At 48.1% G+C, this 121,896-nt stretch overlaps 3 protein-coding genes, 2 long non-coding RNA genes and 3 other non-coding genes across 10 annotated transcripts; all 8 read right to left on the bottom strand.

Moving 5' to 3' along the window:
* Positions 1 to 2,638: 2,638 nt before the first annotated feature.
* LOC107077659 (uncharacterized) lies at positions 2,639 to 20,517 on the bottom strand. The gene is made up of 3 exons (XR_001478669.2): positions 20,369 to 20,517; positions 7,452 to 7,514; positions 2,639 to 5,060 (listed from the first exon to the last, which is right to left on the bottom strand). It is a non-coding gene; the product is annotated as an uncharacterized lncRNA (long non-coding RNA).
* Positions 20,518 to 29,579: 9,062 nt separating this feature from the next.
* fbxo38 (F-box protein 38) lies at positions 29,580 to 53,740 on the bottom strand. 3 transcript variants are annotated; one of them, XM_069196186.1, is made up of 24 exons: positions 52,537 to 53,627; positions 51,945 to 52,067; positions 50,890 to 51,003; positions 49,446 to 49,698; positions 48,641 to 48,774; positions 48,007 to 48,170; positions 47,345 to 47,510; positions 46,587 to 46,724; positions 46,059 to 46,196; positions 45,839 to 45,932; positions 44,664 to 44,794; positions 44,387 to 44,557; positions 43,800 to 43,942; positions 42,950 to 43,154; positions 42,061 to 42,192; positions 39,063 to 39,233; positions 37,333 to 37,947; positions 37,122 to 37,222; positions 36,578 to 36,680; positions 35,773 to 35,939; positions 35,133 to 35,278; positions 33,894 to 33,997; positions 33,202 to 33,315; positions 29,580 to 32,742 (listed from the first exon to the last, which is right to left on the bottom strand). In XM_069196186.1, the coding sequence occupies exons 4-24, from the start codon at positions 49,574 to 49,576 to the stop codon at positions 32,564 to 32,566; spliced, it is 3,447 nt and encodes a 1,148-aa protein (XP_069052287.1). In that variant the 5' UTR covers positions 49,577 to 49,698; positions 50,890 to 51,003; positions 51,945 to 52,067; positions 52,537 to 53,627; the 3' UTR covers positions 29,580 to 32,563. The 3 variants fall into 3 exon arrangements, with proteins under 3 accessions (XP_069052287.1, XP_069052285.1, XP_069052286.1); XM_069196184.1 differs by lacking the exons at positions 50,890 to 51,003; positions 52,537 to 53,627 and adding an exon at positions 53,638 to 53,740; XM_069196185.1 differs by lacking the exon at positions 52,537 to 53,627 and having other exon boundaries at positions 51,945 to 52,529.
* A 1,705-nt stretch (positions 53,741 to 55,445) lies between these two features.
* On the bottom strand, positions 55,446 to 93,092 carry fgfrl1b (fibroblast growth factor receptor like 1b). Its single transcript, XM_069196180.1, has 7 exons — positions 92,958 to 93,092; positions 92,415 to 92,510; positions 72,851 to 73,123; positions 59,999 to 60,091; positions 59,409 to 59,687; positions 56,970 to 57,323; positions 55,446 to 56,662 (listed from the first exon to the last, which is right to left on the bottom strand). The coding sequence occupies exons 2-7, from the start codon at positions 92,491 to 92,493 to the stop codon at positions 56,310 to 56,312; spliced, it is 1,431 nt and encodes a 476-aa protein (XP_069052281.1). The 5' UTR covers positions 92,494 to 92,510; positions 92,958 to 93,092; the 3' UTR covers positions 55,446 to 56,309.
* A 1,855-nt stretch (positions 93,093 to 94,947) lies between these two features.
* Positions 94,948 to 99,870, bottom strand: LOC107077699 (uncharacterized). The gene is made up of 5 exons (XR_001478698.2): positions 99,792 to 99,870; positions 98,085 to 98,227; positions 97,251 to 97,309; positions 96,116 to 96,199; positions 94,948 to 95,135 (listed from the first exon to the last, which is right to left on the bottom strand). It is a non-coding gene; the product is annotated as an uncharacterized lncRNA (long non-coding RNA).
* LOC138241915 (small nucleolar RNA SNORA74) lies at positions 97,802 to 98,005 on the bottom strand. The gene has a single exon (XR_011191205.1). It is a non-coding gene; the product is annotated as a small nucleolar RNA SNORA74 (small nucleolar RNA).
* A 499-nt stretch (positions 99,871 to 100,369) lies between the features above and the next one.
* hspa9 (heat shock protein 9) lies at positions 100,370 to 112,994 on the bottom strand. Its single transcript, XM_006631934.3, has 17 exons — positions 112,641 to 112,994; positions 111,526 to 111,584; positions 111,318 to 111,405; positions 110,195 to 110,376; positions 109,861 to 109,985; positions 109,168 to 109,241; positions 108,866 to 108,972; positions 108,337 to 108,499; positions 107,616 to 107,708; positions 106,414 to 106,623; positions 105,274 to 105,501; positions 104,689 to 104,793; positions 104,320 to 104,437; positions 103,864 to 103,958; positions 103,153 to 103,245; positions 102,580 to 102,720; positions 100,370 to 101,954 (listed from the first exon to the last, which is right to left on the bottom strand). Exons 1-17 carry the CDS (start codon positions 112,728 to 112,730, stop codon positions 101,859 to 101,861), a joined length of 2,067 nt encoding a protein of 688 aa, XP_006631997.3. The 5' UTR covers positions 112,731 to 112,994; the 3' UTR covers positions 100,370 to 101,858.
* Positions 104,189 to 104,260, bottom strand: LOC138241919 (small nucleolar RNA SNORD63). Its single transcript, XR_011191209.1, has one exon. It is a non-coding gene; the product is annotated as a small nucleolar RNA SNORD63 (small nucleolar RNA).
* LOC138241914 (small nucleolar RNA SNORA74) lies at positions 107,045 to 107,248 on the bottom strand. Its single transcript, XR_011191204.1, has one exon. It is a non-coding gene; the product is annotated as a small nucleolar RNA SNORA74 (small nucleolar RNA).
* Positions 112,995 to 121,896: the final 8,902 nt, after the last annotated feature.

Below are 121,896 nucleotides of genomic sequence, written 5' to 3'. Positions count from 1 at the left end.
CTATGAGTGTTCCGAAACCTGAACGTCAAACCTGTTGTCCGTCATAAAAAGAAAAACGATCAAAGGTGGAGTGGAAAGATTTATAATCGCTTCTTTAAATATTGTATTAATGCAGACAAAAACAAACAAACAGAATGTTTGCTTTTGTACTGAAGACCGCCCAAGCAAAACAAAACGCCTTCTCCTGCACGCTTAACCACACACTCGCTGTACAGGCCTGTGGAGCGGTGCTCTTTCAGAGCCTCAAGGGACGCACGTGGCTCCTCTGCCCAGCTGGGCTGTGGCATTTCAAAACGGATCTGTTGCGCGTCCATTACTAGAGCACTGCTTATACCTGGTAAAGGTCATGGCAGCCTGGAACTGATCCTGTGCACACAGACTACAAAAAGGGACTAATACACAGTTTTGTTATATGGTAGAACCACACCAATATAAGCTGTACTGCAGAGTGTAACTAAGTGTTACAGAGGAACGGGCCAGATTGTCTCACAGTGATACGTACTGTATATACAGAATCAGCACTTAGTTATTCGAAACTGAAGCACTATGTGTGCCAAAGCCCACACATCCAAACGCATAACTCTCCGTGTGTCAGTCACACGCAAAACACTGACCAATGTCTGCTCATTCAAATACATCTTAGATACGTTTTTTTTTTACATTTTCACGAAGAACGGGGCTGTCACCCAGTCTCGTTAAACAGAAGAGTAACTCCAGTGTACAGTGTACCAAAAGCCTAAGGTCTTATCGCTGGGAGTCTTATTGATGACGCCTTTGAGGTGCTTTTTGCTGTCCAGTCCGCTGCTTCATAGCTCGTCTGCCCCTCTATCTCATCACGGCCGGCGCCTTCACCGGTGGTGAGCAGCGACCCCTAGTGCCGGGTGTGCGAAATACCTTTGCCACCGTGTCCTCTTCGTTAAAGGCATAGGAAACCCTCGTGTTGTTGTATGCCATGTTTACAGAGCAGGGCATGGAAGCGTGGTCACATGTATTAATGATGCATGCGCGAAGCGGCTCATAAGAAATTAATTGGCTCATAAATTGGAGACACGTGCTCACGTTCCGTTTATTTGAGGACAACGTCACTGCATCGCCCAGATGGGGGCTGCGCATTGGTGGTGGTGGTGTAGAGTTCCCATTGCAACATATTAGTATTTAATTATTACTAGTGCTGCTGAATTGGAGAAAAAAAACACGAAACGTCTGTATATGTAATAACATCGAGGCCCAGCAAGAGACATAGCAAAACGGCGATACAAACGATAATCCCAATAAAATATCTTTATTTCTAAAGAGTAATGCAGTATATCAAACTGAGACCCGGAAATGATTTGATAATACAGGACCTTTAAAGGAACATTTAACATGAAATCATTACAGGGATTTTTCAAAAAGGTTCTCCATGACTGGAGGACTCCAACCTGACCACAAGATGGCGCTTCCGAACCGAACATTTTGCTGCGGTCCGTGTTCATCAAATTAAGACTCCAATGTGTGCCTAAACATGTCCAGTATTCACACGTATTAAAATACATTGTAATGCTTATGCATCACATTGAGATGACAAAATCAAGGCTTTTTATTTTCAGAAGTACACTATGGTGTTTTGTCCTATTTGCACAGATTTTTACACACATGAAAGTAGTGTGCGATTTGCTTCCCAGCATGCAGGTGACAGCAGTTTTACCTTTCATGGTTCACAGACAGGTTACTGATTTAAAATAAAAAAAGCACAACTCTGCACAACAAGTCAACACACACATAAAGCCTCACTTAAGGAACGCGGCCAGTGCAGTTGCTTACCATGCAGCGGTTTCGGACAGATGAAATAACGAGAAAGGGCAATGTGTACACGAGCTGCAAGGCCGAGCCTGCCGCGCAGGCGCATGGTCCGAGACCCTGGCCACGCCCTGGGCGAGACAGACCGCAGGCCAGTCCACGCGTGTTTGGGGCGCAGGGGGGTAGCGTCACTGCTGCTCTTCCGCAGCCTCTTCTCCATAAGCAAAACAGGTTATTTTTCGCGGAAACCTTTTGCTAGAGAAACGGAAGCCTATGAGGACAACACAAACCACCTGCTGGGTCAATAAAACTGCCTATACCGAGAAGCAGATGATGGAGTGCGACTCTGAAACAGACTCGTAGATTAACTTTTAGTTTGGAGCACTTTTAAATTAACTGCACAGTCGCACAAGCATCTACATTTGTTTTGATTTATTTGGTTGGCACACTGTATTATGAGCTATCCGATTAAAATCCATCTGAAACTGATGTATGTTCCAGACTCCCACAGCTCAAAGCCTGTCCCAGATGATGCTTTGGTAGCTCTTTAACAGTCTAGCCTGTTTCCCATCCTCATTACTATGTTTTTGATCATGAATGGTTTGTGAACATCTCCTGGCAGACGACGCCTGTATGTTCAAGCACGTCTTGCTCAGATCTGAACCGATCTGGTTAATGGAGGTTTACAGAGCTAGATGGCACCAGTATCCCTCTTACAATATCTCCAGATATTCCAGCAGAGTCCCTGAAAGTAACACCTCACTCACGTTCAGAGACAGATGGAGACAGCGGCTACAGTCCAGACTCCCCTTTCCAATCTGTCACGCTGCCTTGTGCACAGAGGACCACCGAGACAGTGTGCTGTTTGCTCAGGCTTTATTGAACATCTGTACAAGGAAACGTTTTCAACTGTTTCAAACCAGAGCGCCAGATGGTAAATAAAAGAGTTACAGAGGGCTATTCTGCAAATGTCCTAACTCTGGAGATTCCCAGCTCCAGTCCTCACGGTCCAGTGGGTTTTCTGTGTTCTAATAAAATTGAACAGCTTTTCACCCAGGAGCAAGTGTTCAATGGACCCAAATATAGGTTACCTGGACCAGTACAGCTGCTGACAATGTAAAGACATGTAGAAAAGCTACTAGATTGTGGAGCTGAGGACACATGTCCTGTGCCTTCCTCCTCCTAGGGGTTTCCCTAGCACTGTATCCATGACAGTAGGAATGAGCAGACTTATAATGGCAAAACACAGGAAACAAATCTAAGTCTGTCACCACCAGTCACACATAAAGCCAGTGTTTGCTCACCCCTAAAACACAGATGCACATACGGCAAATAATAATTCATCTTTTGTCCACCTCTTGTGAAATGACGCTGAAATGGGCCAGCCCTTTCTGGCTACGGTAGAGTGAGCGTGATTTTGAGTTTTTAACTGTGGCTTTCCGAGACATGACAAAGACAACAGTTTCACACGATGACAATCCAAAAGCGAAAGAGGAAGGGAAGAGTTGCTCCATAGTGAGCGTGCGGATGGTTCTGGGCTCTACACTGTGTTGCTCCTGAGGGCTGGCAGTAGTCCTCTGTTCACCGTTGTTCTGTCAGGTGTGTGCAGAGCCTGAGCTGGACATTTTACCCATGGTTCCTAGAGGCAGGGGGTCACTGTCGTCATGGTGCCGTGCTGCCAAGCCCCGCCCCCAAGAACAGTATTTCCAGGAATCCCCCTCTGAATGCCCAAGGGATTCCTGGGAAAACTGGACCCCGAGGACAGGGAGACGGCCCGCTGCCGAGGGCGAGAGGGATAGATCAGGGAACAGGGCGCTGAACCGTGGAAGATTACGCAGCGGAGAGGAAGAGAGAGGGAAGGAGAGAGAACTGCTGTGGTGATACCAGCGAAGCACTGGGCAGAAGCAGGGAGAGGAGCTGGGAACGTGGGAATGCCGGGCTGCTGTGCTCTGACGCCCTTGAAGTTGTGCTCCTATCTGGGCGAGAGCGAAGCTTCCCCACCTCCATGAGCGGACAACGGCGAGAGTGTCCCTCCTCCCGAGCTACAGTGCTTCATCTCAGACTCCCAACTGACCAGAGATGCAGCACTGCACCGTGGGCCTGGGGACGGGATTTGAACTGGTCCTGGAGAGCCTGGGAAACTGGGCGTAGGAAATATTGCCGATGGAAACTCCATTTCCCCCTTGAGCAAGGTCCTCACTTGGTTGCTTGCTGATGTCCCCTTGTCCCTGCCAGCCTGTGACACCAGATACAGGCAGCCAGCCACAGCCGTTTCCTTCTCAGAGCTCATCGTGTGGCCGAGACGTCATTATTACGTTTATTTGATTAGTATTCTTTCCACCTCTTACGTGTCTGCCTTCAATGACTACTATGCCTGTTGCTATTTCTGTACTGCTCTTAAAGTTCCACTTCCAGAGTACTTCCTGCCCCTGGGCATCTCAGTTCGGTGGTTTATCAGCCTTTCGTAGGTCTGTACTTGTGCCCCAGCGGTGGATAACGGAGAGTTCCACCAGCCTGGATATTCCTGTGTGTGATTCATTAACTAGCTCACTGGATCAGGCAGGAAAATTAGGTTTCCCTTCCTGCTTGTAATAATAATATAATAATAATTATTATTAGTTCCTGGGGTGTAAGTGCAACTAGACTTCTTTGACTGTGGTCAAAAGTTTCACCCAGGTGTGATCACAGAATATTTAAAGTGTGCCAAAGCAGACAACATCATGAACATTTGCAACTTGAGATACTTACCTGCTCGATAGCCATATCAGCTGGCAGTGCCTCTGCACCACAGCGTACATTACTGCTGCTGATGTTTTTTTGGAAGTGGACAAACAATCACTCACCTGTTCGTGTATAGTCCAGAAAAATGAACTCAACCTGAAAACATCCGTTTCTGTTCAATTGCAACCTGAAAAACATCCCACCACCGAAGGGGAGTGGAACGTGTTAGAACGGCACAAAACGGCAGAACACATCAACTGTCTTTCCCAGTGTGGCTCCAGGAGGTATTCCCTTTTGCAGTCGGAGCACCGAAAGGACCTCTCAGTATCTTACCATACCATCACACACACACACCCCTTTCGGGACAGAAATTGCATCTCAAAGAAGCTGTCGGATATCAGTGATAAGTGATAACAAGCTCCACTGGATAGTTTCTCTCCTCCGCTCATCGTTTCTTGACGGACGCCCAGGTGTCGGCTTCAACAAGATGGCTGGGCAGCTCGTTCCAGACGCCCGTGACCCGCTCTGCTCCGGACATCGCCTGGACAGGCCAGAGAGATCTGCAGAAACGGAAGGCAACATGGGTGAACTTGCCACGTGCTGCCTGCAGCTCGATCCCCCGGCAAGCAGCAGCAGCCATCGCATCACGCAGCGCACCGCCTCTGAAATGAGTCAGATACAACAACGGGACTGGTGGGCCAACTGCTCTGGATGCTGCAGTCACCGAGGACAGCCTCAGAAAGAAGGAGGTTAAGGCAGGACAGATCGTTCTTGCTCCACCCTCCCCACATGCTGGAGTGCAGCCAAGTGGACACATCCTGGAGGCCTATCTGAAACCCAGCCATGGGAGCCGGGCTCATCGTGTTTCAAATTACAGCGCGCCTGGCCTTTCGCTCTGACCGCAGAGCAAGAGATGCGTGGGCGGCGTCGCCACAGAAGAAATCAATAATGACCGATGTCAACTGAACAGTTTTTCGAAACCTCCTGTCAATCTGGTCTTTACCCTCTGCCTTGCTTGTGAATCTGAATCCCTTTGGACAATAAAATCTGGATAACCTAGCAGGACACGCCCCGCTGTCTTCATATGGGGCTGTGCAGCAGCAAAAGGGGTAAAAGACACACGAGCTTGCATCGTCCTACTCGACCGGCACATGTAGACCGACCTGGGGAGTCCCATTCCTCTTGTTTAAATTCACAGCCAGCATGATCCATCCATTCATGCCTTCTTCTCCATGGATAGGTATAGAAATTTAATGTTTCTTTATTAGCCCTATACAATTTCTTACATTAGGAATTCATCTTTTCGCATACCCCAGCTTTTCTCCATGGAGACACAGACACAGACAGGGAGAGAAGCTGGGGGTCAGAGCGCAGGGTCTGCCATTGTATGGCGCCCCTGGAGCAGTTAGGGTTAAGGGCCTTGCTCAGGGGCCACACGCAGTAGGATTCCTCTGCCAGCCGTGGGATTTGAACCGGCAACCTTCCAGTCACAGGGGCAGATCCTGAGCCACAGAGCCACCGCCCCGCCCAATGCCACTGCTCTGAAAGAAAGTACTGTAGCTGCCGAGGACCATTCAAAAATAAGGAATGCAATTCCAGGTGAATTTAAAAACTTCAATGTAATTTGTGCTAAGATTCCCCATGCAGGCAATGGTGCTGTGGTGTCAACACAGCATGGACACACACTGTCACAGCGTGAGATGAGCCGAGGGAGAAGTCTGTGAAGACAGCTGCTTGGTGATGGCGTGCAGCTGTGATAGACAGGGGACAGTGTGGGCAGGCCTCACCAAGAGCTGCTTTCTAAGAATGGGACGCGTTGGCTGGAGGGGATAACAGTTTGTGCTGGCGAGTGTGAACAGTAATTAACTCTGCAGTACCTCCGGGCATCTTGTATTATGCTCTCAGAATCAATTTCAGGGCTCGATCTTTATGCTGGGACTGGTGCAGACACAGTATCTCATTTGACTCCCAAAAACTAGTAGCTTATTATGAATTGCAGTACTGTACTCAGACAAAACAAGACACAAAGCGGGGCTACTCCGCTGGGTTGCCCTAGTCTGCTCCAGTGCAGTGCTCTGATGGACCCAGCTTTACTGCGGTATTGATCCTGCAAATTACTCATCAAAACATTATGGAGCTGGTTGTAGCAAAACTGTGTAACGGAGTAGATTGGAAGTTGTGTGTCTGGGCAACCCTGTGTTTTTTTTTAAAAAAGGAGGCATAAGAAATCAGCTTAAAGTGTCCCTCAACAACACTGTGATTTAACCTGCTTTCCAACACAGAACACTGTGATTTAACCTGCTTTCCAACACAGAACACGTATGGTCCAAGGTCTCAAACAAACAGCATTCCAAACTAAACTTATCATCTCCTCTACACAGCTGTATAAACTAGGAACTTTTTTAAGTTTTAAAGTTGACGACTTTTCTTTTTATTTGCACACGGTTTCAGTTAGTTGATTTCTTTGCATCTGTGTGTGTGTATACGAGTTGTTGATAAGAGTTGATAACTCTGCAGAGCTCTGGGATGCTGTAAGACGAAGAGCACTATGAGAAAAAAAATCTGATTGGACTAAACAGCAGGATGCAAATAATCAAAACTCGTCATGTGCTCAAGAGTGACTTTTGCCTCCTGTAAAAATCTCAGCAGTTAACCCAAATCTACTTGGCATTGCTTTTATTAAAGCGGTGGAGAGTGTCGGTGTAGGGGACTCTCCAGTGGCTGAAGTTCAATGTGGAAACGCCTGTCCTTCTGCACGAACAACAGGCAGCGCAGGGTGTGTCACTGTGTGGAGCCCCAGAAGTCCAGCTTCTCAGGACCACGGCGAGGATTCACGGTACTGCCTGGCGGAAGTCAGCTGGCGAGGTTTAGCTTGTCTCATTGGCAGGACAGTGCGTTAATCATTTCTAAATATAACTAAGCAGAAGAAATCTGGGGGACTCATCTCTCACCTGGCTGGGGGCCTATATGTGGGTCTGCTCCAGCACAACTCTCTTCCAGATGTTTACATGGTACTGTGAAAAGGAGATAAAAAGAGAACAAGATCCTGTTTACATGAATTCTAACAGATGTCAGACAGCCCTGCGGCCAAGAAGTGTTGGTGAACCTTTCGATCCCGGGCCTGCTTTTACCAAACAAAGCGTGTGACGAGACCCTCTTTGAAAACAAAGAAACCAGAAACACACAGACAGCTTTCATCTTTATCGAGGAATGTATATTTGTTGTTGTCTGGTTCTGTTGCTTTTGAAATTGAAAGCTTCTTACAATAGTGCCTGATGGAAGCTCTTTATAAAAGAGTACTAGAAGATCAGATTGTGGATCTGTGCTGAACTGCTACCCTTGAGACATCAGGACAGAGCTCTCTAGGTCATTCCTGATCCAGGCACTATCTCCCTCTGGTGGCACACTTCTGCATTGCACACGAGAGAGACACCTTCAGCTCCTTGCCAAGCAAGTTCTATTGGATCCAGTTACCATAGCAATATTTGCAAAGCGTACATCATGCTCAGCTGCTCTTTGACTAATCTAGTCTGCTGAGGTGAAAGGTAAAAAAATACCTCTTGTATGACAACATACTCTTGAAAGAAGACCTTGACATCTGAAATAATGTTTTTTTTCTTGTAGGACTTAACATGTATGCGCCCATTAGGTAAACATGGTTTTGTACAGGAGCAACAGGTGTAGCTTGCCATACAATGATGAGATAGTAGCATTAGCACCTCCTAGCTTGAACTCTTCAGATCTCAGACGCTAAAGAGAGATAAGAGATGGGCTTGGACTGCACAGGGATAGCTGACCTCCAGGGAAAACCTAGATGCTGCTGTGTTGCTGGCTTTTCCCTCTGGACATGCATTTCCAAACCACGGCTGCAGAACAGTGACAGAGGACAACCCGCTGTAGGTCCTTCAGCTGAGCTAAACGGAGGTCTTCACTCCGCTCGGTCATTAAAGATGCCAAGGCACCGTTTGTACGGATGTTAACCCTGATGTTCTGTGTAAACTCCAGTGTGGGCCTGTACAATCCAGCAGTGTCTTGCTTTTCTACAGGCTCTGCTGTGCAGTGGGGCTGCTGCGTGACTCCTACAGGGGAGCTGCACTGCACTGCTGGATGAAACAGCTCCCCTCCTGTGTGTGGAGATCCTGGGATGAATCTGCAAGCAATTAAAATGGAGATCTGGTCCTGCTCATTTTACAAAGCTTCTCAATTCTCTTCTGAATGTATTTTCTCTTTACTTGTTTGTTTTTTAGGCATATGGAGCACAAGGAGCTCATCGCGTGTCCCCGGCTGTCATGGGAAGCAAAAGGGAAACGAAAATGAGAAAAAATGAAAACACGAAAATTCCTCAGCTCTTTTGAGCCTGCTCCAAGTGCAGGCTTTAGGTTGTCTCAAATCGCTCTCCAGGAATCTGCCTCTGGCCTTATAAGGAATCTATTTTATTTTTGGGATAATGGAAAATGTAAGCAGCGCTCTCGATAAACGCCAGCGCTCGCAGCTCCAAACAGGCCACGATCGCAGGAGCAGATACTTTGTCACTGTTCCTTCGCCTCCCCCTCTCCTCCCCTCCTCCCTCCACACTTTCCCTTTTCTAGTCACATTCTGCTGGGGATTGACATAAAAGGAAAGGAGAGAGGATGCTGCCGACGTGGGCAAGACCACCTCCCAAGACAGATCCAGTAGCAGGGACCTGAAACACTGCTGACGCTTGGGTGTTTAAGTTCCACTGTGACAACGAAAGGCCCATGGAGCCAATTGCAAGTGGACCAGGAAAGCAATTTGGCTTTCCAAAGCGAGAAAGCGCACAAGAATCAGACACATCCATTTTAGGTTTTATAAGCTGCAGGCGTGTAGACATTCTTCTGATGGTGCAGAAAATCTGAACCTTTAAGGGGGATTCTGACTTAGAGGGGTTCAGTTATAATCAACACCACTGGCTCCTCAGACAAGCACAGACTCCTGATGTCTGATCCTGAGCCTCTCGTTCTGAGCAGGATCACCACTGCAACACTGCAACCACACATCACCAGCAGGGTGAAACGAGCCTGCCTCCCACTGGTCTAAACCCAGCTGCTGCTCCCCACGAGCATGTGAGCAGTCCAGCGCACAACGACGGGATGAGCCGACATCGAGAGCTCAAAATGGGCCTGAGACTGGCGAGCGCAAGCAGAGCACAGTCCTGCTCGAGGAGGGATCATCTGTTGCACAGGAGTGTGCTGAAGGCCGACCCAGCGCTGTGCTGAGCAGTCAGATGACCACAGAGAGCAGATACAGTATGCAAAAGGAAAAGGTAAACATTGAGCAACTTCTTTAACTTAAGAGAAATAAAATGAAAGGCTTAGAACTCTAAGGTTCAAACCTTATTGCAAAAACACCAGCACAACAGTGTCCCTGTTCTTGGATGTCCAAGGAGTGGGTCTGCAAGAGTTCTTGGACTCTCTGAAACACCAGCACCTGAAGTGTGGGGAGATTGAGCCTGTAAACAGCTCGTAATCAGCCCATTAACACCCAATCTGGACTGAAAACCGGGATTGGTCACCCCTGCTCTTGAACATATAGTGTATGAAGCTTGAACTCCAAGCAAGGTTTCACCACATTGAAAAACTGAGGCTGACTGAGACGCCGTTCCAGAGAGAGGACATCCAGAAGCTGGTGCTGTCGTGAAGTGAAATCAAGACTCAAAAGACTTTAAAATAAAAACACCCCTTCGTTATAATCGAAACATTTCTAAATATGGAGCACACTTGGCACTGAAGCAAAGAGCTTGGAAAAGTGCTCTGTGAGTTAAGCATTCACAGTTCAGCAGGTGAACTGTGACTCAGACAAAACCTTTCCGATTCTATCAGACAGACAACATTTGGTGATCTCTTGCAAAACTGGTGAGATAGCCCAGCTTCAGACCTCTCACTTAAAATCTACCAAATGCTTTTTGGTATAATTTGTACTAGCAATGTACTGTAATGCACCTACCATGTCTTAAACAAGATGATAAATCAATGGTCATAGGTCAGATGGTTGCAAATGTGGTTTTTCCTGTGAACAGTCAGTAGAAACACACGCAGTTTCATACGCACACCAGGCAATGAGAAAAACATGTAGCGTCACAGCTGTGGGCATTGTAAGGGCTGGTGCTCATTACCGTCAGAATGTGTTGTACCTGATTAATGGAGTCCAAGTCGGCTCACTTCTGACCCTACGATGGTTCTCTCTCCATTTTTACCAAGTGCAAATTAGTCCTGCTCAACACCGCTTCCTCTATACGCAACGGGCATTTTCACACCTTCGCCTATCCTGTTGGGTTATTAAAAGTCAGTTAAAAAAAACAGTACTTGCAGCTCCTTTTCACCTCCTTCTCTCATGCCTTCACAGATGAAACAGGGGCAGGGGAGAGTCTCTGAGTCCAGATGACTCCTTAGGCAGGAGAGCAAAATTGTCCGGCAACATCAGGAATCCCCGCCAGCTGCTCCTGCTAGCGAAACACACTGCCGCACTTCTACGAGCCTGCCTTGCTGGCCGGTTCCCAGCACTAATCATTTCTTCTCATGCGAGATACTTGGGCTTCTCAACTGAAAGCTGGCACACCGGAAGATTACAGCCACTCTTCCTCGGGGTGCCTTGTCGTTATTCCTGTTTTGCTACTGCTCTGCTCTGCCTGCCTCATTACAGAGCTGTTTGTTTTCAGAGGATTCCCGTGTAAAAAAAAAAAAAAACAAGTAAAAGATCCAGGACTGGCCTTCCCTAACCTCTCAAATCGGATATGTCTGGCTAAAAGTTTGTGCTCAATACACTGTTTCGGACGCAGCGATTAATTGGTACTATTAGCGAAGCTGATGAAACGCTAGGAATCTGCGTTTAGGAGAAATAGCACCAGATTTAGATTGAGGGCCAGATCTCTTTTACCACCATACACCAGTAAAAAAAAAAAAAAAAAAGCTAGATTAAGACTGAACTGTTTCCCAGGTTCAAGCAGCGCTGAATGTATACACGCGTTTTCTTAGGAAGTCACAGGGATACTTCAGCGGTCTCTAAACCTTAAAGTAAATCTCCGGGAAGCATAAATGTCACTAAATAAACAGCCTCCCAAACCCACTTAACTACTACAGGACAGCTAGCAAGAAAAAAAGTTATATTACAACATAACTAATCCACCTTGTTCTGGGGCAATTTGAATTTTAGACATTTTTACAGTATTTTTAATCATAATTGCTTTCAATAAGACAACTGCTTAAACCTCTATTTTCAGAAACCCAGTGGTAGGAGTCACCTATAAGGCATGTATTTATGACTAACTAGCACATAAAACCCGCTGTAAAAGACTTTGTTAGGCTCTTAATTATGTTCTTCTTTCCAAGTGCATCACAATTAAATGACTAATGGCACACTAAGCTCTTAGTCTCGCATGAGCTGCCTGTTTTATTCTCACTCGAGAGAGTGATCTTTCTTTGTTAGGACCTAATTAGTTGTTTTTTAGGTATTTCACGTTCGGGCTGCTCAGAAAAATGCCAGACATTTCGAATAGGTAATGCCTAAAACACAATATAACGTTGCCACCAGAACGGTCAATCGAGGGATATAGGTAGACCTATGTTCTTGCACCAGTTTTAGGCGGGACGTTTTGTTATAATGGGGGACCGCTATCACAGAAAGCACAAAAAATGACATATTTTATTTTAAAACCGGTGCTCTATGCACGGTTAAAATAAAGAATTCCCTACACAACAAGTCTGGAGGTCTGCCTCTTGGGATAGTTTAGCGAACGTAACGGAAAGGGCTGCTGTGCTGCTTCAGGGAGAAAAAGACAGAAGCTCTCAGGAGTAGACAGAAGTAGAAGGTGCGCCTGGGCGCGCAGGTTTGTGAACTTCAGACAGAGGGAACAGGCTCAGTGTTTACGCCACGACGGGGCCCTCTCCTGATAAACACAGACAGAAAGCCGCTGTGCTGCCAGACACGGCCTTTTAAGGCTCCCTTCCCTCATCTCGCTAAATCATTTGGACAGGAAACGTGGCGGGGAGGAGGAGAAGGACAGACTTTCTACCCCCCCCACCTCCCCTCTCTCTCTCTTTTTCCTTCCGACTTAATTTGGAGATGCATCTAATCTGGAGGATGAAATGTGTCCTCTGCCTTCCTTACTGAACTCTTCAACTTCGCTCCAGAAACGCAGACAGCGTGAGGGGCCCGCAAAAAAAAATAAAGGGGTGTTATGTGGTGGGGGGGGTGACCGAGCATTGATCGCCACAGGTGAGGGTTTCCGTCTTTCCTTCAGAGGAAAAGAGAAAGAAAAAAAGCTGTGACCTACAGGAATGAGACCCTGGAGTGGAGTCCATTTCCTGTGGATTCCAGAACTGACGCGCCTCTAATATGTTTTGCAGATCAACTCGTCATGACCGCGTCCTGCCAGTCCGTAAGATTTATTAGATCTGGGAGTATCTGTGTCAGTGTTGCTGCAAATCAGGGCGATATATTCCTAATCGGCAAACTTTAAAACCTATCAGAATCTTTATTTAATTTGAAAGAAGAGAACTGTTTTAGAGCCCTTTCCCTGGCTTCTCAAACAATATCAATACACTTGCAACTATCGATATTAAATTGCAATTGATTATTGAATTGCAATTATTGTAAATCTAACCCAAAGAAGTGAGAAAGCCACAATACTTCAGATAATCTACAATTTCGTACAATTGCGTGCACATATGCCATAACCATAATACTTGTAATACTCATTAAACAATACTTACCAGTGCTGCTGAAGGCTGTTGAACCCTTAATACATATTTTATGGCTGGAAATACAGAAATTCTCTCAGACATTCCCAGGAATTTTCACATGTCTATGCGTTTGACTCAATTCCCACAATAACTCACCAAATATGTGAAGGGGGACGTCTGAGACAATGACAAACGAGCCAGCACCTCCCTTGACAGATCAGAACCAAGCCCAGACACAGAAAACCGAGAGATTTCAGCCCAGGAATGGTGTAATAATGTATGAGTTTGCAGAGCAATTGGCAAACTAATGCAGTACATTATTGCGGCACAGGAATCCACAGACAGAATATATTTTAAACAAAAATTAAAATAACAGAAACCAGAATCGGTTCTGTAAATGCAGAAGTACCTAAAACAAATACAGTTCCCTAAGCCTAAGAGGTATTTAGAAAATGGCACCTGGGCATTTAAAGGATGTGACAGAGGCAATAGTACCGACTACACTTTTAGGACACTAAAGATATTGTTTATGTGAAACTGGACTATAAAAGAATCATTTTAAAAGGAAAGAAATGTTTCCCCAGCTACGTCTCTTCACGCCATTAGGAAAAGAACAGTCTTGGTTTCACGTTTTAGCTCCTGTTTTAGTAGCCGATTTCCAAGATGAAGCCAGGAAGCTCACCCTGTCCCCCCGGACCAGCCAGTCAGCCGGGCGTGACAGCAGAAGAGACGTGGGCAAAGACCGGGCAGGCATGTGAACGCAGAGATTGAGAGGTTTAATCACGACAGCAGGCTGCTTCTAAAGCGCCTTCTTTAGCATCTCGTGCACTGACCTGCGCTATCTCAACACCACTGCCTCCCATTGTGAGAGACCTTGTCAACGCCTCCAGTTTTACTACTTTTCTCAGCTGCTCAACTTGGTTTTTTTTTATGTTGTGCATGTGAAAACATTTCTTCATTCCCTTGACAGTATGTTGGGTCTCATGTTACAGTTGTCTAATCTCTGTGCAATTTTATTAAAGACCTTATAAATGTCTTAAACCCCAGTGTGGAACAGCAGCCCGAGTTTCAAAGGGATTGGAGTTCCCTACTGTAAACACAGGATTCTGGATGCATGGGAATGCATTCTGGACATATTTTCCCAAGATCTGGGGGATAATTCAGAGAAATATTATTTCTATGATGTCAAAGCCAAAGGAGAAATGCCTAAAAATTTAGACTGGTGGTGGGGGTGGGTGGAGACACTGCCCACTGAAATTTTATTTTGCATCCCTGAGCAAAACACACTGAAGAAAGAAAGTTCTCTCATTTCATCTGCCTTCTGTTCCTGAGGCAGAAGGTGACGAGGCAGCTGTCTTTGTCATAGTTGGATTATATTTGGACATTATAGAAAGCAGCCCTAACTTTCTTCTGTAACAAAAGAAAAATAAAAATAGTGGCCATGTTATAAAGGGATGCTATTTTTGTAATCAACCATTACACACACACAAATAAATATAAAGCAGCAATATAACATACAACTCAATAAAGTGGGATCAAGCATTGGCTAAAAACTATGAGAGATAGGATTTGACCCTAGCTTTCCCGGGATGGAGCAAAGAACTACTTTCATTCTTAAAGACTCTAAACCTTTCGTGCAGCCTGCAAAATTCATTCAAGCATGAAGAGAATTGCCACATCAAAGCCCTTTTCAAGACTTTGCTCTAGCCTCCACTGTCTGCTCTTTCTTCGAGCCGGTGGGGGGATGAGGCTATGCGAGCTATCTGGCCTGCTGCTTTCAGTGGGGACTTGAACCCGCAGTACTCCACAGAGAACTGGACAAGGTTAGCAGAGCAACTCGGCCTCTGCAGGAGAACGAGGACCAGCGACCTGTCAGCTCTAATTTAATTGGGAGTCTACTGGGGCAGAAGGCAGGAGAGGAAAACTGTAGGTGTGTTGAAAAATCTGCCTACAGTTTGTCTGACCTCAGATTGGCACTAAGTTACCTTCATGAGAAGTCCACACCCTTCTGGTCCAACTAAATTTCACCAAACATAATGACGCCCAGGAATTAGACGCGATTGAGTGCATTCATCAAGCACTTAGGTGGAGTGAGTTTTGCTTCAACCCAGTTGGCCGAGGAGGAGGAAGATGAGGGGGATGAGGAAGCCGGGACCCCTCTGCAGAGCGAGGAGTGACTGAGGGCCAGCTGCAGGTGGAGGGGTGTGCGAGATGAAATGTGATAGACCTGTATATTTATAGGGCGCGTGATCTACAGTATATAGCTTTCTAGAAATGACGCCTGGAAGGATTATAATATAAAACAGCTGGGGCTGTCGTCATCCGTCCCCAACGGCAGTTGAGAGCTTCCATTGGACAGAAGAGAGGAAAAACAAACACCGAACAGTGACGCTGAAAGGAGAAGAAAAGAAACATTTTGGCTGTGGAGCCTTCATAGGGTGTGTTTGGAATGCTCCACAGACAAAATGTGTTTCTTTTGTTTTTTCGGCATGGAATAAACCTTTACTCGTTCTTTCGCAGCCTACTCATGCTGACGCAGCTCCCTGCTTGAACCAAACACCAATGTTGAGACTGCCTGGACACCACAGTGAACGTCAGAAACGCTACTTGAATCCCTTTCTAGACTGAGCGCTGGACAGCGCTGCGTGTGCGATCTCCCGCAGCCCCGCGTCCCAGGAGCGAAGCCGAGATGAATAAAAATGTGCAGGGACAGGCCCCGGCCGGCCGGCCTCTTGCGAGAGCACCCTTCCGAATTCCGCCCATGCGGTCCTGGCGAAGGTCCGCCCGCCCGCCCGGCGGTTCTGGACCGAGAGCGAGAGCAGGGAGAAGGAGGAGGAGGGGTGGGCTTGTGGGACCGTGCTCTTTGCTCATGTGAGAATGACTGTGGAAACGGGAGTCCCCTGAGCCCGCAGGGAGAGGAGGAGAGAGCGAGGCAAGAAGGGGCAGCGAGGGGTCGTGTGAATCTACTCGGATTTGATGACTTCCAGACTGCCGACTCCTTCAAAAATAAATAAACCGCTTCCTTTTTCCTCCCGCGCTGTCTGTCTGTCTATCTGCCCATCTGCATGAATTGATAGATGATGTGTTTTTGGCGGTGTCCCTAAAGTATTTTTTTTAATCCTAAATTTAGAAAAAAAAAAGTAAGATGCCAGTGTGTGGAATTTATCAGGTTGCGTTAGATAGGATGTATTCACATGACATGGAATATTTTGGATTTTTTAAATGTGCTGTAATAATAAGGCAACTCTACACAATATGCAAAGTAAATACTTTTGGGGAAAAAATAAAGCCACTTTAACAAAATAGTTTACCTCTTTAATATAACAGCTACTGGATGATGTTGAATGGAGGCAAGCACAGAGTATTACAGTGCATGCAGGCAGCAAAAAATATGAGTTAAGATCAAAGGTGGGAAGGACCATCCCACTGTCTTAATCCAGGCAATGTGAGTAAGAAATAAAAAGACAAACAGAATCTAAGTATATACTGTAAAAAGTGAATAATTTAAACCAGCAGATATGTTGCTGGTATAAAATTGTATAATGCCCCAGTAAGCCCTTCAGTCGAATTTTGGTCACCAGAGTCAAGATGATACTCCTGTGGTGCCCAGGAATCAGTTTACAGAAAAGCAAACAGCTACATTCTGGTGCTCAAGAGAACGTCTAGACTGTCAAACTGACAGATCTGAATCTTTTTTTAATCTGTACTACAAAGGAACACAGTCAGTTCAGTGGATGACTTCAGAAGAATCAATACAAAACAGAGGACACCAAAAATAGGTATGGGGTAGTGAATTTAAAACTGAAAAGAATCACTAAGCTACCCAGCCCTGTTGTTGAAGATGTGTCCCCGAAATAGCTGGGTAAGATTCTGGATCAATTAAGTACTTCAGCCAGTCGAGCTAGATGAACCTAATGACCTCTTCTCATTTGAAACTTTTATTTACAACAGATAGCATATTGTTTTTTTTGAGTGACTCCTTAATATTATCTATTAACCATCTGTGCATTAAAAAGCATGAAAAACAGACATTGTTAGCCACTGCACATATAAAACCTTTGGCAAACCGTATGATACACCCATACTTATTTTTAGTCTGATATGTCTGTATATCCCTTTCATATAAAAGGAAAACAGACAGCATATAGACGTAGCATCAACACTATCAACAACATTGCTACAGGAACCAGGAAGAACTTACACCCAGTTTCCCAGTTTAACCATTATGCCTCTGCTCCTTTCTTTGTCTTTGCTAAAACAATCTTATTGCTCAACCTTCAGTACACAATACTCCCTCTGGGCCTGGGATTAATAATACCCCCAGTAAAAATTCACTGGCAGCTTTCCTGTTCATTTTAGCAGGCAGATATCCGAAAGCTGTTAGGGGACCATTAGGTCTGACAGTGCATGTCGCTGCTGCTCAAACTCAGAAACACAAATGCTTGTCCTCCTGGCTGTTGAAAGCATGTTTCCCCTCTCCTCTATCTCCAGTCTGGCCCCTGCGAAGGAGAAGGCCTTGACACACTAATGGTCTGCTGGCCTGTTTGTTTCTTGTAAGACAAGTATTTGCGTGTCAGATGTTCGACATGCTAATGGCCACAGAATAAAAACAGTCGATTGAGGAAAGATTGGTCTTGGCCAGGGCTACATTCTTCAGGCAATGATTAATTCTGTCTCCAAAAGAAATAATTCAAAACAAACACAATAACAACGTTTCACATTACATTAACATTAGTTAAGTGGATTGCAATACACTACGTGCAGCCTGGTATTTATTTATGTAATTTCTACACAAGCAATGCTGCGAGAGTATTTTTATGTTACCTCTGTAACATTATCATTACCAAATAACTGCAACCATTACTAATACATATTGATGCAGAATCGTTTCATATTACTTTTCTTCTCACTAAAGGAATGTGAGTATTGCTTATACATGGATTGTACAAGGAACATCTGTCAGTGAACATCAATACACTTTAGATATGTTTCTTGATTCTACATTAAGGCCTTAAAACCAGGGTAGGACTGATTTATTGATGTACTTCATGTACTTGTAGTTTTGAAAAGGCATACCAGCAATAAATCAGTTTAGTTGCCAATAGAAGCCATATAAAAAATGTTTTCCTAAATCACACCAGGTTCTCAGTCTGAGCAGCTCAATCGGTTGTACTCTGAAATGTTGAAGCCGTATCGTGTTACAGCTTTAAAGCCATTTCTGCAGTACAATTTACTATCGTGGAGGAACCAGACAATTACAACAGGATGCTGCCCTACAGGCAACACAAAAACTGACTCCACTGGCTCCACTCTTACACACGGAATCAGAATTTGTTAGCTCTCCACTTTAAAATGTAAGCTTTGCCCCAGAAAATAAAAATGCAAACTTCCGACTTAAAAAAAAATCTGCTTTCCACACTGTATATTTTTTCACACTTGAAGCGAGCATATCTAACAGCTTGAGCCACAGTGGCCTTTTCACGTTGAGGGACAGTATAGGTTACGGGCAGCAGTTTGTGGAGGACTGCGGTGCAGGGACAGAAGGGCAAAAGGCAGACATTTGAAATGATTTGCCCTGCCTTGTTCCCTTCTGGAAGCATGACACCGAGACAGGGGGGGTTTCAAGACTCCCTCAGCAAATGCGAACAGCTGGCAACATCTGCCGTCTCCTCTTCCACCGATTCCTGGTGAAGAAACCTTCTCCGAAACGAGACAAAGAGGAGTCTCAGTGAGGGAGGGGGGCATATCCTTTTACACGTGTGATCGAACTAGGGTTTATCTTAACCTTTCTGTACCAATCCCCATTCACCCCCCCCCCACACACAAACTCACAAAGTCTTTTCTGGCTCACAGGATTACACACTCTGACCGAGAATGAGGATTTCTTCTTCTCAGTTCTTTTATCCCTGTTTTTTTTTACTAAAAGTTTTGGCAGAGTTGAAGTTTCTTCCAATTAAAAAAACAAAACAACAGGCAAAAACAATTTTAATTACTTTTTCCTACGAATTGTTCCTTGAGTCATTATAACTGGGTGTGAGGGAGCTTGGAACGTGACAGGTAACACAGCAGAAAGCACATTTTTAGACAAGTAACTTAATCACTGCTGCCATCTCCTCCCACAACAACAATAGCAGTGATGTACTTGCTCTCTGCGGGTAAACTGTCTGTCTAATGGACTGGGCAAGCCAACCCACAGCGTGCACAGGAAGAATGATGGTTTGGTAGTTATGGTTTGGCTAGGATCATGAGCACTCGTACGCGCTTTGATACAGATTAGTGGACCTTGTGCCACCAAACACCAAGAGGAAAAACAGTTCCAAAAGGTTAAAGAAACCCTTCTCTGCTGCTGTTTCTAGCTGATCACAGAGATCTCCTGACGCCAACTGTGCCAGCCAACTGCGCTGGACTGGCAGGCAGGGAGAGCCCTAGTGCAAGGGAGTGCCCTCCCTCTTGCAGAAGGGTCTTGAGACAGCCAGATGATTACAGCACAGCCAAGGGGGCAAGTTCCTGATCACCGACAAGCTTCAGACTCTGGAACCTCCTTCCTCCACCCCCCGTGTGTAACTGCGCCACGACACTGAGGAGGAAAGATGGAGCTAGTTTCTTCATTGCTTTCCGGTTAGGCTTTTGCTGGTTTTGATTGAAAAGTTATACCCCTGTCTTCTCCAGTAAGTTAGTTTTTGCATAACTGCAACAATGAGCTCAGGAGGCCCCAGAAAAAGCTATAAATGATCAGGAAGGTTCTGAGATGCACAGAATTGTCTCGACTGCACCTCTCGCTGGGACTGGGGAGAGGAGGATCAGTGAAAACAAGCTGGTGGCTTTCTTTTGACCGCTGTCCGAACAGACTACTTGATAAACCAGGACCACCTACAACACAACAACACAGAATCACAGACCTCCTGCCCATTTATAAAGACACTTCTGGCTGCAGCTGACCAGGCAACAGGCAGGAAGCATGATATCTAGACCCTGTCCAACTGGAAGCCATTCCACTAGCGAAAGGCACCCTTGAAATTCGTATCCATACAAACCTCTAGGATGCGCGTCTCTTATTTCACCTGCTTTCCAGAGAGAACCAGGAATCGGCATAGTCCCTAGGCTGCGTGAAGCCTGCTGTATGTGTCGGTGCCGTAGAAGCAGGCAGGTTTAAAAGAAGCTGGACGTACCTCTCAGTCCTGCGCTCCGTCTCCTCTCCACGGGGAGCTGACCTGCCGCAGGTGTGTGGCCTCGGCCCGGGGGGCACGAGTCGCCGCAAGGGGCTCCCGCTGGCCGTGTGGGGGCGACGGGAGGGGGGGGTGGGGGGAGAGACCCCCCGTTGTTCCCACGTCCTCCAAACCCCAAATTCTGAAGGGGGCTGCCGGCGCGAGGCTTCCTTTTCTAGCTGGGCCAGCTCTGGGAGACGACACTTTTCTTTTACCTTATATGAGGCGGGAGGCAGGCCGAGCAGAGAGAGGGGCATGTTTTGGAAATCCCACCGAGGCGCGTGATTGGCTAGCGCCGGGCCCCCTGTGACCTCGGGCTGTGACCTGCGGTGTCTGGGAAAGAGAAGGGAAGGGGGCGGGGGGAGAGGCCGGGCCGCTCTGCCTTTGTAAAGGAAGCCGCCTTTGACAATTTTCATATTTCTTCTAAATTTGGAGATTTCTGCCCGTGCTGGAGGCTTGGCTGATGACTCCAGATGTCCATGTGGAAACCATTAAAAACAGAGGGCTGCCTGCCACTCCTGGCAGCGCCGGGCCTGGGAACATGAGAGCAGGGCTCAGACACCGTTATTCTGAATAATTCACTTCCTCTCCCAGTCCTGACTGTCCCCATATGGGAAAGCGCTCGCCTGAAGGAAGGTTGGGAGCGAACGGCATACAAGGAAAAAAAAAGAAAGGAGAGAGGGGAAAAAAATAGAGGAGGTGGAGAGAGAGTGTTTATTCTAAAAGGAGGAGGAGGGGGAGTGAGGCGAAAGAGGTGGAAAGGGGGGGTTTAGTGTGGAGGAAATCTCTGGGCGCACGCCACAGACAGAGCCCTTTGAGTTCTAGGGGTAACACACAATGGGGCTTGAGTTTTCTTGTAAAAAGTCATATCTTATCTTACAGTGGAAATCTGAGAGATACCCTAACAGGTTACTTCGGCTTGTGAAATGTATAGAATTGGGAAGGTTGTGCGTTTGTCTACGAGGAGACGGGAGTCTCACCCTCCCTCTGAGAAAGAGAAGTGTGGCAGTGAGACGGACAGCTGGCATCTCCGAAGGAGTACAGCCACAGGCAGCCTGTGAAAAAACCTGAAAGGGGAAAACTGAAGCGTGGATTGGCCCCCATGACCCAGCTAAAAGCTAAGCTCAGAAACACCTGTATTTTTCACACCCTGCTCCTTGCTCTTGAACAGTTCGAATCAAAGGCTTCAAGAGAGCAATGCAGAGCGGAGGAAAACAGTTTTAAGGGAAATTCCCCTTGCACTGCCCTCTTTCCGGCCACAGGGCTCCTGGACTCCGTTCCCAGAGCCTCTGGGTCTCCCTCCACTGCGCCGGCTCAGTGCATCTGCCCATGTCTGAACCCCCCTTCGCTCTCACAACACACAAACCTTCATGGGGCCCATGGGGCTCCGTTCTTTGAAAATCTATTGGGTAAACACTGATCCGCATTCCAGTTAAATGGTGCGTCTTGGAATCGTGTTCCACGATGAACAGGCCTTCTTGTTTTATTGATCTCCCTGCCGAGCGCATGAAGGACAGGTCCAGGGCACGTCTGCCCCCTTTTGTACGTTCTAAAGGTTCTCTCTTCCACACACATTTGAGGAAGTTGATGCCAGTTGGTACGGCGCTCCGGACGGGACGGTCCTTGTTTAATCCGCACGTCTCCCATTCAGAACCATCATGTTAACGTTACCCCTAAGCGAATGTGAGAGATTCAAACGAGCTACGGCTCTTGCAGGGGCTTCTGCAGCTGCTGAGCTCCTAATGTGGTTTATTAACTCTCGTTTCACTGCACCGGTTAAACCATCTTCCTGAGGCCATGAAGACAACTGGGGTTCGCCTGGCGAACTGGGGTGACCGGCTCGGGAGTGGGGTGACCATGTTTTTTTTTTTGCGGGGTCACCCTTTCTCATCGCCCCGTAGAGGACCACGTTTGAGAAACACCGGTTTCGAAAGCGAAGACCGACTTCGCTTTGGAAGTACTGAGTGGTACTGGTCAGAAGGAAGGCCAGCGGAGGGGAGGCAGAGAGGAAGACTCACTGTCCCATCGGTCACTTCCAGCACGAACCCTCCCCCCCCCGTCCCCGGGACTCACACCGTCCTGGGACAGGGATGGAGGTGCTGGTGATCCGAGGCACTGCGTGTCCCTTGGAGGAGCGCTCTCAGACAAATTGCCATGAGAACCTAAATTTAGACAAGCAGGAGTGTATGTGTGGGGGGGAGGAGATCTGGGAAAGAGCACGAGACTGTAAAAGAAATGTAATGCGATTGTTAGGCAGGCTGCGTTCGTGAGCTCAGTGAACTGCTACACAGGTCATTCCTCTCCAAATCCGAGAAGCCTTAAAAAGGCAATGTTTGAGGAAGATTCCTCTGTTTACATCTCAAATAACTGCGGCTATAAAAAAACTCAGCCAACTCCTGCCTCTCAGCATGCCAGCTCACTGCTCTTATAACCAGGCAGTTTTATGTATATATTTAATTGCTGACTTCATACATGTTAAATTTCTTGTTCCTATGGAAAAGGCTTCCTTATTTTCAACTGCACTGGTTTTGCATGCAGCACGGTCCTCTCTGTCCACACACTACAGCATCTGCAAGGCAATTTCTCTCCCCGCGCTGTGATTTGATGCCACATACTTAAATGGAAAAAAAATAATTTAAAACACTTAAATTTTTAAGCTACATCTGGTTACACATGGGAGGCGGCAGGCTCTGTGTCAGACTGAGAACGGTGATTTTAACCAGCATCATACAAACTGCTTTTCACATACAGTGGAGTTCTAGAAGAATTCTTCAATTTTATTTTTCCCCAGGGATGATTTTTGTGTCATCGCCCAAGTCTGGATTTTCAAATCGTTTGTCAAAATGAGCCTTTTTGGCACCTTGTTCACACAACAAACCAATTCACTTAAACTAATATTTAGTTCAAACAGGCAATCAAGAGGATGAGTGGCATGACAGCTCTGGAGGTCTGGTCGTGCACCGCTGTTTTTTAAAGTTCCTCATTAACCAAAAACAGAGACTGCCCCCACCCCCAGAAGACCCACCTAGTAAACTCTTCAAATTGAGCCCGTGGTCCAGATGTCATTGGTTAACAGGACCAGGATTCTCCAAGATAGGCCAATCGGGCACCTTGAGGGTAGCGCTTGTATCCACGGTACCCTGGGGTTACCGAGCAACAGTGGCCTCTCTGGGCAGTACTGTTAGTGAGACCCGTCACTCCTGTCAATCAGCAGTAAACTCTCCTGCCAGGCCCTGCTGCGCTCTTAAACCACCAGAAAATGAGCTGTGCTGAAGGAGCCTCACTCAGGTTCCCAAACGCTCTGCGCTGCAGGGGCTGTAGTGAGCTGGCTGGATTAAAACACAGCGATTCCTGTGGGGAAGAAGGTGGGAAACGCACAGAGACTGGCTCAACTCCTGAACTGATGAACAACTGCAATTACAAAAGCCCTGAGGGTTTAAGTGGCAACGACAGATCAGAATGAGATTTATGGCCGGCGATTAAAAAAAATGTGCATGTGCGCATTCAGTTATGGATAAGTCTTTCCAAGCTCTCCACTTTTGTTTACGTCCACACCCAAGTGAAAGCAGAATGAGTTTAACAAAACGGCACCACATTTTCTGGGGGACGGGGGGGGGGGCTGGGTGGGACATGGACTGCCAAATGTCTTCGTAATCATATCGGTACCTTAATTCTGAGTCTCACTGAAAATGATTTGTATTACATCAATGCCTGGGTGCATGTATTTCAACTGTTATGGCAACTGGCCGATACAAACTTATTCTGGGATAGTGTAAATACATTGTTAAGACATCTGGGCCGCGGTTTATACAAAAGTCCTTTTGCTCAGAGCAGTGACATCTGCAGTTCCAGCCTGTTGTTTTTAGCTGATCGTTTTGGGGGGCAGAGTCGCAGGGCTGCCAGCTGGCCTCAGACTCATCAGACTGCGCTCTTTCAAGTTGTTTCCGAATTGAAATGAATCAATGCGCAAATTGAGAGCGGATCAAAAAGTCTGAACTGTTTCCTTTTGGCCAATAAAGGCTTCTTAATGATCAACGCGCGTCACTAAGCGCACTGAAATTTCTTAGAAATATAGTAATTTAAGGAAGGCAAATTCTTAGTTTGGAAGAAAAAAAGTATTAAAATTAAAAACACGTGTAATCAGCAAGATGATCCTGTTTTATTTTAGACTATTTTAAAGGACTAAAGCTCCATCTACTCTCCAGTTAACCCCTAATAGTGTCTTATTCGTAATTCCATTAGCACCAAACTACATATTGTAGCACTCGAACAACCTGTTTATTTTTAAAAAGAAAGTTTGAACAGTTTTTTTTAATCATTTCTTGCAGGTTCTTCTAACTTCACGAGTTTGTGTGCGTCTTTCGTTTCAAAACTGCAAAATATTTAGGGAAACGGCAGATACCAGACAAATACAAACAGACCCCGTCAGGTACAGAAACCAAGTGCATGAAGTGAACTTGAGTTACCGAGCAGTCAATAGCAAACCCGGGGATCGAACACTGTCCGGTCACAGCCTTATGCCCCTGCTCAGCTGTGCATAAGGCCTCCTGGATCCTTAAATCTTCTCAGCCGGTTTGATTAAATTTGGTCTCGTTTTCGGCTGAGCCACGCCATTGAGCTGTACTTCACATGGGTGTGGTAAAGCTTTCTAACACTGTATCCGCTTTTAATGTGAAACAGATCTGGAAGAAACCGATCCTAGACAGCTAGCTGAAGGCCTACCTCTCCTGGCTCTTGCAAACGACTCTTCTTTTTATACTTCTGCGTGTTTTTTCCCCGCTGACTTCATTTTTCTGAATTGACATTCCGGAGTTAATTATTGGCGCCTACACTGTACATATAACGAGGAACCCTGTTGAAGTGTTTGCGATGTTAATGATTAGAATGCCTTCTGCCTGATGTCACTCCCTCCGAGCCCCCCCTACTTCCACTTTCGGCCAAAACGCTCCAGAGTTGAACACTTTCTTTCTCATTCTGCCCTGAAAACCCCCCAGGGCAAGTGCGCGTCGCTCAGAGTCTCCTCCAAACTCCCAACCACGGCCATGGTCACACTCGTGTGGTTGTAGCTTCACAGTTATACCGAAAGCCAAACATCTTTCAAGTGAAAGCAGGGGCTACAGCCCCAGGTAGGCAAGTCGTTCAGGTTGAGTCCTGTAGCCCGGCCGTCAGTGGTTCAGACTGGGCTATGTCAATCGCCAGCTGTGAACGGGATTGGCCGAGATCAGCCAATCGTGCATCAGGGCTGCATGGGCTTGAGACATCCTGGCCTAACAGGCTTTGAGTATAACTTTTGAACTTATTTTCCGACGCTATCTTGCCAACGTGTTATTGACAGTGCTGGCTGAGGAACAATCTGTTGCATGACGTTAAGCACGTCATGGTTAAGCTCCTCTGTACCTCTGTTGCTCCCTTCTGTACTTCTGCTCTCTTCCACTGACATAAAGCTACAGCACCTTATGATCTACTAACTCAGCGTTGGATTTGAGGGCCCCTAAGCACGTCACCCCAAGTTACTCTGTTGTGACTTAGCTTCCGGAATTAGAGATACCTGCTTCTCATCAGATAAACACAGAAATGCTCTGAAACAAGTGCAGCCAAAAAAAAAAAAATTTCACTCCTTGAGCATCTGGTCTTTCTCTATAATATAAAAGGCACCATATATCTCAAACTTCTGTTGTAAGGACCATTTTCCCATGTTTTTTTTTGATCCCCGGGTGATTAAATCTATGATATTCCATTCGTGTTTGATCACTGAATCAGCAGTGACACTCACATCAGTGAAATGAGGAGCCAAGAGCTTTTTTGTTTAGAAAACGGATTTTTCTCCAGCACAGCCTGAAGCCCTCCGGTGGGACAGATGTGCCTGTTAGAGCATGGATCAGGGAACACACCGGTCATTTGGTTCCAGCCTTTCATGCATGGCAGATCTACATGTGCACCCATTGGACAGCTGGGTGTTGACCAGAGCAGTCTGGGAGAAGGACCTTGCTCAAGGGTACAATAGCAGAGTCTCTCCTGGGATTTACAGTAAACCCACAAACCTCTAGTTATGAACCCACAACTCTAATGACTTACTCAAGTGCAGCACGTTTTCCTGTGGCATTGTGGGGATTCCTGGGCATCAATCTGTAAATGCAAGAAACATTTTGGATTTTATACATAAGGGGTTATATATAAGATTAACATTTCAGTGCTGTTACAGCTATAGAAAAATGGGATGATTCACGATTGTCTGCGATGTTCCACATGGTGCGTTAAAGGAAATGCTGTATCTAGCTCTCCTTAATCCAAGACACGTTCTTTACAATATTTGGAAAAGAAAGAAAGACAAAAGCCATATGAGCACTGACAAGTGGTGATCAGCTGCAGGAGAGCTCCTGTCTTTACCTTGCCAAGGGAGTGTGTGACTGATGACTGCAGACAAGGCCTCTCTCAGCCCTCAGCAACAACTGTCAGAGCATCTCTGAAAAGCCAGATTCACTGGATACTCTGAGGTAAACATTCAGGTTGTAGCCCAAAGTGTAGCTTTTAAAACATTCATAACCTTACAAGTGACTTCAGTTATAATCTGTAGGACATCAATAACTATTTTTCCAAGGGTCACACAAATCCAGAAATCAATTTCAAATAGATGTTTAGATTTGTTTTCAAAGTAGTTGCTCCAAGCATCTTGCGAAGGGGAGCAGAAACTCAAAAAGGTGGAACGGAGTTGGAATAACTGCGGTCTGAAAAGTTAAGTAGGAAAAACAAAGAAAAGAACAAAACACTCCAGCAATAAAATCATATTACCAAATTCACTAAGGTATAAATTGCCCGGACATTTAATTAGGTTATCTGGGAATTCACAGGAAGCGCAACCTAATCTTCTGCGTCAGAGGATTAATCTCCCTATTCCATGTTAGGAATTGAGATTTTTTTCCTCTCTCTGTCTATTTTTATGTATGTTTATATATATAGAAACAGAGAGGGATCTGTTTCACTTTACAAAACAGCTTTCTCTCTCTCCAACCTCTTTTGGTAATCCCTTTTTTTTTAAAAAAAGGTCTAAAATATTTCACTCTCTCAGTCTGGATTGTATCAACAATAGGAAATGATGTTTATACATGAACACAGTTAAGAGGCATTTTACAACTGGGGCCAATTATGGAGTTTTGATCTTTTTTGGTGAAAAGGGAAATACATTCTTCAGACTGAGGCCAGGTTTGATAAGGGGGGGATGGGCAAGTGGCTTAAAGTGTAGTGTCTGTTCCAACAAAGGCCTCGTTATATACTGGAGTCTATGCAATCATCAAGCCAAGGATCCTGGAGACAAAAACAGGAAAATGGCAGGCTTTGGGGCCTAGGAATCAGGAGCACAAAATCTGGCTGCAGATGTTTCTCTGTGCTCTTTAAAACATTTCGCTACACATGTTTATTTCATGACCTGCCCTTAAATGGGCATTTTAACACAAGCAGAGAGACTTTTATACAGTTCGAATCCAGTCTGCTGTTTATCTTTCCTGGGACTTGGTGCAGACCCTTTATGGCCCTGGATAAACATCTCCGTTTTCTAAAGCGGTCGTGTTTGAAAACAGAAAAGATTGTGATGGTAATTCAAACCACAAACCAAAGGAGCTATTTTGCCCATCTAGCCTGCTTGCTTCGCTAGTAGCTAATTGATCTGAGACATTGATCCTGCCATTTTTTGAAAGAAACCAAATTATGAGTTTCAAAAGACCACCTGGAGAGCACGTTCTAAACCCACACAATACTCTGTGCAAATAATTGCCTCGTTTTGTCTCAGATTAAATACACTTTTATGCAGATTCCACTTGTGCCCACTGAAACAGAACATTGTCCCAGTGAATTTACAAGACGTGCATTTTTAAAAATCAGAGGACAATTTTGTCCCACGATGATTCAAGACAGTACCAATTAGTACTTCTCAGGTTTATATGCATGTCTGTAGAAGATGTTTAAAAATCTTCTCTTATCTAGCATTCTGAAATATTCTGTGCATCCTCACTAAAAATTAAAAAAAGTGAAAAAAATAAACTTTTTCTTTTAGCACCGGGTATTGAAGATGCTGGGCAAAAGCAATTGATCCTGGGACGATAGCTCGCCCTCTGCTGAAAAGATCGATCATTGTCAATTTAAAGCAGAATAACAAACCAGAACAAAGCAGCATGACATATTTGCTATGAGAAGTCTTATTCACTCTGAGTCCTAAGAATGATAGTGGGGTTATTCTGGATGCAGTTGTGCCAGAGGGACAAAGTACCTAGCAGAGGAACAAAGTTCAGTTCACCCAACTTAAAAAACTGTGGGGTATGAGGACTGAGGAAAAGACTCTGCTTTCATGGAGGAAAGAGGCCTCTAGTTCCTGGGTTAGAGCCCATGGGAGTCTCTAAGTATCTTGGCACAATCCAGCGGAAAGAACCTTAAAAAACAACCTGTGGAGCGAGAGAGTGCAGAAGACTCACACAAATGGATAGGGGACCATAAGAGACGACAAGCAGGGTTTTCACAACAGGCAACCAAAATTCCACCACAGGACACTTTAAAAACATATATTAGAAAGAGGTTTTCAGACTGCAGATCAGGTTTCTTCCATTTTATATCCTCTCTGGCCGACGGGCGTTCCCTTAACGTCATAGCAACGCCTGCCACACGTGAACTGTCCTCAGAGCTGCCCCTCGAGCTCCGGATGCCTAGAGTTGTAGCCCCCCCCCATCTACAGGAACGCAAGGGAGTCTCGGTCCCCGAGAGACAGTCCTGGATGACTAGACCCAAGCCAGCCTCTGCCTCTGGGGGGCGCTCTGCCAGCTGTGTGCATTTGCCTGGGGAACCCCAGTCACGGGTACTCTTGACATGATGACCCACAGTCGGACTTGCAGAGCTGGGATAGCGGAGTTCGGCACCTCAGCTGGCTGGGTCACTCCAGGGCCCTGCATCTATGGAGAACGAGGACTCCATCATGAGCGGTCTGTTTCATCGGCTCTTGATCTAAAAAAGCTTGGACCTTAAGATCGTGACATGCCGTGAAAAAAAAAGCGTCAGCCATCAGCCTGTCACCTTGGGCAGTACAATCCAGGGCACCAGTTTTCTAGTAAGCAAAAGACTTTTTGATCTGGGCGTAAAACGTAACCCATCAGAACTGCAACTACTTGGATCCACAAAAAGACACTACTGGGAGTTTTTCACTGTAAATATTTATTACTTTAAGAAATAACACATACAACATGAAGTAGAAATAAATATATATATGTGAATACAAAACATTGAAGAGGTTTAGATTTCCTACAGTCTGGTCAAAATCAAATTTGTATTGTGTAGATACAAAAATGAATTTTGTATAACAAAGTAAAGACAAAAGAATAAAAAGCCATTGGCTTCAAGAAAAACTACACATCACACAACTTCTCAAGAAGATTCGAATTCATCCCCCCCCCTCCCAAAAAAAAGAGCAGATTTCTTACCAACGCAAGACATTTTCCGTTCTTGCTCATACAATACTTTGCCCGTCACAGTCGTCGCCTGGAACAACACTTTTTCAAGCTCGTGACGGGGCCATGGAGGAGCGAGGCTACAGCCTGAAAAGAGCAGCTCCAGTGCTGTAACTTTTCAGACACTGATGGATAATGACTTCTTCCAGCCTTGCTGTCCCAGGTCCTGTTTTTCTGCAGCCAAGACGCTGAGCTTACCCAGAGACATTTACACTGATTTGTGTGGCAGGACGTGGGGCTGCTCTATTGTAGGTGCTGGACGGGGCCAGCATCCAGGTACCTTTGAACAGGCTTACATGGACAGCATTTGCTTATCATCTGACTGACTAGGTTTCTCCTTCCTTTCCCAAACCAGCTTTTTGCTCTGGGAAACCTCAAGTGCTTTTTCGGTAAAAATAACCGATACAAGCCAAAAGTTCACACCTGCAGACCGGCGCTCCTGTCTGGAAAGGCCATTTTGGCGCAAGCTGACTTGATTTGTTAGGTTCATAACTCTTGGGGAAAAGTCAGCTCTGCCACTGATAATTCTGCTCATTGGCAGAGCAGGAAAATTATCATCTAGTTCAGCTGAAAAAGGTATTGCATTACACATAGTGTACAATCCATCCTATAGCAGTAGACATTTTCCCTGCACTTAGCAGCCCCACAGGAGGACAAATGTACACAAGATATTGGGCTTGAAAGACTGATCTCATTTTCAGGATGAAACTTGACAACTTCACATCGAAAAAGAGAAAAAGGCACCAGGGTCAAACATACCCATTTCCTGGGTGCATAGGATAACAGTGAAATGCCTGACTCTTCTGGGGATTTAATTAACTAAAATTGCTTTTTTAAAATAACAAACATCCTGGATAAATCCACAAACGTCCTCTTAGTGTATCTTATCTGTACAGTTTTCCTGTACACATGTTTCTGAAGAAATCCATTCGGCCTGGGGTAGTGCATCTGCCAGCACGCTGACGTTTTTCAGGGGCAGCGGAAGGAACAGTAAAAAAAAACAAGCATTGAGAAGCTACAAAGATTTATTCTGACGGCTTTTAAATTTTATTTCAACAGCACCCTTAGCTTTTTGATGAAAGTCTTCTACTTCAAGTGTGTCATTTGTAATTTATATTCTAGTCAGAGCCTCATACACAGAAATGTGCACAAAATCATGCTCTCGTTGCTCACTGAGTACTTGCGCATCTACCCGAGGGTCGGAGCTGAGCAGGAGTAAGAGTTTCATCCGTGCCGAGGACCCTTAAAAAAACTGCTTTGTATTTCTTAATGGATCTCCTTAGAAGTGCAACAAAAGCAACAAAAAAAACTAAAAGCTTGCAGTTGAGAATCATTCCAATTTGTTCAGATTCCTATTCAAAAACAATAAGAAGAGAGATCGGAGATCTCCTTTACGCACACAGAGGGGCATTTCCATGTCGAGACTGCATGCTTGATGTGCTCTTAATGAGAAAGAGACGCATTCGGAAACAAAGCCAGCCATGCTCCTGATTCAAGGCAGTGCTTTATATTTGGTTTCCTAAAATGGGTTCAATTAAAGAGGAAAAAAAAAGATGCATAAAAGATGCCTGATAATGGACTGCATTTTTTTTCTATTTTATTTCGGAAGGAGAACCTGTGAGAGAAATTTAGAAACTAAAAAAAAAAAATGATGCAAGAAAGCGGGCATTAGGTTTTTTATCATAAATCTTTTTTCTGGACTTGCTGCCTTTCTAGCGGAACGAACAAGACTGGCTTACAGCAGAGACGTGCGTCCTGCCCCACTGCAGGAGAGAAAGACTAACTAAAAACGCGGAGAGAGTTTAAAACAAAAGAAAACAACGACATAAAATTCAAGCTGATCTCATCAAACGCAGAAAGCAGATCTAAGGACACTTCTAGGCAAGTGCTGCTCCCATGCTTGTGTTGGACTGTGAGCACCAGAGGTAGCAGGTCAGGAAGCGATGCCACTCTGGAATAAGGGCTTTTTACCGTGGTAGCATCAAACTCCTGGATATGCCAAAGGAAGCAAACAACTCCTCGCCAAATATAAAGCGAATTGCAATGCTCTTCACAAAGCATTAAGAGCAGCAGCACCAATATTGGATGGAGATGCGTTGCCCTGTACTTGAAACGCCCACAAAGTTTTCTCTTTTTATTTTGTCTTTCTGTGTTTTTCCACCCTGTCCTACATTTCTGCTTGGTTCAAGTCCCTGGGGTGCTCTCTCTCTCTACCCCCCTTCATTTTTGCGGCATGAGACGCCGACGTCAAAACATGAACTCCATGGGCTCAGTGCAAGCTGGTACGCAGAGAAAGCCGTAAAATCATCCTTAATCTGACTCTGGTATGGGCAGCCAATCATTGCAAATGAGGGCTCTTGAATACCAACTACTTAGGGTAAAAAAGCAAATGTAGGCTGTTCTAATGTGAATGAATACATATGTGGGTAGGAATCTCCTTTTAGTTAGGTTATGCTTTTATAGCCGCTGGGGATCATGGGGGGGGAAAAAATGTCATTTGTCCTTGTCCACAGCCATCACAAGTTGCCAAACCTGAGGCTCCCCTTGGGCTCTGTGGTCTGTGGTCGAGTTAGAAAAAGGGGGGGCGACCCCCCCCGTCTTCCTCACTCTCTGGCCGGATCCCTGCCGGGGCAGCGGGAGACCTCGTGGGAGAAGCGTTCCCAGGCTTCCCGGCTCAGATGTAGTCATCCTCGACCGGCTCCCCCCGGACGTCGCAGTAGTGAATGAAGATGGCCACCACCCTCTGGAAGACCCCGCGCCTGGTCTGCCGGAGCTCAGAGATCTCCTCCCCGATCGTCTCCATGCAGATGTCCGCCGACAGCTGGCCCTTCCGTCGAGGAGCATAGATCGTGGCTACAGAAACGACAGTGGCCGGGGGGGGAGGGTCAGGGCAGAATGGGAGCAGCAAGGTCCCCCTCGCTCAGACTGGTGTGTCCTACTTTTCGTGCACCTTCTGTGCAAACTGCAGGCCAGTTTCTGTGACAAGACTACAAACGGGGGAAACGAAGGGGCAGTGCCGCCCAAAGCTGCATATAAAGCAGTCAGGGTTAAAAGGAAGGAGCAATGCCATGGGAAAAATTAACTACTTCTGTCTTTTACAGCTTGAGTCTTTTACAAATCAGCTTCCTGACTGTGGCACAGAAAACTGCCCTGTGTTTATTTATCCTTCACTCTTACGACGAGGCCGAGCTACCGCACACTGGTGTCTGCTCGTTTTTGAGCTTCGTATTGCACCTCATGCACAAACACTGAGGGCCGCTCATTCCAACAACGAGGGTCGGGAATCTCTTTTCCCTTTAGTTCCGTACTCACTGTTCTCGTCGTCTTCAAAGTCGTAGCGTGCGTAGCTGTTGGGCTCTGCGGTGCGTAGGGATCGCAGCCATGGGAAATCGGTGATCATAGAATAAGGGGCGCCATCTACTACACCTGGAGAGAGAGAGATGACATCAGGGAAACTAGATGTGGCACCCTGCTTGAGAAAAAGATATGGATGATACTTAGCTGTGGTGAACAAAACCGCTCAGACTTCCAAAAGAAAACCACATTCAAAGTTGTGAAACATATCTTCATTTAAACTCCAGAACTGGGTATCCCTGTTCTAATGATCACGGACGACCAGTGTGTCTGTATGGTTTTCCAGGCCTCCCTAAAGAACCTGCAGAGCCGGGAGAAGTTAAATTGGTCCTTTTAAGCCAATAAACCGCTGGTGTTGCCCACTAACACCCAAGTTGGAATGAAAACCTGGAGGCACACTGGCCTTCTAGGACCAGGATTGGTTACTCTTGCCTTACAATTTCCATAGCAGTTATGATTTGGCTGCTTTCTAATTTGGGAACCCAGCACAGACTAATTCATTGACAGACCAATGATTCTTAGGAACCAAACACTATTATGTAAGGCATAGTGCTGACTATACTAAAAGTAGAGGCCAAGAATTGCTATGCAGCAAATACAGCTAAACCATCACCTATTCACATTTTTTTTTAATGGCCAAAGGTCCTCACCCTCTAAAGTGTAGATATCCCGGCCCCATGGGTAGTTTGGGTACCTCTTCACATCCTCTTCTGTCCTGGTGGCTTCTGGGAAAAACTCATACTTGATGAGCTCTCTGTCAACAGCACACACAGTTTCTTAATGCCTTCACTAACCAAGGATTACTGATCGTTTTGACTCCAGGTTGCGTCCATTCGAAAGTGCAGGAGTCCTACTGGAATACCGACAAGCTAAGTCTTAACATTTTGTTCCTTTGCAAGTTTAAGTTAGAACTGTAAGAGTTTATAAGAAAGCAATGGGCTAAATCAGCAACATCAACTGCGACAGAAGGGCGACATCTACTGGTAGCACCAATCTTCTTCTGCAGATAACTACTGTGATTTACTCACTATTTACCTATTACTGTTATTAACACATAAGACTAATGAAAATAAGTTACACAAAAAACAAAGTAATTCGATAATTACAAGACTAAAAAAAGGATGAGATAATGAGATCAGAATAATTTTAGTCATAAAGTTGCTTTTCTGGCCTAGTTCACATTTTAAGTTGGATTAAATTTATTGGGATGTATGATTACAGAGTGCAATAAAACTTACAATTTATGTGTGGTATAACGGTATTATTTTATATGAAAAGCTACTGTGAATTCCTTTACAACCTAATATAGAAAGCCAAGTACAAGTATTGCCACCAAGAGGCAAAAAAGATTTTGCTGTTCTGCAATCACTCCATAGAAAAGCATTCAGATAAATAGCAGGGCTCAAGGGAACGTCCAACACTGATAGTCTGAAGGAACTGAGGTCTTTCACTATTGAACAGAGAAGACCAATCAGGAGACGTTATTCAAGTACTCAGAAATCTCAAAGGCACCGGCAAGATACCCGCAGGGACTTCTTTAATCCACAGTGAAACAAACACCAGAGGACACAAGTGAAAACCACAGGGGCGTGTCATTAAAAGTGAGAACGGTAGGCACTTCTTTAACCTTTAAATGGCACTTCTTTAAACAAAGGATTGTGGGAATGTGGAAAAGGCTGTTCGAGCCAGTTTACTGATGGCGATGCCTTGGCAGGATGCGATCCTTCGATCAGTTAGAAAACTGAAAGTCAAAAAAGGATAGCCTCCTCTCATCTGTAAACATTATGTTCTTGTTCGTCAAGAAGAACCATCAAAAACTATGACACCTTTCTTATGTTATTCTGTTCTTGTACGAAAGGAGTCTGGAAGGGGAAGGGCGAGGCACTCACTGGTTGATATTGGCGATGGTGTCCATCCAGCTGCGGACCCGCACCTTGTTCCTGACGTTGGGCGGGTTGCTGAACTCGTGGATGATACAGATGTGGTAGGGGTAGGGCCCGCTGAAGATCTTCCTCTCCAGGGTCAGGGAGTCCACCTAGCGGGACAGGGTGGTCAAACGAAAACTCTTTCTCTCTCAGCTGCCCCCCTTTGAAAGGCAAACTTGCAGCGCTGGACGTCTTGCCATTTGAGCCGTTCGGCTCCAAAGGAATCTTGAATCTTTTCACAACACCCCCCTTTTAGAGAAAATGCCTTGAGACTTAGCAGTCTGCATGGAGAACGCTTTGTTTAGCCTTATCACTGTAAATACTTAAAGCTCACTAGGTGTGTGTGGCACGCAGTAAAGATTTTTACATTTGACACGTTTACGCCAATGCTTTTCTCCAAAGCGACAACGTTTGCACCCGATTATGCAGCTGGGTGTTCTAGCGGAGCAAACAAGGGCATAAAGCCGCATCGCGCCAGGGATTCGAACCCACACCCTTCCCCTGAAGGGCCCAGATCCCCGAGCACTGCTCTGCGCTGCTGCTCAGCCGTTCGGCTGGGCTACCTCTGACACACGGCTTCACGCGAAGTCACCCCCGGGCCTACCTGCTGCATGGGCCGCATGTAAATGATGCGGTTCCTCTCGGGGGGCATGCGCAGGATCTGGTCCAGGACCTGCTCCATGTTGAGCTTCTTGCACTGGGCGTAGTCGAAGCGGTTCACGATGGGGGCGCTCTCCACCTTCAGGTGCTTCAGCACCCGGCACCTGGTGGCTGGAGGAGGAGAGAGCCCGAGCGTGCGAGAGGTGAGACGGGCCGTCTCGCCCCCCAGCGAATTAACCCCCAGCCCATCCCCGCCTGCAACAAGGGAGGCAATGAAGGAAACACAGCGATTTCCTAACCTGGCTCAAGGTGGGTAGCTGCGTCAGCAGGCACAGGCTGAAAAGGAACAAGTACAGGTTTATTCCATGCTGAAAAGAACAGAAAAGAAACACAATGTTTCGCCTGTGAAGAAGCCTTGCACACCCAAAGAAGGCCCCCACAGCCGAAACAGTTTCCTTTCTTCTCTTTTCAGCATGGAATAAACCTTCATTTGTTCCTTAATTTCCTAACCTGACCTAGTTGGACTTTGACCGGCTAAATTCAGCAAGCTAGACCTATTTAAGAAACAAGGAGCACCTGCCATGCTGGTATTATTCAGTTTTTCCCCACACGCTTGCACATAAATGTTTTTTTTACGCAAGCGCCTGCATCTGGCCTTCCCAATGCAAAAGAGAATGGCTCGAGGTATTGCCGTGTTTGTGTGCGCACTGTTTTGTGCCTGGTCCTTCAACAAGTCCTGCAACGTTTTCAGGGGCTGTGCTCCACGTTCCATTGGAAAAAAGACAGAGGTAAAACAAAAGAACACTCACCATGAATAAACATCATTTTGGGGCACTCTTTCAGCACCAGGTCAGTGATTCCACAGTTTGTTAGTGTGATTCCTACAAGATTTTTGGATTTCAGGGTCAGCACCTACAAACCAATAGAATGCTCTTAATTTGCGTTCAGTTTAAAAAGACAGTGAAGATTCCACTTATCAGACGAGCTCAATACGTATTAATAGGTAATGTCACAGAATGTATCAGTTGTAGGATTTAAGTTCTCTTATTTACTTTTCACCCATCACCCATTAACCTTTGATGTTTAATTCATATACAGCCAAATTAAGGGAAAAGGCATCTGGACAGAAGATTTATTTTTCTTTCCAAAGAAGACAGAACTATGACAGACCCCCGTGCACGTAAAAAAAAAGGCACTTGAATTTGAGGTTTCCTGTAATCAAGCCCTTAAGCACAGGTCCTGATGTGTACGTCCATTCACAAATCACCCCTCCATTATCCAGTTAGGGATGGCTGGATAATGGACAAGCTGTGAGGAGAGAGGGCTGTGTCTACAGTGAGCAGCCGTACCGACCTGCACATGGTCATCCTCAGTGACGGGGTCGCTGGTGCTCGTCGACTTGTCCGCCATCCGTTTCCTCTTCACTGCTGGGCGGGGTTTTGGCTTGGAGAGTTCTGCGAGTCAAGAGGCGCGGTAGTTCACAGGCAGAAAAAAACGCTCACTGCCTTCAGAGAATCAGGCACCGACGCGACGCATTCAAACACCCGAACCGCGCGGCGCTTACCCGACTCGGAGACCAGAGGGACGCAGGACTGCCTGCTGCTGGCCCGCGTGACCGGCCGCCGGTGACCCCCCTCCCTGGCTCTGCTGTCCCGCGGCCCAGTATGACTGCCATCCTCAGAGGAACTGGAGCTGCCACCCGTCCTCTCCCGGCCATCGGCCTGCGGCTCCAACACACACCGGGTCCTGGCGGGGGCCTCGGAGCCTGCCTCCCCCTGCCCCGAGGGGGGCGCCCCGGGGTTCGGCCCCGCTTTCCTGGGCGTGGCGGCCCCTGTGTCCGGGCCTCGGGGCCGCGGCGGCGGCGGCGGCAGCTGGGAAGCGGGCCTGGCCCTCGCCTCCGCCGCGGGACGGGTCCTGCTGCAGGTGCAGCGCGCGCGCACCGCCCCCTCGCTGCCGGCCGCCCCCGCCCCCTCTTCCCTGCTGGAGTCGTCCCTCCAGCGGATGGAGCAGACGCAGCCCCCGGCCGCGCAGCCCGAGCCCCGCGCCGCCCCGCGCTCCGGCGTCTCGCTGGCCGCCTTCATGTCGGCCTTGATCTGCTCGCTGGTGACCTGGCAGCCCTTCTCACAGCGCGGCTCCTGGGGGGGCGGCCCGCGCCGGCGCAGAGGGGTCTTCCCTTTACCTGGGGGGGGACACGCCCACAGAGCCATGAGCTTGTAGCAGGTACAGCTTCTTCAGGAGCTGCAGTCAAGCATTTGAAAAATCTCAAAGCTGGATCTGTAAAACACATGTAGTAAGAAGCCTATATGGCTTGCCACATACATATAAACTAATAATAATTAAGAGTTCCTTCCACTCAAAGCACCCACCTGCATGAGATCCAGTACACTCCCCACACAGGAGGAGGAGAGCAGAGTGGGGAAGCCAGTTCAGAGATGGGGGATTATCAGGAGGCCATGATGGGTAAAGGCCAGGGGGAAATTTCATCCAGGGTTCACCCCAGGGTATACCGGGGTAACACACCTACTCTTTTTGAGAAACCGCCTCGGGATTTTCAAATGATGACAGAGTCGGGACCTCGGTCTTACGTCTCATCCGGAGGACGGCGCCTGTTTACAGTGTAGTGTCCCCGTCACTATACTGGGGCTTGAGGACCCATAAACTACACAAATAAATTCACCAGTGTCCTGCGAAAGGCAAACAAGACAACCAAGGGTGTCAAAGCAACCACTGGCCTGTCAGTGGATTCTGGGAATCAGCTGTGGGTAAGTGTGAGGAGCGCAGGGTCTGGGATGCGATCCCGATTGCTGGCAGGCTCCGAGCACGCACACTGAAACTCCCAAGACAGAACAGAGCTCTCCTGTGACGATGAGCCACAGAGAATTTCCAACAGTACCAGTGAGGACAGCAGACCTGTTCTGCCCCTCCCAGGATTCGATCCCAGTCACTATTCAGGGTTTGGGCCCAGAGCGCCATTCTCTTGCCAGTGGAGGACTCCACCGATTTACATTTCCAGACTGCAGAGGGGGGTGACCTTACATTTATGCCTTACATTAGTAGCAGCTGCATTTCAAGTTAAAACCTGTCATAAATAAAAAGTCAAACTCTTAAAATATTTTTACACTTGACTGAGGACGAAATTCTATTCTGGTAGCCGTAACAATTTCAATAACATAGCAGAAGCAGCTGGCAAAAGGAAATCTTGCATCTCTGCAGGAAGGAATTATTAATGTGATTTGATCATTAATTTGACAGAAGACAACGTCTGATGTGCGCCTGACTACTGTGAAGACTCACTGCTGTGCCCAACTGGCTCCTCTGTGTCCATGATCTTCTCTCCATCCTCCTGGTACCCAGGTTCGAGAGGGGTGGGTGCTGCCATCCGGTCCCCCTCCTCCTCGTCCTCACTGTCCGAGTCGAAAACCACGATGGGTGGCTTTTTTACGGCCGGCTGCACTCCACTGGGACCTGTGAGAGAGAAAAGGAGAGAAAAAGAGTCAAAACACCCCAAGTGGCCCAAACCCCCAGCCGATGAGTCAAAACAGCCCAAGTGGGCTAGACCCCCAGCAAAAGAGTCAAAACAGCCCAAGTGGGCCAGACCCCCAGCAAAAGAGTCAAAGCCCAAGCGGGCCAGACCCCCAGCAAAAGAGTCAAAACAGCCCAAGCGGGCCAGACCCCCAGCAAAAGAGTCAAAACAGCCCAAGCGGGCCAGACCCCTAGCAAAAGAGTCAAAACAGCCCAAGTGGGCCAGACCCCCAGCAAAAGAGTCAAAACAGCCCAAGTGGGCCAGACCCCCAGCCGATGAGTCAAAACAGCCCAAGTGGGCCAGACCCCCAGCAAAAGAGTCAAAACAGCCCAAGTGGGCCAGACCCCCCAGCCGATGAGTCAAAACAGCCCAAGTGGGCCAGACCCCCAGCAAAAGAGTCAAAACAGCCCAAGTGGGCCAGACCCCCAGCCGATGAGTCAAAACAGCCCAAGCGGGCCAGACCCCCAGCAAAAGAGTCAAAACAGCCCAAGCGGGCCAGACCCCCAGCAAAAGAGTCAAAACAGCCCAAGCGGGCCAGACCCCCAGCAAAAGAGTCAAAACAGCCCAAGTGGGCCAGACCCCCAGCCAATGAGTCAAAACAGCCCAAGTGGGCCAGACCCCCAGCAAAAGAGTCAAAACAGCCCAAGCGGGCCAGACCCCCAGCAAAAGAGTCAAAACAGCCCAAGTGGGCCAGACCCCCCAGCCGATGAGTCAAAACAACCCAAGCGGGCCAGACCCCCAGCAAAAGAGTCAAAACAGCCCAAGTGGGCCAGACCCCCAGCAAAAGAGTCAAAACAGCCCAAGCGGGCCAGACCCCCAGCAAAAGAGTCAAAACAGCCCAAGCGGGCCAGACCCCCAGCAAAAGAGTCAAAACAGCCCAAGCGGGCCAGACCCCCAGCAAATCAGTCAAAACAGCCCAAGCGGGCCAGACCCCCCAGCAAAAGAGTCAAAACAGCCCAAGTGGGCCAGACCCCCAGCAAAAGAGTCAAAACAGCCCAAGTGGGCCAGACCCCCAGCAAAAGAGTCAAAACAGCCCAAGTGGGCCAGACCCCCAGCAAAAGAGTCAAAACAGCCCAAGTGGGCCAGACCCCCAGCCAAAGAGTCAAAACAGCCCAAGTGGGCCAGACCCCCAGCCGATGAGTCAAAACAGCCCAAGTGGGCCAGACCCCCAGCAAAAAAGTCAAAACAGCCCAAGTGGGCCAGACCCCCAGCCGATGAGTCAAAACAGCCCAAGCGGGCCAGACCCCCCAGCAAAAGAGTCAAAACAGCCCAAGTGGGCCAGACCCCCAGCAAAAGAGTCAAAACAGCCCAAGTGGGCCAGACCCCCAGCAAAAGAGTCAAAACAGCCCAAGCGGGCCAGACCCCCCAGCCGATGAGTCAAAACAGCCCAAGCGGGCCAGACCCCCAGCAAAAGAGTCAAAACAGCCCAAGTGGGCCAGACCCCCAGCAAAAGAGTCAAAACAGCCCAAGTGGGCCAGACCCCCAGCAAAAGAGTCAAAACAGCCCAAGTGGGCCAGACCCCCAGCAAAAGAGTCAAAACAGCCCAAGTGGGCCAGACCCCCAGCAAAAGAGTCAAAACAGCCCAAGTGGGCCAGACCCCCAGCCGATGAGTCAAAACAGCCCAAGTGGGCCAGACCCCCAGCAAAAGAGTCAAAACAGCCCAAGTGGGCCAGACCCCCAGCCGATGAGTCAAAACAGCCCAAGCGGGCCAGACCCCCCAGCAAAAGAGTCAAAACAGCCCAAGTGGGCCAGACCCCCAGCAAAAGAGTCAAAACAGCCCAAGTGGGCCAGACCCCCAGCCGATGAGTCAAAACAGCCCAAGTGGGCCAGACCCCCAGCAAAAGAGTCAAAACAGCCCAAGTGGGCCAGACCCCCAGCCGATGAGTCAAAACAGCCCAAGTGGGCCAGACCCCCAGCAAAAGAGTCAAAACAGCCCAAGTGGGCCAGACCCCCAGCCGATGAGTCAAAGCCCAAGCGGGCCAGACCCCCAGCAAAAGAGTCAAAACAGCCCAAGTGGGCCAGACCCCCAGCCGATGAGTCAAAACAGCCCAAGCGGGCCAGACCCCCAGCAAAAGAGTCAAAACAGCCCAAGCGGGCCAGACCCCCAGCAAAAGAGTCAAAACAGCCCAAGTGGGCCAGACCCCCAGCAAAAGAGTCAAAACAGCCCAAGTGGGCCAGACCCCCAGCCGATGAGTCAAAGCCCAAGCGGGCCAGACCCCCAGCAAAAGAGTCAAAACAGCCCAAGCGGGCCAGACCCCTAGCAAAAGAGTCAAAACAGCCCAAGCGGGCCAGACCCCCAGCAAAAGAGTCAAAACAGCCCAAGCGGGCCAGACCCCCAGCAAAAGAGTCAAAACAGCCCAAGTGGGCCAGACCCCCAGCAAAAGAGTCAAAACAGCCCAAGTGGGCCAGACCCCCAGCCGATGAGTCAAAACAGCCCAAGTGGGCCAGACCCCCAGCAAAAGAGTCAAAACAGCCCAAGTGGGCCAGACCCCCAGCCGATGAGTCAAAACAGCCCAAGTGGGCCAGACCCCCAGCAAAAGAGTCAAAACAGCCCAAGTGGGCCAGACCCCCAGCAAAAGAGTCAAAACAGCCCAAGTGGGCCAGACCCCCAGCCGATGAGTCAAAACAGCCCAAGTGGGCCAGACCCCCAGCAAAAGAGTCAAAACAGCCCAAGTGGGCCAGACCCCCAGCAAAAGAGTCAAAACAGCCCAAGTGGGCCAGACCCCCAGCAAAAGAGTCAAAACAGCCCAAGCATCATGGGAACAGTACCTGCTTGTTCTTCGTCAGCCTCCACTGCTTTGACCGCGTGGCTGGGCCCAGGAGGCTCCTCCGGCTCGACCAGCACAATCCCAGCTTCGGCGTCCACGTTGTCCTGCGCCACCTCCTCCGCATCATTGATGTCTGTGCCCAGATGAGAACAAGCAGAGAAATCCCGAGTCAGCCGTCACACAGAGATCTACATAAGAATCACACTCAACTGCACCAGTAACATGAACTGCGTGCTGTAGACTTTGATGCACTAAAAGGACCAGTGATTCTCCTGTCCCAGACAACACTGCCTTTTCCACCCCACCCTAAAATATTCTGATGGTCGGAACAGGTACTTGTCCAACAATTTAAAAAAAAACAAATCGACAGAGTAGAATGGTTGAGAGACGCGTAAAAGAAAACTTCTGAATGACGGCATGTGACATTTACTGCGAGCCTGGTCCCTGCACAGAGGATGCGAAAAGAAGAGTGGAACACAAAGTTAAACACATCGGTCACACACAGAGTCGGCAAGGTGAAGCTCCAGCTCGAGAAGAGCTAGCAGCTAAGAAAGTGTACTTATTTAAGCATTTCTGTTTTTTTCTTTTAGAAAGGACGGCTCACACAATAAATACCTCTTCAAGAGAAACCGTTTTCCTAACCTTTCCGTCAATAGATTTCTCGTAATAATAAAATCAGCAGGAGAGGAAAACAGTTTCTCCTTGAGAAGGCAGGCCTACCCATAACGCTCTTCTTAAGACTCCCTGGTTCTCTTCAAGACGTGGAAATTAAAAAAGCAGCAGCGGAAGGGGAATGTTTCTTGCACATGAATGACCGACAGTCCTGGCCAGGCACTGCCGTGGTAGTGTGCGTCAGAATTGGCGTTACAGCCCGATAGCGCCTGCCGTACCTCCAGCGTTAATCCGCTGCTCGGGGGCGGCCCTCTCCGCTGCCCCCGCGTCCTCCCCGTTCTCGTTGCGGTGCGGGGGGGCGTTGGCGTTGTTGTTGTTCTGATGGTTGTTGTTGTCGTTGTCGTTGTTGGAGTTCTGGTTGCTGACGAGAGCGGAGGACACGCCGATCCCTGTGCCCGCACTCAGGCCCACACGGGCACAGCCCTGCCGGAGACAACGAGGACAACCGGCGTGAAAGGAAAGCGCGAGGCGACATCGTACGGGGATTCACGGCTTCAAGATCCCCGGCCTCTCCGCCGGTTCAACCTCTTCATTTCAACCCAGTGGTCCCCGAACCGGGTGCTGGTGACCCACACACTGCAAGGTTTCATTCCACCCCTCCTTCATCAGATCATTGAAGCCTTGACTGATCCAAGACGTCGCTTCATTGGAATATCTGCTTTGTGTTTTTAGCCGCAGAGCCGGAAAAAAAAACAGTCAACGCCGATCTTATTATTAAGCCAACGAAGGGTTTGATTGTGCCACAGGGGGCTCGGCTGGAACCAAATCCAGCAGGTGTGGGGGTGTCACCAGGACCAGAATTGAGGACCACTGGGCTAAACCTTCTTTTTGTCGACAGCTTCAAAGCCGTCACCTTCAGAAGTTGAGAAGATCGTGATCAGGCGGGTTTGAATGAGCTGAAGGGGTGGTCACTGGTGGGAGTGTGTGGACCCCTGTTCACCCCGACGAACAGGGGTGAACGCAATATTAAAAAACGACTTCACCCGCGTTGTGCAAATGCACGTGAACCCGCCTGGAAACGCCCAGCCTTTCTGGCCGCCTAGAAAGCGGACAAGGGGAGAAGCCTACCTTGGGAGGCTCTCTAAACATCTGGTCCAGGGAGATGAACTCCAGACTGGGCAGCAATTCGACGAACTGGCTGAAAGACTCCAGCTTGATGGCGTGGCAACGCACTAGAGTAAGGTCCACCAGTCGGCTCCAGCGGGAGTGATCTGAGGGGACAACACAAACATATGTGACGACACCAAGGAGGACGCCTGCCTGGACCTAGCTGTGCCCCCACCATGTTGAATTACATTTGATCTTACATGAGATTAAGGAACATGTTAACGCGATTCATAAGTAAAACAGTAACCATGGAAGAAACATTTTTTAATATTCCTTATTTTGTTTTATATACGTGTTTTTTTCTACTTGATTCATCTGTCTACTGACTCATGGCCATGCAAGGAGACTTGCATATTAAAATCAAGCTTTGTTCTGCTATCCAGATGCAGCTACACACATGCATGCATTAATGCTTTACGTAAGTTCACATAAATATCCTACAGAGCGCATCCCAGCTCACAGAGCACCATGCCCAAGAGAAAGACCCCTAAGAGAGAGGATTCCAGTACTGGGAAGCTACTGGAATCCAGTAGGGCGAGTAGGAATACCTGTGATCCAATTGTGAGGGTTGTGGAGATGAGGACAGTTGTAGATGACAAGATACTTGATGGAGGAGAAGACTTCATTGACGGCTTTCATTCCTATGTCAGTGATGATGCCTGGGTTCTCAATAACATCTGCCAAGCCATACTTCACCAGGTCAGAATGGCTCATTTTACCTGCAAGTGAATAAAAAGAGGACAACTATAGACATTTTCTGCCCTCTGCAGCCAATGTAGCGGATCGTACATCGTCCAGAGGCGGCATCCAAGAACAAGCACTTACACTGCAACAAGAATTCGTCAACGTAGCCAAGGTGCAATGTTTCAAACTGGGGGAACTCCAGTTCTGCCATTTTCAGTGCAGAGAACACCCCATCTTTGGTTAAGGAAGGCTGGATTCGAACTTCATGCAGTCTGAAAGACAGATATCGGGGGTCTTTTCAGATTTCATCCAATGCAATCTATTTTAGTGTTGAGACAGATAACTAATAGGTGTCCCGTATTGTTTCCATATGTACTTGTGATAGGGAACCTGGTTACTCAGAGAGCAAAAAAAACAATATATCATTCACGATAAACTGCGAATGACTGTGTACCACAGGAATCCGTATAAGGACCGCTGCTCTAGGTTGTGCCACATTGAGTAAATTAGTGAAGCTACAATGCCAAAATAGGAGGAGTACCAAACACTGCAGAAGCTGCAATAGAAATTTAGAAGAATTAGACAGAATTCAGGACTGGGCAGAGTGTTACATACAGGAAGCAAACACAAACACTGAGCTTGAAGAATTCACTGATGAAAAAGACGTGGGGGCGTTTTTGTAGACATTATCATTTTCATCTCCTAGACCGGGAAAGCAATATAAAGATGGAAAAAAAAAGGCAAATTAAAAGGTATAATTTAAATGACGGAATTTAATTTAAATTAATTAGAACATTATGTTAGTGAAGAACTCATTTGAAATATTGTCTACGATTATAGTATTACCTACTAGTGACCAAAAGAGCTACAGTAGACGGGGAAAATGTTCTAGGTGCCTTCACCATCGAGATTCATTGAACTACAACGTCATATATGAGGGAAGCTGTGTATGTGCAACAGGGTGTGGTGTCCGGTATCCCTAGGACTCTTAACAGGGACCATCACCTTGGCTCCAGTGCACAAGATTACAGGGGGGTGACAAACAAAACCACACACAGGGGAACTGTTCTCACACTAAGATCAGGCAACACCACATGGGCAGCGTCAGCTGGCTCACACTAACAGGATGTTGTTGTTTTTTTGAAGCGCAAGGAACTTGGAAAGGCAGACTGAGTGGGGGGGGTGGGAGGGGGGGAATGTTCTTATGTAAAAAAAAAGACAATGTTTGAAAAGCGTTGAACGTGCAGAGGAAAAAAAGACCTACCGAAGCCGAGACGGGACTCACCCTCACCCCTATCCCTCCACAGCGTCCTCACCTGCGAGCCGCGGTGATGATGAGGTAGCCCAGGTCAACCTCTAGTGCATTCTTGCAGGCACCAAACACAATAGTGTGCAAATTGCGAAACCCCCCTGGAACAGAACGCTGTGGTAAGTCCAGGCGACACAAGGGAAAGCTCCCCTGTATGTTGGGTTGGCGTCAGCTTTAACTTATACCACAAGAAGCCCCCTCAGGGTCCCGCCCGCTCACTCCCTTACCTGACCTCCAGCTGTCCTCCACCACGTGCTGGATCAGCCCCCCCAGAAAGGGCACCCTCACCAGCTCCAGCTGCTCCAGGTTCCTCGCCGACGCCAGGCCCGTCACCAGAGGCACGTACTTCAGCGAGTTTGTGGGACCTGCGAGCACATCATCGCGGGACAAATCACGCCAGGAACCGGACATCACGGAGACGTCAGGACCTAACGAAGGTCATCTCCTGACTCGTCATGCTCGCCAAAGTAACAGCAGTTCACATATCTAAGACCAGGCTCATTCAGTCTGCAGGATTTTACCAGGGTGCATCTACAGCACAGTTTGGTTTTGTCACACAAAACCCTTCTTGGAAGCACCTACTATTTCCCTTCCAGAAAATAAACTCGATACTACTTTATTACATTTTGAAATTCCCCGATCAAACCTCTTTTGAAAGCTGATGTTTACAGACCTCTAAGGCTCTGTTGTGGTCCCTATGAATTCAGATCCAGAGATACACGGGGACGCTTAAAGAGAGCAGCAGTGAGAGGCACCTGCACAGTTCCTCATGACGAAGGTGCGCAGGCTGACGCAGAGGAAGTCTTTGAAAGGCTGGGGCTTTGTGAGACGGACCCACTTCAGGTAGAGATGCCTCAGCATGGAGATGCAGGGGATCTCTGGAACGTTAACACCTGCAGGGCAAAAGCACACAACACGCTGTTAGCCGCGTATATCAGTGCTCTAGACATGAACACAGTTTCGGATCAGTTTACTCATTTTTAACGCACAGCGGAGTAGAAAAACACTGATGCAAAACCCCATGCAAAAAAATCAACGCACCTTCCTCTTGAGCTAATCTTTAAAACGCTGTTAATAGATGACCAGACTTGTTTTGCCATTACTGCTCTCACGGGTTTTATTGGAACTGTAGCATCTACTTTCGCTCTGGTGTAGAGGTTTTCTTCACGATGTTTGAAGCCTTTGTTTTTGGCACTTTTTCCAAGGCAGTACTTTTGAGAATATTCTCATTTTAACGTCTTGCTGTGTTGCGTCTATTGTATGCACACGCTGTACAGTAAGAACTCAACACAGCACTCAAAACAGGACATACAATTTAGAGGAAACAATATTTTGAGATTTTCTGCGTGGGACTTCACCGGACGAGAACTAGAAGACGAGATTCACAGACTGTAGCCTATCTTAAAGGACATGAAAAAGCTACTTGCAAAACCAGTGAGCTGTGACTAAAAAAAAAAGTCAGACCAGGTCAATAACCCTCCCATTTCCAGTCAAGCCCTCCCACTTTACATACCAACAAGGTGCAGGGTCTGGATTTTGGCCGCGACGGGAATAGTGAGCTTGTTTTCAGGGGGGATGGGAAAAGCCCCATTCCGGTTGCGAAACTTCCCCAGGATGTGAACTTGAGGCATGTAGTTCCAGATGGCCTCCACCAGCTCCAGGTGAGACGTTTCTACTCCCTGGTAAGAGAACGGGACACACTCGCACTGTGAAACGACCAGGATCACTCTTATATCACTCTATGGAAAACAGCATGCAGGATATTCTCAAGAACGATAGATAAATAGGCGACGCAGAGACTCATAAGGCATCACCAAAAGACGTTAGTGAGCCGTTTCAGACCTTGAAAGTTTGTATCTATTTTTTTGTTCTAGACTGCTGTTTAATTATTGAACATATTACACAAATTATGTGTTTATAACTAGTTTTAAATGATTGTGGAATTATGTCATCGTGTACGTTACCGGCCAAGATTGACACTTTTCCAGAACCCTGACTTTTGCTGGAATATCACACATGACCGAACCGAATCGCCACCAACTCTGGGGAGGGGAGGACTTTCCATAGATCTCCTGAACCTGCGAGTGGACTGGCTGCCCATTCTCCATGGCAACTCCCTGAGCCAGGCACACAGAAGTGACGATCCGGGGCCCCACTCCAGCTCCCCTGGCTCACCAGCAGGTTGGGACAGGCCTGCAGGGCCTCCAGGACTCCCGGGATGCTGAAGGCCTCGTGCCCTCGGACTCTTCGCCGCTCCAGGTATCGGGGGTGCAGCCCGTACAGCTGCTCCAGGTCTGGCATCTTCTTCAGCAGCATCATGAAGCTGGAGTCCGTAAACCCTACCGAACCACATCGGCCATCAGAACAGACCGGCCGCCGCCTTCCTCAACACCCCTCAGACTCTTTAGGCTTCAAAATGTCTTTTAAAATATTATTTGTTCTTTCTTCTGTGCAGCTTTGCAGTACAAACTCCTGATAAAACCAAGAAACCCCAACTTTTTAAAAAAAAACTGAAACCTGACAAAAAGAAATGTCATCGTTTCCAAGACTCTAAAGTCTTAAAGTCTTGGAAATAACATTTGGTTTATTTTTCATCGCTTATTAAAGAATTTTAGACATGATTGTCTTATACTTTTTACCAGTGATGGGTTACAACTCCAGAAGAGCCAGGTTTACATTCACAGTAGAGCTGTTAAACACTAGCATGTTTTAAGCCTTTGACAGGCCTATTGCTGCTTATAGTGACTAGAACGTCCAAGTAGGCACTGGCAGCACTTGTGGGTGAAGCATGAAAACTCTCCCTGCCTACCTGAAGGCATGTACTCCCACCAGCGCCCAGCGCACAGGTCAACCACCTTGACCACACGCAGGTACAGGGTCACGGCCTCCCGCAGTTTCCGAGACAGGCACTCCATACACATGATGTCCTGCATTGGCAGGTACCTGCGCAGAGAGAAGAACGCGGCATGACACCACCTCCCTGATGACATTCCCAGTTCCATTCGACCCTGCTTCAATTACAGCCCTCTAATAAGTCTGTACTGTACAACCCCCTTAAAAAAAAGAACTGATTAATGATCCCAGTGCATAGATTTTGCAAGTTCTCTTCTACATAAAAAGGCAAAAAATGAACAGAGGATGCAGGGAAAAGATGCTAATGGAGGACTGCAATGCTATTTGTGTCTTTCGGAGTTAGAAAGAATCCAATCCGATAGAAATATCGCTCTTGATGGTCCTGCTGACAAGTTTCTCTCTACATGCAGAACATTTTGGAACATTTCTCTGGTGAAATATCTCCTGCGCAATCTGTACTAAGTCCCTCATACATCACATTAGTCATGACGATCGCTAGTGAGCAGGAAGGGCCGCGATTAATCTCGCCATTCGTGCTCTCGCCCGTGGGGAGACCAGAGGTGTACGACAACGCGGCGACCTGCAGCGTTCTCGCAAAATCCCCGATGTTGTGCTCAATTCGGAATTTGTCGAATTTTCCACCAATAACGTCAATGCGTGTGTTCTGTTGCCAATTATTTAATAACCGGTCTGAGGAATTGGGACCGCCGTTCTCCTTCAAAAGATACTGTAGCTTTCTGAAGCGCAGACGCAAGGCTGACCGGAAGATGTGGCAGAGCACTTCGTGCGAGAGCTCGTTGATGTAGTCCTTGGGCTCCTGCTGCCGGAGGGGGTCGGCCGCCGGTCCTCCCGAGTTCAGCGTCCTGGTGGATTTCCGCCGGGGCCCCATCATGGCAGGGGCAGCGAGTGGCTCACCCAAGGACAGCGAGCGGAAAGCCGAGCGGACTTTTGTCCGGGGGGGTGGGGGGGGCGGGTGTGCGCTCACCAATGCGCACTGTTCCACGGGCGTCCGAACTGTAAAAGAAGAGGGTTTACAAACGATGACGATGTTTACTCAACGAGACGAAGATCCTGAATAAATCCAGCTCACTAAACAAACAGATCCCCAAAAAGCTGCAATTAAAGCTGGAGAAGCTTGACGTTTTTGTACTAATCACTGTATTCCCCAAAGGCTGATTCTGAATAACAGAACAGTATGATACACTTGGAGCTGTAGACGACTGTGCATCGCTGAATTACACTGAGAAACAAACTCCAGTGGATACGCGCAGCAAGCCAAATACAATGACCGTCAATCACACGTCATCACAGTCAGACTCAAGTGTAGTCAGTAAATCTTGTTGACATTCACTAAGAAGCCAGTTGCTCCTCTTCAATCATCGCTAGTTTTTCAGGCACCAGTTCTGGAACTTCACTGAAAAAAAAAACTATCTTCCCGAAAGCAGTGACATATCCCACAGCTGGTGATGTTAGGTGCTCCAGACCCCCCAGCTAGCACTCATCTTAATTTAAAGAAGTTAACTACTTTTTCAGCAGCTCTCTATTTAAAGTATATCTTAACTGTATGAGTAATTTTGTTCCAGTGTCAAATTAAGTTCCTTCTTAATTCCCGGTAAAACACTGCCTGCAAAGCATGAGGGCTGGTGCAGACAGAAACAGTATCTCAAGGGAGAATGAGCAGTGCTCGGCACTATTACTGAACAAGAAGACTCCAGACTTTTGACCCATATTCCTGGACTGCAGTAGCATAATCGATCGTTTTGTTTTCAACGGTGCTGTTCAAACACTTTGCCACAGTGCGAAAACAAACCCCACCCCAGTGGAAAGACTGAAAAGTCTGGGGTCCCCCTCCCCCCAACCCAGCTGAGCTCTGCCACATAACTGAAACCTTCACTAACCTAACAGATGGGTTGATGATCTGAACTCTTTTTTTTTAGCTCCTAAGGGTGCTAGAGGATGTCCTTTAACTACTGGGGTTTTCAAAAGTTACTTAAGGGGAAAAGAAATCTTGAAAATCAAACGATGTTTGGTCAATTACAAATTTAAGTCAAGGACTTGGCTGCAGTTGTATTTTTTGTCTATTTAGACAAATTGTTTTATTTGGTGTTTTTTTTACAATCATCATGATGTCACATACACATTAATGAGTAAAAAACAAAACATACATCACAATTTAACCGCATATTTTTATTAAATAATATTCACCTTTATTTTACATTTCATGCAATCCAGGAGCACAGAAAAATGTTTCCACTGTCATTTGTGGCAAAAAGGGTGGGTAGTTCTGCAGCACTATTTAAAACATCCTCTATGAGCCCCCTTTGAAAAAGACAATAAAAACACAAAAACACTCAGCATACAGAACATGATTTGTTTGGCAAAGTAGTACAAGTTAGCATGAACTGAAAAAGCATGTGTCAGAAAGCATGTGTCAGTCTAGATATTTTATGAATGTACTCAAGAGCGTCAATCCAGCACAGGCATTATTCAAAATTCTATTCACGTTTTGAAGGTTCATGCTCTGTCTGTGTCAGTGACAAACTTACAAAGGCCTTGTAAAAACAAGCTCACAATGCCCAACAAGAAAATATGGTATCAAATACAACAGCATTCTGCCACTTCTGATCAAAATGCACCAACGGAGCCATAAAAATGATCCTTAATGGCAAATTTATCTCCATCACTTAGTTTCATGTAACCACACAAAACAAGTTCTACATCTTTCAGTACAGTTTTCTGCTCCACAATGCTGCAGCTTTGCTACATGACACCCTGAGCAACTGTGCTTAACTACAGCATCTCCCAACTTCCATTCCAGCCTCCTGTCACAAAATCTGCACATTGGCTCTCCACAGTCAAAAGCAACTGCAGCTGGCTCCGAATTTTTTCCTACCCCCACAGCACACAGCTCAGAGCTGGCCTTGAAATGGAAATGATGCAAGTGCACATTCAGTGTTTATTGCAGAACTGTGGGGGGGGGGGGGGGGACAACAACTTTCAGTTCAGTAGTGGATATCGCCAAACCATATCTGTCCACAGTGACTGGGTATTTTTCTAAAGATACAATGTCCAGATTTATTTACCTTCTGCAAATGGCAAAAATAAACGTCACACTGTGCTGCTCAGTGGATACCCAGTAGTTTCTCAAAGATTCTGGAAATCTCCCAGTCAGTCGTTATAAAAGGAGGCAGCACACAGAAAGACTCAGTATAATTAACAACGAGGAGGGTCAGAGAATTCTCAGACACAAGGCTACTGACCTCCTGAAGCTGGACATCCCAGGTTTTTAGCGTTCGAAGCTAGTGGAGCTGCAGACGTCCTGCAGGGAGGACAGGTCAGGGATTCCTGCTGAGAAGAGCCTGCACACACTGACAGGGTCTCCCCTGTTAGCACAGAGGAAGGCAGATCAATGGAGCACAAATAATTTCAGACACTGCAGGTTTGGACAAATATGCCATTAGACTGAATACATTTGCGTTTTGTGGTACCCACTACTGACAGCCTTACAAATCTTTGTGCTTTAATGCTTGCAACAAAGACATAGTCAATGCACACTTCCATTTTTCCCTGATACGAGCAGACGGGCAGGTGAAATGAGTACCCTAGCAGCTGGCTTCAAAGTGAGTTAGTACAGCAACACATCTTCTCCCAGAGCACAAAATATTTTTCAGGCAATTATAACGCGTTTTTTTTTGCCCCATACGTTGCAATCTATTTATTGTTTGAGAAAGTGCAGTGGTGTTAACGCGAAGGAACCCAAGTTGATCGAGTCACTAGAAATGGGGTGAAGATATGTAACACTTCCGGTTACAGAACATAAGCAGGCCCGTTTATTCAGTGAACGGTACCTACCTCATACAATATCAACATCCGCATTGCATCTGCTGACAATCCCATAACTCAGGCCCAAAACGCACGAATTCGAGGGTTCACACAAACAAAAGACCACCGAGAACCAGACGAAAACCCCGCACTGACCCACGAAAGTAACATTCTGCACACCCTGACTGGTCCAGCTCCGGACAGGAGCCGGTTACGCCTGCTGTCGTGAGATGCACAGATGCTTCCGAGTGGGTTTGTACAATTACGGCCCCAGCTTCGGTTTCCGAAACTCACACGGCGTCGGCATCTGTGGCGAACTGGACTACAAAAACACTCCCACACACGCAGCATACGGAGACCTTTAAAAAACAAAACAAAACCGAGCACCGAAAACACTCATTCATTCACCCCAACAAAACGCGCAAAGGGCGTTCGCCGTCTCTACAGTTATGGGTCAGTCTGAATCCTGGCCCATCATAAAATGTTACAGGGCTCCGCTTCTGGTTTCGGACTTTGAAATCGCTACCCGGTAACGGCCTTCCTGCGGGCGTCTGTTTTGTTTTGAGCGGCGTTGAACCTCCAGGCTGCGCCGCTTTGAGAAAACTCCAATCCGTGTCAACAGCCGGGCCTCCGCATTTGTGCACCACAACAAGCCCCGGGCCCAGCGGCTCCCACACAGCCGCACGGAGGTTTGAAAACCAAACCCAGCAACAACCCAAACGCCATCGCTCTGCTTGGCGTTTTCTCCAGCCGGTACGGGCTGTAAGCACGCCACCACAGCACTAAGCAGCTCGACATACGCTCAGAGCCGCCATTTCACAGCCTGCGGGGTAACGACAGGCAAGACTCCTTTAGGTTTATTCACTGTCAAACACGGCAAGAGCAGGCCAACACAAGGAGAGACTCGTAGTACGGGGCTGGATGGACAGAACTCCCCTCCCACCACCAGAGCAGCAAATAAATCAGGCCTCTCATCCGGCAACTGCGCTGGAGGACCGAGCTGTAATCCTCCGTGCAGGTGTTCAGACCCACCCCGGGGCTCGGGAGGCGGCCCAGGCTAGCCCCGCTACTTGGGCTTCCGCACCAACCCGAACTGAAAAAGGAAAGGTAAGAACGGGGTCCTCAACTCACTGTGCTGCTGCTGCTGCGTCTCTCTCTCTCCCTCCGGCCGACCCGACTCACCGATGCACATCCGCCATACTTTCGCCTCGCCCCGCCCCCCTGCCCTCTACGTCACCGCGACCTCCGCCGGGGGGCGGGGCCACAGCCGCGCGCTACAGGAGCGCGGGAGGCGGGGGCGGCGCGCGGCCGGTGGGGGGCTGGCTGCTGGGCTGGAGTTCAGTACCCCTACCTGCCAGCCTGATCGCTTTCGCTCGCTCCCTCACTCGTCTTTTCAAGTAGAGGCCGCAAGATGGCGACAAGCGCCGTTCTTTCTGCTGCCCGGGCTCTTAAGGGTCCCACAATGCCCAGTGTATTTTCGTCTGCGTTACACATGCATTAAAGAAAATGAACTTCGACGCAATTGCATGTACGGAGGAAGCAGACCAGGATGTAGGCTCAAACGAACACCACACACGTCGCTGTGATATTTGTTTCCACGTGAAACTCTTAACTTAGGAGCAAGAAAATGTTTGCTCCACGTGGAAAAAGAAAAGAGGCACAACGTTTTGGCGGTGGAGCCTTCTTCAGGTGTGAAGCAATCTTTTCTTTCCAGCTTGAAGTAAACCTGTACCCGTTCCTCTGAAGCCTACGCATGCTGACGCAGCCCCCTACTGGAGCTACATCTTAACTTAGTCAGCTTCATCACTCGGCCCCTGGTTTATAGAGTTATGGGATTATCTCCTCTTTCCCAGGTTCCATTTGGAAATTTACCGAGTTATGATGGAAACTTGACTTCAGTAGCACAACAAACCTTTGAACTTGAAAATATGACTTGAACTTGATTTTGCTACATTTTCCTTGTGGGCATGTTGTCCTTTCCTGCGTTTAAACAGCATGACATTACAGAAAGACTCCCCCCAAACTAACATTCCTGAGTTAAAAATAACCCATATGCTTGCTCCTTGTACACAACAGTTTATCACTGTATCTCTCACACAAGCCTAACTGTTCTGTTTCACCTTGACTCCATCTCTAATCTTCGTCCAACTCTAACATCACTATTATATGTACACTACATTACACCTCACTACACTACATTACACCCACTTAATGTTTTGATTTTTTTGTATTGTACAACCCTGTTTGTATCATTGGTGTGAATAACTAATAGCTGTGTTGTGAAGAGGCACTAGTAGTAGTAAAAAAATTTAATGCCGAGGCAGAACTGCACAACTTTTGTGAGAGATGACACTTCCTGAAACGAGTTCCAAAAGAGGACAACTTTCAGAGCATTTTACTTCAGCACCTGATTTTCCTTTTCTGCTTCCTCTCAGCCCTGAATCCCACCATAGAGAACCCCTCCAGTCTCGTTTTTCACAACCATTAAAATAAAAAAGTTAATGAAAGTCAAGCTTGTGGTCTTTTCACAGAGCAATAAAATAAATGCTTCTATTATTATTTTAAAAAGGAGGATCTGTTGGTAGTCTGACATTGTGTGGTTGTTTTCTAAAACAATATATTGTGCTTATGTCTGTATATACAAGAATACATCTACACTCCCTGTGAATATAAAAAGAACTATTTTAATCTACTCTTGCTTTATGATTCTCATTTGCATACTTTAATAGCAACAGATAATGTTGCTCGTTTGAATTCTCATTTTACAGTCCATTGAGACAGTGAGTCAAACCAGAAAAATAAGTTCTAAGAATGTATTGCTGATATTGCACATAATTATCTGACTTACATGTTATTGGAAATTTGTCATAAAAACCTGCAAACAGTTTTACACTTAGTAATATTTTCCCCTTTTCAGACCTGTGAGCAAAAGCAGGAGGTACAAAATGAAAATACATTTTTATTTTAAATAACATATACCAGACAAGAAATGTAAGCATTTAAAAGTTGCTCTCCTTTGCATATGAAAAATATGGCTTTCTCGTCACATATTGACTACACGATGGAGTAATACTGCATTTATGAACACGCAAGGATACATACAGATTTTCCCATTTCAGTCAAAAAAATCTGAAAATCCCCAACTCTGTATCAACCAGTTCTTTCGTTCACCTGACCTACAAATGTAACACTCGCTGCTAAGTCCCTTTAGAAATATCAAAGCTGGTTTTCCATACATTAAAAAAAAACCAAGGCACCACAGTTTCCTCAAGCCCGGGGCTGGTGTTCCGTGGAAAAGTTCAGAAGCACAGATTGTAAACAGTATCGCTGTTACAGCTCAGCAGAATTCTCACAGTCACAGCTTTCATTCCGGTTCACAAAGAGCTTATACGATCTTCTTATATTAATTCCTTTTTTTTTCTTTGGCTTTGAAAAGGCTTAATAATTTAAAAAAATACATATCTACATGTAAAAAAAAAACAACAACACAAAGTGTGCAGGACATGGCGAGCGGGCCGATCTCCGAAGTCACCGAAGCCACGTCAACAAGACTCCTGGAATAGCGAACCGAACCGTCATTTTGTTTGTTTGTTTGTTTGTGTGTTTGTGTGTTTTTGCAAGAGAGGATCGGTCCGAGCCCTGAGACTTTTGTTCCCTGCGCGCCGCCCGGATCAGGCTGCGTGGCGCCAGGACGTGCTGGACTTGACCCGTCGGTGCTCCAGCGGGGGGCGCTCCTGATCAGGGCGGCCCCAGGCCACCCCGCCCTCAGAGGCCTGGGCTCCGGGGTGGCGGGGGGGGGCACGTCAGCACTGGAAGTGAAAATGCTGGTGCTGGTGGACTTTGGAGTCCACGAGGGAGTGGGAGTGGGTGTGGGTGTGGGTGTGGACGTCTGTGTAGACCCTGGAGTAGATCTTGGGGGCCGCGCCCGCCGGCCTCGGGGGGGGGGATTCGGGGGGGGGCGGCTCCTTGTCGGGGGCGTGGTGCTCGCGGTGGGGCGCCCGGGGCGGGGCGGCGGCCAGTTGGCGGCGGGCGTGGCACAGCCAGAGCACGATGGTGCCCACGATGAGCAGCGCCGCGGCGGGGATGCCGACGATCAGGGGCCACGGCAGGCCGGAGCTCAGGTGCGGGGGGGTCGCCGTCTTCTCCACTTTGGGGTCTGGAGAGGGGGGGGGGGGGGAACAGAGAAGACAGTGATCAGAGATCTTCCTCTCGCCACAGAACCTGCTCCAGGACGCCGTGGCTTTCCTGCAGCCCCTCCAACTCGCCTGTCGTTGACAAACCAGGACCGTCTACGGACTGCAAATATTTCCACATCAAACAGCAACCGAAGAGGCAACGGGGAACGTCTCGCCAAGGGGGACTGGGCGTGGCGGTACTCCGCAGAGAGAGGAAGCAGGGTTCCGAAAGCCCAGTCATGCCGAGTATGACAGCTAAACGTCTCTAGAGCCCCCCCCAGCCCTCACCCGGCAGCACGGTGAGGTAGGCGCTGCGGAAGCTGTAGCCCATGGTGTTGGCGCCCAGGCAGATGTACATGCCCCCGTCCTCGTCGCGCGCCTTGGCGATGGCCAGCTTGTTGAGGTAGGAGCCGTCGGGCCGGGACCACACCTCCCCCGTGGGCAGCACCGCGAAGTGCTGCCCGCCCACCTCCAGCGTGGCGTTGGAGCGCCCCTCCGCGCCCGCCTCCACCCGCTTCAGCCACTGGATGACCGGCTTGACGTCGCTGTGCACTTTGCACTGGAAGGAGGCCGTGCCGCCGAACTCCACTGTGGTGTTGACAGGGTGTGTGCCCGTCAGGATGGGCTTGGAGTTGGTGCGCTCTGTAAGGACAGGACAGGAGAGAGACCGAGAGTGACCGCTCTGTAAGGACAGGACAGGAGAGTGACCGAGAGTGACCGCTCTGTAAGACAGGACAGGAGAGTGACCGAGAGTGACCGCTCTGTAAGGACAGGACAGGAGAGAGACCGAGAGTGACCGCTCTGTAAGGACAGGACAGGAGAGAGACCGAGACTGACCGCTCTGTAAGGACAGGACAGGAGAGTGACCGAGAGTGACCGCTCTGTAAGGACAGGACAGGAGAGTGACTGAGAGTGACCGCTCTGTAAGACAGGACAGGAGAGTGACCGAGAGTGACCGCTCTGTAAGGACAGGACAGGAGAGTGACCGAGAGTGACCGCTCTGTAAGGACAGGAGAGTGACCGAGAGTGACCAAGAGTGACTGAGAGTGACTGAGAGTGACTGCTCTGTAAGGACAGGAGAGTGACCGAGAGTGACCGCTCTGTAAGGACAGGACAGGAGAGTGACCGAGAGTGACCGCTCTGTAAGGACAGGACAGGAGAGAGACCGAGACTGACCGCTCTGTAAGGACAGGACAGGAGAGTGACCGAGAGTGACCGCTCTGTAAGGACAGGACAGGAGAGAGACCGAGAGTGACCGCTCTGTAAGGACAGGACAGGAGAGTGACCGAGAGTGACCGCTCTGTAAGACAGGACAGGAGAGTGACCGAGAGTGACCGCTCTGTAAGGACAGGACAGGAGAGAGACCGAGAGTGACCGCTCTGTAAGGACAGGACAGGAGAGTGACCGAGAGTGACCGCTCTGTAAGACAGGACAGGAGAGTGACCGAGAGTGACCGCTCTGTAAGGACAGGAGAGTGACCACTCTGTAAGGACAGGATAGGAGAGTGACCGAGAGTGACCACTCTGTAAGGACAGGACAGGAGAGAGACCGAGAGTGACCGCTCTGTAAGGACAGGACAGGAGAGAGACCGAGAGTGACCGCTCTGTAAGACAGGACAGGATACTGACCGAGAGTGACCGCTCTGTAAGGACAGGACAGGAGAGTGACCGAGAGTGACCGCTCTGTAAGGACAGGACAGGAGAGAGACCGAGAGTGACCGCTCTGTAAGGACAGGACAGGAGAGAGACCGAGAGTGACCGCTCTGTAAGACAGGACAGGATACTGACCGAGAGTGACCGCTCTGTAAGGACAGGACAGGAGAGTGACCGAGAGTGACCACTCTGTAAGGACAGGACAGGAGAGAGACCGAGAGTGACCGCTCTGTAAGGACAGGACAGGAGAGAGACCGAGAGTGACCGCTCTGTAAGACAGGACAGGATACTGACCGAGAGTGACCGCTCTGTAAGGACAGGACAGGAGAGTGACCGAGAGTGACCACTCTGTAAGGACAGGACAGGAGAGTGACCGAGAGTGACCGCTCTGTAAGACAGGACAGGAGAGTGACCGAGAGTGACCGCTCTGTAAGGACAGGACAGGAGAGTGACCGAGAGTGACCGCTCTGTAAGACAGGACAGGAGAGTGACCGAGAGTGACCGCTCTGTAAGGACAGGACAGGAGAGTGACCGAGAGTGACCGCTCTGTAAGGGAGGACAGGAGAGTGACAAAGAGTGACTGAGAGTGACTGCTTAGCAAGGTGAGTGTCCTAAAGCTATTGCGAAGTAATTAGAAAATGTTAATATAACAGAAACACGAATAAATGTAAAGAGAAATGTTTATATTGTCAAGTACTGCATCATGTTCCTCGCCGTTCTCTCCACCTTTAGATTTAAATTCAGCTGCGGATGTTTATCGTTTAGCTGTATGATAATCCGTATAACATGAGCTAACATGTCATATGGTCACATTTGCCAAATGTTGCCCAGAAGGTTGTATTCAGATTTAAAAAAATGCATTTACAATGTTGCTGGACGGGTGGCTTTTGGCTATGGCAGAATTGCAGAAAACAGCGGTGCAACAGCGTCACAAGTCCTTCGGTTTGTGTCCGCGCTGCCACAGGACAGCGTGTCACAAAATCCCAAACGTCCAGACGTCGCTGACCACTGAACGTCACGACACTGACCCTTGACCACACTGGGCGTGCGCCGCCGGGACACTCCCGGGCCTTACCTATGACGTCCACCTTGTAGGTGGCGTTGATGTGCCCCGCCGAGTTGGCGACCAGGCAGGTGTACCTGGCGCTGTCCTGGGGCTGCAGGTTCCTCAGGGTGAGGGTCCACTGCCGGCGCGCGCCGCCCCGCGGCGGGGCCAGTCGCTGCTCGTCCTTCCACCACGTGACGGCGGGCGCGGGGCTGCCGCTGGCCAGGCACGTGAGCCGCACCGAGCTGCCCACCGGCTGCTCCAGGACCCGGCGGCGCATCTTCGTGGCCTGGGTGAACCGGGGCTTAACTGGGACAGCAACACCGCGTGAAAACCGGGGCCCTGCCGGAGGCTTTGTCCACCGATCGGTCAATATAAATCGAAACCAAATGCCCCCCCCCTCGGATCGTGTCTTTTAACTTACAGAGCACTAGCGCCACGCTTCTGGGAAAGAGCGTTTGAGCGACTGCAGCTGAGTTTCACCTGCTTGGTAATTCAAACCCACTAGGAAGTCGCTTATCGTGAGCTGAGACAAGCTACCTCCTGAACTTGAAACAGGCTTGCGAGAACACAAAGAGAAACCATTCCAAGAGAGAGACGGAAACCCGATCCCCCCTCACCCCAGGGCTGTCCTGTGGGGTCCTGTCCGACCCGCTCGGTGCTGGGCTCTGTCGGGGCAGAGGGAGGCCTGTTCTGTCCTGCCGCAGAGTCGTCTGAAAAACACAGGAGACCGACTGAGAGACGAGGGCCACCGTGACACACACCGCCCTGTCCGACCTGAGGATGGGGCGGGGAGAGAGATCAATTCAATTCAAGGTGCTTTATTAGCATGACCAATGGGTACAATCAGTATTGATCACTCTCGCCGTATCGAGGAAGGACAATCTGGCTGAACAAACATAGAAAGCAAGCGTGCAACTTCCCCAATTCCATCGGTATATTTGGAGAATCCCGCTGTGTTAAAAGAAGTGGGCTAAACATTGTCCAGGAATTGTCCAGGACACCTTCATGCTCCCTCTTAGCTGTCTGGTATTGTGCACAATCGTTGTGATGCACAATGCCAGACACCGAGGTTTGTGTCTGCTTCTATTATTGCCCGTGTGTTGTCACACACACACACACACACACAACTAAGTCTGTTTTAATGTGGCGTACTCTGTGGCGAGATAGTTTATCGCATGACCCGCTGTCAGGGTTAGGGTTAGGATTAGTTTTAAAAAAGGGTTAAACGATGGTATCAAACACTGCAAATGCCGGCGAGGCAGTTCCCAAGGGAGAGCACAACAGCTCGTCTGCACAACAAACACAGAACTGAGACGGGAGCCCGGGCATGACGGGGAAGGATATCTAACACCGCTCTTGACAGACGAGATGCTGTCGGTTTCCCCTCGACCTCCGACAGACGGGAGGGCAGTGAGTGGTCTCCGCTTCCGAAGACACGGGCTGGGGGAGACAGCGGCGGTCTGACGGACATGGTGCACATTGGCATTCCTCGGAACTGCAGGGGAAGGAGCTACAGGGAACCTCAATCGAACGGGACAGAGAATTTATCGAAGGCAATACAGGCTTGAACCCCGCCAGTATATTCCAATTTTCGATCTCGCAACCAGTTTCTTGGCAAGGACGACGCAATAACCTAGATTAAATTCAGTGGAACTCACTCCAGTCACGCCTTTTTTGAATTTGGGAAATGCCATTACCAGCTAGGAAACGGGCAATACAGTCAGATTTACCTTCGTGTCGTCTTACGGTTCAGACTATTACCGCAGCCCGCCTCTAGGTGGCGCTGCGCAGGCAGGACAATGTAAAGAAACGAAGTGCGATGCCGTATTGAGCAGAAGTTGTGGTCAATCAAACTAAACCCTTTTGGTTGCCTTCAGTGTTATTGCTACTTTCAGCGTACCGAATCTGCACACAAGGGTGTTATGAAAATCACACATTTCCAGATACTCGCCATAAAAAAGCCTTGTAAAAAAAACAACAGATCCATGTTTATTCGCAGTCTGCAGGACCTGACAGGAGGATCTCCGCTCCGTGCGAGATGAACTTTCGCCTGGCCCCACTGAATTACCCGTCCAGAGATCACTGGTGTGTGAAGAAGCCAGGCTCCTCCTGTGTTTTGATTTCGAGCGCATGGAGTTTTACTTCTCTGTGGGAACCATAACTAACTCTCATATTATTTTTACTGGGTTTTTGGGAAAGGGGGGATAGACAAACACAGTGCCGGTATTGAAGCCTCTCTCGTGTTTCCGCGCCGTTAAGAACAAAACGCCGTGTTGACTTAACACTGAGCAGGAAACCAATTAACTGCCTTTAACCTAAACTGTGCAGACGGGGCTGTGAGCCGTGCTTTGTTTGGGTAGGCTCTCGCTGGCACGGCGCGCAGGAGCGCACAGAGAGCTCTTTCTGCACAGGCTGCTGCCCAGCGCACCGCTGAGCACTTCCATCGCAGCCCTTGTGCAGACGGGCTGGGCTTATTTCAGGTAATCTTGTGTAAACAGGGCCCGCACAAACCGAGCGCTGCTAAAACTAACAGCCAACTACACACGCACAAATGATTCTCATATGTGGGACCTTCCTCCCCCCATCTTCGGCCTTCATTCTTCCCAGAATCGCCTTGTTCATTCATCGCTAGGAATAACTGGGGGAGTTGTGCTTATTTTGTTTTTTTTTTTAAACAAATAATAACTTTCACGGATCACGAAGGCGTCGTTTTCATGTGTTGAGTCTTGTATGAATACCCTGACATTCTTGTGGGTTTCGAATTAAAAACCTTTTTCTTCAGGTTGAAAAAACTGGCTTGAGGAAAAACTGAATTTATTTTTTTTGGGGGGGCGTGTGTACAAAAAAAAGAAAAAACGTTCTTCTGCCCAGAAGAAAGAAAATAAAATCTTACGCTGTCCGTCTTTGATTTAAAAATCAAATTTTATACGCTGATCAGAAATTGACTTTGACTTCGGCGCTAGTGTGATTTCAATCAGAGATATATTTTGCATGAGGAAAAAAAACTTTAAAAGCTTTGAAAAATCGAGGTAGGTGTCCAAGTTCAGATGAAAGGAAGCCGTAAAGAAAACAGCCGTGCTCCGTCAGCCCAGCGTCTTTGTAGCCAACGCCAAACGCTGGTTCACCGCCGCCAGTTCTGTTTCACACAGTTGTTCAGATTTTTGTCTCGTTTTTTCCCTCCCAGTGTCAGCTTGCATGGTGTAACGGCGAGGCAGGCAAAGCGCCCCAGCTGAGTTCTTACAGTAATACAAGCAAAACAAGTCCCGCATTCCCCTAGTCGCCCCGCCTTTGTTCCAGGAGCCATTCCCAATGTAGGTGCTGCCCCGGTGTTAAAGTAAACTAAAACACCACGTGAACCGTGGTCCATTCAGCAAAACACATTTATTAACAATACTGTGCTGTGGTTTAGTCTGATTTCTGTTGCAGAATCTTACCATGGTAAAATGTACGAGGGACTGAAGTACATTTCTACGTATGTGTTATGCGTTATGAAATATATTGTATGCATTATGAAATAAACGGACTGATTATATAATATTAAGCAGGCAGCTGCGTCAGCATGCGTGGGCTGCAAAGGAACAAGTACAGGTTTATTCCCTGCTGAACAGAGAAGAAAAGAAACACAACGTTTTGGCTGTGATACATCTGAAGAAGGCTCCACAGCTGAAACTTTGTGTTTCTTTTCCTCTCTTTTCAGCAGGGAATAAACCCGTCCTTGTTCCCTATTATAATTTGATACAGATACATGGCCTCGGCTTCAGTTCCAGCTTTGGCTTTCTCTGTGTGAGGAGTTTGCCTGTTCTCTGCATGCTTGTGGCTGGGTTTCCTTCGGCACTGTGTTCTCATCCCACTTTCACAGACATGCAGGACTGGTTTGGTTTGAGGGCTCCCTGGTTCTCCTTATTACCACCCCCTTTCGAAGAGCATCACTGATGCCCCTCTGTCCAGGGCTAAGAATCAACCACAGTCACCACAATTTTCCGCAAAAAACACTCATTCCATGTTTTTGTTTCCCCGTGGTGCTGTTTCAACTGGGAGATAACAACCTGAATTTGTTATCTGTTCTCCTGTGTGTTAGCCTTTCTGTTCCTTCTCCAGAGACAGTGACAGACTCCTATCTGGGCTCATGCTGATGTGGTTCTGAGAGTCTCCATGGCGTTTGGCTTTCATTGGGACCCTCTCCATTTGGTAATGGTTACTCCCTCCTGTTTACTCGGAAAAACAAAAGCAAGCCCGAATAAAAGAGAGGGGGAGAGAGAGAAAAAATCTGATTCCACTTTACGGCAACGTTTCTGCTCCACATGTTTGGACTGTGTTTAATAGCGTGTGCGGGCCTGAAACTGCAAACAAAAAAACAACAAAAAAGGCGCTTTGCTTCAAACAAAACACAGCTTTGTTGCAGTCGAAGATGGTCAGGCAAAATACAGCACTTTGGAAAAAGAAATGACTGTATTAAACAAAGGCCCCCATGACAACTGCTGTGGATAAAATAATTTGTTCCTACAGTGTGTGTATTGGCATCAGCAGGCCACTAGAGAAGCTCTCAGTCTGCAGCAATGCGCATCTGTGTCCAGGTACACGTTTTCGCTGTGGACACCTCAACAGGCACTGAGTCAGAGACACCCTTATTAGTAGTTTCATTTACTGGAGCAAAATCCCCAAAAGGAAATACAGTCTATATTAAAAGTATTGTTATTCCAAGGCGCAGAACAAAGTGATGACAGCTACTCTTGCGAACAGTGTCTCCTGCAGGATACGAGAGATCAAGCAGGCATGGATTTGATGTCTCCTCTGAGTGACAGCGTGTCCTATAGCAGTGTCCCCAGTCCCCCTGCTGGGGAATTGCTTTGGAAATACTGGTGCAGAAGGACAGAAGGAAGGGTGCCCCCTGCTGGCCAGACAGTACCACTTGCAGCCACAACCTTGGAGCTTTTCCCTCAGGCCTCTCACGTCCCAGTAAGGACCAGGCCCAGCCCTGCTCTGCTGCCGAACTCTGAGGAGATCAGGCTGCAGGGCACAGCCTGGAGTCATTCTAGGTTACAAAGGTCCAAAGCTACTCCTTGTAGCCCGATTTGTTGCTTGATTGGAATTCAGCTAATCACCCGGCTCATATTAAGTCTTCTGCCCTAGTGACATGGCAGCAGTAATGCGCAGATGGTAACAGAATGATGTCTACCACGCCTTAATTAGATTAGTGCATAAACTCCCGACATTAGAGAGGAGAAGGGGAATTCATGTATGGCATGGTGGTGCAGTGGGTAGTGTTGCCACCTTGCAGTGCTGAGGCCATGGGTCCAATTCTGGACCTGGGGTACTGTCTGTGTGGAGTCTGAATGTTCTCCTCATGTTGGCAGGGGTTTAACTCTGGGTGCTCTCACAGTCCAAAGACATATTAGTAGGTTAGTTAGCTTCTGGGAATTTGGCCTTGTGCCCGTTGCTTGCTGAGATAAGCCTGGGGATAGACTTTTTTGTTTGAAGTCATTCTTCTTGAAATCCTAAGTTCATTTTGGGAGATGAGTCAGTCTGGTACAGCAGGTCGGGTATTATTTCTGAAGTAAACCCCTGAACCCTGTTTCGGCAGGCACCCCTGTGGGCTCTCTGAGAGCAGAAGGCTGGTCCTCTGCTGGTGTTAGGAGGTGGAGACGCCTCTGTCTCGTGCAGTCTCCGGGCTCCGGGCCTGCCGGGCACAGCCTCACAGAGACATTCTCTGTGCTTTGAAACCCTCCGGGGGCCACAGAACAGAGGGATTGATGGAGACGACATTGGAAAAGCAGCTCCAGGGTTTCTCCAGCTGAGGCCTGTTGTTGGTGTTGGCCAATGATCTCTGGAAAAGGCCAAGAGCCCCGTTTCATTTGGCACAGTTGAGCCAGTCTGGATAAGGGCTATTCGGCTCCAATGAGATGGATTTCGAGGCTCATTATTTAGCCTAAGTGGTTTTAGCAGGGAGTTCAATCCTCATGGCTCTCCACTGGCTGTTGCCATGTTTTCGCAACGCGATGTTCTCACATTCTCAGGGCAGGGAAACGTTTGCCATTGTACAGCAGTTGTAGGGGTTAAAAGGGAGATCACTCAGGTGCCTGGGATCATAAACTGTTAAAGATAACCAGGAATACCTGTAAAACAGCTGTTAAAGAGGGCTCAAAAACAAAAAGCAGCCTACTCTTGAAGTGTTGTCTCCCAGAGGTGAATTCATTGTCAGCAGCTGCTCAAGAGCGACTGGGCGTCAGTTTCCCATCGCCCCCTGCAGGGGGGCAGGAAGTGTGTCCCAGCGCACGCACATCTCTCCTGCTCCCAGGCCCGAGCAGAGCTCCCCACCGGCACCCTCACGCGGGGGGAGAGGCGGAGAGGGAGGAGGGCAAATAAGACGGAAAAAAAAAACCTGATTGTCTGTTCCAAGTTCCAGAGGTTTTTCCATGCCACGCAGACTTCGGCACATCTGCTCCAGAGGGATCACCGACGTTAAGCAGGTTTCTGCTCCGGGGTGTGAATGTTCCTGCTACTGCTGTTCGAATGCCCGCTGGGCTCCCCTGAAGCTTGGATTCCAGCAGGTTAGGAAACGACGGTGTAACAGAAGGGCTACAGTGAGGTCTGATAGGTTGGCCGGTGGGGGTTCTGGTCAGTATTTAGCTAGGCAGTCCCACAATGCCGGCCTCTGAGACGAGCCTGTGGAAATCTTCTGTGGAAATACAGGGCCCAGAGACACAGGAAAGGTAAGCCTGCAGCTCCCCTTTATATGGCTGCCAGTGGCACCAGTGTTTATAGACCCACATATTATTTTTTCCTACTGGAAACACTTTAAAAGGACTCACTCAAAAAGCTTCATTCTCCTTTCATACCAGTACAAATATACAAGAGGCTTCTCTTTAAATGTGAGGGTAACACTGTGAGCCGTGTGGCCTGACAAAGGAGCCGATTCGTGGAATCTGCAGGGATATCCCTCCGCAGGCAGCAGATCAGAAGTACATGAATGTGTCTGGGAAGTAACACACATGCAACATGGTGTGAAAACCATGGGGGTGTGAGCGCAACACGAGTGACAAGTTAATAAAATGTCCACAGAGCCGAGAGATTGGAGCATAATACTGCACCACACATAGTAAAAAACAGCATTGAGGAAAGCAGTCGGACTGCTTAAAGAAAAATGAAATTGTAATGAGAGAAAAAAACGGTTCTCTTGCAAAAATATTTATGAAAGGGCAATATTTTCACCTCAGTACATCCTATAAATCTGTCATCTTTATGTCCATAGTTACGATAGAAGAACCCAACACTGTGTTATAAGGCATCCGCTAGGAGTTTTGCCTGATCCCAAATCAATAATGGCTCAATAGTGAAACCAAGAGACGCAGGGACACAAGTGGAAAGAAAGAGGAAGAGCATTTTAAGTTTAAAACAGTAGGCGATCCTTTGCGCTAAGAGTGGCAGGAGTCAGGATGCCTGGTTGAGTTATTATGACAATCACACTTAAGTAAGGTGAGCTGAATGTCTGGTTCTCACATGAAACCAGTTATATATATCATCCATCCATTTTCTAACTGCTTCATCAAATTCAGTGTCGAGGATGTGGGGGATCTGGAGTCTATCCCAGCAAGCAACAGGCGCAAGGCAGGGTACACCCTGGATGGGACGCCAGTCCATCACAGGGCACACACACACACACTCACACCAGGGCCAGTTTTCCCAGAAGCCAGTGAACCTCCCAGCATGTCTCTGGACTGTGTGAGGAAGCTGGGGCACCTGGAGGACACCCATGCTGTCACAGGGAGAACATGCAAACTCCACACAGACAGCACCCCAGGCTGCGCATTGAACCCAGGGCCCCAGTGCAGTGCTAACCAGTGTACCACCGTGCCGCCCTCAGTAATATATCCTTATTTATCATTTAAATTTAGACACTGAAGTAAATCCGAGGGGACATGCCGATTTTTAAGCAATTGATTTTTGCCGAGCACTTTACAGGAGGAGCGGCCTAAAACGCGAGCAACTATTTTTGGAGTAAGTGAAAAGTACATTGACATTTAGTCTCGGTGCTGTCTGATATGAATTGCAGCCCCAGCATAGGAAATTAGAGAGCTTTAACATAAATGCAGCTCAGGAGAGAAAAATGAGTAGAGAAGAAAGGGGTAATTAGTAGTTTATCCCATCTTTTATGGAGCCAGAAGTGGTTTCTTTGCAGCAGGCACAGGGAGACTCGGGAGGAAACTACCCAAATGTTTCTTCGGGGGAAAAAAAAATGTCAAAAATTCTTTTGTACGAAAACAACCTCTACATCCTGAGAAGGGGACTTGGGGGGGCTGGCTGTGCCGGCACTCAGCTCTCTAATGAGATGGATAGGGCAGAGCTTTCATGTGGGGGATCTGAGAGAAGGTGGGTGATTCGCGGACTGCGAGTTTAATTAAAACCTTCGTCCTGGGGCCACATGGAGAGCTCCCTCTCACACTCAGCCACCCCGGAGATGAAACACGCTGCGAGCCCTCAGTATGTGCAGCTGGAGCAGTGGGAGTCGATGGAAATCCGGGAGAAGACGCTGCAGAAGCCACCAACCTCCAGGAGATGTGGGGACTCGGGTCGAGAACAGTGGAGAGCAGGGGAGCCCTGATGGGAGAAGGAAGGCCGCCCAGATTTGGGGGCACCCCTTGAAAACCTGGGGCCCGGCAGGATCGAGGGCGAGGCTAAGGGCGGAGCAGGTTTCAGTGCTTAATGATTTGGAGCGAGGAGTGAAAAGCGACCTTAGTGAAGGTAGATTTACGGTTAAAATTTAGCGCTCCCTTACACAGAGTCCTGGAGAGGACTTCATTGCTCTGGACGGTCTCGCCTGCCCTTTCCGCGGGGAGGCCGCAAAGGACTGAACTCTTCCTTTATAACACGAATTCAGCATTTATTAACAGCGAGACACAAACCAACTGCAAAACGAGTGGAAATTACAAGGAAGTGCGTTTGAAACTGAGAACAGGAGGCCCTGACATCTTTCAAGAAACAGCTGGATTAGATCCCACTACCCACTGTTCTACTAATTAAGCCACTAAGTACGAAAAGGTCTAGATGGGCCAAATAGCCACCTTTCCTTTATAACCTCCCTCATGAATGACAAAAAACACAGTGTGGTGCAGAAACATCTTTGTTTTTGGACATGCAGCGGGAGTGTGACCTATAGCTTTCCTGTCTGGGGGTAACGCTCTTGATTCGACAGTACTCTAAGGTCACCTTTTCTGTAGTTAATTTTAAAATGTTTCTCCCATCTAAAAGTACTGCATACCAGGCAGCACAACGATCTGAAACGGAACTGGGAAAAAACGCTTCTGACAAGATTAAGTGGCATCTCAGACTGAGAGCAGTCAGGATCAATTAAGCTTTTCCCCTGACCATGCTGCTCTGGATATGAGCCGTTTCGTACAATTAAGAACTGACCCGTCTTTAACACGCTGCTCCATTAGGCTAAGATTAATACGAACTAAAATGGTTTTAATTTCATCAAAACATCCTTTCATCTTTCACTTTTATTAATGAACCCTCTTTCTTCCACCCCTCTCTCAAGCATGAATCAATTTGCCTCCATATGTGCATGGGCTTTGAACTTTCCCTAGCTTATTTTCCTACAATAAAAAAACAAACATGTTTTTGAAATCCTGGTTTGTGGTGTTCTGTGTCATTCGATTTGCAATCTCAATTTCAAATTAAAATTAGATCGCCGTCACACAGACAGGAAAATAATCATCAAAGCCAAACTCCCAGTTCCTCCTTTGCAAGACATATTTTAGCATTTATGAGATTCCTTGTAACGTGTCCTGTCTCCAGCATCCCCTGTTACCCATCAGACCTGACTATTGTTAGCCCGCCTCTCCAATGTGAAGCTCAGACCAGAGGCTCCTCGTCTAAGACATGCCAGGACGTCCTCAAGAACGTCTGGAGACCCAGGAACACCAGGGAACAATATGTGTCCCAACACGCAAAACTAAAAAAAAAAAGAACTGTTCTTCCTATGCTTCCATGTTCGATGCTGTTTTGAAGATGTTTAGAGGCCTGCGCGCAGGAGGACTGTAATATGATAGGATGCAGAGTCTCTCTTTAAGTGGTTTGGATGCGGTTTTGGTAATGGGATTCGTCCCACCATTCCTGACGCAGGCATCCATGCGATGTTAACACACTTTGACAGCCGGGCTGAGTTTTCTGCAGCAGCTCTTCTCTATTTGCTCTCTGTACCTTTCAGACGTCAGCGCCTGGCGAAGCCCACCTCTTCACAGGAGCGGATTAAACAGCGTGCCCCAGCGAGCGCAGGGGGTTCTCGTTTAAGTTTATTCATTTTCCCCCACTTCCATGGGCACCAAAGCTGAACAAGAGCCTTGCAGCTTGCAAAGCCCGAGAGGGATCATCCTGCTGCTCAGAGGGAATGTGATTTCTAAGCCTTCTGTAGGCATATTATATGTATATATAGACCACCGAAACTAAAATTATTCTGCAGCTAGGATCACACATTCTCCCTTCCCTTAACGACAGACTACTGTTCCTTTAAATGAATGAATTTTCTCCATTCATTGGAAGTTTCATTTCACACCTCTCTGCACCCATTCTGACTTCACACCTCTTGATTGGCCTCTCTTTCTGTCCCCTGCTCCCGCCTCTCACTCCTCCTCCCTCCCAACCTTTGTTCTCCCACTACTTTACCTTTGCCTACTGCCCTGTCTCTCTCACACCTGAAGAAGGCTCCACGGCCGAAACGTTGTGTTCTCTTTCTTCTTTTTTTTTCAGCATGGAATAAACCTATATTATATGTATTGCCCATCCAGAAGATACACCAGGTCACAACATGTGTACCTCTACATGCAAGCACAAAAACGAAATGACAGAGTTACAGAGGCCCCGCTGTCTATAAAAAGCCGATCCCAACTGCTGACTAACCCAGATCTGCACGCTGCCTGCTGGGACAGTGAGACAGTATTTTGTGAACAGGCTGGTAAAGGCTGGCTGTGTGGCGGAGACATGAGGAAAACCAGTTAATTTCTTGTGAGCTCCACTGTTCCTCAGTGTCTGATCTGTGTCTATTCTTGCTTGTCGGGGCTCTGCTGTTGCAACACCCAAAAAGCAGAATTCATTAAATATGCTGCCTATCGAGGTTATACGGCCAAATGCTTTCACTGAGCTATTAGTATCTGGGCCAAATATTGATAACGTGAGCTGAATTTTGTTTTTCAAACAGGACGTTTCATTTTTTAGGTACAGTGTGGTTTCTGTTAGATTAAAAAAGCGTTTGGACTTGTTGCCTGCCAGTGCTCGTTACCACTGAAAGCGTAGCCCCGGATTGTGGCTGAAGCAGTCACTGTGTAATGCTGAATATTTTAGCACTGCTATCCAATTCAGACATTATGAAGTCTGGCAGGATTTTACCGGGGGGAAGGTTTTTTTTTTAATGAAACTGATCCCATCTCAGTCAGCGCCTCATACAGGAAAAGACATGAGCTGAACCCTGGCTGGAGTCTTCCAGACACCTATCTGCACTGCCGAAAACAGAGCTGTGAAGTACTCATCTGAGATCTTGTTCCAACCGTCCAAAACCTAATTTCCCCCCTGTTTTAGTTTTACTTTACTTCGTAAGTGCAAAGATATTAGGAATAAGCGCGTGGCAAAGGTTTCCCTTTGTTTTTAAAGTACAGAACTGTCTTATTTTGAACGTGGGGATTTTGGACTGTGAGGAAACAGGGAAGTATTTCAGCGTGATGCAGTGGTACGTTTCCATACTCAGAAGCAGAAAGAAGAAACATCATGTTTCAGCTGTTGAGCCTTCTTCAGGTGTGAGGAACAGAGAGTAAGGCAAGAGGGATATAAGGCGGAGAGAGTAAGGCAGCAGGGATATAAGAGAGATATGGGAGATATAAGGTAGAGAGAATCAGGCAGCAGGGATAGGCTCCATCTCCCCCACGACCCTGAACAGGATGAAGCAGTTAGGAAATGAATGGATGGATGGATGTGGGATATAAAGGAGAGACAATAAAATGTTATTTTTTATATCCATGCTGCCTTACTCTCTCTCTCAGACCTGAAACAGGCTCCAGAGGTTCCATCACAGGATCGATCTCCACTTGTTCTCCTGCAGCCAGCGCTCCCTGATGCGGCTTACCCACTCTCCAGCTTTCTGGAAGCAGTTCATTAGCGATGCCACTGCCATGCGCAGCGGACTGTCACACCCAATTCAACATTCGGCAAAACCCAGAGAAGATGTTACAGGAGCACGCAAGTGACGGAACGCTCTGTCCCCTGGCAGGGAGCCCTCGCCTCATGGAAGCCCCACGAGGGAAGAGGAATTAGTGTCCCGAGCTGACTGGGAGGCCTATTAAACAGTTCCAATCCTCAGTGAATTGTCATGAACTGAACTGTCAGGCCCCCCTCTGCTATCCCTGCTGGGCCTTGAACAGCGCGGTCTAGTAGGAGTCTCTGCGTCCAAGAACCTTTCAGCAGCACAGGCCTTCTGGAGATTTATTGACAGTCTGGCAGCACTTGCTGTGTATGCACCCTCTCTTCCTCTTGTGAAAATAACCTGGGGGTTTCTACACGCCCCAGTGTCCCGATGCTCTATGCAAATCTGAATGTTTCTGTGGAAGATGTGGACATTTCTACAGAAACCTATAAGTGATATACAAGTTATTTTTGTGAGGGCCTTGAGTTCCAGAGGATCCACAGGCCCCGAGCCACCCCCCAGGCAGTACTCGGACAGGCCACCACTTGACCACTGCTCTCAGCTACAGCGCACGGCCGAAACCTTTTCAGCGCCCACAAAAAACTACACAGCAAAATGAAGAGTTGTGAAACTGGATGAAGCTGTAGATTTTCAAGTTCACCTCCGCTACCAGCACAAAATTCCAACCCTTCTTAGATAAAAAACCCCACAAAAACTCGGTAAAGACGACACTACTAGAAGAGAGGCCTGATAACTTCCTAGGCTCGAAGGAATGAGCTACACTGACAGCTGAAAAGAGCTGAATCACAGAGAACAGTATCCTAAATCCCCAAAGGCACTGCTCATACTGCTAACTGGAGGCATTTATTCATGTTATTTTGTTTATTTACTCAAAAGGCTGTGGGAGACGGAGACAAGCCACCCAGACATGCTGTGGAAGCTGATCCTCTGGCTTCCAGGAGGGGATGAGACACCTGGATCTACATTGCTACAAAACTCAGAGATCATGGATGGTGTGAGATCATAGACTGAATTGTTTGTGAACGCAGGACCTAGATCCACCTCCCTGGCACCTCCCAGGACACCCGCTTCTAACGCGGAGGGCACACAACACTGGGGTACCTCCTGCGTGTCTGTGTAGCGCTTAGTCCCCGAGCTGCTGTTGGGGCAGGAGGAGCACCGAAGGGCTGGTTCAAGTCCCAGGAATTTCCCCACTTCCCATGGCGTGAGCTGCGTGTCATGGCGCGGAGGCGGGGCGCGCCCCAGAGCGGGGAGCGGGCGGGTGCGGCGGGGTACTCACTGACGACGACGAGGGTGTAGTTGATGGTGATGCTGCCGAAGCCGTTGGCGGCCCTGCAGGCGTAGGCGCCCGCGTCCCCCGTCTCCACCTCCTTGATGCGCAGGCCCTGCCTCGCCAGCCGGTGCCGGCTCCAGCCCTGGTGCACGTTGCGCCCGTCCTTGACCCACAGCACGAGCGGCGGGGGGTCCCCCTCCACGGGGCAGGGCAGCCGCACGGTCCTGCCCAGCCTCGCCGTCACCCTCTCCTCCACCGGCCGGCTCACCCGCGGGGGCCCTGCGGAGACAGCGGCCGCCGGGCCACGTGAGCGACAGAGAGCACCCTCGTCCGAGACCCCGGCCCCCCGACGTCAACACTCCCGCGGCCGTGAGCACGCTGAGAGAGAGCCACAGCGCTTACTGTGAGCAGCGGCTCGATTACACGTTCCCTGGGCGAAGCAGAGAGGGCTTCAATGTAGTCAGTAGCAGTCCTTCAGTCCGGTCACGTTTTGCTGCGCTCATCTACAGTTACAGTTAACAACGCCGGCTCCAAATCCATTTTAAATGACTCCAGACTTCAGTAATCTACCCTCCAATAGTCTGCTAACTGTAATTGAACTTCTCATCAGCAGGAGTATCAAAACTTCACCACTGCTCTTGCACAGGAGCCTGTATAGAACGTGTCTGTAAGCAGGTGACATCAAAGCATCACCTAGAACCTGTTTTTTTTTTTTAATCTACAGGCAAAAACAACACTGGGCCCCTTCAGCAGTCTGTGCTAACTGCGGGAACAGATAATTAAGGACGTTATCAAGGCAGGAACTCTGCCCATCAGCATCAACTCAGCTAGGCAGAGAAAACACAGCGCAAAGAGCAGTCTGAGCTTTGGATGAAGTCAAGAGCCGCTCAGCTGCCATGAGCACAGCCACTGGGATAAAAACACCAGCCCTGCCTCTTGCGCCCCCTAGTGTGCAGGACAAAACTCAATTCCAGCCCAGGCAGAATCAGGGGCTGAAACCTCACACGATACAGCGGACGACAAAAATTAGGACGGAGAGCAAGACAGGGAAATCAGAAAGCAGTGAAAAGAAGGAAACAGGGGAGTACAGACGTGTGAGTACCCGTGTGTGGCCATGAGATGAAGGCAGAGCTTATAGTCTACTAGAGTTGACCGGAGAGCAAAAAGACTGTGAGGAGGGATGCTTGCAATTGTCAAGTTTCTTCCACTGGGGTTCGCACCGGTTTTCTTAATGAAATCAGACAAGAGCGTGTCGCGGGACTTTTCCACGGGCTCCCCGCGTGTTTCTCAAGGCGTGGACACGATCAAGGTTACAGGGGCGCCGAGGTTCGGGGGGCGTGAGACCAGCAGTCTCCCGGGGCGACACGGGCCCGTCAGCCCGCAGGCCCGTGGCAGAAAACAGAAGATGGGGGTTGTTTCTCGCTCCCCGGGACTATTCTAAGACCTTTTTTATTTCCAGCCGCCTGCCTCCCTTGCGTGCACAAGGATCTTTTTCTCCCCTGTCCCGTGGTCCGGGAGTCTCCCCAGGGAGCCTCCCTTTTCCATTTGCTTTGGCCCCGGCGTGGCCTCAGCGCGGGCTCTGTGTGTACCTTGGACGGCCCTCTCATTCATGGCTGGTACTGTCACATCCTGTTGCCGTACCAGCGCGCTGAGAGCAAGGGCCGCCAGAGGTTATGGAAATTGCACAACAACACTGTTTTTTCTGCAAACAGCGCCCTTTCTTCTTTTCCGTCTTTCCCTTCGGATTCAAGTGCTTTCACCTGGAAACGCTGGTTGACATCCAGGAAAGTGCCAGAAAAAGAAGAGGCTGGTGGGGGGGGGGTGTTGGGGTTGGCGGATGGTTTCGGCGTTGGAATTAAATTACCGTGCATTCCACTGGAAGTCTGAGCAGGTTTTTTTTCTAGCCCTCCTGCCCCCCCCTCACCCCCCCCCCCCCCAGAAACAATTCCAACGACCTCAAGAACGAAAGCAAAATTCCTGTTCTCCGCCAGCGGAACTGGAAGTACGCGGCTCTGAAAGAACCCGGACGAACCGAGCCGACACCGGAGGAACCCGAACCTCCTGCCTGATGGGTTTCGCTACCTTCTCAGCCGCGCGGGGTGCCAGAGATCACCCCCCCCCCCGAAAGTGCGCCGCGCAGAACACAGCATAGTTTGGTTGGTTGCACGTCTGGGTTCTAAATATACAGAGATTTATTCTGAAGGGGTTATAAGAACAAATATCAGAGGTTAACAAAGCAATAAATACCAGGAACACAAGAGCGATGCCTCTAAAGCAAGCTTCCTTGGTTCTACTGGGACTACTGGGACTAGTGGGTCACCCCCCTGCCACGCCCGACGTCTACCTGTCTCGGGTCGCAGCTGCCGGCGAAGACCAGTGAGCCCAGCGGTTTGGTATGCGCTGTTTCGGGGAACCAGGACTCAGACCACATCGCCTTCCAGCAACAGTGCTTTTCCTGTCTCGCCCTCCCGGAGCTGACGGCTCCCTGTGGCCTTCTGGGAAACCTAAGGCTTCTTTTCAGTCACATTTCCTGCTGTGTGGAGCTACGGAGCGCAGCACTTTGTACCCAGTAGACTGTACACGGTCTGTGTGCCTTTGCAAAGAGTAAAAGCCTTAAGACGCTGGGTCACTCAGATCTGATTATATAGAGAGTCCTCACACCGCTGTTCTAGTGTAAGACAGAGGGGTAGAGTTAAGGTCTTGAACATTGCGAGGCGGCGTTACTGGGAGCAAATACACTACGTTATAATAAATAAGCGTACAGGTGGGAGAGGCCAGTTCTGAACAGGCTCCGCACTAGTATATAGCCCCTCATGCACATTCCTAGCCTCTTTCACAGCCACAGATATATTTTTAGGACATCTGGAGCAAAAGTTTCTCTTGGGCGGTCGTGGTGGGAGCTCCAGCGTGCGAGGGGCTCGACAGCAATCTTGTTTCAATAAAGAGGCGAGAGAGCGCGAGCAGGCGCGAGAGAATATCGGATTTCCATTTCCTTTGCATAGCTCCGGCGGGCCAAAATATCCCGATCAATATGGCTTTTTTTTTTGTTGCAAAACAGGCTTATTGAAACATCCTGGCAGCCAGCAAAGTGCCGAACGAGATGGAGGAGCTGACAGACAAGTCCTCCTACCCCAGCCGCCCCCTCAATCTGCCGCCCTCGCACTGGAGCTCCTGTTCCTGCTGCTGGAAGAGAGAGGGCCCGAGCGGCAGGGCCGGGGGTAACGTGGGGCTGCCTCCCCTCCGCTGCGGGGTGTTGAAGGATTATAACACTCCGAGGGCGGAGGTGGGGGACTGGGTCAACAGGGAGGGCTGAGGGGAGAGGGGTGTGTCTGCCAGCCTCCCAGCTGCTCAGGGCCTCTGACTCAATCTGTCAGCGCTCCGTGCGCCTGCGTTCGTGCAGGGGCGAGGGAGCTGGGGCGCTTGGGGTACCACGCAGGCCAGGACAGGGGTGTCGAAGGAGGCCCTGCAGCACTTGTGTCGCAGCCGAGAACAGGACGGGGGAGTGCTGCTTTAATCTGCAGCCCCCGGCTCTGCACCTTGTCTGGAAGAAGGCAGGGCCTGGCGTTCGGAGAGGGGGGCCCGCACACTCCTGACACACTGCAGCTGCTGGACGGAGAGATCGGAAGGGTCACTGCTTTGTGGAAGTGACCCTCTCTATCTACCCTGCCACACGTGCCCCCTCACCTCAACTTCTCAGATGAACTCGCGCAACCCCCCCACAAAGCTAAATAAACCGAGCAACTCAATTGCACCCACCCCCCCATGTCTCCCTGTCCCCTGCCTGTGCTGTCGCGGCGGTCCTCAGGTGCCTTTCCCCCACCACGCCGCAGAAGGGCGAGAGAGAGAGCGCGCCACACACACACACGAGGAAACGTCAGAAATTTCAGATCCTCCTCCCTTTTCCCTCCCTTTACCAGTGCGTAGGCCGTGCGCTGGTCCACTGCCTCGGAAGGCGCGCTGGTTTCCTTTCATCTCTCTGCTCAGTGTTTTTTGCACAGAGCAGAATGAGCTGTGAAAACACCAGAGCCGGCGCCGCTCCGCGCTCCGCGCTCTGCGAGGGCAGCAGCTGAAGGCCGACAGCTGGGGTCCCTCCGGGGGCGGCGGCCTGCGCCCCTCCTCCAGTGATGGCAGCCGAACTCAGCCAGGAGGGGCGGCAGGTGGGAAGGGCTTGTGTCACCGACACCCCGGGCAGACCTGTACCTGCGGAGCGCCCCCCTCGTGAGCGAGCAGGTTCATTCGCAAGCGCAGGAGATGTGCACAAAAAGCACAAAAGCAAAGAAAGTGAGCGTGGAACAGTCACAGAGCGTGGAACAGTCACAGAGCTGTGTTTACTGTGTTTTACAGTCCTGTGGACTGAGCGTGGATTTTCTGCGTGCTTGACTATACCGGATCATCGGTAAGTGCGTCCAAGCAAAGTTTACTGTAGTACACCATGGCTTTCCCATGTCATTCCCATGTTTTTTCAGGGTATTCCCTTGATTTCCCATGCCCTTCCCATTCTCAGTCACAGTAATCCCATCTTAACTTTGTTTTTGACCCGCCGACAAATGTTAAAAGACATTACTCACAGACAGCCCCCCTGACACCCCCATTCCATCTCTTCGCGGGGCTTTGATCTTACCCGGACATCATCCGCCTCATTCCCCCTCGACAGCCCGCCGATAAAAAATAAAGCCCCTCAGAAAACCACAGGAAAAGACGGCCCGTGCAGTGGGTCACCGGTGGCCCAGCGCCCCGCAGACTCGGGCCGGGGCACCTCGATGCAGAGTTTTGGCTCCCCGGAAGGATCCACGCCGGGTAGGCCCCGGCGCGCGCAGCCAGCGGCTGCCCGGACCCTGTTCTCCGCACTGCGCCTGCCAGAGCCCCGCGCCCCCGTCCTCCCCGAACGAACGAGGGGCAGAGAAGAAAGAGAGACCTGCGGCAGCCACCGACAAAGGGAGGGGTTGAAGTCAAGGGCTGCCGGGCCTCCTGGCTCTCCTTCAGTGAGGGCCCTCAATTAACTTGATGGATCTCATGGTTTTCCCATTCGGACAGCGAGGTCTTTTACAGGGGACCACTTAAAAGGTGCGCCTGTCTCAAGGCGCAGTACCTATAAATCACTTCGGAGCCAAGAGAGAGGCATTAAATTTATCCAGCTAGAATAAGGATAAACCGGGGCAATTAAGCCAGCGAGAGCTGGGGCTGGAACACGAGCCGAGAGACACCGCCTACCTCCGGGGGTCGAGTTTCAGAACAAAGGGAACCTGGAAAAACCTTCTGGCTGCGAGGAGTCGTGGGGGTTTGAAACTGAACCCAGCACAGTGCGCTGCAGGGAGCACGTGCGCCGTCTGTGCCACAGGGAGGCCCGGCACTGTCATCAGCCGGCTCTTGGCCGAGAATGATCACAAACCAACAAGAGGTCACGAGGGACTGGCTGCATGGCCTCATGTCCACAGTACTGACGACGGGTTCTTTGTCTCACCTACGTCAATGACACAGTGTCCTTTCAATGCAAGTTTACGATTCTCCAAGCGGCTTCTTGGTGAATTCTGTATTCATCTCACTCATGACTTTAACCTAAAGGTTTCAGCAAAAATGTCTCAATACGTTTCTGTGGGTTTCGAAAGATAATCGGGACAATTCCACATGTCTACGATAAGTTATTTTCGTCAAGATTTTCCAACACCCCCATCAATATTGAAAAAGCCAAGCTCCTATGAAAATCATCCATGTCAGAAGGTCATTTTTTATTAGCACATGTTTTCACCACAGTTATGGAATTATAGATACTTAGAATTGCTACAATTAAGCAATGATATCATGCTAGTTTAGTATTACTGTCTATTAGTTCAAGGGAAAAAAAAACAGGCTGTATCTCAGGCTGGAGCCTGGTCGGAAATTGCACCCAGAATTCCAGTGCCATTGCATAAGCATACATGTAAATCTGTATAATTACTCTGAGCGCTTTCCTGAACTGCACAGATCTTCCATAAAATCAGACACAACGTCGTTAAAAAAAAAATACTTTGCATGGTAAGAAGGAAGGGTATCTGTGTGCCTCTTTCTTATCAAAAGTCCACCAGGCTGTGTATACAAGCCCGTCAGTTCAAAAATTAATCTGCAATCAGTCATAAGCCAAGAGAAGGGATCTGTTCCAGGAAAGCCAGGATCTGCCGGCATGAGCTAACCTGGCTGCCCCCCCCATTAAATATGACAATATTTACACTCACCACCACCCCCTGTAGTTCCTGCAGTTTTGATTCTCTGTATCTAATCAAAAAAGAAACTGCAGCAGCTTATCTCTGATTTCCTATCCCAATGCAAACAGGAGCCCTGTCTTTCCATTGTGATGGCGTTTAGCCTTCACTGATAAGAGCTACACCAGACAAACCCCTGTCTCCAGCCCCACTGGTGCAGTATCAGACTGGCTGGTTCTGGCTGCTCCTCTGAGAGCACTGACCTCTTGAGTGTGCAAATACATTGACAAAAGCCAATGTATTATTTTTTTCGGTTCACCATGTGTCACAATTCTTAAATGCGCGTTATTTTAAAGCACTTCTGGATAACACCACAATCTACTCTAATGGACTGTCATTAAGTCCTTATAACAGTTTATTGCAGGAAATCAGATTGTGAAAAGTCTTGTGCAGCACAGCTCAGAGTAAGCACGCGGCACGGGAAGTATCAGTGACAGAAAGATTAGTGTCAAATGTATGAGGTGTCCATGGTCAGTCTTACAGGGACAGTGTCAGGTTTGGATAAACGCCACCCTGGGCCCATATCCTTCTGTCCTATCTCAACCTCTGTCGGCATCTGCCCTTTTTTTACCTGTCTGCCCCTTGGCCCCCCCTCGCCTCAGGAGCTCGGTCCCCTTGTCCCCGGTCCAGCTGTCTGCAGCGGTGGACACAGAGCAGCTGGAAGGGCCTTATCCAGCTCTTAGCACCCCTCCATTATCGCAGCCCCATAAATCAGCCTGACAGTCGGCACTCTGAGGCCTCTCAGTGGAGACACATTTCCTGCAGCCTCCAGATCCTCCATCAGGGCTGCTCCCTGCTAGAACAAACAAGCTGCTCGCATTCCACGTGGGGCTGCGTGTGCGACCTTACTTCAGTCGCTCGTCCGAGACCTTTGTAGTTGCACACTGGAAGTGACAAGATCATTGCTAGCACTATTATTTCATACAACAAAGCAGTGCCTTTCTAGAGGCCTTCTGTAGGGGAAAAAAAGCCTGGCGACACCTCCTATATAACATGAAAACATGATACGATGATTAATTTGCAGCCATGGTGGTGTTAAAAGCCTTCAGTCAGCCCAGCGCACCCAGCTCGCTCGTGTGCTTGTCATAAATGCTATCCTCTCAAACAAAGGGAGCTAGTGTTGGTTTTTTTTTTACAAGCTCATCAACACTACAGTCTGGCAAAAAAAAGAGCGTATTTCTAATTCATAACATGTAGCAAAGTTAACAACTGTGGGCAAGCCAGCCCTTATTTAATAACAGGCCACGGGAAAGCGTCAATCAACATGACACAACCTCATGCGCTCTCGTTACACATCGTAACTGAGTACATTACTGGGATGTACAATGTTTTCTTTGTTTATGCAATGCATTGTCTTCGGATAATCGCAGTCCGTGGAGAGCTGCCTAGAACGGATCAGATGAAGAAATGAGGACGACAAATAAGCAGAATCTGAAATGAATCTAAAAAAAAAACCCCCTGCCGCCGCCGCCCCTCCCTGTTTTAAGTCTCATCGCGACAATCCCCTCCGTCTCCCAAGCACCGGGTTTTTGCCAGGAGAGCGGAGGAGCCAGTCTTCCCTGCATAGGCCCTCCTGTCCTGAGGGATATTTTCTGAGCCGCAGCTGAGATGAGATATCTTTGGCAGCGGCGGCTGTGGATGTTAAACAGAATAGCGCCATCAGTCATCATGCTGGAGCCGGCTCTCAACGCCACCTCTGTGTGCCAGCTTCCCTTGCCAGCCTTTCTCCAACAGCCTGCCTGCCGAACTCAACCTACAGCTGCAGGAGAGGAGGACCGCTCGGATCTTTCTCTTCCTCTGTCTTTTATCTCCACAGCCAATACCGTGTGGTCCAATAACAATGCCACATTGTCAAGTCGCTGTTTGCTGTAGCGTTCAGGGTTCAGGGTGGTCTTTTTCCTCTCTGTGCTGTCATTGAAGCAAGGGGACGTGCCAGTCTATGTCCTGGCATAGCAGCTCAGGGCAAAGGGCAACGTGTTAAAGCACGGCATGATGGGTACCCAGACCCCTCCACTGCCCCTTGTGGCCAAACCAGGGCTCCATGCTCTGGCCGGGCAGGGTCACCGGACTGGTCCCAGATCGCAGACCAGTTGGGCCCTCGTAATCCAGGGCTAATTTGAACTCTGAGCGTTCGTGGGGTGGGAGCTGACAGATCAGCACACGTAGTGCTCAGACCACCTCCGGAGTCACCTGTGGCCACAGCCACACAGATACACAAGAAACAAAGTCACTGCAGTGCCAAAACATATACAGTCCTAGTCTAGACTCCTGATAGCAAGAACTGGGTAACTGTCACAGATGTCTTCCAGTATGCTAATTTAAGAGTCCCTGTAGGCAGTCTATACACTTCTTCTTCTTGCTCCTGTAACTCTAGTAGTGTGGTTTAACCTTATTTTCAGGGAATAATACATCAGGAACCATAGACCTTTGTATCAGAACAGCTCGCATTCCTGTCCCGGGTTTTTTTTCTTTCAGTTTAAATCGGATCTTTCCAACAGTGGCACCCAGCTGATTCTGCTGCGAAGACCTGCAACATCAGGGGCTAGGGAAGGACCTCCTTCTCCAAGTCACCCCCCCCACGGGTTTCCAGGATAGGGTCTCCAGCACGACGCAAGGCGTCTGCTGTTCTGCATCTGCTTTGCTATTAAGAACACGTTCACATGCTCACCCATCCAGGCTCTAAAGAAGGAGCCTGCGCCTGCAGGTGTATTTGACTTGGGCCACTTTTATTATGTTCAGGAAGCCAGGAAAACGCACTCGCAAATGGGCATCACTGTGCCTGAACCCTGCTCTCTGCCGATGAGACAGCTGCCCTTACAGCAGCTGAACAGACCTTCATGTCCACACAGAAACCAGATGCCTCCGTGCGCTGCCATTCCCTAGTACCATGTGCTCTGATAATAAAAATACAGAATACTGTCCAGAGGAAATGGCAAGACAGTACCGGGCGGTCATTGGCCATGCTTCCACACGCCCTGCTGCACTCGACAGTCAGCGGTCTGTCTCTCAGCAAGGCGGGGGCTGCTGCTCATCTGTCTCACCCTGCCAGTCACCTGTCTCGCCCCCAGCCACCTGGCAGGCGTAAGCAATCGATTCTCGCCAACACTAGCCCTGTCACTGACAGTCCTGATCCGCCTGCTTTGTGGATTGTGGATCTGTCACGTGTGACTTGGCAAGAGACTGGGAATGTCTGAAATGTGTGGTGTGGTGTGAAACATGCGAATGAACAGCCGTGGAGGCAAATTCCTGGCGCGTTCTTGTGCCACCAGAGCTGCAGATGCTTAAGGCTTTCATACCTTCCAGACCAGAGGCTCATTCTACTCCTCTTCCTGCCCATGTTCGTAATTATCCAAACCAAGTCCTAGTTTGCATCAATGAACCAATTTAGTCCTTCTTCTGAGACCATAAACAGCAGGGGATCAAACTTTCTGCCTAAAGAACTCACAGAGACTTTATCCAGTGGATTCTGCAATACGATGAGAATTGTGATCGAAGTACTGTCACCCAGACTCCACTGAGCACCCTGCATTTTCCAAAGCAAACCTAGGGTGTGCATTTTTATTAGGAAAGGTTCTTTTGACTGATCAGAAAAAAACATTTAAACAAACAGCCTGAGTCTTGTGAACGCAGATCAACGCTTTCTTCCACTGTAATGGACCAGGTACGCTTTCTGGTCCATCTAATAAACCTCAAGCACCCCCAGTTTCAATCAATGGAAGGCCCCTGAAAGGCTTACACTTTGATCTGCCCCTGCCCACGTTTAGCTGTTCAACCAGAGAGCAGAAGCTTTCAGATGCAGGGACCCCTCACATTTTCTTCACTTCACAGCTAAATGCCAAAGTATAGCTGCTAGGAGCCAACAAGTTCCATTTCAGAATGCGCTGACGTTCCGTGAAAACTGCGGGGTTTTGAGGGAAGTGTAGATAGACTGGTTTATTTTCTTGTTCCTTTTATTCCTTAAAAGCTTTTCAAGGCATGTCTTTCAGGGTTCGCTGTGAAAGGGCTCTGCTGGGTGGGGAGGTCCGCCCCTCAGCTTCCTTCACAGGGGTGGAACTCCTCTCTGTTGAAGGGTCACTCATCTGAGCTTTCTGAAGGACAAAGAACTCTGAAAGAAGCCCCCCCCCACCAAATGCACACCTCCCGTTTGGAGGGGGGACCCCGCATACACACTAAGCCGCCCGTGTCCCCACACCTGGCCCAGCTCTGTGTGTGCGTGGAGCTCCGCCGCGCTCTGCCTGTGCTTTGTCTGGAGGAGACGGAGGAACAATGCCAGGGGATGAGAGCTCACCTTCAGCCCCGCTCAGCTGCGCAAACACAGAGCCAGGCAGGTCAGTGCCTGCGCGCACAGCTGTCCCGGCACCAGATGACCCCACTCCTTCTCCTCCTGCCAGGCACTCTTTTCATTTCTGTTTGTTCCCACATGCCCACAGCCACACATCTGTAAGGAATCGCCCACTAACTCCTAGTGTTACAGAATCACCTCCGCTGCCACTAGAGACTCTTCAGTCATCCTCCCGAAAGAAACACCCGGTAGGGGCACTGAGGCACAGTACACGTGCCAACTAGGATTGAAGGTAAATGTCCGATCATATCAAATATATTTTAGAAGGGCCATGTCTGCTTTTAATTGTATTAATCTAAATGCATAATACACAGATGTAAATAGTAGTATACTATAGTATTACTATAGTATTACTTTGAACAATAGCACTATACTTGACCTAGTTATGCCAAATGTAACTCATTATTGCCTTGTTTACTCAAAGTAACTATGTTGCACTGGAACACCACAGCGATTTGCAAGTGCACATTTCGACTACAAAGGCATTTTTGTATTCTAGCTCTGCCTTTTTCCTCTTTAATGGGTCTGCTAAGAAACAAAAAAATGTGTAAGAAAATATGTTTATTTGTGCAGAGAAAAAAGCTTGCAGCTGAAAATAATCTTGAGTTTCACGACAGTCGGACTCACGAGGTCCAGTCATTAGCACTCGGTGGGATTCTATCAAGACTTCACTCCATCCACACAGGGGAGACCCACTGTGACTCAGCACCACGGCTGAGCTCAATCACAACTCCATCTGTCTGACATATGATTGCAAAGGCACGTTTAGCCCTCTTCGTAGATGAATCCAGACAACACTGCTCGAGCACAATTATATATTGATAACGAATTATTTTAAATACAAATCATCATTTAATTAACATCATGTAATTCAACTGGCGAATTGCTTCTTTTTAAAAAATCGTGCCCTCTATATACCATTCCGTTTATTGTTCCCCTTCCTTTTTAATACGACCGTAATTATTACTGTAAATAAGCCAGTCATTGTATACGTATTTGCAATTCAACGCAATATTACTGCACTTGTTAAATGCATTTACAAACGACAGGTCTGCAGGAGACTATCTAATAACCGAGGAAACAAACCAAGTAAAAGCACTGAACGAGAAGAAAATGATCCCAGCACCCAGCACAGAGACATACCTCCCCAAAACAGCGCATGTTGTACATTCACACACCAAAAAAAAATCAAGACAGTGCAGTTACAAACCCTTTAATCCTGAACTATATAATCACGTTCCTTTCTATAAATAGAATGAAAAACAACATCTGCTAATTAACTAGGAATAAAAAAACCACCAGCAAAACCACCAGGAACACATTCAGATTCACACTCACTTCGTACAGCAAGCTGTTTTTTTTCTTATTAAAACACCAAGCAGGGCAAGCAAGAAAACAGCCAAGAGACACACACAGGGATTAATGGATATAAACCAGTACAGTGCAGATAAGCAAGAATGCAGAACATGCAAAATAAAGCAGAATGGAGGTCCCGATTCCTTTTTGTGATAGTTTTTAGCATTCAAATATTTTTATCCCAGAAGGATAGTTTGCAACAGAAGAGACAGGTAACAGAATAAAGTGTTACTGTACATAGGACATAGTCCCTTACACCTCTCCTGCATCAGGTAATGTAATGCTCACAGACAAATTGGGAACAGAAGACCAGTGCTGTCCAGTGCTGGCTTGAAGCAGACAATAAGATTGCATGCTTTCCAACAATATGACAGAAACGCATGGCTCAGGCAGCCACAGCAGCTAATGAAGATTTCTTATTGCTGGTGAATAAGGCTATCGCTCAAGCCAGATCACAGGAAACTCGCACTTTTGTAATGAGAAAAAGGGAAAAAAATGCACACGAGCCCAGCGATGTTGGAGACTACAAAGGCAGATAATCAGGGAGACTTTCAGTACGTAAGCCTGGGTTTCAGGCCTGGTTTGTGTCTTCTGGCTCTGACAGCTTGTCAGCATTACACCCAGACAAACTATACTGTTTACTTGACATGCTTGAGTCTGGTGCAGAACAAAGGCCTAAACCTGGCTCGCTGCTGTGCTCCCAGTGATGAAAAAAAGGCTCTGGCAGAACACTATACCAAATGGAACAAGGATACATAACCCAGCATCCTGACAATAGTACACCACACCTGGCTGCTGTCTGATGTAAGCTACTCGAATACTCCACCTACCGGACATGCTATTGTCCAACAATCTTGAACTGAGCTACTGATCACACCGTTGCCCAGTATTCTGACACCGAGCTACTGAACACACTGCAGCCCAGCACTCTGACACTCCGTTACTGAACACTCTGCAGCCCAGCACTCAGATACTGAACCTCTGATCACAAAGCAGCCCAGCACTCTGAAAACTGAGCTACTGTGCACACTGCAGCCCAGCAGTGTGTCTCAATACGAGCCATTACAGTCTCACTGTGTGCTCATTACTGATCGCACCTCCCTGCAAATAAGGGTTACACTGAATCAGTAAGCCTGTTCACAGACCCCCTGAGAGCTTCTGTTACCCAAGGTTTCCTTCTGTAGACCATGCAAATCCTTCTGATACACTCTGCTGCTGTAAAAAGAGAGGACACTGCCTGCAGGGCTCAGTTATCAGGCTAATTAACTGACAATGGACTAATACCGTCAGATACTTAAAGCATGGCTTCTTATCCAGCCCGTTACAGAGTGCCATTCAAGCTTCCTTGCCCAGTGGCCATCTATTATTAGAAGGCTGTTTAACCCCTGGTTGCGTCAACGCAGAATCTATCCCAGAAGCACAGGGCGCAAGGTGTGACCACACTCAAGAAGCCGCTCTCTCGAATGCATACACATAGGGACAGTTTAGAGACACTAATAAACCTAGCCTCACATGCCTCTACGCACAGAGTGGCAGGTGGGTGATCAAAGTTTGTAAAAAGGTGATGTCCCACCAGGAGGAAGTCAGGCAGGGGGGCGGGCCAGGAGAGGGATGGTAACGGATTAGTACTAATCCACCAATTTGGATAGAACGCAGTCTCTTTTGTTTAAGGACAAAAAAACACCCAGAGCTGTGGCTGGGTTTAGCGTGACAGCGATGAATAGATTGGAATGGCAACATTCAGAAACCAGGCAGAAAACTCCCAAAAGCTTCTACAGGTGCTCAGGAGAGGCAGCCCCACACCTGAAGGAAGAACGAGCTCTGATGAAGGTCTTCACCTAAAACCTCAGCTTATTATTCCTTTCTTTAACAAAATAGTCCTGAATACTGCAGTGCGCAGGGAGCCAGCCTATTCATGGCTTCCTTTGATGTTGAATTGCATCCACAGTTTTTGACTTTTACTGGATTTAAGACACAGCTCCTTTGATACCTTTTCCGTATTTGAGCTGTTTGTATTTCCAGTGTGGGTTGTGGTTTGAATGTCAGGAGAGCACTGGGGGTAAGGTGTGGCATCAGGAGAGGTTTTTAGTCATCAATAGCAACCACTCATAACCACTCCATTACTTATACTGAAATACATGCATAACGTCTAATCATCCACCAGTCATCCATACAGAGATCGAGGTTTCCACCACAGTTCCTCATCTGGACTAGTGAATGGCAGGTGGATGGTGGAAAGTCGGGAGCTGAAAATTTCTGAAAATTACACTATTACAGCTACCGGTTTCGTGTTTTAAAGGTGTTCATCCGGCGTTGAAGAATGAAGGGGACAAAAAAACAAGAAAGGACTAATCAGTCTCAAAATCAGCCTTGTGGCCCCAGGAAGACGACCTGCCGTTGTCTCCCATCTCCCATAAGACATCAGACGCAGACGGAGGGCGTGACCCCGTCAGGGCTGCTCCCTGCAGCGATCAGGGCTGCGTCTGGTGATGACACGCACCGCTGGGGACAGGGGGCAGGGGGCCGAGGGCTGCTGGACTCATTCCAGCAGTGAGGAGACGAGTCGGCGGGATGGCGTGGAGGCCAGGGTGGAACCATGACACGAGGGCCGCCGCCACAGTGTCAGCGAGAGCTCCGGAGCGCGGCCGGCCCTGCCTGCTGAGGGCTGGCTCTTCCCTGCCGCCGTCCCCGTGCCCTCCATCCGCACAGGGTGGGCTAGTACTCTGTGTGCACAGGGCGCGCACAGAGGGCCCCCCTGCTGCCGGTCTCGTCTCGTCGCTCTTTCACAAGAATCCACGAGGATTCCGCTGTTGCTAAGCGTGCGCGTGAGGCAAAGTGCTTTATCTGGAGGAAGAGTGTGATGGCTGTGTGCAGAAGGATGGCGTTCAAACAGAGCCACCCTGGGAGAGATCTCGGAAGAATGTCCACAAACAACACTGCTGGGCTTTTCTTTGTCAATCAGGTCAACACACCTAACGACACTGATCACTGACTGCGTAACCCGACATCTGCCTTCTTTCAGGGTATGACACATGTTAAACACACGAAACAAGTAGATCACTTAACCCTCAGCCTACCCCTGGATGAAATTACAGACACCTCCGGAGTGCTAAGAGCCATGATCTTTAAGCGCTCTAAAATCTAACCTTGTCTAATGCCTGTGGAAAAGAAATACTGTTGCTTATAAGGCACTGGGCTCTGATAAAATAAGCAAGAAAAACATTGTGTGTTACACCCAAGCATGAAAGAGACCAGATAGAACTACATTCAGTACCAAACAGCCTGGCTTTGTGTCTCAAAGAGGACATTTGCGGTGTTGTTGGAAATTCCACTCTTTGCAGATGCTAATGAGAACACAGCAAGGTTGTCTAGCGCAGGTCTGTTACACTGTTCTCAATCGATGCTAATGATGCTAATCCATACATGGTATAATCAGTACGATACTGTTTTCACTACTGTTCTCTAGTGTTATCATTCACTGCGACTGCCGTTTCCTGGTTTATATGAAAGAGGACGCTGCTTAGAGATCTTGACAATACAAACCCAGATCAAGGGCAGGCTAACAATAAGGATCTCACTGCTGTCATGTCTGGTATTTCCATCGTGGGCCTGTCTGAAACCTCTCCCAGCTCTTCCCAGTGACCAGAACCAGACAGAACAGCTGACCCAAGCGGTGACCTCCTGCAAAATACCGACAAACAATAGCTCTCCATCCCAAATCTCGCATTCCTGGGATGACTACAAGAGCCTCTGGAGAAAAAGGAAAAAGCACTCCAAACACAATAGATATGATGTGTGTTCCTCCGGCTCAGGGGATGTGCAAACAGCACTGATGTCTCAGCAAACAGAAAGGACAAAGGGACCCTTACGCCCGGCCTGGTGGTCACACACACACTCACAGAGATGGCAGGAACTGTCCCTGGGCTTTTACTCAGTGCTAATGAAGTCTTTAGAGCACATCATGAGAGCTAGCCCAGCCAATACACACAGGGGTGTATAAACCGACTGCCAACCATATTCAAACAAGCATTCCAAGATACAGGCCAAGAATTCACTCCTCAGTTCCGCACTCAGAATATCATAAATAAGACGCCAACTGTGACCATTTGCATCAGACACAAAGCAGAGAAACACATAGGGCCAAGCAGCCAGATATGACAGTTTGTGGGTATGTGGGATCTGTATGCTTTCTGTCTATATTGGTCATTTCAATACAGCAACACTCCTACACAGACATATTCCACTGTCAACATGTCATTTTGACTTGCATAATCAAGTGTCAGAGAAACAAATGTCTACTAATTCCAGTTGCTGAGGCTTTCCTTGTACATTAAAAATGAACTAATCTAGCTGAAATAGGCAGACAAAGAGGTACTTAAGTTTAGCGGTTTAGTTTAGGTACTTTAGTTAGTTACTGCACATTTTGAAATAGGCAGACAAAGAGTTTATAAGGTATAAATATGCAGTATACGGTATTAAAAAGAGATAAACATGAAATTGGTGGCATACCAGTAGAACACATAAACGTTTCTCGAAACGTCAGCATCCTCCTGAACAAGACTGCGGTCATGCGACAGCACATTCCAGTTCCCATTAAAATAGATTCCCGCCACAGGTGACATTTTGAGGACTTTCAAAAGGTGTTGTTTCTTATTCGTTTTCCGTGCAGATGTAAATGAAACGTCTTTCTAAACTCAACGCCTCACACGTCGCTTCCCAAGTGAAAAGTCACAGAAACCCTGCCTACGTGAAGGAGGCTGATATACGGCCATGCCAGTAAAACGGGACATTTCTCAGGAGATTCAGGCTTAATTTTAGCCATGTTCCGATGCATTAAAACCCCAAACCCAGCAGGGAAGGTCTTGCCGTGAGTGCAGTCAGAGCCCGGCCTCTCTCGGCATAGAGCTCCGATTCTTTACATTTACACAACCGGCCTGGAAGTTGTCGTCCGCCACGCTTTGATTTATACGAACTCCTCTTTACCTTGGCAGGAGCCACAGGCTTGGGCACTGTGGATCTCCATCTCCCGTCAAAAAAAACAGACCTGGCCTGTCTACCGCAAAGGACCGTGTGCCGCTCCACACTTGTCACTTCAGAGCCGGCTTCTACAGAGTTATGTGGGGTTTTTTTTTTCAGCAAAAACGATGCAGGTTTTCTTTTTGTATTTTGGAGAGCAAGAGCTTATTTATTAAAATTCTCCTCCGAGACGTTCTTGTTCTGGTGACTGAAGTGAAAAAAACTAAAGACCTGTTGAGCAATCTATGAGGATCTGAATGCTCACTGTTGGACATTTTACTAAACTGTTTGTTATAGTGCCTATCTGTCCATTGTTACACAGTGCCTCATATTCATAAAACACTGGCAGCCAAGTCTACACCTATGTCCCCCCCTATAAAGCAACACCACAGCTGTAATGTATCACAGAAGTCTTTCAGGAAGGTTATTTAAGAGCAACTAGGTAACTCAAATGGATCCTTTTTAATATGTAACAGGACACAAGATCAATACACTTATTGTGGCAAAAATGGCCCTATAGGAGGAGGTGCAGATTTTTTTTTCAGAATATCTGACTGGAAAAGCACATGTCAGGCTTTTATAACAGCCAAAACCTGACCTGCTGGAGGACAGCTGTTATTCTCTCTCTTTCCGATCTGTTTACTTTCACTCTAGTGAGTACTCAGATGGGTATAGTCCTCATAAACCTGAATAGCATGGGGCTTATCAGAGCTTCTGTATTGTCAAGTAAACTGAAAGCTTTTGTGTGGGGTGCTATTTGATCACAGGTTAACCCTTGAATGCCCGGACCCATTTATACAAAGGTGAAGTATATTGTTATGAGCCCAGATCCCTAGAGTAGCACTTCCACATCTCCAGCCTACCCAGGCATGACGAGTTTGGGGTTAAAAGTCGTTTCCTGCTGGTGTGATCTCTTTGACAAACAGGAGCTGTGGTGCTGTCCTCAGAGCCACAACACCTCAAAGCTTTCGCCTCTTTTTCTCATTTGTTCCTTCCTCAGTTCACGGTGCATAAATTGAGCTACTTAAGAGAACCCCATTAACAATCTGTTCCTAGTTCTTCAGCTGCTGATGACTGAAGACTGGCAATAAAACATTTAGAAGTCCAACCCTCAGGGACTGGGCCGTGTCCCCCGGGTCAGTATTTAAACTTTGCTCCCAACAGAGCTGCTGAAACGCCCATGAAAGTGTTCTGAATACTTACTGTTTACGGAGTTGGCCAACCTTGACCCAGAAGAGCCCCCATCCAGAAGGGCCTTACGGGTCATTCTTAAACACACCATTGGCAAAGACCAGCAACAATTCTGATGCGCTGAATTCACACGAAACCCTAAGCACCCCATGGCTTTAAAGACATCGTTCGTGCCTGCAATTACTGAACACATGAGGTGCTGAAATGGATTAAAAATGTCGATATGATCCAGGTTTGATAGAAAGCGATGTTTTAGCTACCACTTCCAAGTATGGAGACCGGAGGGATTGGGGGCGACATCTTGTTTATTATACTGCCTTATCAGGCAATAAAAATGCAACTCGTCCCAAGAAATGCACATGAGGGACACAGCCCTGGGCAACGAAAATCCAAAGTTTTAAAACATTGCGTTTTCTTGAGTGTGAGTACCTAAACAGAGCGTTCTGTATATGATTAAGGTTGTTGTTCTTTTTTCTGAGTCGGGTTGATTTATTACAAGTATTAAATGACTGGCGTGCTTTATTTCTGCCACGGCTGCAGGTGGTTTCAGTGCTCTTGTAAAAGCCACAGGGCTGGGCTCTTCCACCGCTGGATCGCTGTGCTCATAATGGGACTTTTCCCAAGGAGCAGAATCACTTACAGAAACATGGCAAGAAAGAAAAGAACAGCCGGCGAGAGCAGGATTTCTAAAAGTGAAATTGTTAAGCTAATGGATACGCTCGATTCACGGTCTGGATTCAACTAATCCGAGATCGAGCGTTTGAAAAAAAAAATCTATTTTACACACTGATCCATCAATTGACAAATAACTAAAACAACGAGTTCTTTAAAAACTCCCAACATCAAACGGAGCCTTGATAACTATGTTATCTATAATCTCATTTTAAATAGTGGTTCTGATGCTATACGTTTCAGATGAATGCATGTCATATCTACCATATATAAGCCTATAATAACCCATATATAACACTAAACTCTAAACTCAGTAAGTCTTAAATCCAGCTCTCGCTCCGAGCAAATGTTGTAGCCTACGGTATTGATTTTTTTTTTTAACTACTCGGTTCCAAAACCATGTTATTAAAGAAAGCGGCTACCAAAAAAAAACCCTCTAGGAATCATGTAGCGCAGCAGAGGCAGAATGAACGAGACAAGCGAGCCTTTGTCTCGGAAGTCTGAACGCGCAGACCTTTTAACCACAAACTATTCCAGTCACTCGCCGGGTTGTAGCCCCACACGCCGGGCGGGGAGAGCTGTGCCGGGTCGGTTATTTGGGAAAGGCTGCTTCGGACAGCCAGCCTCTGCGCGGAGAGGCTGAGAGAACGCTTCCGAGCGCACACGGCGGACGCGCAGCTGAGACGGAAACCCAAAGCGCACAGAGCTCGGGTGAGATGGAAAAATGCGAGGCAGGCAATAAATTCAACGTCCTTACCCTTCGCCTCACAGGACAGGACGAGAACTAGCGCAGCGAGGCAAGCCGTCAGGGACTCCGCGTTATGAAACATCTTCATCGGGCACTCCTTCGAATCTGGAAAATTAAAACGGCAGTCAAGAAAAGCAGACGCAGCCTGGGCTTGACGTGATTTTAACATTTAAAAAAGAGACCGCACAACCCTGCAGGTACGTCAATATTTGAGGTTGGTCTTACAGAACCTGGACATATGGTCACTTTTAAGGAAATGATTAGATTTTCACTCATGGATAATCGTGTAAAGTCACATTATTGATGCTTGAGGAATTACAGAAGCCGCTGATCTGTGCCAGGAGACAAGCGCCCAAGCGCTCACCTGGCTATTACCTAAGGCTGTGCTGAGTGGCATAACCCAGCAATGATATCTCTGCCATTATCAGGCTAAAAACCACAAAAAAAAAACACGAAGTTAAAAAACAAAGAGTATCGAGCTGAATAAAAAGAAATAAAATCTACATTCTGTCTGAGTGGCAGGAGGCGGTTTCCTATTCTTAAAAAGCTTACCTCTTTTTCAAGAAAAGCGTTTCCTAACACCGTGTCAAGTCTTCACTCCTTCACATAGATGCTGCACATTTTTATAAACTCATTGTTGTCCCCGGTACTGCTGCTCGAGTGCCCTGCGCCTCTCCGAGCTCGGAATAAACACCCCAGCATCCTTTCCTAAGATTTAAAAAAAAAAAACTTTTCCTTCCACAGCTTCACAGCTGGCCGAGCGCTCCTGGCCAATCACAGCGCGGCCGGAGAGCCGGGGATCATCCGCACCGGCCTGCGGGGCGGCACAGGGCGAGCGCCCCCTGCCGGCCAGCGAGGGCAGCGCCCAACGCGCTCGCAAGGAGCTCGACGCAAAAGCGCTCCGTGTCACCGCCGAAAGAAAACTTTCGAATTAAAAAAAAACTATTTCGAAAGGTCAATACACTTTGACAAATTGTCGATACCATTGGTATCTCCTGACAGCATTTCAATTGCTTGCAAGCAGCTAGAAATTGAACCGGGACCGGGAAGAGCCACACTAATAAAGGAGTTCTTTGTTGGGTGTTTGAAATCTACCTCACACCTTACACTTGGAAATAACTTCCAAACGAACTGTTGCAATGTGTATTGCGACACCTAATACACATTGTCGTCACATGTTAACTATGCTACCTAATTGTATTACCAGACTTGACACGTTTATGTCAACTGATGTTTTAAACATTTAAATCACAAGGAAACCAATTAATCTACCTTGGGATCATCTTTTTAAACTCATTTTCTTAAAGTAAACCGATTTTAAATGAAGTGTGTTCGCCATGTAATCTTTTGAGTCACGTTGAGAATTACAACCTGGTAAACAACATACTATCAATGCTAAAACAGGTCTAGCAGTCATTATCGGTTGTTGTCCAAGGAAGGTTCGTTTTTAACCAACTTAAAAAAATATATTTTAATTGATAAAAAAAACACCCCGTGCATCGATGCCTCATTTCACTGAAATATTGCCCATATAAGGAGTATTTCCCAACACAACAAAGAAAACCCCTTTTGGACAACAGAAAAACTATGTTCTTTCAATGTAAAGACAAGGAGCTATGAATTGAAGGGTTCACAGAGCTACATTTCACCTACTGGAACCTGTAACCAACCCAACTATAGATACAGCCGATTAGAAAAAGAACTATCCGTACTCGACAGACAAAATCCGCCTAAAGATCTGTCGATGTACCTACAGACTGTATTAAAGAGCGCTCTTCTTTCCTATAGTCCTACAGCGGTCGAACGGCGGCAAGGTTCTGACGCGGTTCGGGTCCTTTCGGGGAGAGAGATCATCGCAAGCGAGGGTGTCCGGTCCTGGCTCTGGCAGAGCCGGTGGAGCGGGATTACCAAGGGCTGGGAGAAGCGGTTGGATCTGCAGAGCGGAGTTGGAATAAAAACCCGGCGCCAGGTTTGAACAGCCCTGGGCTACAGCCGCCGACGGGCCGGGCATCGCTCTCCGACTCGCGGATATTCACGGTACAGTCAAGATATTATATCATGAGAGGCGTGTGGTACACATGGCTGCAATAATGTATTGAGAAGGGATTATAAAAGTTCACAAACGCCTGCCCATAAATTCCTAACCCTTGAGGAAGAATAGTCCTCATCTGAGCCAATAAACCATTCAATACCATCAGAATTTTAATTTTCAGCGCTGGGGCTGAAGGCTTTCTTGTGAGTGCAACAGTACTCTACTACCTGAAGACGGCTCCACGGCCGAAACGTTGTTCTTTTTTCAGCATGGAATAAACCTATTACTTGTTCCTTTGCAGTACTCGCCCCCATGAGCAAGATGCTGCTTTTGGCAACTGAAACGGGAATAATGGGCTCAGAAACAATAGAGCTATGCAACAGCAGGCATGGAAAGTTTTATTCAGATTCCTTTTTCGATAGCTCCCCTGACTTGGGATGAATCATGAGCTTCCCACACTTCACGAATCACAGCACGCATATCCATGGCATGAAATGAAATAGTCCAGACTTGAAACGGAGTGTTTTATTGACAGTTTTGAATTTCAACAGTGAAGATCCATCAGGTATGTAAACGGGTTGATCATTAACAAGCACACAGCATTCTCGGATTTCAACATTGCGAAAATAAACCTCCATGCAGCATGGGATGAAGACTCGGGCTTCTCAGCTTAACTCAGCTGCCCCTTGACAGAACATCTACAAAGAGAAACGGAAACAAGACACAGTTAGGAGAAAAACTCAAAGATCACACACACTTCAGAGAACAGGTCCTGCTTCCCACGGGCACAGCTGGCAGGGGCTCAGCCTCAGAACCCTGAAACACGGGACAACCGAGGCCCAGCTGGCCCAATCTAGTCCTGAATGCCCAATCTAGATCTCCCACCAGTCTGAGTGGCCGATTTTTCTGCTTATAAAGCACCATCACATCAGCAAAGAAAAGACACAGGACATTGAAAAAGTCAAATGAGCTGTATCAATATTCTTAACCATTTATTGTCAGGGAGCACAGTAGAAGTGGTTAACACAGGGCTCAAATCCAGACCTGGGGTGCTGTCTGCATGGAGTTTATATATTCTCACCCTGTACTTACGGGTTTCCTCCCACAGTCCCAAGACATACTGGGAGGTTATAGGCTTCTGAGAAAACTGGGTCTGGTGTGACCGCGTTCCCTCTGATGGACTAGCGTGCTGTGCAGGATGTACCCTGCTTTTTGCCCGTTGCTTGCTGGGATAGGTACCATACAACAATAACTGGAAGAACTGGTTAGAAAATGGATGGAGGTATTGCATTACCGGGGTTATTAAAAGAACTTGTATGTAAATGTAACCCTAAATTTACCCGTTGGGCAACCGTACAAAAACTTACAAAAGACCGTACAAAAGACCGGTAACGCAGGAAACTTCACACGCATGCAGCTGTGCGAAGTCTCAAACTCAGTCCAGGTGGAATGAAAACAAACAGGTTAACATTTGCCGTGTCCCAGATCTTCTAGTCAGGTTATAAAGGAAATGGGTCCCATTTTAACCTGTGCCAAAGTCCTGGCCATTATTTCCCCAAGAGTAAAGGATCATAACAAGGAAGTTGCCTCTGCTATGAGTGTACAGCCTTGGGTTTGACAAGAACGACATGGTAGGGTAGCTGTAGCTAGGCCGCCCCAGGTGCTTGAGGTAGGCTACCTTGCGTGGTTTCCATAGCTCCACTCGCACAGTGCAGTCACCTCTCGGCAAGTCTCAGCGGGGCACCCTCGGCATCAAACACCCCTGCAGAACAGAGATTTCACCGTAAACAACCCTGAACGTCTCTCCTCTCCAGACCTGTGAAAGGGCCATCCACGAGAACGACCACAAACCTCAATGATCTCGACTCTGATCACAATCCTTTTCATCTCTGAACATTTAAAATCAACAGCAAATATAGATGATTAAATAAATGAGTACCATCAATCCAGATGAGAGAGAGAGAGCACACACATTTCCATCAAGATAAGCTCATCAAAAGACAGTGCAACCATTTGACCGGTAACGCAGGAAACCCAAAAGAAGCAATTCAGAGCAGAAATAACCACAGTTTCTGCACCCAAGGGGGTGATGGCCAGAGGTGGTGTAATCTCTGCCATTGGCCTGCATGAATAGGAACGGTCCTGCTCTTCACCTGAAAGAGCCCTTTTAATGTTTCAGACTTTGTGCAGAAAAAAGGCTGATGAACAAAAGAAATGTAGAGATATTTACATACAAGTATGTGAGCTCAGCTTCTCACATGCTGGTGAAATGCACATCAACTTCCCTTGTCAAGGTTTAATAAAGCCTCTTCAAAAGCACATGGGCAAAAAGATACCCTAGTTTTAAACCACACCTGCTGTGGAGAGATTTATACCGCAGTGTAGAGAAATGTCTCTTGTGGATTCTTAAAAATCAACAGATCTAGGTGGCGCTCTACATCTCCTCAGAGCTGGGCAAGATCAAGCTGATTAATTTATTTGTTCTCACTATGTCACAGCACTGACAATCCCGAGAAGGGCAAGAAAAATTAGGGCCCCCCGGTGTGACAGACAGCTGGCATATGTACCTAAAGGATGCCACTTAGATTTATGGTGTTTTATTTATGAAGGGGGAGAACTCATCACACTAAGTATCGTGAGGGCTTTAAATGCATACCTGCCAAGAATGAAGGCTGCAATGACAATCAGTATGATACCATCCTGGCACCGATACAAAATCACATTCTTGGTTTCCTCAAACAATGTGCAACGATTTATATATAAAAAAAATCGTTGATAATCTTAAAATCAGAGCACCTTCGCCACAGACTCACCTGGATTGCCATTTTGCAGACCTCGGATCCCTACAGGATCGCATCCTGATCAGCCAGTCCTACAGCAGCAGAATCACAAGAATGTTTTATTAGCAGCCCACAAATACATCATCATTTTCTCAATACGCCAGTCACAGACACTTTTCAATCCCTCAGAATCTAGCCCCCATTCCCCAGTCAGGTTACGGGGTGCACGGCCTATTATAGCCAGTGTTGGAGAGCAGCCCACTCTCAGAGGTGCGGAGAACCAGGAAAGGCTTCGTGTTCCCCTTTATAAGGGGACCAATTAGGTAATCAAGCCTCAAGTAGAAAGAAAACCAGAAACCCTCTGGCCCTCCAGGAACTGGAGTTGTGCACCCCCCTCCTGTCCAATACGCAAGCAGAATGCATGTGAATGAAAAGCCCTAAAACGATCTAACCGCACCTCTACACAGCATTTTGAAACATGGAGAAATGTTAACAGACGTACAGCTGATGTGAAAATCTTCACCGAAATAAAAGCAGCAGCTAATGAAGGCCACCAGGGAAAACAGTCCTTTCTAACCTTATAATCTGTGTGCCCCCAGACTAGGGCTGCCCCCAGTGTTGGGGGGCAGCCCACTCTCGGAGGGGCAAAGCACTGCCACAGCCCGGCATCAGCAGCCGCTAAAACAGCGCCTCCTAGAGCCCGACCACACAGGCAGCGCCTTCCTCTCCCAGCAGAGTAACACCGGCGCAGGCACGGCAGCACGCCTGCGCAGCTGACTGCCGCTGGGATGACACACAATGGGGGGGTGGGGGGGGGGTAGGCAGAGCGGTCACTCGGACCCCCACGGGGACGGCACGAAACTGCACCTGCGCAGAAGTGGAGAGACGCGCACCTGCTCCCACCGCGCGAACAGTCACCCAGGCAGTAGAGACCACGGCCGCCATCTTGACTTGGGCGCCGTATGCCACAGGCAGCCCTCTTCAGGTAGGGTCCACCAAATCCCAGCCATCTAGAAAGAGACATTGTTTTTTTGTTTGAGAGAACCTTGTAATCTTAGTCCATAAAAGCAGGCGGATGCTGCACATTAGTGGTGGTGGTGGAGGGGATCCCCATTACCTGTAAAGCACTTTGAGTGGAGTGTCCAGAAAAAGCGCTATATAAGTGTAAAGAATTATTATTTTAGGAGAATCAGAAGAATCTGGGGAAATACATGAGGGTCAGAGTAGGGGTGTCACCCTGGCATCCTGGCCAAATTCTCCATTGGCCTTTACCAATCATGGCCTCCCAATAATCCCCGTCTATAAACTGGCTTCATCACTCCCCCTTGTTCTCCTCCCCCACTGAGAGCTGGGGTGTGGGGAGCGTACTGGTGCATCATGCGGGTGGGGCTGCACACCGGTGGTGGTGGAGGGGATCCCCATGACCTGTAAAGCGCTGCGAGTGGAGTGCTACGCGAGTGTAAGCACTTGTCATTATCCAGGTCCATTAAAAGCGCCCGCAGCTCTATATTACGTCACTTTCACATGTCAGACTTTCGCCATGAAAACGCAGTCTAGGGTCACATTAGTTTGCACTTAGTCGCGACTGCAAGCTGTGCCCCATCCCAAGCTCCCCAGTCACGAAACGAGCCGAGCAAAGATCGCATCGGTTTAAAAGGGGGTGATGGACGCTGCGAGGGGCCACCCCGGGGCAGCTGTCGGCGGAGGAGGAGGCGGGCAGGGTCCCAGCCCGATCAAAAAGGACTCCGGCTCAGGCGCCAGCGGCGAACCGACTCCAAGCCAGCAGGCGGGCAGCCCACAGGCTCCGGGCACTGACCGCGGTCAGAAAAGTCAACCCTACCCTGGCTATCAAGAGCAAGGTCACAACCCCCACCCCCACCAAAAAAACAACTTTCGTTTACTGCTTTGGCTGAAAGGCAACTAAAAGATCCAAGTAGCAAACCCCTACATTTTAGAAAAATAAACGGGAAGGTTTTAAATTGCTTTTTAAAACCAGCAGTCTCAGTTAGACACAACGTGGAGTCAGTGTGTGTGTTCACTATTCGCCACAGCTTCCGCGGGGGGGTTAGGCAGCTCTCTGAGCTGTCCGTCGATCTCAAGCACTTGCAAGACCCTCCCGACGGAGCATACAGAGGGAACAGCGGGTTGTACACATTATTTCCGAAAGGAAACTTGTTTCAAACACCGTTTCGAAACCTCGCTGCTACACGCGTCCGGACCAACAGAGCGGTGTAGAGCAGGGAGCCGCGACATGCGCCTTAAATCTGAAAATATCGACGTCTTTAGACTTTAAAAGAAAAAAAACTTAAGGAGTACCCAAAGAACTAAAAAAATAAAGACGCGTTTTTAATCTTCTATCAAAGCTAGCTTACGTTATATACAGTCACTATGAAGTAAAACGCAACAGGCGATGAACTTAACTGAACACGCCAGAAACAAAAGCGAAAACAAATTAAACACAGACTAAAACCTGTTGCTAGAAACAGAACGGGAAAGGAGCGCCGCACAATCTCAAAAAACAACAGCAGCGAGTAAACAAAATGAATAAGGCAGGTATTGGCTAAAGAAACTCACCTTCCTCCTCAACTTCTCCAACTTCCATCTCAAGAGGCCGACAGTCCGGCGCTCTTCGCTTTTATAGCGTACCCGCGCACCATCGATATTGGCACCTTGATAGGTTGGTTCCGCCTGGAGAATTCTGGGATACGATCACACCGCAACCTCCGAGAATACTCTCGGGTGCGCGCGCTTAACGGTGGTAAGATGTCCATTTTGGTTCTTCTCCTGTGCTCCTATAGAGCCAACATGGCGACCATTGCGGCACTTTCAACATGTTGCAACAAGATTCAAAGAGTGAAAGCTAACAAAGCTTCCACATCGATGCACCCAGTTAACTTTTTTTATAACATTACATAATTTCACGAGCAACAGTTAATGGAGTTTGTGGGAAAAAAAGCAATTTGCACCAAGAGGTCAAAACTAATTATTTAAATTGCACCTTGAACTCTCCAACATCCAAAGGTTGGTTCAGGCTGATACTGGAGCCCGTGGTTATGTAGGAAAAAAACAAAAATATGCCCTGAGACAGTATTATTAAATCCAGAGGGGAAAAAAGGACTAATTCATCTTTCATAATGAAAAGGCCACTCACATTTTTGAAATTTTTAAATCTTGAATTTTATTATAAAACTCTACAGTGAAAGAATGTAAAGGCATTTCAGAAGCTGTTGACAAGTTAGCTCAGACTTACAAAGCTTCCATAACATACAGTAACACACCCACCCTCCCAAACCTAAAATGTATACCATCCCTAGCATAACTCAACATTTCACACACCTCAGGCATCAAATGCAATAACGGGCCACAGGTATCTTCCAGGTGTGTTTAATTTCACCCCACCTAGCAGACTTGTCAAGAGTTTTATTCACTGTGAACCCTCATTTCGAAACCAAAGATGCGAATTCAAAAAGACGTCTGTCATTCAGATAAGAAATGTGAATCTTTAGGATTTTATATTTTATATTTAGGATACATGTTTCTTCAATCACCATGTTTTGTTTTTGTTTGTTAAACAAAGAATCACCGCTTCTCCTCGGTCATATTTTCATTCAGAAATGAGTCTGGCTACAGGCTGACATAGCGGACAAGAGAACAGAGTGTGCGTGTGGGGGGGGGTTAATAAGACGCCTCATCAGCTATTCATCAGATGGCTGGGCCGTTTTCAGGATGCTTTAGGAATCCGAGACCTGCTTCTCCCGCAGCGCTGTAAATGTCTTTGAACAGCCCTGTGGGAAAGGGTTCCCCTTGCCCCTCCTCAGACCGTCGCTTCTGAAAGAACACATTCACCCCTCTTTCACCCGGGTGTCCCCCCTCTTCATCAAGGCCCAGGCTGCCACGGGCAGGAGCGACAGGAAGCCCGAAGAGGCCACCAGCTCTGGCCCGGCCCATCAGGGCCAGGCCTTGACTCGCGTTGCTAGGCAACCAAGTTGTTGTGCCCGCTGCCCACCCCTTGCACCGCCTCCCTTTCCCCACAGGCGTCAATAAACCCCCCCCTTCCTCAGAACACTGAATCCGGCCTCCCAACAGTAGTGAAAAGTCACAGAGGCTCACACTGTTAAACTTCATTTCACACGAGGCTCCAGGTTCTCCAGGAACGGGCGCGGGGGATCGGGGCGGGCTCCGTCGTCCCCTGGAGCGAGATGCGAAATCCGAATCTCTCGCTGCGCCGTCGCGCGGGCCGACCCGTGCCGGGGGCCACGCTGCCCGCGTTCTTCCGAGCTGCTCCCCCGGGGCCCGCTGGTGAAGTCCGAAGGGGGAGAAGAGCACGACCGCAGGACTGGAGAGGCCAGGTCCGTCCTCGTGGCAAACTCGGGGGAAAGCCCAGGTGGCGCACCCATTACCCTACCCCTTTACTACTTTACAACGGAAATTAAAAAAAAAAAAAAAACGCCAACAAGATACACTTTTTCCGAACCATTAAATTACAATGAAAGGAGGAGAAAAAAAAAAAGACAAATATCTTCGAGAAAGAAATACTGCAAAAACACAGTATGCGAGAATGACTTGTGTGCATCAGTTGCTCAGGACAGCAAGCGGTCTACTCTCCCAAGCCCTTCAGTCCCACTGGCCAGCGCCAGGCCTCTACTGCTGCCCCTCCTTCTTCTCCTCTCCGCTGGCGCCGGAGCCGGAGCCGCCGTCGCCGCCGCCGCTGCTGCTGCCCTCCCTCTCCGACGCCATCTGGAAACCAGAGGAGAGCCACAGGTCAGGTCTTCCCGAAGCTGCAGCGAGCAGGATACCCCCCCGGGTGCTTGCACTGAGCATCAGGTGCACCGCATGTGGAAAAGAACCCCGGCCGTTTGGGTCCTGCAGCTGCCTCTGAACACAGGTCACACGTGAAGCCACCTGGTCTCATCGCGCACTGTGCACAGCCACGCCGCCGTTCAAAAAGACTATTCATTTACAAAGGAGGTGGGGGGGGGTGACAATTTAACAAAAAAGACAACTCAAGAGTGCACTTTAGAACATTAATAAGGGCACATTTTCATTTGCCTTCACCTTCTTACCAACCCAGACCAATTATCCAAGAAGGGTAAATTAATAACTAGTGAAAAGACGATGGCTAAAAACCGTACTCTGAAATTAAACGATGACCAATCTTTAATTCTTAATTCAACCCAGAGTGATTTAGATCTTCTCTCTATTCAGCTGGGACTTGCACTCCAGTCATCAGACGTGAAGCGCCCTCTTCAGGGGAGCAACAGAAGTGTTCTACACCTGGGATTTGAACCCATGACTACCCAGTTTGGAGCCCAGAGCCCTGTCCGCTACCCCACACTGCCAAGCCTGGTTAAGGGCCCCTCACCTTCTTGTAGGCCATCTCGAACAGCTTGAGGGAGGCCTGCTGCAGGTTGGAGGCCGCCTGCTTGATGCTCTCCCCCGTCTCGCTGTCCTTCCGCGACAGCAGCTCTCGCACTTTGGCGATCTCTTCTCTGAGCTTGTTGCACTTCGGGGGAAAACGGGGAGAGAGAGGAAAAACACACGTTGATATGCGCAGGCGAACGGGGGGGGACACACTCGGCTTTTCTTGGTCACAGACAACTGTTGAAGACGTCCGCAAAAGCCCAAAAATGACAGAAACGGGGCAGAGGAGTGGACCAAAGAAAGTGTTCAGAAATCCTGTCTCCTTAGACAAGTGAGCCACAACCCCAGACACTTTCATGACATTTTAACATTTACAAAACTACAAACAGAAAGCTTACAGCATCACTTTGGGTAAAACAGTATTGAAAAGGGGGTGACTTCACTTTATCTCAAGACCCATCAGACCTCCGCTAAACACAAACAGTTCTGCAGAAGAAGTCAGTTGTCACATTCACGGCACAGCTCTTCACTAAGAGGCACTGAGCTCTCCTGCTGCTCCCAACGAGAGACACACCTCATCAGCAGGGAGCTGGTCCTTAAACTCCTCCATCTTGGACTCGGTGTCATGGACGATACCCTCCGCCATGTTCACAGCCTCTACACGTTCCTGGGCAAAGCACAAAAAAAAAAACAGTCACACACGCTATGCCATGTTAACAGTCTAAAACCTGCTCGCTGTTGAAACAGATGCCTAAAACCAATTCCCAGATCTTGCTTCGGCAGGATTTGGGTTCTGAATGCACCAGTTCACAGATTCAAAAAGGCACAGTGTAGCTCAGTGCAGTGTTGAAATAAGTTTTGCTGTGGAGGCACCTGGAGAGCTGAAACCAGAGAGGCCAAGGTCCATCTGCTGGATGGACATTCCCAAGTCTCTTTAGGCCCTAGATTTGACTGTAAGTAACAACCTACGTCCTAGAGTCGACTTGGCACAAACATTTAAACCTTAACACAGAATACGAACTCCACAGATTGTTCAGCTGGTCCGAGAAATGTCAAACCCTCTACAGGTGCCCCCTGCCAGCCCAATAAATTTCTGACCATCTCCGAATCGCAACAGATGCGTTAACCCAGAGCGAACTCTGAAGCATCCCCTTTTGTGCATCGTTGGTGTGTGCTTTCCGAAAAGCGTCAAGCTGCCCCCCTGGGGAAGAGGAGCGATGGGAATCGGGACCGCACTGCACTCAGGAAAAGGAGCAGCTCTCCTGCAACCACACCCCCTACCCACCTTCCTCCTCCTGTCCTCCTCGGCGTACTTCTCTGCGTTCTTAATCATGTTCTCGATGTCATCTTTACTGAGACCCCCGGACGACTGGATCACGACTGTGGAAACGGCAAGGAAATCGCAAGCGTGACTGACCGTCGCTGACCCTCGACGCGAGGAGTTAAAACGTGAAAGAAAATCGTTGAAGAAACCAGCCTTAAAAACAATCTCACGCTCATCACACATTATAACGCCAAATCAAGCAATTAAATAACCAATAAAGCTGGCGATTTTTTAAATTCCGATATTCCTAAAACAACTGAAATCCTCCTGGTGTCATAGCAGTGTCTGTGCTCAGTGGTAGAAACTCTCTCCCCGGTTTTGGGTCAGAATGATGTGTTGATAGAAAGCATCACAGCACAGCTGCTACAGGAGACGAGACAGATCCACTATGAGATTAGAGTAAAAATGCGTCCTTACTCTGCTGCTCCCGCCCGGTGCCCTTGTCCTTGGCGGATACGTGCACAATTCCGTTGGCATCGATGTCAAAGGTGACCTCAATCTGGGGCACCCCTCGGGGGGCAGGGGGGATCCCCACCTGGAGAGACGAGACGAGACCGCATTGGGATGAGAGGGGCGGACAGACCGGCGATGCTATGCAATGGCTGACAGATCAGCTGGCTCCTTCAAGCCAAACATCAGCTGGGTCATGAACCTTGGGGAGCCGTTAAGGTACATGAAGTCGGAAAAATACTAAGGCATGAAATCACAGATGAGTGATGGGGGGCTGGGGGGCTGTTAATAACCCAGCCCCACCCTGCACGGCGAAGAAAGAGAGGCGACGCCTACCAGAGTGAACTGGCCCAGAAGCTTGTTGTCGGCTGCCATATCTCTCTCTCCCTGGCACACCTTGATCTCCACCTGCGTCTGCCCGTCGGCGGCGGTGGAGAAGACCTGTGGGCAGGGAGACGGGGTAAAGACACTGGCAACCACATGCTGCTGGTACAAATCAAGGAACTGTCATGCACCCCTGCAGGGGGTCTCCGTGTACCCCAGGCATCCCGATCCTAGAGACCCACACTCCTGTCGGTTTCTGTTCTGTTCTGGCCAAGCTGACAGCTCCACCACTGAATTTTCATTGGACTCAATCACAGGATGAAACTGCACTGCGTGACTGTTTTCAGATTTTACGCTCCTTGGAGGCAGCCCTTTACCAATTGCATTCCCAAATTAAAATCTAATCCCAGGCTCGTGAGCTGACAAAGTCATGTTGTAACGAGCTGACAAAGCAATGTTTTGCTAATGTTCCAATCAAGCAGCTCATTAATTCAATTAAGGCTTCAATGAAGTAATTAAGCTGGGCTGGAATGAACACCAGCAGGCGAGTGGGCCTCCAGGAGCGGCTCCGCAGGGAGGGCAGAGCGGGGTCCCCACCTGGCTCTTCTTGGTGGGGATGGTGGTGTTGCGGTTGATGAGCTTGGTGAAGACCCCCCCCAGGGTCTCGATGCCCAGCGACAGGGGGGTGACGTCCAACAGCAGCACGTCCGTGACGTCCCCCGCCAGCACCCCGCCCTGGATGGCGGCCCCGATGGCCACCGCCTCGTCGGGGTTCACCGACTTGCTGGGGGCGCGGCCGAACAGGTCCTGCACGGTCTGCTGCACCTGGGGCGGGACACCGGAGCAGGCGTCAGACTCCGCAGAGACGCACGTCCGCAAGAGCCCGTTTACATGTGCAGAGACTCGAGGAAAGCTTCGTTCTAGCACGGTTTTGAAACAATTGTAGGATAAAGTGAAACACAATCAAGCCAAAGACGGCAAGCAGTTTAAATACATTAAGCAGAAGTGATGAAGTTCGGCTTTGCTGGTCCACACAGAAAACTCGTTAAGGCTGGTTAATTCTTCCAGGTTTTCAGCCGGTGAGCACCCCCCAGTCTAGGGCTGACCCCAGCGTGTGGGTCTCCCGCTCAGTCGAACGCTGCTGGGCGCGAGGGAATTTAAAGCACATCTGCACAACTTATATTTTCCACGATGAGCACAACTTGCTCCGTTCTGCTTCCCTAGCTCTGAATAAGACTCCTTTGCTAAATGCTTGTCATTTCAGTTACAACTGTTTCCTGCATTCAATCAGAAGAGGTACACTGGCAGCAGGGGAAATGGAGAACACACATTGAATCGAAGTTGCCTACACAAAGAGTGTACTCCGGCACATTACGGCAGTCAAGCGGACTAGATGTTGAACACTAATAAAGTGGAGGCTGGTTAGAACATGTTTTTTAGCTGTGTGTCCTTCGCTGGTGCAATGGGTCTGCTCTGACGGCACTCAGTGACCCTGCTCACCCGCAGCTCTGTCTTCATTGACAGCCGTTTTCCTTACCACAGTCCAGAATTTTTAATTTTGTTCCTGACGAGTGGGGGGAGTGGGGGGGGGCTTTATCAAGAACAACTTCTGGAACAGACAGGAAAGGTCACAAAATCGTGGCCCCAGACCACAGGTGCAGGAAGCGGAAATCCACTTCGGATAAACCCGATCTGGCCATCGGAGAGGCCCGGCGAGCCGAGGGGCGCAGCGGTTACCTTCGGCATGCGCGTCATGCCGCCCACCAGCAGCACCTCTCCGATTTCGCTCTTGCCGACTTCCGCGTCCTGCATGGCCTTCTGGCACGGAGCTACGGTCCGGCGGATCAGGTCGGCCACGATGCCCTCGAACTGAGAGCGGGTCAGCTTCATGTTCAAGTGCTTGGGGCCGGAGGCGTCCATCGTCAGGTAGGGCAGGTTGATGTCGGTCTGCGTGGAGCAGAGAGAGAAGGGCCGGTTAGCAGCGCCCTGCTGATTTAGCCCGAGACCAAGACGACAGCCGACTTCCTGGCAGCGCAGATCAGCTCCTGACCTCGGTGCTCTTTAAACCTTTAGAGCCGGGAAAGGCTTGGTCTTCTCCAATTACATAATCGAGGGCTCAGGTACAAAGAAAACCAGAACCCTTTTGGCCCTCCAGGAACTGGAGTTGTGCACCCCTCTCTTATGCCCAATACACAAGCAGAATGTGAAAGGACACCCAAAAAATAAAACTGCACCACTAACACAGCATTTTAAAATATCCTCAGAAATGCTAAAAAACAGACCTCCTCCTGGTGTGAAAATATTCACAGAAATAAAAGCAGCAGCTAATTAACGCCACCGGGGAAAACAGTCCTTTCTAACCTTATAATCTGTGTGCCCCCAGACTAGGGCTGCCCCCAGTGTTGGGGGGCAGCCCACTCTCGGAGGGGCAAAGCACTGCCACAGCCCGGCACCAGCAGCCGCTAAAACAGCGCCTCCTAGAGCCCGACCACACAGGCAGCGCCTTCCTCTCCCAGCAGAGTAACACCGGCGCAGGCACGGCAGCACGCCTGCGCAGCTGACTGCCGCTGGGATGAGCAGGCGAAGAGCCTCTGACGTGAAACAACCTGTTGCACAGGAGGCCAAAATCCAGAACTATATAATCATTTACGCCACAGATCTCTGGAATACAATATCCCACACACCTGCACTACCGGGGACTCCCAGGTCTTGTGTTGGGACTAATCCTACAATCAATATAAATTTCACTGTAGCAAACTTATAGCACAGACTTAAAACACGACTGGAGGAGAAAACCATGGGACAGGTGGACGGAATATAAAAAGAAACTAACGGGGACCAATATTTAAAACTCTTCCAAGTTCCTGCAACACAAGACTGAAGACCGCTGGCGAGAAGGGGCTTGGGAAACAGCCGGGATTATCAGAAGAAAGATTGACCTGTAGGGAGGAAGACAGCTCGCACTTGGCCTTCTCCGAGGCCTCCCTCACTCGCTGCAGGGCCATGCTGTCTTTAGTCAGGTCCACGCCAGACTGCAAGACAAAAGGCATCAGACACAACCTAGTTAAAGTTCAATCACATAATCCCGCCCGTCACCAGCCCCACTCCATTCACATCACAGACGCTGTGTTTCCGTGAGCACAAGAGAGAACTGAAGGGGAAAACAAAAAAATCTGGGTAATGAATTTACCAACACGTTAAGAGGTCTTTGAACAAGCAACAACTGTAATGTGGATGTGAAACACACTGAGATTCAGATGATTTCAATTAAGGGAACTGGTCCTTCAAGGCTGAAAGAAATCTTAATTTGAAATTTACATGAAAATGAAAATTAAATTAGTTAACAGTTCAGTTCACCTAGGAGCAGTCAAACAGGCAGCATTCTGTTTCGGGTCTTTACAAACTGAGGAGTTAAAGGCTGCCTATCGAATCTGCTGGACTGAGACATACGCATCCAGGCACCCTTGCTCTGCACTGATGGAGATCTTATAAAGAAAAATCTAGGACTCCCGATAGAGCTGGGCCCAGTGCATAGAGATCACAGCGCGCAGACTGACACCCTTCCCAAAGAACAATGAAATTACAGCAAATCGTGCGCCTGCTTGCAAGCCCACACAGGATCACGTGTCCGCACAAAAAGATCTCACTCTTCACACCAACCTCTCTCTTGAACTCCTTGACAATGTGCTTCAGCAGGGCCTGGTCGAAGTCCTCCCCGCCCAGGAAAGTGTCCCCATTGGTGGACTTCACCTCGAACACCCCCTTCTGGATCTCCAGGACGGAAATATCAAAGGTGCCACCGCCCAGATCGTACACTGCAATTCTGAAGAAGCAAGACAGCGAGACACACGCACAGACAGTCATGAGAGGCTGTGCGTGCTCTTTATGTGATGAGAAGGGATTTAATAAGTTCAGCTACTTGGAGCTGCACACTGGAGGCAGTTATTTACACAAAGGATTGTCGGAGAATAGAACAAGCTACGATGCCATGCTGAAGCTGGTTCTCGGCTTCTTTTAAGGAACGTCTGGATGACGTCCTTCGATCAATTAACTACTAACTACTGAACAGGCCTCCTGTTGTTTGTAACCAATCTTAACTTCTTACGATCCGAGACAATTTCTTGTAAAGGTGTTCTATAAAATTTTATACCAGGGCACCTCATTTCTCTAGTCCTACTTCCACACTTACATTCTGTCCTGGGACTTATCCAGCCCGTAGGCCAGGGCGGCAGCCGTGGGCTCGTTGATGACCCTCAGCACGTTCAGCCCAGCGATCTGACCGGCATCCTTCGTCGCCTGAAAACACACACCAAGGGCGTGAGAGCACCACTGGGCCTCAGCCTGCTGATCCAGACCTCTTTTTATCCATGAAGACCGTTCACAACTGGAGAAACGCGACGCAAAACTGCTCCCCCCCATCTCTTACAGGGCTGAAGTGCTGCGCTCGAGTGACTTCTGAATTCCCGGGCGAAGGCAACAGGTGCTCTTTACCTGTCTCTGGGAGTCGTTGAAGTAAGCAGGCACTGTGATGACCGCATTCTTCACGTTGTGGCCCAGGTAATTCTCTGGGGGGGAGGAGAACATGTACATTTCATTACACTGAGCCAAGACGATGACTCTAACTTTTTAATCTACCGCGACAAGGACTAACGAGCCAGGCGGATGGAAGAATCCCAGACATTAACCATTCCTCGCATTTTTCTAGCACTTTATCTCGTGAGACCTAGAGGTGCTCGACACAGCAGGGGACCCATTTAACCACCCGCTGAGATTCAGCTCCTGCCGGGGCGACTGTGGCTGCCACCACACAGCAGGCCAGGCGGAGGAGTGGCCGATTCCTTCATAGTGGATGAATTAAGGAGGCAGACTGGGTTAGCACAGGTAGCAAAAGCGGGGGATGTAGCCAGGACACCAGCGTGGACCCCCCCCACCCTTCTGATCTTTAACAGCTGAGGATCGGGACACCCCATTAGAGGTCTGTTACCCAACCCTGTCTGTGTATGCCCGTGCAGAGCCCTACACCTCATCCCTAGGACGGCACCTCCTACGCGCAGTACTGCACATGCTTGCTCAAGGGTGTGGAAATCGTTGTGCGGGGGCGGGAACGGCGCCTCCTACTGGTGCACCAACACCACCTGCAGCAGCAGCAGCAGCCAGGGTTACCTCAGCTAATGGAACACGCACCTGCTGTCTCCTTCATCTTCATGAGGACGAATGCCCCGACCTGGCTGGGGGAGTACACCTTCCCATGCGCCTCCACCCAGGCGTCGCCGTTAGAGGCGCGGACAATCTTATAGGGCACGTTCTTCCTGCGGGACAAAGGCATGCATTCAGCGCGGTCAAAGCATTTGTTTTTGTTTACGAGTGGGCAAATCTCTCTAGGAAGCCTGTCAACTGGTCAACTGCAGGTATGAACTGACATAAGATGGGGGACCACCCACATAAAACGGCTTTTGATAGGTGTCTTCAAGTGACGAATGCCCCGGAGATACGCATTCAAAAAAGACCCAAGACTTACAAGTCTTTCTGGACTTCCGGATCATCGTAGCGACGCCCAATCAGACGCTTGGTGGCGTACAAGGTGTTGCTGGGGTTGGTGACAGCCTGGCGCTTGGCTGGCATCCCCACCAGCCTCTCCCCGTCAGCGCTGAAGGCCACCACCGAGGGCGTCGTCCGTGCCCCCTCTGCATTCTCCAGCACCTGCCCCACAGAGCAGACAGCCCGTCAATGCCCTTCTCCACCCAGCCCCTGAAGCTGCTCAACACTTCCATCGCTTCTTGAACTGATTCCCGTCACGCCCCACTTGCCTACTGTAGTTTGCTCGATAGATCCAGAATTCGGCAGTCAGAATCCTGACCAGGTAGTGCAAGTGATCACATCACTCCCATCCTGGGGTCCTTGCACTGGTTTCCTGGCAGGTTTTGTGTCGACCTCAAGATCCTCATACTCACCTATAAGGCACTACGTGACTTGGCACCTTTCTGAGCCACTACCGTCCTACTCCCCACCTCACAACCTTCGCTCTCCTAATTGTGATCTCCTATCTGCCCCCCAAGCCCGTCTACACTCTATGAGTGACAGGGCCTTCTCCTGTTATGCCCCATAGCTCTGGAACTCTATGCCTATGGATATCAGAGAGTCACCCCCCCCGAGCTCTTTCAAACCCAGACTCAAAATCCTCATCTTATAGGAAGGGCTTTTATTTAACTGGTCCTCTGTGTGCCTCTTTGCTTTCGTACTCTGTTTTTGGCAGAACTGGTCGAGAACGCTCGAACCCGTGACTGAACAGATGAACGGAGGGGACCTGAGGATGCAGGACGCTGGACCCGTTCTCCTTGGTGCTCCAATGGCGAGTGTAAAGCCACAGGCAAGAACCTACACCGCCAGACTCGCTTACACAGGCGCCTGGCCTGTGTAATTGCTTCAATGACTTCAATTGCTGCTGAAGTCACTGACTTCAACAGCAATCCTTCCAGATGTCTGAGCCAGCACACATCACACTACAGACAAGAGCACACCTTTCTGCGGATCCCGTTAGGCCCATTCAAGACCTTCAGGGAATGGACGTATTTTGTAGTGTCAGCGAGTCAAGCCCGAGGTTACCGGAAGAAGATGAGTGCAAAGCGGTCTCGACCCCTTACCCTGGACTGTTTCCCCTCCATCACCGCCACGCAGGAGTTGGTAGTTCCCAGGTCAATACCGATGACCGAACCTTTGATGGCTTCTGACCTGTAACACAAACAGGACGCCCCAGTTCATACTCCGTGCCCCTCGCCGACCTCATGCTGCAACAGCACTGGGAAGACGAGAACCGTCCCCGCGGCACAATCACACGTAACCCCTACTCACGCATAGTCACGCCGGGACACTGTCCGGACAGCATCTCCGCTCAGGGCGTTCCAGCACCCCTGCAAGACACAAAGCGATTGGGGTTAATGCAGCCCCCACGAGTGTACTGGAAACACAAGACGGCAATGACGTGTAGCTTCATTCAACACGCTTCAGCACAGTCACGTAACTCGTTCAACCCTCGAGTAAGCACCGAAGCTACGAAAATCCAGCACATACATGTACAACAGAGGGTAGTTGAAGCGTCATAACACGTACGCGATGGGTTATCCGGCTCTGCACAGCTTGCAGCACCACGGCGATAATGAATGAAGGGATCGCCTCTCTCTACAGCGCTTCAGGGACATGCCGTTGAAGGTCACAAACGCTATCAACTAATTCGCCATCTTACGGGGCGACAACTACAGTGAGACCCGGGATACTAAAAGAAATGGAAGCATTGAGACTCCCCGCTTGGTCATGTCGTTGTAGCAGACTGAAGGTCGACAACATGTGCAGAACGTGGATGTTACACAAGCCGGAGCTGCGCCAGACGTCGGTCGGGCCCGGCCGGCTACACACACTTGAGTTTAGAGTTTGGGTTTTTTATTTTTAATATCGTCGTAAACAAGCACTCGAATACTGATCTGGCACACAGCCTGTGAACTGGAGATATATATATATAGTCTCCTATATATATATGGGTTCCTACAAGGCCTATTCAGCACCAAGCCCATATGTAATCTTAAAAAAAGAATCTTAAGAACTAAAAACGAGTTTCTACCTTTGCAGTGGACAGGCAATCGCCAAAGGAACTGAAATATTTTTTTCTAGAAAATGCCCTAAGCAATCTCTGCTGTCACTTGTCAGGATTCCACCGGCGAGTAATATGAAAGGGTGATCATGAAGACAACTGAACAGAACAGAAATGCTCGGAAACTGGACATATTTAGGTTGACTTTTATTAATGATCTTGCCACGGTAATCACTTTTTTCACCCACCCCGCGAACGAAAAAACTGATCGCATAGGTACAACATGTCCTTACAACCCCTAATCTTCTCCTATGACGTTCAGTACAGTTAATATTCGGGGGCATTCCTAGGAAAACAAAAAAAAAAACCGCAGCTCGCTCACCTTTCTCACAGCTGAGGACAAATTCCTGGAACAAGTCTTATGAGTGTGCAGGAGAGACCTTGTCGCGGTTTTGGCCACATTCAGCATCATGACGGCGACTCTGCTTTTTAAAATTAAAGGCCGGTGAAAGGATTTGACTCAGCTGGTCTAAATCTTTAGCGCAGCAAATATTTTTAAAAAACACGACAGACGCTTTACAAGCACAAATACCCTTTACGTCTTCGGGGGAAGGCAAAGTCAAGAGAAACGTGCAGCTTTCCTTAAGGGGGCAAATTAAATTCGTGCAAAAGGCTCAACCTCCCCTACAGCGTCTCGGCTTTCTGGAACTATCCAGCACACATGGGTTGCACCAGACAAGGCCAAAAGGACCTACGTATAGGTGTCTAGCAATTGCCTGTAGCAAATTACAAAATCAATGAGACTATTCGAAAGTCTTTCACTTAACACGAGACTGAATTCCACCAAATATATGTTTTAAAATACTAATTGAATTATTAAAGAGCTCGATACGTTAGTATTAGCTTATTTCGTGTGGCGGAGTAGTGAAGCCAGCCTGGGTCCTCATGAAACACGCGACTGTGAAGGTCATGCGGGAAAGAGGGCAAAAGTTACGTCGGAGTTACATCATACCGTTTCTGTAGTTGTTAAAGGCTTAAAACGTGTTCCCTAAACTGGATAACCTTTCTTTTGTCATCGGTGTTAATAAAACGCATGCTCTGGCTTGTTTGTTTGACAAAAACCGCTCCATTTCATGTCTTGACTAGATCACTGTATAATGATTTCTGATTGTATAAGTCTGATGTCAGAGAAAGGCTGTTTCACCGTTAAGTGAATTTGCTTAAGGTAACTGGGTGTTTCATACACATGTTTTTTTTTTAAAAAAAACCGAAATAAATCAGTTTTAATGTGTTTATAATTCTTCAGTTTCCAGGGCGCTTTTTGATGACGTGAAAAGTTATAAGATATTGCAGCTAACAATTAAAATAGTTCTTCCATAATTCCGCATTAAATTTCTTACACGATACAATTAATACTCGGGGTGTACATTCTCTCATGTTTTCAAATCAGGATGGATGTAAAGAGCTTAATGACAGCAATGCTTGGACCTGTTGCACAAAACTCCTTAGCTTATCCCTCAAAAGCTTCCCCCTCAGGTGTAAGTGTGTTGCTCAAAGTAGCTGCAGACACTAATCCTCGTTGAAAGAAGCCGTGTTCAATATTAAGAGGGCTTTCATGCAGACTGCTCTAGAAAGGACGTCACGAATCTTTTCGGTGGGTTGGATCAGTTATGGTTTTTGCTGAAGTCTTCGCGCGGTGTAAATGTTAACCCGAGGCTTGGCGAAGAATAAGCGCCCTCATGGGCTCTCAGACTCCGTCAGTGGTTTATCTTCTACTCCAGCAACACAGACGTGGGGAGGGAGGGCGAGCAGGATTTTATACTTGTCCGTATAGCTCGAATTCGTAGAGGGCTTGAAATTAAATTGATCCAGTGAAACCAATAAATACTTAAATTAAGATGAAGCCGAGCAGGACTGGCTGTTTTTATTTTCGCTCTGCTAATTGAATGAACCCAGTAAAACTAAAACTGGCCCTCTCCTGGTTCACCGTTTACCCAGGTAGGGTTAATCCGCGCTTTCAGACCAGGTCCCGGGTGAACCAAGGTCTACGCCGCAATACCAGTTTGAACCCGCAGAGGGCAGACTATTCACCATCTCGACTATAATAAGAGTAATAGGTTTATTCAATGCTGAAAAGAGAAGAAAGAAAACACAACGTTTCGGCCGTGGAGCCTTCCTCAGGTGCGACACATTATTCCTCTGATAGTATCCTAAAAAAATTAACCAACATTTTTGGTTAATTTTGGTTAACCAACAACCTTCAGGTGCGACACCTGAAGAAGGCTCTTCGGCCGAAATGTTGTGTTTTCTTTCTTTTTTTCAGCAGGGAATAAACCTTTACTTGTTCCTTTGCAGCCTATGCATGCTGATGCAGCTCCCCACCTGAACTATTATAAGAGTATGGCAGTTGGAGGAAGTGCTAGTTTAGCACTTGGAAGTTGGAGGGTGTTGGTTAATCTTTTTAGGATACTATCAGAGGAAATATGTAGGCTTATGTTCTTATTATTAAGCTATTGCTTATACAATTAAGATCATTAGCTCCACATTCCATTCACACCGAATAGAAGAGTTTTGTTGACCACTTATTTTACTGATATAAGATCACTTTATTGGCCATATACAATTCCCTGTATTAGGAATTCATCTTTTTCACATACCTCAGCTTGCACTCCATGAGACACACTGATAGGGAGAGAACCTTGGGGTGAGAGCACAGGGTCAGCCATTGAACAGTGACCCTGGAGCAGGTGGGGTTAAGGACCTTGCTCAGGGGCCAATGGAGTAGGACTCCTCTGCCGGCCACGGGATTTGAGCCGGCAACTTTCCAGTCACAGACGCAGATCCTGAGCCACAGTGCCACTGCTCTGCGCCGCCACTGCTCTGCGGACTCAACGGACTGGCACAAATCTTCTTCTAGCTAAAACACACACACGAGCTTTTGGAAAGCAGCACAAAGATCTTGAAACTATATTCCACGTTGAACAGTGTTTACAGCGTGGACAGATCTTCACTGTCTTTCTACTTGAGCTGACTTGGTATAAAGGGGATGCTCACATACATAGACAGAGGGGTCACTATAACAACAATCGATAAGAAATGGAAGCTGTGTTTCTGAAATCAAACATGTATGTGATGAGAGTACCAGTACAGAGCAGTACCCAGTTATGAATGGGTGTTTCCTTACATGCATAACTAAATGCTACTCTAATCTGCCAATCACAACAAAAATGACTCCTGCAGTTTTCTGCAGGAGGCTGCTGTGTTTTGCCTATGCGTATAGTTTCACAGATTATTGATAAGAAACTGCCTCTTAACCCAAAGTGTTGGTAACACTCTGCTTTTTAGAGGTAAAATGAGTGATAGTCTCTACTTGGAAACAGGAGGAAAGTCCTTGTGTGCCACAAAGGTTAAAAGGGGATGACTTCATGCATTCTTGAGTACTTATTTCCTAAAATCAAAAATAGGGGAATTTAGAGAGAATAATAGATACATTCCTGAATTTTCTAGAGAGTCAGAAGCGTAAATTCAGGGAACTGCTTTATGAGGTGTAATACATTTAAGTTTTGTATACAATATATTTATGGGAAAGAAAAATGAACACCTGTACAATTTGTACTTTCTGCCAATGAATATGCCATTTGTGCAAACTACTTGGATTTTCTATCACATTTCTATGATTGTTATATTTTGGTCTTATATTTAATATTGAAAGAGCAATAAAGATATTGCTGATTGTTTCTTGTGTTTAATTGTTGTGAATATGTTGCTGTTCAGGTCTGACTGCAGCTCAGAAGCCTGACCAGTTAACATAGCGAAACGACGATGCACGCCCGATTTTCTTCAGTGCCTAAAAACAGATCCCCATTCACAAACAAACTAAAAGGATTAGCTCACTACTGTGCAGAAGGCCGGTGTTCAGAGACGGAGAACCTCTGAAAGGCTGTGTGTTCACATGTTGGGGATTTGTCTGTGACTAAAGAGTGAAGAGCGATCGCGCTGATAGCATCTGCGTTCTCGGCTCTCAGGACCAGCCCAGTCACTGAAATCGCTCACAGGCAGGAAAGCCCCATGAAGCCTGAACACGGCAGCTGCAGAGATCCACTCACTCTGCAAAGGTGGGGAAAGGAAAAGGCGTCAGGCTGCCCTATTATCAAGCGGTTGCATCTCCTTTTCGTGTTTCTGTGTGGCGGCAACAATTTTACCTGGAAACCCGCCCTGCCTGCAGAGGGAGAGGAGAGCTGGTGGTGGAATCTGTGGAGGAGCCCTCAGGGTGCAAAAACCCCTCAGTGTAAAGGACCTTTCCTATTGCTGTGTCTGAGCCCTTGCAGGTCACCCATGGGGTAGCTGTTTGATCTCTCTAGAACTGGGATTCCCCTGTAAGACAGCACGGCTGCTTTCTAAGGAATCCCATTATCTTAAGCGAGAGAGAAGCTGTGGGCCTTTCTATGGTCCCCAGAAAGGGACCTTCACATCCAGTGGTGACAGAGGAAACTAGCTGAACGACAAGCCCTCATACCTTATCTTCTAGTAATCATTGGACCTTCCCAGTATCAGAGGTGACAGATATGACCCCGGTGGAAAAACAGTTTTTTTTTTGGTGCACAGAAAACATGCTGATGTTATTAACGCCCAGGAATGTGTGGATGATTATGTACTAATTGGGGAAATTATTTTTTACTGAGAATAAGTTTTCAATTTTGCAGAGAACTGAAAAAAAAAATCCAGTCTGGTCACTAAGAGCTCCATTGCAGTGTACAACATTCGATGTGATGTGGTTGTGTGGGATTTGCGATACGTGCCATTAAACAAATTACTTTTCCCTGTCTTGTTCTGTTTCAGATTTAGCAAGTGCATGGAACATGCATGAAAAGGCTGACTCCTTCCAGAACTGGAACATTGCATGACTGGAAAATATGGGTTTGGGCTAACTTAGTATTCTTTTACATATTACATAAAAACCAAGCCACAAATCGTCAATTCCTTTTAATCCCTAATAGTTTTGCAATGTCAAAATCCAGAACTGCCACCAGAATCATTCCCATGACTATCATAGAAAACTGAGCTTTCCTCTGGGCACGTATGGCACACGAGCTGTGACCCAGAGACAGGGCTTCTGCACTGACAGCCCTGCAGGCCGAAAGCCACCTTGCAGGTCGCCATCGGCCACCTTGCTGGTGTCTGGACTGACTAGCCATATGGGAGGCCTCCTGCAGCCTAGTAAGCAGAAAAACAAAAGTAATCTGCACATGAGAGCGCATCTTGCACCTTCATGTGGAGCAATTCCAGGGTTGTGAAAGGGGACATTTTCACAGCTTTAATGGCAGTGTAGTATTTCCTGACATTTTAATTGTAGAAATAGGGAGACCAGATGATTCCATGTTCACAGAGACACTGCTTGGTTTGTTTTAAAACTGGTAGGAATTAATATACAAGTAATAGGTTTATTCAATGCTGAAAAGAGAAGAAAGAAAACACAACGTTTAGGCCGGGAGCCTTCTTAGGGTGTCAAGAAGACTCCTAAAGAAGGCTCCACAGCCGAAATGTTGTGTTTCCTTTCTTCTCTTTTCAGCATTTAATAAACCTATTACTTGTTCCCTTGCAGCCTGCGCATGCTGACGCAGCTACCCACCGGAATTAATTAATGTAAGAAATAATTCATCTTGTGGCTTTCTCAGGACGACAAAGAGCCTGGGAATATATCTCTGCATCTGGGAATGTATCTGGCTGCTTTTCTCCAGAATAATTCCAGAAAAGCAATATGCTTTTGGTTGGCTTAAAATTGAGGCACAGAAATCCATTGATTTTCTTATTTATTTCTGTGCGTGTTTGTCCAGTTATCTTTTAACTGGTGTATAAATGTTGGGAAGAAGGTCCGTTTTATGGTACTGTCCAACAGGGTTGTCATGGAAATGGTGCTTTTGTGTTTGTTCTTTTGCTATAAACACAATGGAGGAGCTGGCAGAGTGATGCTATCAGTGTGGTGACACAGCTTTCACTTGTTCTTACTTGTGTCTTTTTTTGTTATTATCCATTGAGTCACTATGTGGCTGTGGTACTCAGCTACCTCCTCTGGCTCTGATAAGACACAGTGGAAGCCCTCTGTAGCTACAGCACACTGGTAGCTCACTGTGACCCAGGCAAAAGCTTGATTCATGCTGAGGCAAGCACTTTCTTCCATACTTGACCCACCCATTTCCCTACAGTCATTGACAGTTGGCTAATAGATAATAGTTGGCGATAGATAATCATTCACATTCTTTTCTGTCAGCCCGGAGGTTGGGCCTGGGACTGGGTGTGTGGACCTTGTGGTATGAAATAACTCAAGTCATCCTCTGTGCTGAATCTCTCAGGCGAAATTGAACCAGAATGGTATGAACACACTGCCAACCCATACTGACTGTGGATTCAAGTCAGCTGGGTTCAAAAGGTGATTGGTCTTCCCACTATGCAGTTCTCTCTCCTCCCTGAAGTGAAGAGGCCGTTACTGTACTTCCGAAGAAAACCACTTCTTCATAGTTCTCAAACAATCCAAAAGAGCCCCTTTGTATAATGAAAACATACACAAGAAAGTGCTTTACATTAGTAATGATAATTAAAGTTTCTTGGAAATGTGTGTACGTGATAAATTTAGCTCTCCTCATTAGTCTCATTTCCACCTAAGAAAATGTTTTCAGAACAGTTTTCGTTATTAATCATAGCTCTTGCCCTTTTGTTTTTATTAATATTGTTGTATTGAGTAATTGTAGCTAGTACAAGCTTTATCGCTCTAAAGGTTAAAAATATAAAGCTGTACAAGCAATACTGTATATTATGCTTTCTTCTTTACGTATAACTAACTCAATTGTTCTAAAAAACTGCTGTTTTTTTTTAGGTGGACATATTACCTAACCGGAAAGGTTCCCCTCTTCTTTTGTAACAGCAAACTTGACAACAAACATTGTATTAATCCTGATGACTTAAATGTATACCGTACATGACCCCAGAGAAAAGCGATATTCCCCATATCCTGACCTGGAGAGCCACAGGATTTTGTGATCTTTGTCCGTATCCTTACTGGTCATTTTCCAGGTTTTTAAGCATGAATGTGGCTCTCGGCGAACAGCAGGCCGAAGAATGCCTCAATGAAAAGTTAGAAGGAGGTTGTTCGACATTGCCTGCTTCACAAAGAGAAAGACTTATCTGGTAGACAGGAAAGAAAACGCCCCAGGCACCGCTAACGTGCTAGCGTTTGTTGCTGGCATATTTTTGTGATTCTCTAGCGTGTGCAAACACTAAAGTGAAATGAGGAAGTCGCAGACGGACGACCTAAAAGGCTCCATGAAGCCATATCGCCGCGTGGACAGGGAAATAGGCTCTTGATATGGCCCCGCTGTGCCAGCGTAAAACAGAAAAAGGGAAGAAAATAAAAAAAAGGCACGGTCTCTCAGAAACCCGTGGCCTTGTCGTCACAGTATTGAAGTGTTTCTCGTTCGGACCCAGTTCCCGCCGTTCCAGCCGCTTGTGGGTGAATTAATACAGAGAAAGGTATGTAGGGAACCTCCGTGAAAATTCACGCAAGGGACGCACCGGCAGCTAAGTGCGAGACTGGAAAGCGGCACAGCGTCCCACTGTGAAAATCCATTTACGGAAAAAACTGCGAGCGCCCCGATCAGATAAAGGAACCTAACAATTTTGATGAAGATGACTATGGGGGTTGATAGCATCACAGCGTGGGAGTTCCTTCAAACAATGGAAAATGGTAATAAGCTTAATAAATATGAAAGTACCTGTTTTTTGATAATGTTTGCCAACCCCAGTTACAAGTCCTCACCGTTGTCAAAGAAAAAAAAAACCGAAACGCCGAAAGGTTTCTGTAAGTCAGCTTTGTGGAGGCCGGCTGACAACGAAACAGAGAAATACCCTCAGTGGTAGCGCCAGCGCCAGGAAACTTCTCTGTGGGATACAGCTCTCAAAAGCTGCAAACGTTGGCGGTCAGGTTTGTTTAGGTGTTGGCTGAAATAGGTGCTGTGCATTAGAGCCAACATAACAGATGACAGCAAAGACTAGACAAAGTAGCTCCTTCTTTTTCCCCACAAACTGGCTGGAAAAATCGGACAGGACAACGTATTTTCAAGTTGATCCCAGAAACGGCAAAAAAAAAATAAGGGTGTTGCCTGTGATCCCTCATGCCGACCTAATATAGTGCCTGCAGCTTTGTTCCGTGGGTCTGCTGTCACAGAAAGTGAAACAACCAATGATGTTTGTTTTGAAGGGTCAAAAGGGAAGGTGAAATATTGGGTCAGAGTGTCCCATGTTATTTTATAAAGTTAAAAACCCACTGAAGGTCAGCAGGTGTGAGCCTGGTCAGTGCCCCGATGAGAGACCTCCTGGGAAAGCTAAGGTTGCTGCTGGAAGAGATGTTACTGGGGCCAGCAGGAGGTGCTCATCCCATGGTCTGTGTGAGTCCTAATGCCCCAGTATAGTGATGGGAGCACTACATTGTAAAACAGGTGTTGTCCTTTGGGTGAGGCATACAACTGAGGTCCTGACTCTCTGTAGTCATTAAAGATCTCCGAGCACTTCTCAAAAACAGTAGGGGTGTTACCCTGGTGTCCTGGTCAAATTTTTCCCTGGCCTTTACCAATCATGGCCTCCTAATAAGCTGCATCTCTGAACGGGCTTCATCGCCCTGCTGTCCTCCCCACTGAGAGCTGGTGTGTGGGGAGCGGACTGGAGCATCATCCAGGTGGGGCTGCACATTAGTAGCGATGGGGGGAGTCCCCATTACCTGTAATATTAAAAACTCCTTGGAGTGTCAGCTATTCCTATGGAGTCAGTGAATACTGGGAAGTGTTCTGTCTTGATGAGCTGTGATCATGCTACCTTCAAGGCTGTGGTGTGGATCAGCAGAAAGGGTCTCTGTACTGCAGGTTTGAAGGTTCATGCCCCAAGGGGCGATGTTGCTGTTGTCACCTTCCTTGGGTAAGGTGCATCACTCATTAAATGGTTTGGTGGATCTCCAGGCTGTCATTGCAAATGAGAACTTGTTCTTAATTTCCCTGTTCTATTAAAAAGTGCATTATGTTTTAGAAATAATTTTAAAATGTCAACAAAGCTTGGGATTTAAAGATAACAGCCCTGATACGACTTATGATTTAGCAGTGTAATGATTCAGTTCCTCCAGATTGATCAGCACTAATTGTGGTCCAGTGATAGAATATCTTGCACATTTACACCACATTAACAACACAAGTCTTTTTAACCTCAATGGCCATTCCACTGAGTAACATGTGGGCTGATACAGTCACATAATTATTTTTTTCGTAAAAATAAAACTTGCATTCTTGCTATTTGTTGTGAACAGCAAGCGGTGTGGTAACTGATGCCTACGCTGACAACATGTTTCTGGGGGAGAAAAAAATCTTTGGCTTCTTTTATTCCTCCAGATGTAATTTCTGCCTTTAACAGAAAAAACACATCTTAATCATTTATAAAAGCCGTAACCACAAAAGCAAACAGAAGGCTATTGGCAAGATGAGATAGCTGTTGAAAGATATTTAATCACACAATTTGGGAGCCCTGTGTCTTTCGAGCCTACCTGAGCTCTTTGCTAAATAAGAAACACAGGTTCTGGACCGAGTTCACCTGTTTTTACCTTT

The sequence above is a fragment of the Lepisosteus oculatus genome, chromosome 11 (assembly GCF_040954835.1).
Source record: "Lepisosteus oculatus isolate fLepOcu1 chromosome 11, fLepOcu1.hap2, whole genome shotgun sequence".
In the NCBI taxonomy this organism is placed as follows: Eukaryota; Metazoa; Chordata; class Actinopteri; order Semionotiformes; family Lepisosteidae; genus Lepisosteus; species Lepisosteus oculatus.
The sequence above is the reverse complement of the archived record's forward strand: the minus strand, read 5'-3'. Positions and strand labels throughout refer to the sequence as shown.

Excerpts from the sequence above, each read along its gene's own strand:
- fbxo38 (XM_069196184.1), bottom strand. The coding sequence starts at position 53,698 with ATGTGCATCGGTGAGTCGGGTCGGCCGGAGGGAGAGAGAGAGACGCAG. Across the intron at positions 52,068-53,637 it reads GACGCAGCAGCAGCAGCACA|GGGAGACCCTGTCAGTGTGT; the intron begins GTGAGTTGAGGA and ends CTGTGCTAACAG. Across the intron at positions 48,171-48,640 it reads GTGGGAGTACATGCCTTCAG|GGTTTACGGACTCCAGCTTC; the intron begins GTAGGCAGGGAG and ends GTGGTTCGGTAG.
- fgfrl1b (XM_069196180.1), bottom strand. The coding sequence starts at position 92,493 with ATGAAGATGTTTCATAACGCGGAGTCCCTGACGGCTTGCCTCGCTGCG. Across the intron at positions 59,688-59,998 it reads CCCCACAGGACAGCCCTGGG|TTAAGCCCCGGTTCACCCAG; the intron begins GTGAGGGGGGAT and ends TTGCTGTCCCAG. Across the intron at positions 57,324-59,408 it reads CTACAAGGTGGACGTCATAG|AGCGCACCAACTCCAAGCCC; the intron begins GTAAGGCCCGGG and ends CTGTCCTTACAG.
- hspa9 (XM_006631934.3), bottom strand. The coding sequence starts at position 112,730 with ATGATGCTGAATGTGGCCAAAACCGCGACAAGGTCTCTCCTGCACACT. Across the intron at positions 109,986-110,194 it reads CCGGAAGTCCAGAAAGACTT|GAAGAACGTGCCCTATAAGA; the intron begins GTAAGTCTTGGG and ends TTTGTCCCGCAG. Across the intron at positions 108,500-108,865 it reads GATAAGTCCCAGGACAGAAT|AATTGCAGTGTACGATCTGG; the intron begins GTAAGTGTGGAA and ends TTGCTTCTTCAG.